Below are 143,350 nucleotides of genomic sequence, written 5' to 3' on the forward strand. Positions count from 1 at the left end.
TCGTCTTCTGCTCAGCAAAGGCTTACTTCCAGCTATATGCTACGAATCCTTGCTTAGGTTAGATTTAGCATGCAAACGGTAGAGATGGAACAAAAAGTCGTTTGACCAAAAAACAGTTTGCTCTTTTCCTGGCTGCAGTTCTTGTCTACTTGTCATTTTTCTTATCATAATGACCATATTTTCTTTTCCCTCACACATTCAAATACTTTGGAATTTACCAGCCATGTACAAGATGTTTTTGTGTTGAACTTACTTCTCCTGTTTCTTTACTCTTTGAAATGTGAAATCTTTCAGTAAACACTGCAGAAATTCCATTCTGTCTTTGAGCACGTTGCCGTCATGATTAATGCAGTTTTCAAAGAATAAAACATCACTGGATGAGAAGGAAGTGTCTCAATATTGCATTTGTGCTCTTTATAGTCAAATGGTGAACCTATTAATGAAACGATGATTTATTAGCGTGAGTCAAAAACAATTATACAACTGGTTCAGGATAAGTATCTTGTCTGGAACGAATTTGTAGAAACTATTCTGCGACTCTCGTTAGCTGCTTGTGCTTGTTGCTTTGATTGTAGAACGTGACTGGCAGTAAATATTTTATTGTAGGTGTAGAAACACTGACTTCCTGTAGAAATGTTTAATTTCCTGAATAATCCCTGTGCCATGTTCATGCTCCTGTGCCTTCGAGCTCAAGACTGAAAGACGACGATCCAAAAAAAATCCAGTCTCCCTCAGGATATTGCTTGTTTAATGTTGTGACACGCAAATGACCAGCTGCACAGCTGGTCATTAAGTTAATCAAATGTATATAACTTTTTATCAAGCATTTCTCAAAAGATTTTAAAGTGGGGAAAAAAAAGTACAAAATCTAATTAATCCAGAAGCAATCTCAACGTTATCTGTGGAACAATGTAAAAAAAATCTAAACACAAATCTACCTACCCCATCTGGAACTCTATAGCTTATTAATCTACATAGAAAGTCATAGTATGGTATGTTTAACAAAAAAAAAAAAAGTGTCTATATAATGGGCAGAGAAGAGCTGCAGGCAGCACTCTGAGAAACCGTCAGATGGATGTGACGGGTCCAGCTGAACAAATTGAGGGATAAAAAAAAGAAAAATACCATACGCATGCAGCGTGAAAGTATTATTTTTTTTTTTTTCTAAAACATCCATCAGATTTGTATTGGCTTTTGATTGTGACGAGTGCAGTCACAGGCCGGTGAGGACTAATCCTAGATTACAATGCTTGTTTTAGGATGTCCTGGTGGCTCACCAGGATGACGGTCGGGATCATTGTTGGTGGCCATCAGGGATGTTTACTATTTAAAAACAAATGTTATGCAACTAAATTATTTGAACTTTGTGTAGGGAACGTTAAAATGTCCATTTATGGTTTATCTAAAGGACTTGATGCTTCTATACTAAAATGAAGTGCGATTAAAGCATTTCTCTCCAACACGTGACACTTTTTCTAAAACGGTTACACCAGAAGAGGGAGCATGAACTGGGCAGTTAGTCTCCTGTAGGCTATTTCCTGAACCTGTGGTGACTGTAGACCATAAAATACACAACTGCTTAAGGTAAGTAAAATGTACACAAATCAAAAGCAAACTACTGTGTATATACCAGGATATGTGCTGCACATGCCTCGTGTTCCGTTTACATGAGGTGTAATCCTAGTTCTATTGAATTGATGCAACAAATGATATTTTCATTATTGGTTAATCTGGTAATTACTTTTGTGACCAAACATTCCACAACTCAAAGATATTCAATTTCCAATTATTTGAAACGGAAAAGCAGCAAAACCTCGTATATGAAAAGCTGGAACAAGTAAATATTTGCCGTTTTTTGTTTGATTAAATAACTTGAGCCATTACTTGATAGTCAAAATTGTTGCAGATACATTTTTCTGTCATTGAATGAATATATTAATCTAAAATTGTTGTAAAGTACAGTCAAGGTCCTTGTGAGTCTCTTCTAGCTAGAGCATCATACAATAATTTGCATAGAAAAAAATGCAACACTCAAATTTAAGTTTAAACAGTCCTGCTTTGTATGGTACCAGGCTTTTAAAAGAGTTTAAGACATTGATATTAAAGCACATGAAGCTCATTTAACTCCAATGTTAAGCTGTTGTAATATGTGAACTTACTTTGTATTTAAAATCTCTCTCATCCACTACTTCCTGTTCTTCAGAGTCTATGCCAGATCTGCTCACAGCTGTGAAGATCTTGGCCGGCTCTCCAGTTGAGATAGCGGCAGCTTCTGTTGGTGAGACAAGTCTGGTGAAAGCTGTCCGGAAAATGGAGGACGTCGGAAAAAGTTTGGACCTCACACTGGAGGTGGTGGAGCCAGATGTTCTGGAAGCAACCCCAGAGGTGGTAGCTAAAGAAGAAGCTGAAGAGGGAACCGTCGTGACCGAGGATGAGTTGCAGTCTGCAGAGGCTGATGCAGAAGCACCAGCTGCTGACGAGCTGGGAAAAGAAGAAACACCTGCACCTGTAGTAGTAGTAGTAGTAGCAGCAGCAGCAGCAGCAGCTGAGGAGGAGGAGGAGGAGGAGGCTGTATCTCTGTCTGAGGAACCTGCAACTTCAGCCCTGACAGTGGAGGAAGTGGGTGAGGTTGAGTCTGAAGACCAGGCTGCGGTCCCTGCAGCTGCCCCAGAGGAGGCTGTGTCCTCTACGGATACCTCACCTGAAGATGCAGCTCCTGCTGAGGAGGCTACACCAGCTGAGGAGGCCATCACCGCTGCTGAAGCTGCTCCAGTGGATGAGACGACATCCGCTCCTGAGACATGGGTGGAGGACGCAGCAGCTGAAGCGTCGACAGAGGAGGCAGTTGAAGCGACTCAGCTGGCAGCGGCCTCCTCTGGGTCAGACCTGGAGGTCCTTTCAGCTGCTGAACCAGAAGCTACATCAGAGGCTCCAGTACAGGAGGCCAAGCACTGCCAGTCTTGCCACTCTGCTCCATCAGCAGCAGAGGAGGTGGCGCCTCCTGCTGCTTTGGGAGTGCAGCTGACCAGTGAGGAAGTTGTGGACGTAACACAGGAGGTCAAGGAGGCAGTGTCCCTGGAGGAAGGACAAAGTAAGAACATATTAAGTGACACGCAAGTCAAATGCCTACTTTAGTTTCATCTATAATGCTGCATAATAGTTACAATTATTGCTTAGTTTTTTTGTTAATTGTAAAGTAAGGAAATAGTAGTATAGACCCTCTCTACTGCCTCCAAGGCTACAATAAGATAAATGACACCCAAAGTTTCAGCTTCCACCTATTGGACAAAACATATACTTATATGACTGAATAATGTAAGTAGTGTAGGGCAAGGAAAGGCAGATTCTTATTCTTTTTTGCCAAACAGCCAAAAATAGTCTGACATCCCAAATCATTTTGTAGCCACAGTGACCATTTCAGACGCTTAATGGCACCAGAATAAATCACAGCAGACGTACTGACAGATGTAACAATAATTACTTCTGGAATTATTGGCTCTGACCACGTGTATTTCTGCCTATATCCACAGAGCCAATGGTGTCTATCTGGACAGTAAAAAGCTGCTCAGTGATGTAATAGTACAGTCAAGAAGGTAAACGGCCAAACGCAGCACAGCTATAAGCACAGCTGTCTGTGTAGAGCTAGAGGCAGTAGAATGGACATCTTCAGGATAGATATTATTCTCAGACAGACACATTTTAGATGTTCAGTGTATGAGACCAGTGTCACTCATATACACTATTAGTACACTCCTGCTGCCCATGTCCATTCTACTTGTATAAACTCTAGGTTATGCATGTTGCAAAATTACAGTCACGTTTACTAAATGTAGGCATTTCCACCATACAAATAGTGTTGTGCTTGTTTGTTTCAGCCACAGAGACTATGGAGGTGGCGACAACCCAGTCATGACATGAAGGACAGTGTGCCTTCCACAACACTCGCTTCACTCCCGTCAGCCGATTCAAACAACACAAGGAGAACTAGCCACTGGTCTAACTAGCTAATGTGTCCTTTTTAAAATGGGTTCTGAGGTGTTTTTTATGTTTCCTATCTTTTTTCTGATCAATCTTTATTAGCATTTGTGAAATTATTCCCATCATGTCTCTTGTCCTCTAGGTGTCACTGTAGCAAAGCTTTTCATGACAAGTTGAATAGAACACAAGTTTCTTTGTGGTAGTTTCCGATGTAGGTAATGTTGTGATAGACTTATTTTCATGGATGTTGCCTAATCGGCCCAACAATATCTACCAACCAAGACTGCACCAGGATTTTTGAATTGGAGAAATAGTACAAATAGGTGCAGACATGAATATGTTTAGTAGTTTAAGACCATTACACTTTTATTGTGTTGCTAATTGGCAAGTGATGCTTTCCTAGAAAGAACATGGCATAAAATACCAGTAAAATGTATTGCACCAATGCTGATATTTGACTTCAACTGATGTCATTAATACATCTATATATATATATATATATATATATATATATGTGTGTATATATTGGTATATATCTATTTTCCTCTTTTCTTATTGTAGACAATTTTACCTTTTCCTTTCTAATTGTAGACAATTACAGTACAGGTTCAACTGTAACATTCCTCCAATTCTCTCCAGTTGCAGACATATCATATATCGTCGTCATTATATATTAACTATATATCATATGCACATATTAAATAGTTAATATACCTATTTGTATTTAGTTAATTGGTATGTCTTTGCTGTCATGATAATGTGCTCACATAAACACTTTAAATAAAGTGACGTGTAAACAATTGAACTCAGTTTTGCTGTGTTATTAATTGTTTTGCACTGTGCTATAGTGAATGTCAGTGCACCACTTGGTGGAGACAGATAACTGTTATTGGACAGTTGGTCTAAGATATTGATATTATATATACTTTATTATATTATTATTATATACTTTTCAGAAGGTTTCTGGAATAACTCGAGACCACCATCTTTGTTGTCCTGAGACAAAAAGAAGCAAGAAGACACATTGATGAACAGGGCATGATTTAGTTGTTTTTCTAACAAAGTAAACAAATCGAACTGAAATGGAGGAGTTTTTACTCTGGTCTGTTTATTGTACGGCGTGACGTCACACGTGTAATTCGCCTGAACGAGCGCCGAGTTATCTGACAACCGAGAGTCAGTCTGACAGTCTCCATTAGCACAGGAGCTGTCCGGATCAAGCCTTCTGCGTCTTATATTCACCTACTGTCCCACGTGAAACACGCGCGTGTATGTGTGTGTGTGTCTGGTGGGCTCCAGGGCTCCTCATCGTGACTACAAACAGCTAGCGTCAACGTTAGCAGCGGGGCTCCTCAGCCTGACAGTCGACAGAGGGAGCAGAGGAGAGGAGAGGAGAGGAGGAGAGGTTACTGGGTGTCAACACACAGCAACTAACTATCACTAGCCAGCCAGCTAACGGCAAGTGTGCCGCTTGTAAACTTAAGTTAGTTTCCACCAAAGGAGAGATAAGACGCATCTCACGGTAAGCGAGCTCGCGGGGCATTAGCCAGCATTAGCCACATGGTTTGTTGTTGTTTCTTTTCTGACAGCTTGTTTTTCTAACAATGCTAACTTAGCTAGCTTAGCGTTAGCCAAGTTCAGTGTCTGTTTCTATTCAGTTTGCTTGTCGTGTGCGACTCGTTCTTGAAAAGCGTCTTAAAGCACATCATTTAAAGATCAACTCGGCATACTAACTAAAAAAACACAACTATTTATAAATGATGCAAGAGCTGGCTAATGATTCATTGATAAGGTTAGCGAATAGCAACAGTGAACTGCCCCTTTGACTCGCTCAACATGACCTAATCTTACTGTTATCCTTCATATCACATATATCTATTCAGTGCAAACCGTCGGCCAGCTGACTGTGTGTTCTTGATTAACTGTAATTGTTGGATCCAACCCTCTCTGCTTTTTATGTGTCAGAGTTGTTGCAAAAAGCAAACAAGCTTTGTGTCAACACTGAAACTATAGATTGTCTTTGCAGGATATAGCCAGTGAGTGCGTATCATTGTAACCGAGCAGTGTGATGATAAGGAGGCCGGTGACTCATAGACATTTGCATATCTATGGTATTGAAAAGACGCATATTAGTGTGTGTGTTTGAGTTAAAGGCACAGACTGGAGCAGTCTGGCTGCTCTCTGTTAATTGTTAATAATCATAATAATTTTTTAAAAGGTCACAGCTGATGTTACTTTTAATTTAGTGGTTATTTTAACATGCTTTAGTGCTGTTATGTAAACTAACATGCTTCAGTTATATAACATTTTATAGTTGCATGACATTTATTTTAATCTGGTTTATTATTATTTGTGTTCTAATTCTGTTCACATTGCTTTAAGAGACATTGTACCTGATAATAATACGTGTGACACTATATCGTGAAGCTGTGATATTTTCTGAGACAGCTATCATACTTGGGTCAACAGGGTAAGACTTTGTTGTTAGACAGACACTACACATTGTTATTATTATATTGTCACTTTCTGTAAGTCCTCATAACTCATTTTGGTCAGAATGTCTTTATTTGGATATCCTGCCTTCTGCTGATTTCTATTGGAATTTCTGCCGATGAAATGAGAAGATCAGCTCCGTAATTTACAATGACATAAAACAGAGAAAAAGAGAAAAACCTCACTTTGAAATGCTTAATCCAGCATGTATTTGGCCTTTATCCTTAATAAAGGATAAATTATCAAAGTAGTTGGCAAATACGTTTTGGTCGATAAGGTAAATGATGAATGGACTAACTGTCTCAGAATTAAACCTAATGTCAAAGACTCATTTTTCCAAACTTGCACATTTTTGGATTCAATTGTAGCTTCCTGAATGACTCTTGACACGCCACAGCTAAAGATGTTATTCAGTACATTTCAAGTGTTGGTTATGTGAGAGTATAGATAACATCATGTGTGTGTGCGCATTGGGTTGGGTCTATGTCACGTAAGTCCTGAGGTCATGCTTGCCATGTATTTGCACGTTGTGTCATCACTGTGTCTGTGTGTATTGGTAGAGGGCAGGGCACAATGCAGGGCGTTGTATCTTTAACAGCAGCCCCAGATACTTGGAACAAAAGCTCTGTTGTTGAAAGATCATGTGACTGTGACTGTGTGTGTGTGTGTGTGTGTGTGTGTGTGTGTGTGTGTGTGTGTGTGTGTGTGTGAGTGAGTTGTCATGTGATCTGAGCTTATAGGGCAGGGTCTAAGAAGTGCTGACTCTCTCTCAGAGGTTCCTTCCACCGAGGGAACAGGCAGACAGCAAGCATGCATACAGAGAGAAGAGATGGACGGCCGGATGGATGTCAGATAGAGAGGAGATGTGGGAGAGAGTCAGAGACAGGCAGAGAGAGAGCGAGAGAGAGAACGGTGCAGTTGTTTTCTCTTACCACGACAAGTAAAAGCAGCACTCTCATGCTTTCGTTCTCCTCGTCTCTGTGGATTTTTAAACAGCGGCCAAGTAAAGATGCAAGCCTGCATTTTGACTCGCATCATCTTTTCTATGGCAAGGCAAGTTTTGACTGTTTTCCTCTTTTTTTTTTTTTTGATACGTTTGTTGGGATTTGTAAAATAATTGATCTACTCATGTGGTGATCAGAGGTTAAAGGTGAACTGAATTTGACGTATTTACAGTGAGACGTGTATCTTTAGCTCTCGCTCAGAATGACTTTCAATGCAGCCGAAATATTTTCTATTCCAGGAATAGCAACATGACACAGTGACTTCTTCTGACCTTTTTTTAAAACGATTAAGTTCTTCCCGTGTAACATGACGGGTGTATGCTGGTGATTTATTTTATTTGAATAGTTTGTTACAATGTTAATAATGCAGCGTCTTGACTCGTTTATGTTTGAGCTCAGAAGCCACCAGGCAGCCACATGTTCACAGTCGTCCTGCAGTTCCTGTATTACTTGTTTGAATCAATTCAACCTGCAAGTCCTGCCTGACAATCTCCACAGATCCTGTGTGTGTGTGTGTGTGTGTGTGTGTGTGTGTGTGTGTGTGTGTGTGTGTGTGTGTGTGTGTGTGTGTGTGTGTGTGTGTGTGTGTGTGTGTGTGTGTGTGTGTGTGTGTGTGTGTGTGCACGTGCATGTGTGTGTGTGTGTGTGCACGTGCATGTGTGTGTGTGCACGTGCGTGTGTGCACGTGTGTGTGCGTGTGCATGTGATAAACCAGTTTTGGATCTCTGGCTGCAGTTTGCATGTTTCATATCCTATGTCCATGTCCTTGTACTTCTCCAGTTGTTGGAGGGTCTTTGTCCGCTTCGATTGATATTCTCAATTTCTTAGAAGGTGAAAATAAAGAAGGGGTTGAAAGGAAACAAAGAGAGAAGTTGCGCTGCATTGAGAAGTTGTTGCCATACGGGCGTACATGCGGTCATTTTAGTGCTAGATCGTTCTGTTGACCGAGTGAAAAGATACAGGCACCACATACAGGACTCTGGACATTGACCCTCCCTTTCACTCAATCTCTCTCTGACTTTCTAATGAAATGACTTGGATCCGCTGGATGGATTACAATGTCCAACTCTTCCATGAGCTTACATAATAACTTCTTTCAGTTTAACAGCAAAATAACAGCATACAGTGCAGCTTGCACCTTTCTTTGGTTAGCCTGTTTCTGTGCCAGACTCCTGGCAACGAGACGGCAGATGAAGTATGAAATGTTAAAGCAAAGTGTGAAAGGATAAGAAGAAGTAGAGATTGGAGGGAGTCCGTTTACTTTAACCTCAGAATGTTAAACTGTTCGTTTAACGTATGAAGTACTCTGTTCTGATTTCCTGGGATTCTGGAGCAGCACAAGCCAGTTAGATGCACTTCTGGGAGACCTGTTGATGTGTTGCGTGATTACTGAACAAATATACCGTCGCATGCATCCGGCACATCTGCATTAACCTAGCACCTCCGACACAGAACATATACATAACAGATGAGTGTCTGCTCCGTGTTGTTGAATAATTGAACAGAGGATTTCCCTCTGAGCTGATAGCTCGTTGTTCTTTTAGTGGCAAAGCAGCACAGCATGGCTCATCCATTATGCAGCCGTTAAAGTGATCGAGCGTGTCGTCATATGCACCGTGTCAGAGGACGTTGTGTTGTCAGGAGGTTTGTACAAAACTAGAAAGGCCGTGAATCATGCATGGGTTTTACATTGTGTTAATGCTGTTTTGAATGACTTCTTCACTGGAAGATGTGGAGAAGAAGGGGTTACTTAAACCTTGTCTTTGTGTCTACAGAAGAATTTGAAGAATTTAGCGTAGGATTATCTTTAAGCAGACGGTGAGCTGGCTTGGCTGGCTGTGGGGAGATGTGCTGTGGCTGATGAGGAGAATAGAGTTGTTTTCAGTTTGGGACCTTGTTGATGTAAAAAAACAAAGTTTCATCGACACATCGAAAGGCAAAACTGGTAGAGAGAGCTCATTAAGCGACTGTGGATTAAAAACGTTATCTCTGACTTTTTATTGTCTGCAGCTATCTTGCTTTCAAACGCGAATACTTTATTGATGTTAATTTTGGACGTGATAACTACATACTTCATATTGTGATGAAGGACTGAGGCTAAAGCTGCATGGCCCACACAAACATCAACATCCTCACCAGTTGATGATCCATGTAGAGAACATGGAGTTAAAGAAGCAGTGTATTCATGTGATGTAGGGTAGAGGTAGTTAGTCACATCATTATAAGAAAGACAGGTTAGATTTATTCTTTATAGTTGGTATTTTCAAGCACTAACCGTTTCACCTTTAACACTATTTCTGATAATGGGGGTCGTGGGGGTGCAAACTTCCTCAAATCCTTACCCTCAACTCTGCTATAGTAGCAGCAGCTCCCACAGTGGATGAGCTAGTAATGAACGGGCCTTTTAGTTATCTTACCGTTCGTACGAACAGACAAACACACTTTTGCCTTGCTGACACCACCCTCCATACTATCTGTCTTATAACCGTCCCACATACGCTGCTGTTCCAAGGAGGGATGAAGTTGTGAAGGCTCACCAGTTTAACAATATATCAAATCCCAATAGGTCAGTAGCCTTTAAAAACTGAGTGAAGTCAGAGTAGGTGGAGCATCAGTTTGTGTATATCCGCCTGCCTCTCCATGCTCCTGCGTTCCCTTTGTCTTCTATCCTGTTGTCAGCCTGCCGAGCGGCACACAACAAGGGGCCGAGGGTCCTGTGGTTCTTAGCAATTGTTCCCATGGCTCCAGTCTGCCCCCGCCCAGGTCTTCCATTGGACACTGTGTGCATGTTTAAGGGACTGACTTGGCTTTCTGTCAGTGCAACTCTTCCCGTAATAGCAGACAGGCACTTCCTGCAAACCAAAGCCAGAAGGAAAGAGATGGAAAAGAGACAAGAGATTCCTGGATTCGATGAGGTCTGTGTTTACAGTTAGGACAGATGGAGGAAGGTGAGGTTGTCTTAAGTTCCGTGTGAGCAAAGATTTTGCTTTTACTAAAGCAACTGGACTTCATGATACTTTAAACTTTGAAGGAAACGTTTTACACTGTAGGAAAAATGCTTCTTTGCTTTCTTGCAGAAAGTTAGATGTGGAGATTAATTAATTCTCTTGAATATATATATTTTAGCGTACAATATTGCAGGCTTCAGGTCGAAGACATACTTAACCTCTGCTGTATGCCAGAGAATTACTTTTAGCCGAGAAGCTAACTGTTATGTCGTCTTGATGGGGGCTCCGGTGCGATCGTATCCCTTTCAGAAACATTGTAATCCAGCATTGAACTGCAGGGTCTTTTTGGAGACTTTGTAAAATAAATTCATAAAGATAAATCCTATGTTTTCTGTGATTATTTATCAATAGTTCTGTTAGCTCTCCACTAGCAATTCCTGATGCCTTGAGTTGAGTCTGACGACCAATCAGAGGCTGTGTACCTGACTGTGAGGCAGTTTTGATCTCAAACTAGCTAGAGAGCAACCACTGAGGTGGTTGGCATTTATTGTTTCGATCAAGGACACAAAACAGGGACAACATGGGGAAATAGGTGGACTCCTGTCGTCATCATCAAACAAACCTTCAAATTCTCTTTTGTCTCTTTGAATCTGCATCACAGACTTTATTGTGTTTATCAAGTGCGTCTTCTCTCTCCAGGGGCCTTTCTTTACCAAACTGGTGGAGTTCACCGGGCAGAGGTGCTGTGGCTAATCACTGGCTGTAATCGCATATCCCAGAGGAGCATGAGTCATGACCTCAGTGGTGCTGGTCGACACTGGTGGGACGGTGGTGGAGTATGTCACGGCTGAAGAGGACGACTCCCAGCAGGTGGGTCAGACAACAAGCTAGAGTCACACTGCATCTGCAGTTCACAACAGAATCTTGCCTCCCTTTTTTTTCCACAACTGTCATGTTCTCTTATTGAAAACTTTTTTTTTTTTGCTCTCTTTCGTCCCCCAATCTGCAGGAGGGAGAGTGTGAGGTGGACCTGGAGTTTGAGGGAGAGGTAGAAGGCGAGTGTGAAGCCGAGGAGGCCTTTGAAGAAGTCCAGGACAGAGAGGAGGCTGAGAACTACCCAGCAGTCATAGTGGAGGAGGTACCCGGAGCCAGACTGGCCGATGAGCGAGGCTACTCAGCCCAGGTGTTCGTCTATAATGACGAGGCCTACCTGATGCAGGAAGTAGGCGATGAGCAGGAGGTGGAGACAGAAGGGGAGGCAGGTGAGACATAAAAAATTCACTTAATGTTACCTCCGTAATGTTAATTTTGGCGCTGTAGGTCAGTACATCAGATGACTATCATACAGTCTCTTATGCAACACATAACACATGGTAGTGGGCTGTGTTTTGTGCTGTTACTTGAGGTGCTGAGAAAAGTTTTTCTCCTATTTATTCTGTTTTCATTGCTGGAGTAAAGTTCCCATTTCCTCTGGGTCGCATGGGTTTCATATTCATAGAGAAAGAGAGAGGGTTTTTACCTGTTGTCAACTGCTCTTGTACTGCTCACATTTTTGGGCTGCAAGTTTCAGAAACAAGACATCGGTTCTGGACTTGTGAGACATTTATGTCTCAAATTTTGGAGATAGGTTAAGCTGACGACGAAGAGCCATGCCACGGGTCACATTCACACAGTTGTTAAGATTTATGCATTGACATAATTTGCAGCTGGTGGCACGGACAGAGCTGTCAGTCAGAGTCCATTAAAACAGGCAGTTGATTTTTCCCGGAGTCGGTCCTGGTCTTGAATCCACCAAGTCATATTTATACCTAAGACGTGTCCTGTGAAAAGGTGAGGACGGTATTATTATAAGAGATAACACCATAGGTTTGCGTAATAAAAGTATGGATAAGGTGCGATATGTAAGGCCTTTCTGTATAGACACCCACATTGGAGCTCGTTCAGCTGTCACAGATAGAAGGCATCATGATACCAGTGTATTATGGGGAAGGCCTCGGTCCTCTATGGCCACAGAAAGTTTCGTCTGATTTTATAGTTGTTGTTTTTTGCCAGCTCATAAAAAGTTATTTTTCATTACATTTTGGTAATACATTGTGCAGTAACCTTAATGTTATCATATAACTTAGATAGTTAATTTTAGAAACTATTACCATCTTTAAAATATACGTTTTACCCAAAAGGGACAACCCCAATTTGGTTTTGTTGCCTGATATGTTAGACCGGATGGCTGCCATTCAAATTGCCATCCCTGCCTTACACTGGGTGGGCACAGTCACTGCGGGGTCAATGCCTCAGACTTTAGTTTATTTAGTATCCTGTCTGTAGTATGCTGCCCTGTCCCTCTATGAAGCTCAAGTATTGCTTTTGTCAAACATTTCTTTGGTACACTAGAGAGGTTAGGGCATGTCATTAAAATGTTGTGAGTTCACCTGAATCTAGATTCAACGTCAACACATTGGTTTCTTAAATTCAAGCTTACAAAGTATTGCTTCTGTTTGTTGTGGTTGGGCTGGAATGTGGCGTGTTTCTCATATGATTCTCCTGCCGGCATCAGTGTGACGAGGTCTGGTGAAGTAGGCCGCGAGGCTCACAGGCCTCTGTGTTCACACACTGCCACCTTCTGGGTATTTTTGACAGTAACTTTTTCATCAACAGCGACGGTATCCAGTATTAACTCTCTAATCATCCATTAATCCCTTATTAATTGTGTCCAATCCAGTGCAGTGTTCATAAGTATGGAACAGACTGAACGACTGGGACAATAGTATGTTCAACTAAAGAGAGATGTATTCATTCACATATATACATATTGAGTTTCTAAACCTGGTTCAAAATATAAAATGTGCTGTCTCAAGCAGAAGGATAAAGTGATTCATTTAAACTCTAATGGTACTAATGGAAGCTAGAGTGGCCATAATCGGCCACTATAAATACATGATTGTTGTCTTTTTGTGCAATTAGTGAAGCACATTAGCAGATAACATTCTGTATACTGTCCTTGTCAAGCAATTGAGTATTACAAAAGAATCCATTTAAATGATCAAAATGATAATGACCTATGCTGTAATAGAGTACTTGTTTAATTTATTTATTTGTTGTAGTGCATTTGGCTTGTACAACATTTTTTTTAAAACAGCAAAACACATGCTGTGAAGTAGTTTGAATATAAAGTTTATACAGAATTCATATACACAGTCATTACAAAACATGGTGTTTGTTGTTTTGAACCTATTTTAATTAGATGTACAATACTGTCTTGATGAAGTCTTTTTTTTATCAGTCAATTCGTTGTGCAAACTGCAACGTTGTTTGTTTTTGTAGACGTTTCTTTTAAAAACTGTTATCACAGCACCGCTTTCTTTGACGTAGTCACTACGCATGTGAGGGAGGGCGAAGGAAAGGATTTCCTGTGTCGGCTGCTGCGGAGGGATATCTTTCTGCCGCCGTAGTGTGTCTCGTTGAATTCGAGGACATTTCCCATTTGCGGCGGAGTGATCTGAGCTAGTAGCTTCCTATACAATTCAGTGAGAAGTCAATGTGAATCTGCAGCAAGGGGGAAAACATGGCGACTTCGCAGCATGAGGGGCACGCAAACCAGCTCGATCTACTCATCCGAGCCGGTAACGTATCTTTGTGTACTTATACCCTCGACCCGGGAGCTCACTGTAACGTACGGGTTTGTGTTTGAAGCCCCTCGTCCGCTGCGCTTCAGTCCGCTGAGTAGTGCGGTGAAGTAATGGAGGAGGGCAATCAGGAAGTGATCACCTTGGTAGCAACCTGCATGGCGTTGCTACACGGTTTACCGGAGCCGGTTTAAGAGGGGAAAAAACTTCCGCAGCGCTTGCCAGTCTGCACAAACGGATCGTTATCTGCACGACGTGTGTTTTGCATGTTGTTGCATATTATTCCCACTGTAATATGAGTTAGAATAACAATGTGCAGATCGACCCTGCACAACCAGGAAGTGAAAAGATGTTGTCTTTCCTACGTCTTTGCCACGCTGTCTGAGTCGGAAGGACATGTGGGTGTTGTTTTTACTAGCATGAATTTGTTACACACAGCCACATACCACCCGGTGTAGTCATATTATTAATATTATCTGTGTTTTTTTTCCGTTTGTGGTACTTGTGTGCAGTAAGTGCTCACACGTTGTCTCTGAATAACAGTTCATTTGACCTGAAACGTAATGACCGTCGTGTGTATTTATGTGTATTGTATGAGAGGTGGGCCTATTTTAATATTCAAATGTCGGAGGTTTTGATATGTGTTGTGTTTAGGTGTCCCGTTATCGTGTTGCACTGATTGAAGCGTGGGGTGGCCTGGCTCACTCGCTTTCTTCCCTATGGTTGTTTCAAGTGCGGCTTCAGTCTTCGACCACACTGACCTGTAAATACACATAAGTGTGATCTCACTCGGGTTTTAACAGTTGGTGTTAATTTGCTACGTGTTGCGAAAACAACGCGTCGTTTCCGCCCGGGTTTTTCGCCAATTTAAAAGTATTTTGTCCCGTTTCGATGGCGGAAGCATTGTGTGCGGAGAGGGCGTGGTGTGTCGTTGATCGACTCGCCCGTTAGTCCAATAGCGTGCGCGCTGCTTTATGACGTCAGCAGTAGTCCAATCAGATTCAACTGGGGGCGGGCTGTTAACCGGAAAATAAGCCAATAGGAGGCGAGGCGGTAGTTGAGTGACAGGAGGATTAGTGAGCTTCTTCGAAGAGAACTGGAGGGAAAGGATGAGGACTGTAAACACGGAAGTCATCAGAGACCGCACTACTTTTTGTCGGACTTGCTGCTATTCTTGGTGCCGTTACATTGTAGTATAAGTTGATAATGGGCATTTTCCTAACTTCTATTCATTATAATACTTTTATATATTATACCCGCACATGATGTGATATACACAATTCTATATGTTTATATTTTTCATATTCAACAGTTAAGAATAAATCAAAATTCCAACATTTTGGACAGACTCAAAATGGCTAAAGTGTCTATATGTGGTTATGTAGGTCAAGCCGCAGCTTTCTGCCCTCACACCTTTTGGTGGCGTTATTACAGCTCGGCTGCCTGGTTTTAAGGACAGCTCGGTAAGCTATAGAGCCTCTGCTGTGACGGCCGCCAGCATGTCCTGTTTGTTTGTGAGAGGGAATTGAATGAGTGGGACAATCTAAAGATAGTCCATTTCTCCCCATATGCTGTGCCTGTTGCCTCAGTGAGATAGCCAAACATGGACAGGGCAGGGTGTAACGGGAGCTCGTGTTTCCCACCAGTGATTGACACCGACAGCAGGTGCCCTGGCTTCCTTCTCAGGGTCCCAGATTGGGCAGCGTACCATTTCCTTCAGGCTGAATCCCATTTTCTATTGAAACAGCATTGTTTCTGTGCCAAGTCTTGCCATATTTGTGAAAGCCTAAATTAGGGACGACGTTCCTCATATCACTCTTTTGAGTATCCTGAACCGATCCTGGCATTTTGCATCTTCATCGTCATGATAAGTAGTTTAACCAATTTAAAGAGGCAATATAGTTAAGACACTTCATACTGTGAAGGTTATACTTTACACACTGTGCCTGGATCAGAGTGAATGTGTTGTTTACTGAAATTGCTAAATAATTTTGGGCAATTTTTCTTTTCACTAGGGGGCGCCATGTAGTTGCATTTTGTGTGTTACATATGCAGCACTGTGTTTATTGTGTGACAGAGGTGACGAGCCATTCGTGGTAGCAGGCTTTTTACTATTTTTCCTTTTGGGGAAATAATTAAGTTGTTTGCTTACATTTGTTATGGGGAATTCAATTCTAACTTGTGTAAGAAAAATGCTCAAGTGGGCTAAACCAGTCATTTTATTTTCACTATTTCACTATTTATACATTGATTCTGTGTGTTTCAGTGGAGGCTTCTGTCCATGGCACCAGTATTCACTGCTATGACAAGACCTTTGAGGCTGCAGAGGCTCTGCTACGCATGGATTCACCGTCCAGCCTCAGAGAAGACCGTAGCCCAGGTAAAGCACACTCGCTAATAACAGCCCAAAACACCATTTACAAACGGTTACACTTCAAACTTTGTTCAACATATATATATATATATATAGATAGTATTCTAGCTTAAATATTTCTTAAAGCTTAACTCTTCCCTCTTTAATACCTCCATCCAGACGCTTTCATCCCACCTTGCATAGTGACACCAGACTTCCTTCACGCAGCCATGCGTCCCGACATGATTGCGGAGACAGAGGTGGAGATATCCACAGAGGAGTGCTGCGAGGAGGAAGACGAGGAGATGGTCACCCTGCTTGAAGAACCCGAGCCAGGCCACGAGCCTGTCAGGAAGAGGAGAGGTAGATAGAAAGATCTTTTAAGTTCTTGTTTGTGCCAACACAGAATGCATCTATAAACTGAGAAAAGTGAACCCACAGTAGTCCAAAGCTGTGGAAAATAGCATACAGATGTGTTAAAACTCTGTTTTGTGCAGTTGTAGACCCACCATCAGCACCATATTGTAGAGTGGGGAGAGTCAACGTTTGGAAAAAGGCAAAGTTTTAAATCGAAAACATCTGGCGGCCCTGTGATTAACCTTGCCTCACGAGCCAGGCCACAAACCTCAAACCAAAATCCAGACTTCCACTGTTAATTACAGTTATTGAGTTTATCTAAGAGCACCATCTAGTGGTAGAGTTTTACTGTTGGGTCTAAACTCGAGCTCACAAAATGTAAGAATTCAGCAATGAAAGAGAATGATGAAGTCCTATTTGAAATGTTTCCTTGATAAAGCTGGACGGAAGCCAAAGACGCACCAGTCATCCATTTCCAACGGCTCGCTGGACCTCGGCATCAAGAAGAAACCAAGAGAAGGGAAAGGTACAGTAGTGCTAATATTACTGTCTGTATGTAGTTATGTAGTGCAAAGCACTGGATGAATACAGGTTACTGTTTAGCAGTGCGTTAAATTTGCTTGATTTCCAGCAGGGAGCACCACCTACCTCTGGGAGTTCCTGTTGGACCTCCTCCAGGACAAAAACACCTGTCCCAGGTACATCAAGTGGACTCAGAGGGAGAAGGGCATCTTCAAACTGGTCGACTCGAAGGCCGTGTCAAAGCTGTGGGGGAAACACAAGAACAAACCTGACATGAACTATGAGACCATGGGACGGGCACTCAGGTGAGCAGTGTGTGTCTGGGCTTTTTTTTTTGGGGGGGGGATTTCATATTGTGTTTTCATAATTGTGTATTTGGGAAGCAACATTGTAATTCCTGATTATCATTTTTCCCTTTTTAGATATTACTACCAGCGCGGCATCCTCGCCAAGGTAGAGGGCCAGCGGCTGGTTTACCAGTTCAAAGACATGCCCAAAAACATAGTCATCATCGACGACGATAAGGCAGACATGCCCTCCCCCGACGATCTGATCGGCTCAGAGGCCGTATCCTACCAGCGCGTGCCGCCTCCGACAGACATGCTGCTGCAGGCGACCGAGCTGTCGTCCTCCAAGAAGCCCAACATCTTGCGGGGCGGCAACAGGGCCAACGTGGTCCACGCTACCGTCGCCACAGGCAGCAAAGCGGTGGCAGGAGGTGGTGCGGCGATGGTCACCGGGATGCCGAGGATAGTGTCTGTATCAGGAGCTTTGGATGGGTGTCAGCAGTCTCATACGGCTATCATCCCAACCGCCACTGGGCCCAGGTTAGACCCCAGCATGAGGACCTCCCAGTTAAAGGGTTTCTCATATTAGCAGTACTAATGCCAGTGGCTACATCTGTTCTCACCAGCATGTATTGACTTTGACTCTGTTTCTTACCTCTTGTCCACAGGACGGTGCGTGTGGCAATGCAGGTGCCTGTGGTGATGACAACATCACTGGGTCAGAAGATCTCCACCGGGGCAGCCGGCCACACCACCCTCCTCACCAGCACTTCTGCCATTGGTGCTGCTGGTAACAACAACTCTCAACAGAAGGTGTGTGTATGTGGAAACTCGTACAAGTACTTTTGCATATCACAGCATAGTATCTGTTCTACTACGAACTACGGCAGCTGAGAAGCTCACCGTGTGCAACTGTCAATTTGAGCAAAAACTTAAAGGAACCTTTTGAATTAATCATTTTTAATTCATTCATTCATCCACTGCTGCTTATCCAGGTCCTTGTCGCTTCAATTACATTATTAGGAATTATTGTTATATACTGCTCGGAAATGCTGAAATATACTTTCTTAATTGTGAAACTGGTAATAAACTGCGTTCTATTTGGTTCTGTACAGGCTTATAGATCAATCAAGGAAATTGTTAACTTGTAACATTCTTGGTTTTTAAATGAATGTGTGTTTTTTGGGTAGGTTATGATCCAGACCATCCCCACCATGGTCCCAGCCACAGCAGAGAACGGAGACAAGATCACTGTCCAGCTGGCAAAGATCATCACAATCCCAGCCCACCAGTTAGCTCAGTGTCACCTCCAAACGTCCACAGGCTCAAACAAGTCCAGCATCGGGGGCTCCCCGGCAGGTATCAGCCTCCTCAGGAGCCCCCTGACGGTCCGGGCTCTGACCCCCGTCAGCGTCGCCCCAGGAACGCAAGTGATGAGACTCACTGTGCCGACGCAGACGCAAGCACAGACTCTGGTGGTGTCGCAGTCGGGTAGCGGGGCGGGGGTAGTAACCGTATCAACAGCCAATCGGACGGTGACGGCACACCCTCGGATCATAAGCGGCATCATTAATGGTTCAGAGCTGATGATGGGAGCGCCGGTAACCGGAGGAGTCTCACAATGGAAAAGTTGAAGGCAGCAGGAGTCCAGGTCCAAACCGTGCAGGTGGCAGTCCAGCAGAACCAGGCGAACCCCAGAACGGTCCAGAACGTCCAATTGGAGGCCGTGGATTATCAAACTGGAAACACCTGACGTGGCGATAAAGACTGAAGAGCCGCAGTGTTGAAATGTACACATTTCAGAGTGGTAGTTTGTATATGTCTGACGCCATTTTACTCTTGTAATAACCAGCAGCAGTCTGTGAGACTTTAAAAGACTCCTGAAGGCCTGTTTTTAGTCCTGAACTTGTTTTCACATCTTCTTTGTTGCTACTTAGAACTTTACTGATCCAAGCCGGTCCTCAGAACCGCACTGAAACCTCCGAGTGTCGTGTGTGGAGGTCACAGGAGTACACGCAGACTTTAAAGGGACTTGTTGTGAAAGGTAAAGGGACCAACCTTGATCACTACAATTCATGATTTCTAAATGGATCGCCATCGCAGACTCAAATTTCGGGGGGGAAAGGAAAAAAACCTTGAAAATACAAAAAGAAGCTGAAACACTACAAAATAATGACAACCAACCAAAATAAAAAAGGAAATACACAATGGGGGTGTAATTAAGCTTTTGTAGAGACCATTCGTTTATAATTTTGCCACTTCGGATGTTTAAACCAGCAACTTATCCTTTTTTTTGGAATTTTTTTATTTTATACTTATATCACTGTGCAGATCAAGTGTGGGTGGTGCTATGAGAGTGCTAAGAGTGAGAGAAGGACAGAGAAAGTAGAGCTGCGAGAAGCTCAAAGAAGGAACGATATCAGAAAGAAAGTGGTCATGTATGTACATATTTATATATATATACATATATATATATATATATACCTCTACTATTTACGGAGCTAAAGTTAACAGCCTTAGATTTTAATTTTGACTTTCTTTTTCATGTATTGTCTGAACAGTAAGCTGAAATTTTGTTTTCGTGTTTTGATACCTTGTACCAAGCACAGTATTATTGAAACTAGTTGAACTAATGTTTGTATTATTAATTTCACTGTCACCATCGGGCTGTTAAACTCTCATATAGATTGAAACAGCAAAATGTTATAGATCAGTGGCCAGATTGTTTTGCGGTGTCTCTTCCAGTGTCTGGAAAAATCTCACGGCATGAATTTCAGACTTATTTGACTAAAAGATTTTGGCTATTTCTCCATTCTTTTAATGTTTTATGTTTGCTCTTTTCACAATTTTACACATACTGGCTGCACAGAAATGCGACTCGGAGCAGGTGCTTGCTGCCTTGAAAAAAACAATTTCAAATGGGAATGTATGTAAACTCAGAGATCAATACTTAATTGAATCAATTATTTTAATTATTAAAAAGAGAAGCAAGTTTATGCAAAAATGCTGCAAAAAATATAAAACCACTGTGGATCCCAGGTCACTTTACTAAAAACAGAGGGCCAATTAGCCAGCATACATTTTCTACTGCCTTTTTGGCCCCGACACGACATTTCATTATTTTTTTTATCTGAAGAGAGGAAGATGTTTTGTGTTCAGACCGGACTGTTTCTATATTCAACATTTGAAGTATATTCTATTTTGTTGTACTCTTGTTTCAAAGTGTATTAAAGTAGATTTTACTGAAATATAAAAAGACATTTCAATCCTGACTTTTGTCTTTTTCATCATGATTTTATGGATTTATTCGTGAAGTATTTAAATTGATGTGTGAAGTTGCAGAAATTTGATTTCGGGGGAGGGGGGGAGTTATTACAGGCACAAATCCTCAAACTGTCTTATTTGATGAGATACTGTATTAATTTGAATGGCATACCATAATACTTCCCTGTGTTTCTCCAGCTGCTCCTCCTGCATTTTCTAGATTACAGAGACACAAAAAAAATACTACGCACACACACACACACACACAGACAGACGGTGTTTGTCAGGTTCACCTCTCGTAACGTTGATGTCCTCATCTCCATCCAGTCTGCTGTTCCTCCTCCAACATCTTGCCTAAGAACCAACAAGAAGACAAATGAGCTCCTTAAATGTCGTGTCATTTCAGCTTCAGGTATTCTTAAATTCTTGCCATCTGATATTTTCAGGAAGTGTAAATCACACTGAATATATTTTCTGACCATATTGTGTAATTTCATGAATTTTCAACAAACAAAGCTCAAGAGTGCACAGAATATAAAATGTTGTGTGCTCTCAATATTTAACAGCATTAAACAATACAGCTGGTAATGAGAAGAAAATATCCCATGAGCATAAGAAATGTGATGGGGTAGGACGTCCCAGATCTCAAACTCCAGGACAAAATACTATTTCACTTATTAGTGGCTCACGTCCTCCAATCAAACAAGTGACATGCTAGAATCTTATCCTTGATTTTGAAAGCTGGGATGTGCTACCCCATCACATTTTAATGCTCATTGGATTTTGGTTGTAACACTCCACCTTGACGCCCATTGTTGCAGCACAATCTCTTTTACCAGATAAAGATCCTACCTCAGAGCTTCAGCACAGAGAAGAGGTCTCAGTTCTGAATAACGTTCCTCTTCCTTTCAGATGTCGTCCATCGAGGCCGCATAACTACAACTGTGTGACAAATAACAGTTCCTAGATTCTGTTCTCCATACTCCAGTATGGTAATGCGCCTAAAAGTTGGCATTGCATAATGATCATGAATAAAATGACAAAGATAAGCAGGATTTGGACAAATCGTAAGACTGTTCCATAGTTCCCATGGACAGTGTAAACACCAGTCCACCTGCAACTGTCAATACATTAAAACAAGTGGATGTTACTTTGTTCTTTTGCCAATTTAAATACAAACAACTTTGACGTTGGCACACATTCAAACTTCTCCAATAATATACACACATCCGTCACAAAGTGGGTACCTTAATTTGCCTCTTCCAACATGGCATGCTGTTGGTAATATGGTGCAGAATTATTCCAGTACTCACAATGCTATTAATGATATTGGTTACAGGCCAAACATGGGTTAATTAGCCACTACAAGCACTACCAATAAATATCCACAATGTTTATAATAACTAGTAAACTGATATGTCATTACTAACATTCTACCACCACCTAAAATTAGTTAATTGTTCTTACAAGAACAAAGTTACAGCTTTTAAGCAGCCGGTAATCTGAAGAAATGACATGCTATAAATTAAAACTGCACCAAAACTAATAAAACTGCTGCAGAACATGTTAGAAAAGCTGAATTGTTTGTTATTTCGCCCCAAACAGCCAAGTTAGCAAGTTAGCTGTAAGCTAGCTAGCAAGGGACCCTTTGGGATAGCACCGAGTAACTAATTAAAACCAAACTTATCAGAAATATTTACATTTGAACACACATCAGTGTGATAATAACTACCTGAAAGTACATGATAAAAATGTGTTTGACGTGTACTTTGATTTTGTTAGTGATGCCCATGTCCCTATCGCTAACGGTATATAACCTATACTGCAGCCAGCCGCCAGGGGGGGATGGAGATGTTTCGAGTGGCAGCAGGGTTGCCAGGTCTGTATGACAAAAGTACCAAATACCAGAACTCATAATATGCCCCTGCAAAACTATATACACTGGTCCAATAGCTTTGCTATCGTTGCAAAATGTATAGTAACATTTACAAAGTAACACTATAAGCAGTTTTCCCGTAGCGTCCCCAAAATGTTCAATTGTGTCAGAAAGGCATTGAAAGCACCGTTTCTGTGGTTATTTTGCACGTCCTGCCATCAAGTTGCTTAATTTTACAGAATGTATTGTTTCCTGGAAAAGGTAGATAAAGATGAATTAATGTGTGCTGTAGCAGAAAAGAAGCTCACGAATACAGATGATGAAATAAAGTTATTTTAAAATGGTGCCAATTGCACAATCCTGAAGAAATATACTCTTTGGTATTTGATATCGGAAACGTTTTCAAAAGCGATGACGTTTATAGTTCAATTTTTACTTATTAGGCATTTAGAAGACCTTGTAATCCAGTATAAATGGATTAAGTAAGCTGTAAAGGGTCAGTTACCCAAATTATGAAAAATATTTCCTTCGTGAATGGATTTAATTTGTGTTACTCAAAAAAAAAAGGTGACTTCAAACCAGGGACAGACCACAGAACCACTTTCAGCCGTTTTAATAGAGGCTACTTCTTCTGTAGAAAGTGGTTCACTGTGAGGTCTGTGGAGTTTTCAGAGTAACCGGGACATTGTTTTGTCATTCATGAACAGACTGCAGCCATTTCTCCTTCATTGTCATGAGCACCACAAACAAAATTACATTCACCACTATTAGATTGTTAAGAATCTCAAAACCCGGACAAATAAAATAATTTGGTTATTTGGATAAACCGAGTAATTGGCAAACCAACGAGAGGGTTGTCGGAGAGAGTAAATAATAAATCTACATAACATTGAATCATTGAAGTCATTGAATGTAAACCATACATGTTCAGCAAAAAACCTTTATTCCCAGTCACTCTGTAAGACAATGGCAGTTTGAAGCACAACATTTACTACAGTTTCAAGATCGGGTTTGGAGACATATACAGTATTTGGTTTCCAATCCCATGCATTATTTTCACTGTGCGGGTAGACTATGTTGTTATTGCAGTATGTATCTCCGTGACTTCTGTGTCATAAATTACCTGACTGTTCCATCCAGTGAGAAATAACCAACTCTGGTTTCTCTGTAACCTGTCGTCACTCTGCGCCTGTCACTCCCAAATAGCTTCTCGTATGCCCGCTTTCTTGTTGAGTGAAGCCAACCAGTAGCCAATCTCGACTGCGTCTCCTCTCAGTGTCGTCCCTTCCAGTGTGCCGCTTCATCACTTCCTTCCTCACTCCTTCTCCTTAAAGCTGAAGTCACAAACCAGAGACAGATGGTCTGATGGATAGCTAAAGGACGGAAGCCTGTTTGGCCCAATCTGTTCCTCAGTGGGCATGTCCAAAACTGTGTCCACTCTCAGTGTGTCCTGACTGTACCAGATGTAGTCCAGAGTGGTACAGCATTCCCCCGTAGGCCGAATCTTCCACGTCGTGTACTGCGGCTCAGTCAAACCGTCTTGACTGAGTTTCTTATACGCCGAGTCCAAACAGAGAGGCGACGTGATGAAACGTCGGTACACCTCCTCCGTCGGGACTGCGTTGAAATCTCCACATATGAACAGAGGAATGTCTGAGCTGGGGGCACCCGCAGGATCGGCAGACGCATGCTTCTGGACCAGATTCTGGAAGTGTCGCAGGAGGTCGGAGCCCTGGGCGCTGCGGAGCCACTCCCAGCCAGAGCGAGCCTTCAGATGGGTCACGGCCACACACACACATCTCCCCGTGCTCCGACAACGCAGCATCGTCACCACAGCGACCTGTGGCAAGGCAGCAGCGTGTTAGAAGTGCTTAGGAGTGACTTTTTTTTAAAAAATACGTCCAAGATTGGCTTTACACAGATTCTACTCACCTGATTGGTTGGAATCCGCATGGCAGAGAGCCTTATGTTCACGCTATCTAGGAACTCGTACCGCGACTGATCGAAGAACAGAGCGCAGCCGTCGGGACCATTGTTGCCCTCCACATCCAGGCATGGCGACCAGGGTTTAGGGCAAAAGTTGCCGCTGTAACCGAGGCCTGCCAGAACCGGCTGGAAAGTGTCATAGTAGTGGTCGACTTCCTGCAGACACAGGATATGAGGTTTGTAGGTGAGGATCTCCTCTAAGATGAGGTACTTCCTGCGGGACCAGCTGAGGGCCTCCGGGGGACACTGGACGAAACTGTCAAGTCCCTCGCCCAGAGCTGGGGGACAGGAGAAAGAGGGAGATCTGACTTCAGCATAGAGTTCACCTGGAGGAGCTAAACAAAGCTCTAATAGTTTGTTAGCAAGGCGAATTGAAACAGTACTTTGATTCACTCTTCAAACTTTTTTTTTAAATATCTGTTTTTGAAGCTAATGTGAGCTTAGATATATCTACCATGGGCCAGTATGTTCCACTGCATCACCCTGAAGGAGCTGCCGGGGACGCCGTCGCCGTCATTGAGGTGAGTGAACTTCCTGTGGAGGCGAGGTGGTCGGTCCCCGAGGGCCTCTTCACACTGTCGGAGCAGCTCCATTGGATCGGGGGGACACACAGGGGACGCCTTCTGCCCCTGCAAAACAGACATGACCCGTCACCGTTTATGTCACCCGAGGAGGCAGATGACGTCACATATTTCTGAAATTTGCGTTGGGAAACAGAAGAGAAGGAGTCACCTGGCAGAAAGATGGATCCAGGTTTGTGTCTGCAGGCATGTGGGACGGGGGGAGGGGGAGAGGAGAGCTGCTGCTGGTCTGAGTCAGGGCGCTGTACAGCCTGGTGGCCCCTCCACTCATCGGACACACTGATCGGAAGAAGAAAAAAAAGACGACGGTGAGGTGTGTGTGTGTGTGTAAAGATGGAGAATGATAAAACATTCAGAATATTTGTAATTATAATGCCAAATCTGTGTCGCAGTAACTGGAGTTGAGGGATTTTTAAAATTTCAGACACATCTGTAAATGATCAGGAATAGCTCTGACGAGCAGGTGGTGTGGTTTTTTTAATTTAATGTCTCTGATTTTGAGACAGGGGAGTGAGCACCTTTCATACTCTGCTGAAAAGTACCGGTAATCTGGTGCAGCCTAATTGTGACAAAACCCTGCTTTTTTTAGTTCACACAGTGGATTAAGTATTTCTGCTTCATGGGTGCAGCTCAGCTCACTTTTTGTCCCGCCTCAACATCTGTCCACTCACATCTGTCTCTAACCGTTAGATGCTCCACCTTGGTCGCTAGTTATTAACTGTGTCTGTCTGCTGTTTGGTGCTGGGTAGGTAGCGTACAGTGGGTCTATGTGTGGAAACGAGGTTGATGAGAGGAGTAATTATTAAAATATTAAAATATCTAAACGTGGCTACAAAGCTGCATAAAGCAGAGGGGAACAGCAGAGTCTCCATTTTTACATATTGATTATAGCAGCTTTAAAAATGGCATGAATACTGTCAATGCCACACACACACACACACACACACACACACACACACACACACACACACACACACACACACACACACACACACACACACACACACACACACACACACACACACACACACACACACACACACACACACACACACACACACACACACACACACACACACACACGGGCCATCTGCTCATGCAGTTTATGCCTCAATGAGCAGTTAACATAGTGGCTGTTTGTTTGCGAGAGCTTTGAACTGCAGCAGGTCAAACCAAAGTGGGTCAAATTGACTGGTAGTTAGACGTCAGGCCTGTACACGTCCAAGTGTTGCAGACAAATGAGTAATATTCAAAATACGTAAGCTTAACTGAAGTTTCACTTAAACTACATATTATGAACAGCATTAGGTCGCCAACATTACAAAAGAAAACACACTAATATTTGTGCTTTCATTTTCTAAAAGCAGATGTATTTCAGCCAAATAACTCCCAGCAAGAGTCCTAACCGGTTCGCATAAACACTAAATACAGAGCAATGCAAATCTGAAGGAAAAAAGGAGAAAATGCACAAAACTGAGACCATTGGTCTGTCAAACAAATGCTGGTGACTAACTTTCTCCCCGTCTCCTCTAGACCAGAACTATACGACTATAAAAGGAGAGATCAGATACGGATGTTTAAGATCCATCCACTTATGTACGAGTCAGCTGGCACTCCTTCCCGCATAGAAAACAAACCCTGGTGCATTTAGAGACCTTTGAACTCTTTCTCACAACAATGTTAATAATTACGCGAGGCCCTGTTTATATCCATAACAGCACCAGCCAGACTGAATACGGTGATTCAATCCACACTCTCTGCTCCACAGCACCACCAGATACACAGAACCTCACTCCCCTCTGGTTTCTAATGTTGTACGTTCAAAATCAAAGCCAAAAATCACCGTATCCACAGTAAAATAGAGAATATCTGCCTCCTACCCATAGTCTCCATCGCTGTCCACAGCTATGTCCACTCTGCACTGGAGTAAATTGTCCTTAACGCTGGCGTCACCCTAAGAGATGCTGTATGTTACTGTCAGCAGAGTTAAACCTGTGACAACAGTGACAATGACTATTTGTCAATGTGAATGCGGAATTGTGATGTCTCGCCTCCCACTCCCGCCTATAAAGCCTCGGGGAGGGAGGGAGGGAGAGAGATTAGGAAGTATAGACGTCACCAGGCCAGATGGACTATTGCAGGTCATGCGCATGTGAGGGAGAGAGGGATACGCTGCGCAACCCAAACCGCTGCCCTCTCACACCGTCCCACACACGCAAGCGTGAGCGTGCAGCAGATATATATTACTGAGACATAAATTGTACTTTCAAAAAGGCATAAAACCACAGTAACATGGAGTCACACCCTCACAAATACCCACACATAGAAGAAGTCATTGTCCAAATGGAGAATAGGTACATTTCAACGGTTGACAGTTGACGGTTGACTCAGATAAACAAGACTGAAGGAACGTGCTGAGACTGTGTGCGTTTTGCAATAACAACTTCCTCAGTCTGCATGTTGTAACAGCACACGGGGCACTTTGATCACAATTTACCGTCACCACTGTGACATCAGTTATCTTCCGTGTACAGTAGTACTTTTCCAAACTGATAGAGCTAAAATGTAATAACATTTCGAGGTACCCCTAAGGAGTCACAACATAAATGTGAGATTAAAGAAAACACATTTCTGCAACACATAATTATACTTTTTGGGGGTTTTGCTCATCTTTTTTTGGTAAAACCTCACTATAAAGAAAGGAGACGGTTTTCCTTCTTCCGCTGTGTTGCTTTGACGTCAGCGTGTCACACACAGATCAGCAGACATTGCCGTGACAAAGAACTGAAAGCTCTGTTGACTTGTGAGTGGTGACTCACCTCTGCAGACGCAAGTCTGAGTGTTGCGTCTCTTCACACAGGTCACAACACAATCATGATCGGTGCCGGCGCGAGACTGACAAACATGATTTCTTCAGAAAAAAATGTTTTTAAGCAGCAGGAACAAATAAAATCATCTTCCACAAGCAACTGATGTCCAAAACGTACGTACGTGCGTGCGTGTGTGCGTGTGTCCTGTGGACAACCTCTTGTGGCTCCAGGCAGAATAATTTACTGTTGTGGTGTTTGTGTGCGTGAGAGGGAGAGCATGTCACTATATCCTTTAGTGGCATATTGACATGTCCACATTGAAGAACAGCTGCCTCATGACATTTCAATGCGTGTGTGTGGGTCCATCAGGTCATTCATTTCTATTCTTTATGTGTTAATGTATATATATATATATATATATATATATATATATATATATATATATATATATATCATTGTCTTTTGGCATCATGTTGTATTGTAAATGTTAAATGATATACATATGTCTTTCTGGAAAACTTGAAAGCATATCAATAATTGAAATGATATCTTAATCTCTGTGGGATTGATCAGATCAATAACAGACTGTGAGGCTGTACTAACGCACAGCAGTGCTGTGGGCTAACTACTAGCATGCTAACATTTGCTAATTAGCACTAAAGTTAAAGTGCAGCTGAGGCTGATGGGAATGCTATCAATGTTGCAGGTATTTGGTAATAAACCAGTGTACTGACAAAATGATGAAATTGTATTTCAATGAGTGACGTGCAGATGCATGCGTGTGATATCCTGCAGACCCCAAGGTCAGCATCGTGTATGTTATCTAGTTTGTGGTATTAAATTGCTGCTTTACTCTCTGACCTTTAGACAGGCAGCCTCCTCCACTGCCAAGCCGAGTGAACACAACACAACACAACACGTACTCCAACATATAGGGGCCACTCAACCCATACATATGCATCTTTATCTTTTTATTTCTTAGTTTATGTTGCTGTTTTATTGCCTTGCTTTTGCTGCTTTGTCTGTTAAAGCACTTTCTTAACTCTGTTTTTAAAGGTGCTATATAAATAAAGTTATTATTATTAAAGTAGTTATTACCTTGCATTAGTTATGATGGCTTGTTTTAGTGGTGAACAAACATGAACCGCTTGTCTCTCAGTACAGTATGAGACGACATAAGTTACAATGAAAGAATCACAGCAGTTAAAAGCTACCTTTGTCACATCATGCAAAGTACTTGTCAAAGTCATTCTGACATTGGAAATATACTAAAATATCATATATTAGAGCTATAGACTTGAGATTGGAAAGTAGTTGTGGTGTTACCAACTGTCTAAGCTACAACATTAACAAGCTGCTGGGACTTGAATAAGAAAAACAATGCATGGACACACATCGCTCAGGACTACTCTGAGGATAACTGTCTCACACTCACAAGAGACCAATAGTCCACACAGTTGGTCCGTAGTCTGGCTAAACGTTCAAAATATAAATCTATATATATTAATTACTTTAGGGGAGTGCTTAAAGAGCGCTAGTACTCCCCCTTATACACGTCTTGGCATCCGTATCGGCTCGTATCAGCGATCTCCTGCTATCTCTTCTTATTCCTATTTATTTAGTCTTTCTTTCAGCATGTTTTATTCTACTCTGTCAGTCATAATCAGTTGTTTTATTTGGGCTCTGCATCTTCTATAGTAGGGCCTATAATACTCCAATAATATTCTACCTGAAACATTATAGGGCAAAGGTTGTGTGTTCGTATGCCTTCAGCCTGGAATCATCAACAGACAGATAGGTATGTATGCGCATGCAGAGCAGAGGCCTGTGAGCGCTTCATTCAGCTTTTAGGAGCAGAGTCCCAGTCAAGATGCTCGGACACATTATGCAGCAGGATAAAGGGACACACTGTGAAATCCTACAGTCAATAAAAGATACCAGATACTACTGATATTGTGGAGCAGTCACAGACAGACGCAGCCTGACAGAGAGAACGTACTTTAGGTAATTCAAAGTCCCTTAGAAGCAAAAAAAAAACTCAAATATATGATAGAATACAATGTGACCGTACCGTAGAGATACAGAGACTGTGGCTGCCAGATCACACGGCACAAAAAAGGAGTTTCAGAGCAACGTTTACTTCTTATTTATCTGACGACTTACCTTCGTTACTGGAGTTAACTGTTCACCTCCCCTTCAGCTGTACGCGTGCAGCTGCCGTCGTGTTTTTCCGGCGATCCTTCTCTGGTCCCAATAGCTCGAGTGTGACTCGAGGCGCTGGGAATGTTTCTCTGTGTGCGCGCGTTCAGTGGGTGGTTGATTGACCCTCTAGCTGCAGGGTAAGGTCACAGTGGGGAGAAACACGGCCTCTTCTGACATCTGCTGGTACACAGGTGTCACACTTCATACAGTCTGAAGAGGAAGAACAGATGATGGGCAATTATATTTACACATTGGGGAGTTAATATGGCAGCAGATGGATGTGACAGGCAGCAGGTTAAAAAATAAGCGACCCAACACTTTGAATTTTACTAGTGACTGTTCTTCAAACTTGTCAATCAATCAGTTTCTTTTTTTTTTTACATTAGCATGGTCATTTGGTTTGGTTTGCTACACTAACACTTAAAGCATTTATCAAAAAAACAAATGTATTATAAATAAGAAAAAGCAGGAGGAAAACTGCAGTTATTGTGCGTTATTGTGCATTCTCCAACAACCAATTGGTAAATAAATATACATGGAATAATAACGGTCTGTATTTCCTTTAACTATTTGAGCATCACAATGACAGAAACAGTTAAACTTGTGATTTAATTTACAGATTTGGGAGAAATGGTGAAGTTAGTTAGTTGTTGTTTTCTTCACGTTTCTTTATTTCAGTGCGAGGAAGAAGAACATGATGGTGTATATGACAGAGACTCAGAGAGAATAATAATAATAATAATAATGACGACAAAGTGGAGAAAGCAGCCAATAGTTTGGATTTACTTGGTGAAGTCAAAGTACAAGTGGAGTCACATCACTAACAAATGTGTCTCACATTCAGATGAGTCATCTGCTGCTCTCACTGTACACACACTGTACGTTTTAAAGCTCTATACTTTACCTTTGTTGTTGCTTTAGTGACTTCATTATGATTTCATTAGTAACACCGTGTGCATAGCAAAAATAAAGAAAAGTAATACATTTGTGGCCTGTTATAGGACTTGGTGAACAAGTAGAGATGGCGCACATCTCCGACAGAACAAATACAAAGTGCTTTACGTTGAATATTGCAGTGTTTAAAGCAGACATTTAGATTTGTCGTTGCGGGGAAAAAAGAACAAGAAGAACTAATAACATTCACAATAGCTCTGTTTCAGCAATTAAGGCAATACAGAAATGAATCAAGTTATAAGTGACACACGTTTGACTAATTAAAATGTCGTGATGAACGTCTTCACTACTCAAAACGAACGCAGCATCTACTACACACCATTAATCCAATCATGTCAACATGAAGAGAAGCGTAAGGAGTGAAGAATATGTCACAGTTTCGGTGTTTTCATCTTATGTTGCTGTGAGCTTTATTACAAATGAATATCAACTTTGTATTATATGTATTATATATTACATCCACAGACACTACAGGTCATCTGAAGCCTGCCGTCCTAGAATTGGTTCATCCCCCAGTCGTTGGCTGAAGTCTAACATTTGGTGGTGCAGAAGTGTGCCGACGTCGCCCAGCTGTTGTCTCCTGGTCTTCAGGTGGCTCAACATGGCACTCATCGACCCCAACAGCACAACGTCGCTCTTCTGACTGTCCCGAGTTACCGCCAAATCCTCTTTCCGTACATCCCGTAAGCTCTCAAACAAGGTCTTGATGTCCCGCTTGAACTGGTGAACCTCCTGCCAGTACCGGTCTTTGTCCTCTCTGGCTCCGTCCATATCCTCCGACATCTGTCTGATGGAGAGATGCAGCCTGCTGTTCTCCACGCGGACCTGCTCCAGTGATACGCTGTTGTTATAGATGCTTATCTCTACAGCTCTCAGCTCCGAGGCCTGTCTATCGAGCACGTCCATGTGACTTTCTCGCAGCTCCTCCAGCTCGGTCTTCATTTCCTGTTTGGGCTGAAGCAGAGAGCCCGTTTCCTCCTTCAGGCCCTGGATCAACAGCTCCAGATCGCTTCTCTTCCCCCTGAGCTCGGAGGTCAGCGTATTCAGTCTCTGGTCCCTGGATCGCTCTTCATTCCACTTTGCAACCACCTTCTTCAGCATCTCCTCTTCCTCCTCCACCTCCCTCTGCTTCTCCCTGCTGGCCCTCGTGATGCTCATGGTCTCTGCAGTGCACCGCTCTATTTCCTCACAGTGTTTGGCCTCTATATGTCTGTACTCCACCTCACACTGGGTCACATGTCTCATCAGCAGGTCAGCATTTGAGCTCTTGGGCTCACGCTTCTGGAGTGCGGCCTCCTCTCGTCGAAGCTCCTGGTATCTCCTCCTGGTGTCGTCGATATCCGAGGTCACCTTCGCTACTTGCTCCTCCTGCACCCTCTTCGCCTCCTCCAGGAGCCCCCCTAGCCGCCTCTTCTCCTCCTCCAAATGACTGATGTTCTTCTTCTCCGTCTCGATGTTATCGCACAACTCCCTCCGATTCCCCTCAAACACGCGCTTGGTGATCACCTCAGTCTCCAGGAGGTCTCTGGTCTGCTTGTCCATCTCTTTGATCTCCTTGCTGTGTTTGACTATAGAGACAATGCGCTCCTCCAGCTGCAGCTTGGATCGCTCCAACTGCTGCGAGACGTGGGCATACTCTTCCCTCACTTCGTTTTCTTCATAACACGGACGCTTGAATACCTCGTAGAGTTCAGCCAGGGAGTCTTGAAAGAGCAACGTCGATGCTCGAACCTTCTCCGTTTCATCTTCCACTGTGGCGATTTCTTCTTTAAGACGCTGGACGGCAACACAGAATACTTCCTCTAACTCCTGCAACTCCTTCGTCAGCGTTTCTCTCTGTTGCCTCAATTCTGAATGCGTTTGAGTTTCCCCCTGCAGCTGCTGCTCGCTCTGGCACTGAGAGGCTGTCAGTCTGCGTAAATTGCTCTCCAGCTTGGCCATGTCCATCTCGAGCTCCCCCAGATGCTTATGGGTTTCTCCTTTCTTATCGTTAAGTCTGTACAATTCTTCTCTCCTCATCCTGATCGATTGCTCCTGCTGCTTCAATCTACCCTCCGCCTGGTGCAGCTCTCTGGACAGGTTGTCTTTGTTCACCGTGAGAGCCTCTCTCTCCAGCACCATATTTCGCTGAAGTGTCACCGTGTCCCGTTCGACAGCGGCGATGCAGGACTTCAGCTCGTCTATCCGGTCCCGTGTCTCCTCCAGCTCCCTCGGCAAGTCCCACTTTGAGGTGATTTGCTCATTCTGAAGCGCGACGATCTCTTCGTGTTCGGCCTTCACCCGCTCTCGCTCTGGGCACAGTGCTTCCTTCTGGCTCAAGAGTGTTTCCTGTCTCTTCACGGTGGCTTCTTCTAGCTGAGAAACCCCGTTGAGGTCTTTGCGCAGCTGCTCTATCTCTTCAGCATAAGATGCCCGGGCTGCTGCTACGTCGGTCATAATTTCCTGCCTCATTCTTCCTCTTATATTGTCAATTTGGTGTCTCAGCTTGCTGTTTTCTATGCTTTCCACTTCTAAATGCTCATGAGCCGCACGCAGAGCCACCTCCAGTTCAGTGACCGCAGTAGTGATCTCCGTCAGGTGGAGGCTGGCTTCAGCGGAGAATGGCACGTCGTCCTCTTTCAGCTGCTTGTCCAGCTCCTTTAAATGCTCGAGAGCAACCATGACGGCCGGGAAGTCCGGGACCAGGCAAGAAGCCATTTTTTAATCCGTGTGCTTTATGCTCGTCAGTGTGTCTGCAGTACGTTCAGTTATACTCTACCATGGCAACAACTAGCCCACCACAAAGAAGAAGAACACAGCATGCTACGGCAAGCCCGAGGGGCCCCATTGTTGTAAGCAGTGGCTACCCAGAAGCTAATCTCAGTCAGTAGGCGAACGTTACGTGAAACTAATGTACGTTACCGCAAGAAACTAAGCTATAGTTAAGTTATAAACAGATAAGATGAGGACTTTATTGATCCCATTCTAATTGTTACATCAGCTCAATAGTCAAAGAAGCTATGAAAATACGTACTGCGGTCAGGTCAGCAGACACTCGGATCTCCGTGATCAACCCAGCAGACACGTATATTTGAGTGCGCCTATATACTGAGATTCACGGTAAACGCATTCAAACGGCACAGATCGGGAGCGAGCGGACTATGCAAAGTTAGCGGAAAGATTAACGTGAGACGACATCCGGATTTCAAAATAGGATGTCAACTAAGCGTATATACAAATTGCATTTGTGGAAATAATATTACATTAATTATATTAACATTAAGTATAAAACATGTTACCTGCATCTCGTGAGTTAAAGGGAAAATACAACTAAATTGTGTCTTTATTCTTTGATTTGAGGGTTGCTGGAAAGATAATGAAATTTATATCTGACTTACTGATATGTATGTGTTCAGGACATTTCTGACCACATTCAAACAAAAATCAAGCATTTTAACTGTACCAATTAAGATATGTTATGAAATGCAAACTGTGAACTGAAAATGTGTCAAATCTCAGATTCGATGTTCTGCTCCGACACAATGTTGACTCTGTGTCGTGTATTGGGCTTTGCAGTCAGCTAAACTCTTCATCATACTCTTCCTCCAAGGAACAGACCAGCGTGTTGTATATGGACAGGTTTAATATGAAGAAGTGTGAAACTACAAAACAAACATACAATCACATATTAGTTTTGATCAAACTTAAATGCTGTGTATAACAATACTGGAAACGTACATTGCTGTGCCATCTACATATCTTCATCAGTTTCATGTTGCACATGTCATCAAACTATTTTCTAATTAGAACCAACTAACAAAATAAACCCTCAGAAATACCTAAAGCTATAAAAGTAAATCATACTCACTGGCATTGCCACTCAGAGGGTCAGAAAATGCAGGATGAATGAGGATATTATTGCACAATCACTTGAATACAACGGAGTCATGTTGTCAACAAACCAGGAAAAGGAATCCGTAATATAATAATAATATGTCTAAAACAAAACTCCCCCGATGTGATAATAATTGGCACTACCATTAATCAGTATAGTTGTTGTTGCTGTTATTCAGCGGGTCATATTTTTATCTTATTTTATCATGTGTGTTTTATTTTCCATCCTGTTTTCCAGTTTTATGTTCATTCTATATGTTCCCTTATTGAAGAGGATTTTTTTGCTGCATTTCGTCTTCTTATTATATAATGATTAGAATCCAATATTGTAATACACATCATTCTGAAATGGGCCATCCTGCATTATGAGTTATTTTACTTTTGGTAAGCCAATACTTACACCAATACTGAGAGCTCAATGAGAAGTTCCAGTTGAGAGAGAGATTGAGTATTATGAGAGTTTAACTTCTCTCTTGGTGGGAAATGTCTGACAATGGGGTACCATTTGACTCCAAACTTTTTTCAATGTCTTCCTTAGTTGCCCTTTAGAGCACAATGAACCCTCTGGTTGTCTTTTTAGATCATTCTCACCTGACAGAAACACACACACAAGGCCAGATTAACCTGCTCGGAGGTTCCTAAAGAAAATGTAGTTTTGGGGTCATATATTGGCCCCCTGATTCCTCAAACTCTGTTTGGCAATTATTTAATGTGGTGATTTGAAATATGCAGCATGCCGGAACGATATCAACTTACATAAGAAAGATATTATTTAGATTTTGACATGGGACCCCTGTGCAAGACTGTGCCCAAAATGAGATGGAAATGCAGGAGCAACCTTGAGTTCCTTATTGTTACAAATCATATTTAGCAGTCCATATTCCCAATCAAGTGTGCGATTAATTTGATAAACAGAAACTAATTGCCAGACAGCGAATTTGAGTTTTTAGACTTGAAGTTTGTGCAGCTCTATTAACAACAGGACCTGGCAGCCCTGACCCGTCGCAGTGTGCTGTCGTTGGTCGACAAATAAAGACGTAGCAAGCATAGAAATATAGCAGGTAGACTATGCAACTACATCTAATGGCTGTCATCCTATGTGTTTTTATTTTTATTTTTAGGAAAGCCCCTAAAAGTGTGTGGACTTTCTGTTGTCTCAAAATATGTATATATTAGAGTTTAATTTAATTAATTTAAATTAATGTGCTGGTCACGATGACATGGATTTGGTTTGTTTTTTCACACAGAAAGTTTTCATCATCATTAACATACACTAACAGTACATTTAAAATACTGCATCAAAATAATGGTGTAATTTTCCACCTGATTTATTTTCATCTAACCTAACTCTACCATCAATGCTGCAGCCAGAAATATACGAAACACTGTTCCGACTTAAGAATATGGGACTTTTTGTATCATTGATGTGGGTACCAGCACATAGAGGAGTAAAAGGAAACGAAAGAGCAGATAAATTAGCAAAACAAGCTTTAGAAAGGCAGCACAAGACAGACATTTTACTCAGCAAAGCAGAAGTTAAATCAATAATCAAAAGAAACATTATTAAGGAATGGCAGCATAGTTGGGATGTAGGAGAAACAGGAAGACATCTTTATGCTGTTCAGAGAGAAGTTGGCAAAGGGAGGCCATCTAGAAGAAGCACCACAGAAGAAAACATATTAACCAGACTGAGGATTGGGCACACAAGGTTGAACAAAACAATGCAACTAATAAATATACACCCAACAAGACTATGTGAGCACTGTCAAATACCAGAATCTGTAGACCATATAATTTGTCATCATTGCCAGAAATGCACACTCGAGCGAGACAGGTTGAAGAGGAAGTTGGGAGTTGAGGAACTAAACCTAAAGGGTGCATTAACCTTGGGGGCAAGAAATATACTACTGTGACCGAGCGTCTTGGGTTCGTGTATTAGGGCACTTATCAGATAGTAATAAGTGGAGTCGGGAAATCAGACATCTTGATCAGCCCATGGCTTCTCTCGTTTTATTCTTGTTTTCACCCCTTCGACCAGAGGCGGGAGTTGCTCCTTCTCTACGGCAACCCTCAAGGGACATATCATCTTCAACACCAAAACGACAAAACATGAGACAGTCTGTTACATAACAATACGTGAAAGAAACAGGATTGAGTAAAATAATTTAAATCACCGAAATGATAGAACTCCCTTTTTGTTTTGTTTTGTTTTTGTTTTGTTTTGTAGGGGGATAGGTTACTCTGGTCCACACTCCAATACAGTAGGTGGCGGGAATGCGCCTTTCACTGGATGCCATCCGCCATACAACTTAAAATAAGAAGAAGAAGAAGAAGAAGAATGCTGCTGCCAGCTAGCAGAGCGGACAGCCTGCAGAAAACGGCCACAGAAACATGGATCTAATCAGTAAACCAAGAAGCAAGTCGATTGTGTGGCTGTATTTCGGCTTGAAAGCAGACGATAAGGGACAACCTCTGAACTCTGGGGAGGCCATTTGTCGTTTGTGCCGAAAAATAGTACTCGCTAAAGGTGGAAATACCACGAATTTAAGAAGTCATCTGAGACGTCGACATCGTGCTGATTTCCTCGAGAACATTTCTTCCACGACATCTGGAGCTTTGTTTGAGGCTCAAGGTACACACATTTCAGCGCTTTCACTGCAGGAATTACGAATCTAAAGGGTGCATTAAGAGCCATGTCGCTTTGGCCACCTTTGCTACTATACTACATTCATTCACCCTCTTTACTGACAACATACAATTGCAGTGGGGCACTGTAATGGGGTTCGTACAGTTGCATTTGAATAGGAACAATTAAAGACCACACGATAACATTAGAACTCATGGTACTTTATATAGGATAATGTGTAGACAGGCAGATGTCGGTGCATTAAGTGTGTCACTATGAATGCAACATTCAATTCCGACCATGCATTGAGATCGTATCAGACACATTCAAAGAGTCTATATCATCAAGATGTTAGATTACACTCGAGTGTCATGTAAGTAACACCGATCAGCGAGTTTCTAAGTATAACAGGGTGGTTCTTTCATTACAATTTCCACGCATGTTATGGCCATCGGTGTTCATTTGTAACAGTAGCGCTATTTCCGCCTAAAAATGTTTGTACGCATGCGCTAAAGAGACGAGGGCACTGGAAGTCTGTTTTACGGCAGTATTGTTGTTGCCATGGTATCAGCTAAACAGTCATGCACGTAACGGTTGCCCATTGTAAAGAACTGAAGGTAACATTTGTGAATGTTTTCTAATGTATCATTTGGTAAGGAATATGTTTCCACGGAACCGCCGTTATGATATGTCGTAATACATAACACTTTCTGTGGTTGGTGCAGTCAGAGCCGCCATCTTTATCGTTTTTAAAATGAAGCAATAAGCCACGAGAGGCCGTGGTTTACAATGATTTTACAACAGCGAGGCACTACGAGGAGCGGACTGCGGTTGGTGCAGTCAGATCGCCATCTTTAGCGTGAATCCCTGACACCGTCTCTTCAATACAAGCTGATAAACACTGTGGTATAATCGCCATATATAGCACCGGAACCTCAGCACTTGAGCGGTATCACTCCGCTTTGTTTACATGGCCTAATACAAACACCTGTGCTCGCCTCACTTGAGTTTTAAAGCAGCTACCTTGACAGCTGGTGGAGCTAACAGCTAACACTATGAATGCAGACCTGAATGATTCTGGTGGAAAATTGGATTGGTTTGAGCCCGATATGAAAACAAAAGAGCCGATCATTAAAGAAGAGGATGAATCGCAACACGGGGAAGAGTGTGAGGTAAATGCCACTGACATTTCCAGACATGCAATGGTATCGGACTTTGAACTGGAAGAACTCGAGGACAGCAGGACCGAAAGTAAGCTGACAAAGAAGCAGACATTGTGGGCTGTGAATTGCTTCACTAGCTGGTTGGAGTCCCAGGGGCTGCAGATGGACCTACCTACAGTGGAGAAGACTGAGCTGAACGGACTGCTCAGACACTTTTATGGATCGGTACGAAACGGCAAAGGAGAACTCTATGGGATTGCTAGTTACATCGCACTGAGAGCTGGACTTAACCGTTACTTCAAAGAGCGTCCCGTCAGCCGCCCTGTGAGCCTCATGAAAGATGTAGAGTTCATCTCAGCCAACAAGGTGTTCTTGGGAGTGCTCAAGAACATTAGAAAGTCTGGTCGAGACATAACATTACACCATCGGGGACTGTCTCCGGATGATATCCGCACCCTCAGGCACTCCCGTGCGATGGACACGGGCACTCCAAGGGGTCTTCTGAACAAAGTCTGGTTTGATATCCAGGTATATTTCGGCCGCAGAGGGAAGCAGGCCAACAGGAATCTAAAGCCAGATTCATTTGTCATCAGAAAAGACAAGAGAGGACTGAGATACTGCACTTCATTCTTTAGTGACGAGACAAAAAATCCTACCAAGAAGGACCGATGCTCTATGTTTGAGAAACCAGGCAGTGAATTCTGTCCTATCACTTCTCTTTTAAAGTACCTCAGCAAGCTCCCGTCCAACGCAACGGCCCTTTACTTGCAGCCTAAGAAGGGTTTTGTAGATGAAACCTGGTACAGCCACACCCCCTTAGGAGTCAATTATCTGGGTTCCATGTTGTCTCGCATGTCTAAAGAAGCCGGCACATCCGTCATCTATACCAATCACTGCATCAGAAGCACACCATTTCACCAACTATGTGGCACGGGACTGGAGGGAAGAGAAAGTATTCCTGTCAGCTTGCACAGGTGGGATGAGTTTATTCACCTGTTGCCATCTTATTTTACATTTATCCCATTACACCCGCTGAAATTACTTTCATATCATTGTTTTACAAACAGGTCTGAAACCTCCCTTCAAAATCACCAGGCGCCGTCCGTCGGGAGCCGTATGCCACGGAGCAAGATATTGCATAAGAGCAATTCAGCCGGCCCAGCAGGTCTGCCACCAAACAAGTGGGCACCCTTAACAGAAGTTCAGTCAAGCACACACTGCTGCAATGGATTCATTGTCTTAATAATGACAGTCTGAGTGAAATGTTCAGATAGAGGTCTACAGAAAGTCTGAATGACTGAACGTGATCCTGGATATTAGAAGCTATAAAAAGCTACATTTTGCTTGGTGGGGGAACAAAATAAAAGTAATCAAAACAAACTCAAAGCTTCTGTCTTTGCTATAAATACCGAAACCATTAAAATGTTGTGTACTTACTATAGTTGAACCTGTCCGACGTAGTATAGTATCGATCACATTCTGATGTTGTAACATTCTCCAAAGGTCTTGTCTTTATTTGCTCTGTTGCTCAAACCCTTACAACAGTAAACATGCTCCATGCTCCTAGTCTGGATTGTCACTAAAATATCTCAACTACATTCCATATTTGACAAAGTTTTTCTCTATTTCTTTGCCTCTGCAGGTTTGGATATAACCCATGAAGAATTCTTCGATGATGCTCCTTTTCTTCAGGTTGCTTCAAACACAAACTACGTCCCAGATGCTGTTTTGCCGCCTGGAGAGCCGTGGCTCCACGGCGGCCCCTCGCGGGCGGCGCTGTCCCTGCCCTCCTGCCTGTTCCTGTGCGGGGACGTTGGGTCTGGGATGGCCAGCCCTGGATTTTCTGGCGAAGAGCAGATGGGAGAGATGAAAGTGTACGCCAAGTGTCACCTTCAGCAGGGCGTCATGTTCGGGCCGTATGTCGGAGAAATGTGCAGAGAAATGCCGACCAACCTCAAATACGCCTGGGCTGTAAGTACACGGGTTTAAACAGACGTAAAGGTGGTTTAAAATCAAGTTCTAGGGAAAATGTTATGGGTTTTGTACTACAATCACATTTGTAGTCGATGATGTAATTTGTTACTTGTGTTGATAACCAGCAGGAATTCTATATAGATTTGGTCTTAACACATACACATTGCTCCCATCTCCAGATCAGGGATGATGCTGCTTTTGTCTACATTGATGCTTCTGATGAGAGCAAATCTAACTGGATGAGGTGGGCTGTTCTTACTGATTCAAGTAGTTTCCTTTCTCGCTCCTTTTTTTTTGTTTATATATATATATATATATATTTTTGCAGTCACTCAGAGTGCTTGTCTGACAGATTATCTCTTTCTTTCCTGGTCACAGTTACAAACTAGACATGTTCGCTCTATGTTTCAGGTATGTAACATACACCAGCAGGGAGGAGGGACACAACCTGGTCATCTTCCAGTTCTACCGCCACATCTACTACAAGGTTTCGCAGCCCATTGCAGAGGGAGCGGAGCTAAAGGTCTGGATCGGCAAGGATTATGGCACCTTGCTGGGCCTCGGCATGGGTAAGTTCACTCACTCAAGCATGGAATGACGTGGTAGAAGCAAACTTTCAGATTTATATCGTTGTTTTTTTTTTACTTCCACATACATTTTCAGCTGACAGTTGACTTTTGTTTTCGACGGGTGGTATACAGGTGACAATGTGAAATGTGAAGTTGGAGACAAAGAGACAGTCCTGCGCCTTCTGCAAGACATCCAATTGGTCACCCTCCCCGAGCCCAGCAGCTCTTCCCTTTGGTCCGACCACAGCCAATCACAGAGCCCCATGCTTGTCATCAGCGACGTGACGACAATGTCAAACCCAGACGCAGCAAGTGATTCGGGCATGATTTCCGGCTCTCCCTTCCCCTCCTCCCTGATCTCCTTGCCGTCCCCAAGCTCTCATTCATTCGAAAAATATGATTTCATGCCTGGAACTGAGAGACTGCTGAGTAACCCAAACGCCACACAGAACAGCCCGTGGTACTTCTTTGGGTTGGAGCCGGACCCCACCGGTCGGCCTCTAGACCGTTGCACTGCAGTGTGTAAGCTGTGTGTGGAACATGTGGGCTGTGGAGGAGGAGCAGCGGATCTCCAAAACCACCTGACTAGCAAGCACCACATCAGACCACCACGCGACGTTACCAAGGATCGGAGTTTTCCGACAATAGGTAACTATTACTGTACGCAAAAAGTACACCCGGATGATGGGAATGTCTTTTGTTCTTAAAGTATCTGATGATGAGACTAGACAATACATCAAATAGTTGTGAAGATCAGAGCTTTCCATAAGAGCCCAGCTGTCAGCCAAACAGCCGAGTTCTCATTTAATTCTAGCCGGCTGCTTTATTATTTACATTGAATACAGAACACTTTAAGAATTGCATTGATTGCACCGTCAGGGTGCATCCTCATTAGACGGGCTTCTTCGTCAAACAGTGGTTGCAGCAGCCGCCATTTCTAAGACACATTGCAAACTCATTAAAATATGCAATAATTAAGATCAGTTCGTTTGAAGGATTAGTGGCATTAGAATGTGTCAGAGGCCAACACATTTGGGCTTTCACAACCAAAATGTTTCCAAACCACCCTAGCTGGCTACTTTTTCCGACTGACTGGAATCCACGTGGCAAGCCGTGAAGAATATGTCACTAAAAAACTAAAATGTCACCCTGCGGGTGTTACTATGGGAAAAGCCAGAAGATCACCAAAATCATTGCGGTAAACCGTATTTAAACCACAAATGTTTTTTCCTCTGGGGACCATGAATGTCTTCAAATATTTCAGTCTGGACAAAAGTGGTGGCCCAACCAGGCCGCTAGCATGGCTACAAATAAGACCCGAGTTCAGGAACCAGAATTTTCCTTTTAACCAACCTGAAGCTCTTTTGTTGTTCAAAATGTGAGTCAAAACTATTTCTCAAACAAGCAGATGTACAGGTTTGAATGTAAACTGGTATGTAGTGTAGTACAAGACAGATTTTGAACAGGTTTTGTAAAAATGTGTCAAACTGTTGATTTGTCCTTTTTCACTAAAGGTCAGCAACGCTCACAGTCAGCGATGGGCAACAGCGGTTTGGTCGGCACGCTCCCCCTGGTGTTCTCCGCTCATGTGACCGATGCCATCTCCAACTTTCTCATTATGGATCTCCAGCCCCCAGCTCTGGTAGAAGGGGACGGCTTTAAACAGCTGATCCACACCCTCCTGCCCTCCTACAAGGAGCTGCCTTCGCCGTGGCAGCTGGAGAACCTCCTGAAAGAGCATCACACCAAAGGCAAGACGAGCCTGGCTCAGCTGCTGAGGAAGAAAATGGGAAGCAGCAATAACGTGGACATATCGGACTACACTGCTCCCATGGAGTTCGAGTCCAGGAGACGTGGGCGACCTCCCGGCCATCGGAAGGAAGTGCCTCACTTTGTCACTTTAAGTGTGGATGTTTGGTTGCACAACTGGCAGGGCAACACTGAGAGTTACCTCACCCTCTGGGCACATTACGTAGACTGCAATTTTAGTTTTCAGAACCTGGCACTGGCGACCCAAAGACTGACAGAGGGTGGTGCTAAAGAATACAGCCTTCAAGCAGTGGAAGCTCAAGTAAAAGTGATGGCCCAGAAGTGGGGGATCTCCATGCCTAATCTGGTCTTGTTGGGAGGGGAGGTGCGGAGCAAGATGTGGCTGGGGCCAATTAAGAGTGGAAAAGGTGGAGAGGCAGCAGGAAGCGTTCCTCACCCGAACTCAACAACGTTTCTCGAGAAGGACGACACTGTCTCACCCGAGGAACCACACGGCTTGGAGCATGGCCATTCTAGTGAAGGACTAGCATCTGTGCCATGTTTCTTCAGCGTTGTGCAAGGCTGCATTGAGGAAGTGATGTCACACTCTGTCATCTCCAAGACCCTGAGTCAATTCCAGGGTGTTCTCGCTACCCTGTTCATGCCACCTGCTCAAAACAAAGGCCTGTATCAGCACCCCGCCCACAGTCTGTTGCAGACCCTGAAGAAACAAGAACAGGCGGAGCTGAAGTCGTGGGCTCACAGCCGGCCAGCATGGAATAAGCTGTACCCTCTGCTGAGCGTGCTCATCAAGCATAAAAGCCTTTTCTCTGACATGCTAAAAGAGATTAAAAGTGAGAGCTTGTCTAAAGAAGACACTGTTTCAGAATCCAGTTCGTCTGGCAGCTGCTACGCTAACTCCACCTCCAACACGTCCCCGGCGAGCTTTACGATTTTGCGATCTGAATGGAAGGTTGCGGAGGAGCTGTGTTTAGTCCTCAAACCTCTGGACGTGGCGTGTCGAACTCTTGCCAAGGAGGCATTCCCCCGTCTGTCCCTAATCAAACCCATTCTCACAGGCCTGCTCTCCCGCCACCTCGTGCCGAGGACGGGAGATTCGTCGTCCATCCTGAAGGAAGTGAAGAGGATGATGAGGCGGAACTTGGCGAGCTGCTATGAAAACCCTGTCGTCAACAGAGTTCTGTGTGTTGCATGTTCCCTCGATCCCCAGTTCCATGGGCTCGGCTTCATGGAGGACAAGGTGAGCCGTAACCCTTAACCCGTAATCTTAAAATACTTTGAGGTTTGACATCCCGTCATCTGAATAGCACATACCACTTTAAAGCATAGTCACACATGCAAGTTTAATACTGAACATTTCGTTAAAGCCAGTGTTTTAATGGGCCTCGCTGCTATTAATGATTCATACAGAGTTTTCTGTTTTCCTGCTTATGTCCATTTGTGGTGCTAATGTGCTTGAACGTCATTGGCCGGAAATGCTAATCACTTTCACCTTTGAGGCTGCCAACCTGATCTGTTGTTCAAAATCCTTATATGCAACATGACTAATCCCCTCCGTCATCCCCAATCTCTGTGATAATAATGTGTAAAGTGAAGGATGCTCACAATTAAATCTTTTGGTGTGATTGGCTTTAAGGAACAGAAAGCCACCTTTGAATGGCTGAAGAAAGAGGCCGTCAGGATTGTGAAGGAGGGCGGGAGGAGAAGTCAGAAGCAGAGCCAGAGCAAGAGAAGCGCCTCACCTGGGTCACCAGAGTCCGAGACTGACTTCCTACGGAGGAGCAAGCGCCTCAGAGAATCCCGCCCAATCAACTTCAAAGAGATGGAAGATGCAGATGAAGACAGTGATGCAGAGGAGGCTGATGAAAGCGAGCTGTCAGATCCAGGCCCTCAGGGCGGACTCTCTGGTATGGAGTTCCTCCTGGGAGACCTGTTCTGCTCTGCCCCCAAGAGCAGGCAGAGCTCCGTGGAGGAGTCTGTAGACATGGAGATGTCTGTCTTCAGAGCCGACAAGGGGGCTTCGCTGGGAGTGGAGCCCCTGCAGTGGTGGAGGACGAAGGCAGTGCAGTTTCCACTGTTGGCCACAGTGGCACGGGCCTACCTGGCTGCCCCGGCAGTGGCAGGTAGCGCTGCACTGGACTTTGCGCAGGAAGGAGCGTTAGCCACGCACAAGAAGAGAGCCAACATTCCCCCGGAAAGTTTGGACTCTATCTTGTTTCTGCACCACAACCACATGCCCACCACTGAGAGCGAGCCAAAAGCAGTGAGGAATGACGACAAAAACGGCGGGATATAAAAGGTCCCAATATCACACAAACCACATTCATTCCCTTTTTCAAAGTTTATCCTCCTTGTCCAGCAAAGGTTTAACATTTCACTAAAGAGAAGAAAGAAAAAATATTTTGTACTGCGTCTAGTTTGGACCGTTCTTCTGATCAACTTCTAACTTTTTTGTATGAATTACCTTGTAGCGCCTAGTGCCTTACCTCTGTTGAACACAATTATACCCTAATGCTAACTACTAACATAAAGCTGTGATTTAGAGTGTGTAGATTGTCAAAACATAAATAAGTCCTCCATGGTAGCATTGCGTAAAACTGTTACCATGTGTCGTTGCGTTTAGACTCATTCTTTTGTTTTATGACTCAGTATATTGTGAAAGAAGACTCCAAAGACTGAATAAATGCTACTTGTTTCGAACATAAGTTGCTAATTCATTTTAATTTTAGAGAGACATTGTTCACTGCTGTAATTCTGAAGGTAATTTGTAATAAATAATGTTTCACTCACCGGATGCAGACTTGTGACGTGTTGGGAAGGTTACTTCTGTTGTTAATTACCCTGTTGAAAATGTAATAAGTAATGACACTATTTTAATTATTTCATGAAAGTAATTTAAATTATTAAATTAGATTTATTTTCCAACAAATGTTTCAAATTGGGCAATAAAGCTGAAAAGTCCTAAAAACATCAACTTAAACCAGGAAGTGTAAACCTCACAACAGTATTCAATTCAACTGTGATTACGATGAAACGTTTTATTAAAAATAACTTGAATTAAAAGTGGAACAGAGCTACAGCGTGACTGTTACATCCTACATAAGCTTTTTTTTAATTAAAAATAATATATTCGAGTGTAACCCCTTTTTAATCGACATTTGTATTAATAATTCATTTAATTACAACATTTTTCAAGTTACTCCCCAACACTGGTACAAGCCTGCCATTCACCTTCCACCTTTTCTGTAAGGGCTGCCAAGACCACAGTGATTGGTTCAAAGAAATGCAAACAAGCCGGAGCGGTTTGTTTTTCTTCTTCTATTGAGAGCGGTCTGGCTATGTCAGACTGTTTAATGAAACAAACAAAAAAAAAACATCTACATAGTATGATGCATTTTTTCAGCAATACATTCTGTTAACAATGGATGAAGCTTATTAGCACAATGTCTGTATTGCTGTAGACTGATGTACTTAAAGTCTTTGCATATTTCATATTCATGCAGAAAACACTGTCACATACTTAAAAAAATAAAATATAAAAATCATGATCTGTTTATAAACAGCGATCAGTTCAGTATTATTTGTACTGTACAAATATGTGTCTGTATATACAGCATATTAAAGCTAGTGTTGCCCAGTCAATAAAAGTTATTTAACACTTGTATTATTAAATTATTAATACATTTTAGATTATGAAAAACATTTAAAAACATATACTGTACATACAGTATATCTGTTGCATCAAGCATGAAAAAACATTTCAGTGAACTTGGATAAAAAAAAAAGTTATACAAAATGTTTTAATTCAAGTGAAAATGTCTGAATAAGAACAGAGAGGCAAGTACAAAGATTTAGTTTCCTCTAAGAAAACCTGAAAAGTAAACCATAAACTCTTGATATAACTATAAATTGTCTTCAGCCGTTTTGGAGCCGTCAGCGACGTCTGTCTGGGCGTTGTCCTCTCTGTTGCGGGCTACTGTCCTGCAGTGTATAAAGACGTAGACAGGATGGATAAACGCCAGCAGACTGAGGACAATCAGAGCGACGTCCACCTGTAAAAGATCAGGTATCCATTTGTCAGAAGTCAGTGTATTTGGTGTTACATGTTGACGTAGACGTGGGACCTCTACCTAAATGTGTCCCCCAAGAGGATTTGATATTCACCCAAGTGTTTTTTTTTTCTATAACTTTCTTGAACACTTACAAAGAAGGGGTCTCCACCCAGAGCTCCTTTGACTAGGGTGAAGCAGGGGTACTGCAGCAGAGAGACCAAAGCAGACATGGACATCACCAGGCCGTACAGCTTCCCGAAGTGACAGGTTGGAAAACTGAGAGAGAGAGAGAGAGTGAGAGAGACGTTTCCACAGGTATGTCTACGATTTATCACGCTAAACCAAAAGATGTTTAGGGTTACAAAAGTTCATTATTGTCTGTTATTAGCAGTGGTGAAAGAAGCACTTAGATCTTTTACTTAAGTAGCAGTACCACAGAGTAGAAATACTATGTTACAAGTAAAAGTCCTTGCTTAAAATGTTACAGTACAAAAAGTAAAAAAGTGTTAGCATAGAAATATACTAATAGGACCAAAAGTATTCATTCTGCAGAACAACCCATTTCAGAATTATAAATTAGATTACTGGATTATAATTAGTAATGCATTAATGAGTTCAACACTTTGATGTTGCAGCTGGTAAAGGTGGAGCTATATTTAATTACGTTATATATTGCTGGGTTGCTTATTCTATGATTATAGATCATAATTTATTAGTTGATCTAAAATTTGAAGTGGTAATATAAATCTGAAGAATACAAAGCTGTCAAATAATTGTAGTGGAGTAAAGCTAACATTTCCCTCTGCGGTGTAGTGGAGTAGAAGTATTAAAAAGTAGAGTAAATATATGAAGTTACATTCCATCACTGATGATGAGTAGTCATACATCAACCAATGACACCATCAGGGTCATCAGAGAGCTCACCCCAGAGGCACAGAGCGACATTAAACAGCTGTTGTCACAGGTTGAGTAGCGCTCAGTGACAGGTGAACTGACTTTAATATGTAAAACTAGTGGATGGCTCCTTTAAGTCACAATGACATTGGCATGTTGCACCTGTCAGGAACACTGTTCATAAGTTTACTCAGACTGAAAGACATTGTTTAACAACACAGAAGACTCAGAAATGATTCACAAACCACCATCGAATCACATTTGTCAGTGTCAACAAGCACCAAACAATATGGTCTCTCTGTGTGTGTGTGTGTGTGTGTGTGTGTGTGTGTGTGTGTGTGTGTGTGTGTGTGTGTGTGTGTGTGTGTGTGTGTGTGTGTGTGTGTGTGTGTGTGTGTGTGTGTGTGTGTGTGTGTGTGTGTGTGTGTGTGTGTGTGTGTGTGTGTGTGTGTGTGTGTGTGTGTGTGTGTGTGTGTGTGTGTGTGTGTGTGTGTGTGCTACTCACGCAATGCTAATGAACGCTGCGTTCCCCCCGTAGAGGAAGGAGCGATTAAGGACTTGTAAGACAAAGGTGAAGTACTGCAGAGGGAGGAGAGGGACGGAGGCACACACAGAAAACAGCAGGCACTGCAGGGAGGTCAGGAACAGAGACAGAGACGAGGAGTGCAGGTCAGCCTCCTGCGCAGTTGCTCCTACAGGAGCAAAAATGGGTTAAAAAAGAATGACACACACACACACACACACACACACACACACACAGACAGAGTTTTAACACCACATGTTTATTTACCAGGAGCTAAAGGCTTTCCCTTGTGTCTGTCCATGATGAGACCGTTCCAGGGAGCACACAGCACTCCACACAGCTGGGTCATGGCAAAAGCATTGGTGTACTGACTCACTGAGGGAGATATGGTGGGGAGGAAACAGCCACAGAGAGGAGCAAAGAAACAAAACAGGAGTGAAGATGATGATAATAGGGAATGAAGAGTCGATCTGTTAATCCATGACCAACACATTCACAAATCAATGACTTTTATATGATGTTCTTCTAATAATGAGTTACCCAGGTCCGGGTCATTGTTGGCCAGTCGGTTGAGCATGGGGTTGAGCGTGCCAATGAAGAGGTAGTGCCTCAGCTGCATTATGGACAACCACAACAGGTGCCACAGGAAGAACCACGACAGCACACAGCTCCGAAAACTCGCCGCTAAACCCGTGAAAATTTACAGACAAATGAAAGCAAGTCCACACACTGAAAAGTGCTTTAAAGTTGAATACAAATATCTGTTTGTGATGTTTGAAAGTTTGTAAGAAATGCTGCATGGCAACCGGTTCAAGGAAAAGTTGACCTCTAATTTCAAAATCAGCCATCATCTCCTTCAACTCCATGCCAGGAGAAAGTACAGAAAAGACCAAATATTCCCTGGTTTTAGCTTCTCGATTGTGAAGATTTGCGTTTTTAGTTTTTGGCGTGTTTGCCAGAAGAAACAAACAAATTGAAGGCATCACTGTGGGTTCTGCAAAAGACTTTATAGACTAAAAGATTCATTCATTCTAAAGTAATGGTTATTTGGGGCCACAATGTCCATTCATTTGTGGAAAAACAATTGTGCCAGAAAATGTCTCTATTGACTTCTAAACCTTTGGTCACACACACACTTTACATACGGCTCGCTGATGTACAGTGTGTGTGTGTGTGTGTGTGTGTGTGTGTGTGTGTGTGTGTGTGTGTGTGTGTGTGTGTGTGTGTGTGTGTGTGTGTGTGTGTGTGTGTGTGTGTGTGTGTGTGTGTGTGTGTGTGTGTGTGTGTGTGTGTGTGTGTGTGTGTGTGTGTGTGTGTGTGTGGAAAACCATGGAGATAAGGAAGAAATACTGTGCAATGACTTGGGTTATTGATCATAGGATTTCTATTGATAAAGAGTTAAATACAGTTTTAGTTGGATGCCATATTTTTCAAGTTCCATTTCAAATATGTAAGGATTTGTGTGCAGTTTTATTTATCAACCATGTCATCCACACCTGACAATGTGAATCTGGAGGCGATGGCAACAACGAGGCTTAGTACCTTTTCCTGAGTCTTGAGCCTCTGTCCCGTCCCGAGCTGCTGGTTGCGCGTTGTCCCTCCCACTGGACTCCTGTGAAACTGTCATGGCACCATCGCTCATCGTGTCAAACTGCTCCGCATTGTAACTGCTGGCTTTTCCGCAATCCAATCTGTACATCAGGAAAAGGGAACGTCACGTCTCATCCGTGCATGACGATGACGCGCATGACCTAATACAGTAGCTGCTTCAGAGACAAGCTAATGTTCTCACCCGTAGGTGTAGTATTGTGGCAGAGGGTAGGGGATGAGGCTTCTCGGCATCAGCAGGAAGGTCCTCACCAGATGTATGATGCTGCAGAAGGACAAAACAAGGAGGGAGGAGCGGAGAGAGATTCCCTGTTCATGCAGAACCTGGACAGCAGAAGAAAAGGGATAAGCAATTCTGTAGAAGTTGATTTATGTGTTGCTTTCTGCTCAAATAAAACACAGAGAAACACAGAGCACCATGGACTCAAATGGTGTGTTTCAATTATCATAATGGCTCCACTTTTACCTTGACGATTAGAAACACACTAGCTGAGGAGTCAAAGGCACCATTGTAGAGGGTGATGATGGTGGAGCGATGAGCAGCGAACAGGTTTCCCACCTTCCCAAAACACAGAGACACAGTTCAGCGATACAACACTTATAGTTATGAGTTATTGGTTCAAAGGTGTTCGGTATATCATTTATTTTGGACATAGAGTATGTTTTTATGATATCTTAAGTCAGAATTCACCTGCATGTTGCTCAAAAGGAGCAGAATTCCTCCCACAGCGATGCAGGACAAGGCAGGGAAGAGCAGCTCTGAAAATGCTGCATGACAGTGGAAGATAAAAATAATCACTCTCTTGATTATGGGCTTATTACATGTAGATTCCAGTCACAGAGTCGCCAGAACAGCAGACAAGTTGGATATTTAAGCACTGATGAACAGCTGAAGCACAAGCAAAACATTATGAATTATGTGCTGTATCTGTCATGATCCAAGGGTTTTTGTAAAGTTTTTCTTCCTGTTTTAGTTTCAAAGTCCTCTCCTTTTTGTTCTCGTCTTGTCTCTGTGATTATTTGCCTCGTCTTGATATGTTCCACCTGTATCTAATCAACCTGCTCTCCTTGTGTATTTAGTCTGTGTTTTCCCTCTTTCAGTTGTCAGGTGGTCAGCTTAATTTACTGGTGTTCCTTGAGTAAGGTTTGTCCTCGGTTTTCCAGTTTTTCCTTTTAACCATAGTCTGCTCGGGTTTGTTATCTGACAGTTACATTTTTGCTACCAGCTTTTTATTATTCAAGCTTACCTTTTGTTCATTACCTGTTCATTTGTTCATTTACCTTTTTGAACTGGAAAGGCCACTATCTGTCACAGTTCAGCTTCACACTCTACTTTCACTCACTCCCTCCTTATCAGGCTAAACTCCCTTCACCTGTTCACTCACCTGCCGCTGATCATTAATCAAGCCACTATTTAGACTCCTGCCTCCCACACACACACTGCCAGATTGTTCTTCGGTTTTTCCATGCCAGACTCTCCAGCACGCTTTCCCGGACTGATCTCCTGTTGCCGACCATGCCTGTCCCTGTTCTGCCCGCCTTGCCTGACTCCTGGTAAACCCACCAGCCTTCTGATCCTGACACTGTTTTACTCTGCCTGCTGTGCCTGGAAGTTTGAAATAAAGAGCCAAACTTCCCTGGAATCTTGTGTGTTGCATTTGGGTCCATATACTACCGGTTACACTATCAGCTGATCTATGATGGCATTGGCAGGTCTGTCATATAACTAGGGGTCTGGTTATTTAATATCTCGAAGGTCAACAATATCATCTTAAATTCAATGAGAAAGTGAGGGAGCCAATGCAGTGAAGCGAGAATTGGAGTTACGTGATATTGTTTTCTTAAACCAGTGATAATTCTAGCTGCAGCATTTTGGAATGCAGAAAGTAAGCCTTATTTCAAGCATCTAACCAAAAATCCATTAAAAAAAAACGTTGACTTTGAGACAAGGGAACTATAAATGTAAAAAAAGTAAACTTATTTCTGGTTTTAGGACTCATTCCTGCAGCACTCTATATAAAATAATACAAAGCAGAGGAACTGGCCCAGTAATACAAAGAATAACATGTCTCTGGAAACACTTCACTTGATTATTTGAAGTATATGAATGCTAATGTGTGTGCATCTACCTGCACTGGAGAAGGCCAGAAGGAGGGTTCCAGTGGTGTACAAAGATCTGGAGAGAGAAATATGACAGAAGTCAGTGCAGCGACATCAGAGTCTCCACAGCGTACACACACTCAGACACACTGGAACAGCTGACAGCTATTTTCAAACTTCACACAAAGAATACAGTTGTAAATGTTGAAAGAATACACAATGATGAACTCACATTACATTTAGATTTATTACACTAGTGCAGTGTTTGGAGTCGAGAACCGCTTACACAAAACGACTTCACACTCAACAATGCGCTTCCTTGGGTCCCTATACTGTGTAAACTGAGGAAAACATTGTAGTACTACATTTACCTGAGATAAATGCTACTGGTTATGTTCCAGATTCAGATTTGACTAAGAAAATATAACAATTAAAACATGATGCATTATTAGTCATTAATCCAGCGTTATAAATTGAAAGCTCCACCTTGAACAGATGTTGAGTACATTTAAGTATGTTGAGCTGATAATGCCTCTGTTTTACACTTGAACATTTGAATGCAAGGCTTTTACTGTGGTGTATTATTAGTTTTACCATTAATAGTTAACAGTTTTACTTCAGAAAGAACATTTTTAGTATTGTTAATAAATAAATAATTGGCACACATCAGTGAACCCCTGATGTGAACAGTCTGCTGGTGAAATGAGACGAGTCAATCAAAGCAGTGGCTTTTTTGTCGTGCTCGACACAGGAACGCCCCACCGCAGCTGCAATCCGACTCCGCTGGGTAAACTCATTCTTAAACCCTCATTTAGTTGAATGATGCACCTATGCAATAGGCGGACGACATGCTGGACTGCAATGTCTTGAAGCTCCGCCCCCACTGCTACACAGAGCGCTCTTCGCTTGTTTATCAAAATTATTATCAATATGGAACTCGTCCAAAGTGCACCACATTCAACAAAGCGCTCCTTTGGGACCCCAGCAATAAACATACAAGGTGTTAAGTAGATAAGATTAACGGTCCTTCAGACATACAAAGAACACACACACAGACAGAGATTCCTTGCTTTAGTTAGTTTGGTATTAAATCTAGCTGGCATCAGATGACATACGTAACTATGATGCATTCTGTGAGTTTGGAGATTTAATAAATTAGAAGGTAGGTTAAAATTTAAGAAAAAAACCTGTTCTCGAGAGACTCATTCACGTGCACTGTGAGCAATAAATAAGTAACCTAAATTGCCAATGTATCACGCAAAAGCTCCAGAAATAAACATCCCTTACTGACCCAGAAGAGAGAGGACTCCATATTGTTGCAATTATTTCTATCAGCAGGACATATTTGCTATTAGGCTGTTTTCAACACCAACGTGCACGTAGTTTCACATCTGCAGACACATGTTTTTAGTTAAATGTACCATTCATTGGACAGAAAGTCTGGAGTTCATACTTGATTGAACTAGGCTGGGTTTTGCTCAAATTGTCCTAAAAAGGGTTAGTTGTAACTATTATGGACTGATGACACTGACACTGCAACTGCAAGGGTCAACTAGGGTCTGGAGTCAAATGAGGTTGGCTCTGCTTTGCAGGGTGTGCCTCTGTTGAAAACACCGTGCTTTTACCTCGGTACTATTCTCACTTTGTCCTAACTGTAAACTGAAGAAATAACTGAACTGCAAACTGAAATACAAATTTGAGCTCATGGATCCCGCGTGAACGTCTGAGGCTATGGTTTCGCTATCTGAGGTCTGACTATCTTCTCAGTAAACTCAAGGATCTTGGTCTCCGAAGCGCTCTGCTATTGCTACTATTACTCATTTTATTTCCCTTCTCTCATAATCACTTGTGCTGTTATAATTAGTATTAATCATTTTTCAATCATCATCATTTCTGGCATATGGATAGACTGTTGTATTTGTATTATGTTGTTCATTCTGTACACATGACATCTATTGAGTGATCCCTCCTCTGTTGCTCTACCTGAGGTTGGCAGAAATGTCTGAACCTTGAACAGCGAATCTGACGACAATTTAGCTCGAGAACTGGCTACATGTGAAAAAATACGGTCGTACACGTTGTCTCTCAAGTCCAACTCCAGTCTCTCATCTTGATTTGCTAATCAGAAAGCAGTCTTGTCCCGGATGTCCGCTGGCTACATTGGTACCCCAGACACATTGTTCATTGTCTTCAGAGGCTAAATCGCTATGAGACCGATGCCATTACAAACATGTATATTGTTGGGGTTTTAAGCTGCAGCCTTCAGATTTCCTGATTTTCTTTGTGGCTGAGGAGAGAAAAACAAGACTCACATTCCCAGCAGCCTGGTTACCATGGTGCCAAATCGATCAAACAGGTAGCCATTCACCAGGTTAAGGAAGTTGTTGAGGAACGAGGCAATGGTGAAGACCAGAGAGAACTGCTCATCCTGTCTAGTGCAGTCTGTGAGAAACGGAAACACAGAGACAACTTGGGATATTATGGAATATTGAGCAAATTCACGGCGGACACAAAAACGTGTCCACAGAAAAGCAGAATAAATGTGTCTGTCATTGTATTTTGGAGTTTTTCTGCCACCAAGCGGCAAAAATCTATTCAGGTACCTTTATTTGACGGTACTGATTGTACTTTTTTGCTCCAGTTTAAATACGTGTTTGCCGTTGTTTTGTAAACAAACAAAACAGTTGCTCACCTAAAATGGTTATGGTGCTGTTGGTAACTGGGACGCTGACGCACAGCTGACTGAAGTAGCCATCCTCCTTCAGCACGAAAACCAGAGAGGCGTAGCCAAACACCACTCCGGCAAAGCACAGACACTCTAGCACCCCCGAGGCCAAAGTCAGCCTGTAGCGAAGCCTGGTACCAGGCGAGTCGTACCTCTGCATGCTTCACTCCCTTTCTCCAGGTCGCCAACAGGTTTACTTCCAGTGTGAATTTAGTCCTCAGAGAAAGATATCTTTATTTTTTTTCCTTACACTTGCTGTTCCTCCAATTTAAGCAGACCTTTAGTACCTTCAGCAAGTCCAGGGCAGTGAAGGTTTCTGCTGGATTAAAGTTTCTAAGAAACAGAACAAAAACAAATCAGATGTTTTTCATCTTTCAGATACAACCTTAACAGTACAACGTGGACCCTTATCCTGTTGGGAACCAGTAGATACAAAACTACTTACAGTATAATTTATTTATTCTTTCCTCTAAACTTCTCAATTGTTACTCCCTTGTTTCCCATAAAGATACTATGTGGAACTTTTCATGTGGTGCCAGATTCCTTTTAGAAAACGGAAAATTTTAGGGCAGCAGGGTCTGACAGTCTGCCCCGCTCAGTCCTGGTTCTCCTTTGCCTCCCTTCCCTCCAGCGGGCCCAGCAACACAGCCTGGGCCTAATGCAGTGTGGAGTCAGTGTTGGCTCCCAGCAGGGACCAGAGGGGCAGCGAGGAGAAGCGTCGTCCCGCCAGAACTCCTGACTGCAGGTCTAAGGCGGTAGAAAAGCTGGATCTGGGTCTGTCTGCGGTGAGCTGGTCGCTGCTGGAGGCCCCGCTGGAGCTTGAGCTGAAGGAGTTTCTAGTGAACCTGCAGGCTGTAAATTATTTTGTTTGATTTCTCCAGGAATCATATCTGACCCAATGACAGGGATTAAGAATAACTGTATAGAAATAGCCAATTTTCTCGCTGATGGACTCGTTTACTTATGTAGAGCAAATACAGGCATCAGTATTAAATTTAGACTGTTTCATAACCAGTTAAAAGTTCCATGTAGTAACTTTAATTTTGTACAGGCCTAACACAATGTCATACGGCAAAATTACACTGTACATTGTGGGAAATGACAATGCAACTTAAGGGCTGCATTAAGTGTTACTTATACAGTTTGGTACATGAATTAAGGGCTCCAATACTTCTCCCACCACTGTGTTTGTGGGTATGTTACAGTTATAAGGTGAATTCCACCTTTAAACTTAACATTGGCCTACACTGACGAATCATATGTCCCTCAGGCCTTTTATTTTTTGTGTCTCGTGTCCAACTCACCTTGCAACATGAGGACAGTGCGGCAGTTATCGCCAGGCGGGGTTGACTATAATCCAGATTAGTTAACTTAATCCATGTGTACTGACACACATGGTGCAATGTGGACACAAAACCGCCTGGTATTAGACCCTTGTAATGGGACTGTTTTATAGCATTTATCATTAAATACAACATGAGGGGACATCTGATATTTGGACCCACTGAGTCAACATTGACTCTCACGCTTTAGCTCAGATATCAACCTGGATTTATTGGCTATAGCCCGATTTTAGAAACATCACTACATGTTTAAAAAACGCATAAAACTTGTAAATATTCAACATAAAACATAGGCGTTTAAAATACAGTAAAAGTATTAATTGTTGTCATATACACCAATTATGTTTACTTATATCGTGACGAAGGCTAAGACTAGACGTCTACTGAACTTTTACTTTTCAACCTTGAATTCATTTAATTTACACTAAACATTTACAGACAATAATAGATGTCAAATATGCATTAAATCTGTTTTCAATGACAAATTGCTCAGTGGGCAGTATGAGTTTAAAACACATAATTTCTTTATGTGGAGACATTGAATAAACTCACCCCAGTCTTGAGACAAAACACACCACCAACACGTTATACCGTTTACATTTTGAAAGATGTTTACCTTGTAATTTCCAAACGTTACAGTCCTTGTGTGCAGGGACTCTGCAGATTAGTGATGCACTTTGTACCGTGTCGCAGTAACTTATGTGCAGAGCTGTGCCTCACTGCATAGCTATCCGTCTATCTGTCTATCTGAGAGACTGTTGTAATCTCAACAGGTGGAGACTAGAAACATATGGGTCTTATAGAGGCAGTAATTCTAATTAGCAGTTGGTGTTTTTGTTGTTGAGGATTACAGGATAATCTGGTAACTATTTATAACAACCATCATTAATAAATTGTAAATTGATAGTTAATTAAACTTTGGTTAAGTAACTTTACAGTTAGCAAACAATGAGATAAAAACTAATAAAGTTTACAAATTGTTAGTAATATTATTTTATCACTAATGATATTAAATAATTAGTCCATAGCTAATTGGCAATGATAACAATTTGGCTACATTCTGGTTACATTAGTAAACTATTTATTAACAGTTTATTGTTGCACACTTTATAGACTATAAAATAACCTACCAAGTGCCACTGGAATAATAAAAGGTTGTGCATATTAAACACATTAATACTATTAATATTTAACAGTAACAACAGAAGCTACCATCCCTCAAGAGAACCAGTCCTCCCGTTCTCTCTGTTCACCTCTCTCTGATAACACAAAGCGAATACAATAAAGTATATATAGTATATAATATAATCAAGATTCGATGTTGTTATTTTCCAGATGAGTGATGGCTGAGTGGAGAGCAGTGGAGACGGCATCCTCTGTGGATCTCTTGGCTCTGTATGCAAACTGGTGAGGGTCCAGGCTGGCTGTCAGTGATGGCATCAGTTAGCTTGTTGGCACATGTTTTTAGAACACAACCAGGGATGTTATCGCAGGCCCAGCAGCTTTACTCATATTCACTCTCATCAGGGTTTTCCTCACATCCGCTGTGGATACTGACAGTGGCCAGTCCTCTGGAGGCGGGGCAGGCTTGACAGCTGACTCTTTGTTGAGGAGATCAAAGAGAGCATAAAAGGTGTTCAACTCATCTGGTGACGTGGACACATGATGGGGGCGCTCCTGCTTTTATAGCCTGTGACATTTTTGATCTTTAGACAGAGAGAGAGAGAATCCTGTGGGCATAGAAATACCAACATAGGTGATTTTTCTTTTTCCAAAAAAACACACATTTTGTGTAAAAAAATGGCTGCTCAAAAATACCTTGTATGTGTCTGCTTGGATTTGAAAGTTCACTTAAGCCAAATTCTTGTAAAAGGACAGTATTATAATCACAATGTACTTTAAGTATCAAAAGTTTGGCTACTGCTTATACAGGATAACCCCTTTCAGAATGATATATATATTATCATATTGTAGGATTATAATTACCGATTATTATTGGGGAATTTAGTTCCTAGCTTCTGACATTTATAGACAAACGGTTAAACGATTAATTGTAAGAATAACTGGCAGATAAATTAGTAATGAGAAGTGATAGTTGCAGCCTTACTCGTTTTAACTATTTTATTTACTGCTGGGTAGTTTAAACTATAACAAATCATCAGGATTTAATAAGCTCATCATGTATTTTGGATATAAACTTGCAAAGCATAGTAATAGTCTTTAACAATAATCTCATAAATGTGTTGGAGTAAAAGAACAATATTTACCTCTGAAATGTAGTAGAAGTGTGGAGAAGCATAAAATGGAGATACTCAAGGAAAGTACAAATACCTCAATGTTTTCTCAGGTAAAGTACATGAGTAAATATATTGTCGACCACCAGTTCACAGTCCCCAAAATAAACTTGAATACAACTCATGCATTGACTATTATCCTGCATTGTAATAGCAGCAAATGACCACATGAGGGCAACATAGGCACTCTACTGATACGTGTCCTCTTTAATTTTAGAGGATATTTCCATAAGCAAAACTAAAATAATGTGAGGTATTCCGTTTAATGGCTGGAAGGTGAGAAAAAGAGGCAATCCTGAATGGGTATGAAATACAATGGCCGTAATTAATTATACCATTTACTTTATTAAAAGTATAGTATGTAGTATTATAGTATTTTAAGCATGAATACTATAATTTATACCAGGGCCTACAAAGACTATTTCTATGGAAGCCCATTTCTGGAACTGTGATGAAACTTACTTAAAATAATGTTTTAGTATCTCATAATAATGACTTAGTATCTCATAATTATCACTTAGTATCTCATAATAATGACTTAGTATCTCATAACTATGATTTAGTATCTCATAATAATGACTTAGTATCTCATAATAATGATTTAGTATCTCATAATAATGACTTAGTATCTCATAACTATGATTTAGTATCTCATAATAATGACTTAGTATCTCATAATAATGATTTAGTATCTCATAATAATGACTTAGTATCTCATAACTATGATTTAGTATTCCATACTTATGACTTAGTATCTCAATTATGACTTATGAGTCACAATTACGAGAGGGAAATTAAATTAAATGGGGTTTTATTATTAAATAATGATTTTATAATATTAATCAAAAGAAACAAAAACTTCAATAAATGTAATTGCACTGTTGTTGTTTTTTGCTATAACCTATTAACAATAGCTGTCAGACTAAATGAATAAGGGAATCATGAAGAAGTAATACTGTCATTGTGTCAACCTAAATTTCAAATTTCAAATTTGAAAAACGCCCCCTCGTGCTGTTCCGCTCCGTTCTCGTCCATGCTGCTCGCCCCCACCTCTTCCCCCCAGCGGAGAGGAAGAGCAGCGACAAGTGAACAACAAGCCAAGGCAAGGAAGATAGGAAACAGCATAGGTGGGTGTTTTCTCTCCGTCTCCATTCAGAGCGCTCTCGCCCTGCGGTGGACAGTTTATCTGTGCAGTTGTAACGTGTTTGCTCGACCACGCCGAGGTTGTTTTTGTTGTCTCATCTCAACTCACTTCCTCTCCGAGCTGCGGGTCGAGGTTTTTTTTTTGGATCGTGTCAGCTCAGCAGCAGCAGCAGCAGCAGCAGCAGTCCTCGGCTAGGCTAGGCCTGAATCCACCTCGCAAACACTTATGGACTTTGAAAAACAAGCATAACACTCTCCAGAATCGGTAAAGGCCCGTCTTTTGGTGTTTCGTGCTCGGTACAGATGGTCGGGATGTGTTGTGGGTTGGAAAAAAAGGGGGGCGACCTTTATTTTGGTGAACTTGGTTGTTGTAAACGCAGCGTTAGCAGGGTAGCTACGATGGCACAAGCTAACTCAGCTAGCATAGGTGTATTCCTGTCGTTAGCATGATGGATAACTTATTTAGAGGGAGAGTTTGGGAAAAGTTAAATAAAACGTATGCGTGTATTTAAAACGGGTTGATATCAAGACAACTGAAAAACATGAATTATCCATGTAACGTTGACTAACAGTTTATTACATGAACGGTGTGGTTTGTGGGTGGCTGCTATAACGTTATAACATTACACGTTGAGTCTTATGAGTTACCAGGCTTAACCGCCCGTTTGTTCACGAGCTATAAAGGTACTCGCGACAGGTGAGAGTACACGGAAGTGATCGGCCAGCCCGCAGCGTCACGGACCACAAGTTAGGAGTCGAAGTCCAGTGTGTCTTATCAGTCTCCCATTATGTACTGTACCTGAGACGCCCACTCTCTGCGGACTGTGGAGCTGCACGGTGCTTTCAGGTGACTAAGCTCGCATGGCGTGTGTCTTTTTTTTAGAAGACTTTTGTTCCTTTGTGTTGAAAGTCTACACATGTGTGAAAACACACTGTTCAGTGTTTCAGCAGCTGTCTTTAGATGTGGTCTGCAAGGTAGAGGATGGAGACATGAGGGGTGGTGGTGGAGCAGGGGGGAGGCAAGAACCTGTTGTGTGGGTCTGGATATGTGGGTGTGGTAATAAGGTGGCAGGCATGTTTGTTGCCTCATTATTCAGTCCCTTGTGTAGAGGCTTGCTACTCAGACACCTTCTCCATTTCCAGTTCTTCAGTGTGATCGGGTGCTGGATTACTCAGAGGGACCTGACTATATCTGCGTTAGTGGATCGCTCCTGGAGTAAGCTTGCTGCTTTTAGTTTGCGGTCCTTGGTCTTCATTAGTTTCTGTGTGTGTGTGTGTGTGTGTGTGTGACGTTCCACAATAACAACATGCAGACCAACCTGACATATGTTTGACCGCTTGTCTTAAGATATCTGAGTTGGTACAGTCAGCTGATCGGTGAGTTTTAGTGCAGCATGGACATGCCTGTCATATTCCTCTTAATGCCCGGGGGGCATTGTCTGCTTCGGCCTGCTGGAACAGAGATGGGGAAAAGATTGGGAGCAAGTGTGGACATGCAGCTTTCTCAGAAATGTTCCTTCTGTGAAGATGTAATAAAAAAAAAAAAAAAAAGGAGGGGCAACAATCTTAAGTTGGACGTTTCTTTCGCTGCCTAGTTTTCCGAGCCATTTTGTCTGTGGGGGCTGAAGTCTTGCTGCTAAGCCAGTTGTTTTAACCAGGGCTATCATTTGTGAGCCTCTGTAATGACGGGCTTTCAGAGCACACCACGGGTGTGTCCCTCTGACACACAGAAGCTAGGGTTTTCTTACATTTGCTCCTCCTCCTCCCTGTCTGTTCTCTCTCTTCCGCTCTCTACTTCCAATGGTTACACCTACAGTCTGTGTTTTTATTTGAACGGTGTGCACGTCCAATTGCTTTCAATGCAGTGCAGGACATGTGAGATAGTGTACACGGAGCGAAATCAAAGTGCACAGATTTCTAAATCCGTGAAGGGAAACTGTCGCTCGGTGCTGGTGGTTATCTTCTTGGAAAGAATTGAGCGCCAGTTCTCACTTTTATGGTCCTCACTGCAGCTATTTAACCCACTTCCTTGTTAAGTGGTAGTCACACTCTGATTGCAGGTCACCAGTGGTGAAATCTTTACCGACGGCTGAATGTTGGCTTTTAGTTTGTTTGGCGATTGACCGGGAATGTTCAATACTTGTCGAGTTTTTACGCATGTTTTGTCATTTTAAATGTAGTATTACTGAACTTCTGTGTTTTGTGATGAGTAAACATCTCTTTGTTGACGAGGATGAATGAGGTGTAATTGGAGAATAAGATGGTGTAGTTGGCCTAAATGTAGAGCTGGCCTACGTTGACTAAATTAAATATGGCCATATCTTACAACTGGGGAGACGGTACGCCAACATTTATTGACTTCCAGTGAACTTGTGATAGTAATGTTAGTTTATGACATATAGTCATAAATAAAGACATGAAGTTTGACATGTGTAAGGAGTTTTGTCCGATACCCATTGCAATAATGTGATTACTCATCATTTTGATTATGTTCTATGTTTACTTTTGATTCACTTTGGTTACATTTGGCATATATAGAGTGGCTCCTCTTTTGCTACCAGACGACACTCGGTACTTTATCCGTGCAGGGACTTGAACCCGCCACCTTCTGGTTCCCAAGCCAAGTCCCCATGAGGTGGTTAGCCACCCAGATACTGATACATTCTGTCTTGTGATCGATTTAGTTCAAAGATAATGACCTAATCAATAGCCACAATCGTTACATTTAGGCATTTGTTGCGTGAAATGGCCCTCCCCTCTTTTTTGTAAAAGTCTGCTGGAGGTAAATTACTAACTGAATGGAATAGCAGAGCAGATAATGCAATTAATTGTTCACTTCACACAGAAAAACAATAAGTAGAATCAGCAGAAAATGAACTGCATTCTTGATTATTAAAGTTATTAAGCAAGCAAAAATGCCCAACATGTCGTGGTTGTAGCATTTCTGATGGTTTGCTTCTTTTTGTGATGTATTCAGTAATGAAAATAATCATTCACTGCAGCCCTTATATCACTCAAACGAGTTGATACTGTTGCTGAGGAGAAATTATTTTGTAATGTGGCCAAGAAGGCATTTATTGTTCATTTCACTCTGCCAGGACATTTATCACCTAACTATAAGAAAGAAAAACCAGATCATATCCAGCCTCTGAACCTATGGTTGAACAGATTTGTTTTGGCTGTTTCATGCTCTATGAATTACAGTCGCCTGCCTGCTTCCTTCCTCACTCAGAATAGTAACGTGGTGTCCTGTAGATTAGACAGCTGGCCTTGCAGAGGTCCCCGATACGTCTGTGCGGTGGGTGGGCGTCTGTGCATGTGCACTCTCTCTGCAACTACCACACTGAAGGGGGGTTTGGTGGTTTCAAGTCAGGACGACAAAGGCGGTAGTATTTGGATGTGGGCCAAGGCTAACACACACACAACACACACACACACACACACACACACACAGACAGACAGGCCAAATCTCTGTGACCATTCAAATGAGGCTGAGTCAGCGTAGCACTTGGCCAAGCCACAACAGCATTTTACCATAGCTTCACCTCAGCTGTGTGTGTGTGTGTGTGTGTCTGTGTGTGTGTGTGTGTGTGTGTGTGTGTGTGTCAGCTTGCCAGAACCACAAAGTGACTATGTCGCTGAAATAGCAATGTTAGCATATGATAATGAAGGAATACACAGCATTCTCAATACTCAGTGGGCTCTGGGTGACAGACTGTCTGTGAGTGTGTACCTCACAAAGTTTTCAGTGAGTAGTGGACACTGATGGTGTGTGTGTACATCTGTGTTGGCTCAGGATGGCAAGTGGCTTAGCAGGGTCGTTCTAGGGCTATCCCATTAGCAGATACAATTTAGCGTAGCTGCTAATGGCCATACAATAGATTAATGCCTAATGCCCAGGCTTTATGTGGCTAAAGCCTTTTAAAACTCTCTCACAAGCCACGACTCCCTTCCACAGAAACGTTAGTGGTGGGACTTGTGTAGCTGTAGAGCTCGTGCGGTTCTGTCTGTCTGTCGCACGGAGACACAAGAGGCCGTCTTCCTCTGTGCTCTAAAAGAAGTGTTGACGTTTTGACAGAGCCGCAAACAATAACTCTTACTGCGGTATGTGGACTTATCTGACATATGCCGTCAGTACTCCATTGCCAAGTTGAAATCTTGGTCCCTGTTTTGTCCCTGTGTGTTATGTGCCGACGGCTGACACAACAAACGCATATTTGTAGCTTGCTGGCACATCTAGTTCCCCGTTTTCTTTTTGAGTTTGGGATCTCGGTGAACAGATCCGTCTTGTTGAGTGAAGTCAAGGTTTTAAGTTGTGACGCATTCTTAGCTTTACACAGGGGTGACATATACCCACTTGAGATCATTTCAAAACCATCTCTCCATCTGTGAACATTATCCACTAAAGAAGCACTTTGTCGGTTTGTGGTCGGACGTCCCTGCTTGGATCAGATAAAGTAATGGGCCTCGACTCTTGTCTTGCCGGGATTGAAGTGTTTGGCCAGGAAGAAAACACGTTGGTGTGAGAGATGGATGAGAGAGTGAAGGGCTCCCTTATTAGGACAGTTTCCAACAGCTGAGACAGGATATGACACGCTAAATCTCACTGTGGAATGTATGACAATGGCGGTGCCGTGTGTGTTTCTGTCCACAAATGGGTCTCCACACACACACACACACACACACACACACACACACACACACACACACACACACACACACACACACACACACACACACACACACACACACACACACACACACACGTACGTAAAGAAACAAGGCAGTATTAACTTCACCAGAACTTGCCACAACTCTGTTTGAGTATTCAAGGATATAACCACCAGCCAGGCACACCCGCCACCTTTATTTAGTCTCTGACCCACATACACAATCACTCGCCCTCACACAGATGTGTGCACACACACACACACAACCGTGCTGGCATTTGTGCACACTCGAAACTTCATACAGGAGTCTTTGTTCACTCAGCCAGTCCAGGTTGTGCAGATGGAGAGCAGATTTGATCTACATGAGTCAGTGAACTTTGAAGTAGAACATTTTTTGCTTTTTGCCCAGGTTTGGAGATGAGCCACGCTCATGTCATCCCGTTATTACACAGACACTGTAGAAATACTCTTCCCGTGATTCCTCCCTCACCAGCGTCCCTGCTGAGGAAGTCTGTCATTGTTTGAATTTGGGCCGGAGTTCACTTGTTATCATGCCTCCGTAGTTTCGGTTTAGGTCATCCATGGCACGTGTTCAAGCTGCATTTTTGTCCAAAAGTCCAGGCTGACATGTTGACAGTATAAAAACCAACCTTTCTACTTATTGTCGTTGCTGTTTTGCACCTTAATTCAGACTCTTATTTTGAAATGCATGTCGGAGTATGTTACCTTCCCTTGAAATGTGTGGTGTCAAGCCCACACCTTTACATTTGAATAATCTCACCATGTTAGGAAAGTAAAAGTTCAGAAGTAGAAGCAGACAGGTTCTACCAATTTGTAAGAAGATGTGTTGGTGAGCACAGTAAAGAGTAACAAATGTGAATTGTTGTCTGAAGTCACCATAGTCTGTCAACCAAATGGAATTTGCCTTGGGGGTGAAGTTGTGCCCTAAAGCACTTAAATATTCATTTTATTTTAAGCAAAGAAGAAGGAATTATTATCATGCAGCGGCCGTTATGTGTCTTTAACATTGACATCATTGATGTATTGCATCCATTATAACTTGCAGAGCACTGTAAGTATAGTAGAAAGATGGGGAAAACGAGGCGGGTCTTGTTTTCCCTGCTGTGGAGAACACACCCTCTCAATTCAAAAACACCTCTGGATTTTTAAATTTGGTGTAACTGGATCGCGTGATGCCGTCTCGCCATAACGCCTATGAATGCCCTCACACGTGCACTCATCTCCCTCCTTCTCGCTCACTTTCCCTGCATCCTTGGAGTGAAGAAGTGCTAACGAGCTTCCACACGCTGTAATTGTCTCTCTTCGTGTATCTCACCTTCTCTCTATTTTTAACCTCACACAGCAGAAGGTGACGAAACGTGCTGAAATCTTGCTGGTAGTTCGCTTCCATTCCCCCGCTCAGCTGACGCCGGTCCCACCTCAAAGTTGAACCGAATAATCACTTTTTGTAGTTGGATTCTCAAGTAGTGAGCTCTCTCTTTGTCCCTGCTGTTCGTCCTCACTGTTTTCTCGCTCTGGTTCTGTCTACTCGCATCTTCTCTGCACCTGCTTCTTTATCTCCCCAGTTCTCTCTCTCTTGCATCTTTATCTTCCCTTGCTTTTCCCTCCTGCGTCAGCTCCTGCTGCCTTTATCCTCTAAATTTCCTCTTCATTAGCACTTAAAGTGTGTGCGCTCCCAGATGTGCACGGTGCCGGGGCCCTTCTGTCTTTGTATCTAATGTGCATGGGTGGTTCAGCCTCGCTGTTTATCTTGTACTTTGATTGAATCCCGGTGTTGGTTGGATCCCCTCTACTCTCTGGTGTTGACCCTGTCCTGTCCTGTCCTGTGCTCTGCTCTGCTCTGCTCTCAGCGAGTGAATGGAGCAGTGTGCGAGTACGGCCTCCCTGCTGGCCTCGGTGCGGGAGCAGGAGAGGCAGTTTGAGATGCTGAGCCGAGCTCTGGAGGAGGAGCGGAGGTCGTGTGCCGGCACCCTGCCCCGCCCCCTCCCCAACATGCAGGTAACACGGAACAAACCCCGCCCACCCCCTCCCACTTTCCACCCACCCTCACCCACATTTTCCATCGAAAAGTCCTTCGGATTCACCCCATCCCATCTGTGTGCACTGGCTGGATGGCAGCAGAATCCAAACCAAATCTGTAGCAAAAGAGACCTCCTCAGCAGGTTTTTGTCAGGCTGGAGTCTTGGAAGTGCGCTTGAATTTTGCGTGTTTTAAAAAAGGCGACTGAAGCACCTCCCAGTACAGCCTTCCTGAGGAGGTCATTTGCACCCATCCTCCATTGGTTCCTCCAGTAACAGTTCATGTCTTATTCAAATCAAAAGTCCTCCCATCATCATCATCATCGTCATCGTATCTCTCCACCAATCAAGCTTAACAACAGTGTAACTCATCATGTTTGTCTTGACTTGTCCATTGGAGTTTGCATGCAGAGCGATGTCTGGGCTGACATAATGTTTGTTGTTATATTTGGCTTTTCCCGGATGATCGTCTACGGTTTACCCATGTAGCTACAGTCAGCCAGCTGTTTATTTATAATGTGTTATATTTATATTTGTGGTATAAGAAACACCCCCTCAGCTGCTTTTTTCAGTGTGGCAAAGTCCTTTTAGTTCGGACAAATGTCCAGTCCTATGTCGTCGGCTGTGAATTCTTGGTAATCATCTTGATTATTGAGTCTGTTTTCATATTTAAAGTGTGTTCTGCTATTTGCTTACACACCATCTTTACCACCTGTGGGTCAGTTACCTGTTTGAGAGACTGCAGAGTGGCTTCGTGCTCTGAGTTTACCTCGCTGGCACACCCACCAACTCTGGCTCGTTCTTTTGCTTCCTTATTGACACGCTCAGTCATTAGCGTGCGTGAGTAAACCAGCACACACACACACACACACACACACACACACATACACACACACACACACACACACCACACACACTTTTGTCCCTGAGGCAACCTTTGAAACACGCTCTCATAAACAAACTGGGCTCTCTCACTTTCCTTTCTTTCGTTTGTCGCTCCTGCATGTGGGCAGGCATTGTCCAGGACACATCCCAGTCTCAGGTATTTCTAGTGGCAGAAACGTCGGTTGTGCGTGTTTTAATGAGAACAGGACAGAAATGTAGCCTGTGCTGGTTCTTATCTCTGTTGTGTGTGTGTGTGTTTACATAGCCCAAAGGCTTCGGCATGCCTCGGTTACTCTCCCAGGCAGAGCAAACCCGACTTTCGTCATTACTGACAGGTTCCCGCATGCTCACATCTGCCCCGCACTTTCCACTATTCTCTCTGATGGAGTCCTTATCTGAACTAGAGAGATTTGCTTGAACTAAGTCTTGTTTATTTGATCTGGGCAAAGTAGCACTTAAAAAGGTTGTCATTGCTCCTCCTGCAAGTATTGTTTCCAGCTTTTTATTTAAAATACAACATTTCTGTCGGCTTGAGACAACCGTTCCCCATCTCTGAATCACTGTTGGGAAATCTTACCCCTTGGCTGTGCCCTCTTTAACCCCCATTGTAGTGGAGATAAAGCAGGAGAGATGCAAAGAGCTCCCCCTGTGGCTGGAATGATAAGTGCACCACACCCATCGGCACTCTTAGGCGGGCAATGCTGGTGGTGTCGACTCATAAGAGAAAGAAGTTTGTCTCTTTGTTCGTCTCTCTCTCTGTGGATCATTATTCATTTCATTACTAATTATTTCATCCTTTTAATTGCATTATCACAGTTCATTCATAAGTTTGTTGGATTAGTGTGTTCAGTTTGTGTTTAAGGGTTGAGAGTGTTGACATGAAAGCCTTTCTTTGTGTTCATGAGGTTTACATACCTTTGGACTTCATGTCATTCTTTACCGCCGTCTAGACCACAAGCGTGTCGAGATGCGTTTTTTTTACTCGCACGTCTCAACCAACACTCGCACTCTCTTCTTAATTCACGCAGCTGTCTGCACCGCTTCTGTGCAGGCTCTCGTCTCAGCTGCATCCTACGGGTGGAACCGTAATACGCACTTAAAAGCGAGGTTGATCACCAATAACACCACTACTTCATTACATTACAACAATTTCAGTTTATTACATGTTGTAGGGGTTTATCATTAATTTACCGTTTTAATTGTTGAACTTTTATCATATTATCTTTTCTTATAATATGACTTTGATTTAATTATTTCTGATGTTGCCCTGTGTTCTGTAATCCTTATTTTAATGGACAAAGCTTTTTAAAAAGTGTTTTGTAAATTCAGTTTGCTTTTAAATTATTTTTTTTTCTGTCTTCTCTCAAACTGATCAAATCAGACATTCAGGCTGTCCTCACACAAGAGGCCGACGTCACGTTTGTGGTCTAGAAACAGGGCGACGGCCCAGATTTTGGCTGAAACGCACAGCAAACTTCAAACCAAAGCATTAGAACTGCCACGGACTTTTGCTGTAATCATCGTAATGCAACACATTAGAAAAAATTAAGATGCTTAACATAGCATCAAAGTGCGTAAAACTTCACAAGATAAAGTTGGGCGCCATTAACATTCAAATGAAAGTTGACGATGGAACCAATCAATGCGTTGGATCCCCTCTTATGTATTTTGATCTCCCTGCAGAACGGACGCATTCCTTGTGATGCAGACATAGAGAGGCTGACACTGAACGAGGGTTACATCAACGGGACACATCATGTAAGGAGCCCTTCAGCTCTTCAACTCTTAAGATGGTTCACCCCGAGGATATCCCACGAGACTTATATTTGAGTTTTTTCTTTTCTCTGAAATGTATGTGCAGTTCAGGATGGAGCCTGGTCAGGTGGTGCAGGAGACATACACGGTGGAGGACGATCCCCAGGAGGTGCCACCTGTTGTCTCTGTGGAGACCGGTGAAGATGGGACCACACGGCGGACAGAAACCACGGTAAATTACAGTTTTGTGTCGTGTACATTTGTATCTTAAAGTCTGTCCTGTTAGTGACACCTTAACCGTTGAATCTTGTCCCCCGCCTCCCTTCTTTTGCTTGTTAAGGTGAAGAAAGTAGTAAAGACCACCACCACTCGCACAGTCATCCCTTCCGTGTCAGACACACTTTCCCTGGATGGTGGGGGTTCAGTGACAGGCATGGGGGGCTACCCTGCACCCATGGTCTACAGACAGGGACCCGGAGGTGGCGTGCCCATGGACTACCCCACTCACACTGTGCCCCGCAACTACCAATACGGACCGCCGGTGGGTTACGAGGACTACCGAGCTGGGCCCCCATCTGATGCCTACACAAGCCTTAGCAGGGGGGCTCGCATGGATGATCGCTACAGGTATAGTTTTTGTTGAAGCTCATGTAGACAAGGTAGACATTAACTTTAAAATTTTATGGATAATCTGGCCAATAGTTCCATCACTTCCCTGTCCCTCCCCTCTCCAGACCGGTCCATCAAGACGGTTACAGAACTCTGGATCCGAGCTACAGAGCCCCCAGCAGGAACCAGCTGGACCCCTATGCTGCTCAGCCACAGGTATCTTCAACAATCATTGCGTCACTTTTAACATCTTTTTAACGTGGTCTGCTGACACTTCCAGATTGACTTGCCGTATTTGGTGTTTTCCTTCCATGCTATATGTTTGGATAATATGATTGCAGGAGTACACGCATATACAAGACCTAGCATGAGTTCACCCCAGCATTTGGCTTGAGGCCTCTTATTATTTTGGATCCTGTCCCTGTGTAGGTTGGGCGTATGGGAAGTGCCCTGGAGCTGTCCGCCATGACGAGGTTTGTCCCAGAGCCGTACGGTCTGGAGGATGATCAGCGCAGCATTGGCTACGATGAGCCCGACTATGGCATGGGACACCCGATGCACTACAGCACCGTGCCTCGCAACCACAACGCATTCCCCCACGGGCTCCCACGCAGGACTGGGTATGTTGGGTGTTTTTGTCTCGATGTATGTTTTACATGCATGTACTCTACGTACTGTCTGTGAGTCATCTTTGAGAGTGATGTTTAATAATTGATTGTATAAGAAGAGCAAATAATAACGTTCATTTACAAATGTTCTCCTCCTCCCTCGCCAGGAGTTATGAGGGCACCTTGGATGGCGACATGAGCGGCCCAGGGGACATGTACTTTTGGGGAGGAGCGCCGCTGGCCCAGGGGGAGAGAGGTAGCATGGCTTCATTGGACAGCACTTTAAGGAAAGGTCCCGGTCCTGGCCCCAGTGGCTGGCGTCAACCAGAGCTGCCGGAGGTCATCGCCATGCTGAACTACAGGCTGGACCCGGTCAGGAGTAACGCAGCTGCATACCTGCAGCATCTCACCTACAAAAATGACAAAGTAAGAGATGCAAGCGTATATTTTTATGGGAAAAAGCTCGGTTCCAGTGTGATGCAGGTTGGAATAGACTTTGACTAAATCAGTTGAGGAAGGACACAAGATGATTAGTCGTGAGTTTTATAGGGATACTTGAGGCATGTATGACAGAGGATATAGCAGAGAAAGACAGAAAGTTCTATTTCCACCAGAGTGGGAGTCAAGATTAGATAAGAAGCAGGTGGATGTGTGCAAAACCTTTAATTGGAACTTGTCCCAAATGTAGAACTGTCAATGTTTTAGTGGAAAATTGACGTGCGCCTCAGTCAGCATGCATTGCACATGTGTTTATAACAAGATGAACTATAGATGGATCTGGTCTGTCAAAAGCTGGGAAGACTCTGTCTTAATTTAACTTGTATGTGTTAATTCACACTACACTCTTTAATCTGCCTTTTTTTGCGTGAAACTGCGACTTTTATGCTCACACTGATCGTATGATGGTTTTGTCCAAGGCCCATTTCAATAAAGTTAATTCAAACAAGGTGACATACTGTTGCATCCTCAACAAGGTTGATAAAAAGAGAGATTTGCAGCATTACTTTGTGCAGTAGTATTATGAACTGAATGCAAGGAGAAAAGAAAACATGGAGCTGCAGATGGCTGGAAGATGCAGTTTGTTCTGCAGCAATATTCAGTTTTATAGGACAGCAGGCTCAACACTAGACCTTTAACAACAAAAAAATACTCTCGTAACATTAAAACAAGCTCACTGTAGTTTTAAGCTCCAGCTTTTCTTCCTTGGTGGTCTTTGTTTTGCTTTGTTTGTACATCATTGCATCTTTTTACTTCTTAAAAATATGGATGTTGACATCATTTGGATTTGCTGGACTGTGTAAAAAAAATCTGTAAACTAAACTTTTGGGCGCTCGTCTGCATTTATGCTTATGTTCATCCTTTTTTCTTTCCAGGTGAAGTGTGATGTGCGTCGAATGAAAGGCATCCCAGCGCTGGTCTGTATGCTTGACAACCCAAACAAAGAGGTTAGTTGGCTGACTTTATTCGCGGCTTTCTGTTCATTCCTTACTCACCAGTGTGTTACGGTTGGAGTAGGTGGGGTAAACGTGAGGCTTAAGGGATGTAGTGTATTTCTGATGTAATAGTGAGACAGTTCAAAGGCCTGAGACGAGGTGAACTTGAGACTCGGCTCTAATACCGATTTAGAAAGTGAAATAGAAATAAGCACTACGTATTTGACTGCTCTTGGTCAAATCCTGTCGGTCAACAACTGTGCTAAATATGGTTTCGGCCAAAACATTCTGTGGTTTTTCTACGATCCCCTTTCATTTAGCACACGCTGTGGCAAGGTTTTGCTGATCTTTGTATGGGCATTACCAGACAAACCACATCATGCATTCCACTCTCGAGGCAAAGACACATCTTAATTTCACATTTCATGCTGTACGGCCAGTGACAAGTTTGAAGTCTGAGTTTGTGTGGGATGACTTGCTCTCTGGAGAAATGGGTCAAACAAAAGTCTGTCTGTGTGTGTGTGTGGTATGTTGTGTGAAGAGCTTTATAGGATCATGCAAACATGCTCAACAATGTCATTTGCATGTATGTGAGAGCAGTGCTCTCTTGACTAATAGCTCAATAAACTGTTATTGCGTCTTTATTGTAGGTTCACTATGCAGCCTGCGGAGCACTAAAGAACATCTCGTATGGCAAAGATCAAGACAACAAGATCGCCATCAAGAACTGTGACGGAGTGCCTGCACTGGTCAGGCTGCTGAGGAAGACCCGCGACCAGGACCTCACTGACACCATCACAGGTGAGAGACCGAGACAACAGCACAGCGCGACCGACGACCACATTTTTACATATTAAATATCTACATTTTGGCGCAGGGACGCTATGGAACCTGTCGTCTCACGACTCTGTGAAAATGGAGATCGTGGACCACGCGCTGCACGCCCTCTCTGACGAGGTGATGGTGCCTCATTCAGGCTGGGAGCGAGGGACCAACGGAGCGGGAGGAGGGGAGGAGAACTGCAAGCCCAGGCATCTTGAGTGGGAGACCGCCCTCACCAACACAGCAGGCTGTCTGAGGTATGGAGGGAAGAGCTGTTTGACTGCTACCGATGATATGAAGGAGGAAGGGTTGGCGGTATACAAGTGAGGACGATGGAAACATGCCAGCTCGACAGACTGACAGAGCAGTGGGATGTATGAGGGAGGAAGGGAGCAGTTAACGGAGCAGAAGAGAGGGGAACAAACATCATGGAGTGAACTTGATGAAGAGACAGAGGGGGAAGAAGCTATGTTCATCTTTTATTCCACTAATAATCAGTATAATGATACAGACTACAAATGCCTAATGTTTCCTCTCAATCAGAATAAACCCATTCTACATTGTACAGTAAATACATTCTACAACACATTTGATTGCACTTAATAAACCTTTTATAATCAGTTATAGTTTGCTCTTCTGTTTGTGGATAATATTCATACAAGAGCTGCAGTAAAATTATACTTTTATAAAGCTACGCTTTCAGTTGAAAGAAATAAGCACCAATCACTCTGTGCAAGTCCATCATGTGCCAAAGCTTGCATGTGGTAAAATTGTGCATATCAAAAGCCTTTAATCTTGACCTCTCGCACATACAAACAGGATATCTTATTCAGTTTGATATAGTGCTCATTAAAAGACAGTGTCAAATGTCAGTTATTTATTATAGAAAAGATGTGGCTGAATTGAAGAGAAGTGCAGCTTCACAGTAACTGTGGAACCAGGAGAGGGTAACGAAGGGACAAGCAGAGGACAGTGGGGCATTGACTTTTCAAGTGTAAACAGGAAGTTCTGTCTCTTATCTATGCATTCCCCTTGACCACACGGTTAATTACAGTGTTTATGTGCAGGTTTAGAAAAGTATGTGAATATTTTTTTTAATCCTGAAGACTATAAAAGTTTGGCATTTGTAGAATTGGTCCGGACAGTGTCGTCTCAGTGCACCGTATGACCACACAGAAGAGTGAAGATCTGCACCGTCATTAAAAAATACAGAGTCTATACCGTTTATCTGTCATTTTATTGATGCTGATTAAATGATTTACTATCGTACAGAGCATTGACCAGCAGCGTTGGAACTGAGTCAAAGTAGGAAACATGATTATTGAAGAGAAGGAGAACTGCTCAGGGTAAACGTACTCCCAGTGGCATATTAAGAAAGACCGCAGTCCTGGTTTGACAGGTTTGTTATGATAAGATAATCATGATGAATTTGATTTTGAAGTTTAGTAGAGCGCTAGACTTGTACACCTATTATGTTTAGCTTCTTTATTCCTACATCAGCTTGTTAGCTTGCTAATATGCTTAGTACAGCTGAGGATGATGGGATTGTCATTAATTTTACAGGTATTTGGACATAAAAGAAAGCCATTGATTAATTACAATTTTGACCATCATGATGGTGACTGATGGAAGAATAAAGGTGACTTTAAGTTTGATATTAATACCTGTAAATACAGCTATTCTAATGGCAGTCTCTCCGGCAGTCTGTGAGATACTTCGGTCTGTGAGCCACCCTGTCAAAGCATTCACTTTCTGTTTAAAAGTTATGATTGTATCTTACTTTGTTCCAGTGCACATAGAGGATTTGTTGCCAGTGACTTAACTTAATTTTATAAAAATAGCAATTTCAAAGGCCTGTCTTTGCAACATGTGAATACTCTTCCTGAACTGTTCAGTGAAGTGGAATCAGTGCCCCATGCTGTGGAGGGGAATGTGTCCTGGTATTGTGTGAGAGGGCGGGCCTGTCACTGGGGGAAAAACAGGCCAGCACAAAGGACCAAGGCTGCATGTCATTCCACAGCGTTTTCTCCCTTATGTTCCTTTCTTTACATGTCTCGTACATCAGGGAATGAAGAACTAACTGGGTCTCAGTTTCCACATGTTGCCGTCCACCCAGTCCTGTTAGATATCTAAGTAGGACAGCGTCAGAGAGCAGCTGAAGAAATTGGTCCAAGGCTGTTACTTGATCCCACCAAACTGTACTCTCTTTGTAAACCAGTAGATTTAACAGGCGTTTCATTCAAACAGCTCGCGGGGGGGGGGGCGTGTTCAAGCATTGTGTGCTGGAATCCTGTCCCCTTTAACCTCTTAACCACTTCAATTATTTCTCCAACCCTTCACGCTGCTAATCCTCGTTTTGTTTTACATTCTTGTCTCCCCTCTTCTCAACTTTCCACCGGTTCAAAGAAATGTGAGTTCAGAGCGAAGTGAGGCGAGGAGGAAGCTGAGGGAGTGTACAGGATTGGTTGATTCGCTCATGTACATTGTCCAATCCCAGATTGACTTTAAAGAAGTCGACAATAAGGTGAGTGGAACTCTTGATTTATTTGACATTAAAGGGAGAGCCCACTCTATTTTACACATCAATCTACTGTCTATGTGAAAAAAGTTGTACAAACAACTGTGGTTTCAGAGAGAGCTGTGCAAAGTCTGATAAAGTGCCTCAAGTGAGGCAATTTAAAACATGAGTTTGTATGACTGCGAGTTGGTGATTTGATGTACTTACACTGAGAGACTTGGCAGAGTTCACATTTCAATAATTCCCTCCTCTCTCTTTTTTGTTACCCCTCCATCTTTGCAGTTGATAGAGAACAGTGTGTGTCTGCTGAGGAACTTGTCCTATCAGGTGCATCGTGAGATCCCCGGCTGTGAGCGCTACCAGGAGGCCGCGCCCCTCAACCAGGGCCCCGCCCCCTCCAGCCAGAAGGGCGGCTGCTTCAGCTCCCGCAAGAGCAAAGGTCTGTTTCAGACCGAGAGAGAGAGAGAGAGAGAGAGAGATAGATAGAGGGTGTATTTGTCAGTAGGAGGAACAGTTGCAGTGATGTCACTGTTGACAGTGGTGTCTCACTAAACTGATACTCACACACACACACACACACACACACACACACACACAAAACCACTCGCTCACACAGGAATGTCAGCAATTTCCCCAACTGCAAGAAAGCTCATCCTCTCTACTGCTGCTCACTGTTTGTGTTTCACTGAGAGTATTGATTTGTCTTTTTCTCAACTACACACCTCATTTTGTTCTGTTTAGCTGCTTTTACCATGTTGCTGTTATTATTTTGCAGCATTCAGATTCTATATATTCTCTCTGGTTGTTTTTTTTGTTTTTGTTTTCTTTTTACTTGGATGTAATATAGAAACAATCTAATCAATTTATAAACGCTTGTGTGTCCGTGTTAACAGTATACATTATAATGAAGACTTAAGATAATGAGGCTGCAACATTGCTGGTTATCTGCCAATAAGTCGTTTAGTTTATGCATTGTCATACTGACACCGTAGAGAGCAGTCTGTGTGTATAACATGGTTCCATGAGCTGCTGTGTCCTATTTATTTGCTTTATTTGGCCTTTACACTTGGCATGCCACGTTGCTGATGTCTGTGTGGTGGCAGCAGTGCTGTTGTTGGGAAGCAGGTGTTAAACTAGGTGGCTCAGTTATGGCTGCTTTCCTCTTACTCACTGTAAATGCTCTCTCTTCCTCCTGTTCTGTCTTTCTCTCCTCCATTCTTCTCTCCCCCTTTTTCACGCTGGGCTACAGATGAGTGGTTTTCCAAAGGTAAGCGCTTTACCTCTGTATGACTGCACTTTGCTTCTGCTGCTGTTGTTGTAGTAGTGGTAGTAGTACTAGAGTAGCTGAGCTAACAGGTCAGTGTAACTGTCTTAGTACTAACATGCACGCCTCATGCATCTCAGTTTTTGGGTCATAGCACACATCTAACCGAACTAGAAGAACTTTACTAACAGTAGTGCTCGGCTTCTGTGTGTTTCTGAAGCTGTGCTGTTTGATTCCAGGTAGAAAAGATGAAGATGCAGCTGCAGACATAATAGACATTCCAAAGAGGACCGCACCTGCTAAAGGTAACACTGGGCTCAGTCGACAGCTTTTTAAATAGATGCATCATGCAGTACAGAAAAACTAAATATACTGTATTTTGTTCATAACATTTTTCTTTCCTGTAGGCTATGAGCTGCTCTTCCAGCCGGAGGTGGTCCGCATCTACACCTCTCTGCTGAAGGAGTCCAAGAACCCCACCGTGCTGGAAGCCTCGGCTGGAGCCGTTCAGAACCTGTGCGCCGGACGCTGGACTGTAAGAGCCGCTATGCGATTACTACCCTTGTTCCAAGTCACAGGCATTGGAATCTGAGCAAACATGAACATAGACCTTTGCAAAGCTCTTACAACATACCAAACAGAGCGTGTAAGATGATAGTCATTTATATCTGAGGGCATTTTGGGAATGGCGGCATTAGTACACACATCCCTTTCCAAAGTGCTTACTCGCCTTTTCTTGGTTTCTTGCCCATGACCTTACTTACCACTACCATGACCATGACCATTTCTAGGTACTGTGGCTAAGAGGTTAAGACTGCCACAAGATTAATTAATGTAATAATCGGGGGAAATGGGAGTTTCAATACTACTTGGCACGTCCCTTTAATAACTATCCGTGTGAAATGCCATACTTGCCTACCCCCAATAAAAATACAGTGTCATCATTTAGATAACTCTTGACAGGATTATTTACAACTAAATGCTTTATAGCTGAATTCATGCAAGCTTAACTTAAACCGGTGCTCTGTGCATTGTTTTATGAATATATGAGCGTAGATTCAGATGATGCAAATAATCGATTCCTCCTGCAAAGGGAAACTACTTAGAAAATGACAAAGGTTTGTTTGTACACAGCAGTGATGGTGTGTCAGAAAACACTAGAGTCTATCAAAGGTAGAGTAGCTCGTGCCCACATTTTTTTAAAAACAAACAATTGTGTGTCTGTTGTAGTATGGCCGATACATCCGTGCCTTGCTGCGCCAGGAGAAGGGTCTGCCCATGATGACTGAGCTGCTGGCCCACGGCAACGACCGCGTGGTCCGCGCCATGTCTGGAGCCCTCCGCAACATGGCCATTGACGCACGCAACAGAGATCTACTAGGTGAGACTTTGAGCTAGTCCTACTGTCACACAAGGATTTATTGTATGAAGAGGATGGCGTGTTTTGACGCTTCACGCTCTCCTTATACTTTGTGCGTTATCAGGTAAACATGCGGTGCCTCACCTGGTGGCCAACCTGCCTGGCGGCGGTCAGAGTCAGCCGGTGCGAGCGCTGTCGGAAGAGACGGTGGTGTCGGTTTTGAGCACGCTCCATGAGGTGCTGGGCTCCAGCCTGGAAGCAGCCAAGACCCTCAGGGCCTCACAGGGAATCGAGAGACTGGTGCTCATTAACAAGGACGGGTAAGGAGCTGATATCCGAGATCATTTTCTCTCCATGTCTGCACGTTTGTCGCCAGTTTTGAATTACATGCCTGCATTATGCGTGCTTTATAAGTCTTATCTTCTTTTTAATTACCTCTCTCTGTCCACCGGGATCACCAGTAATCGTTCTGAGCGGGAGGTGCGTGGGGCCGGCCTGGTGCTGCAGACAGTGTGGGGCTACAAGGAGCTGCGGCGCACTTTGGAGAAGGACGGCTGGAAGAAGACGGACTTCATGGTCAACCTGAACCCTCCCAGCAACAACACCAGGGCCAACGGAGGATATGAGGACAGCACTCTGCCGCTCATAGACAAAGGTCGGGAGGCAAAAGGGAAATGCCTGCATGTAAAGTTTGCAGCTCTGCGAGGCCAAATATCTCAGTTAAATTTGTTAATGTTTAGTGTCTCATGTCTTAAAGGGTCCAGTTTTAAACTAAAACAATTCATTAAACTACCGCTAAAAGTTCAACCATTACGGGCCAGATGTCTGTCTTTGTGTTACTGTTTACTTTGCTAATGCATGGAACATTTTTCACATTATCATTTTACTTTACATACAGGTCCACTCTGACTGCTTTAATTATAATATAGTGTGCAATTGCAACAGCTTGTTAATAAGCAAGGCATTGAAATCCTCCATTTCCAGTGGATTTGCCTTTCGCAAGTCAAGCATTTTACCTAAACGGATAGTTTGTATTTTTTTTAAGTGGGGTTAAATGAGTTACTTATCTACAGTCGGTGTATTACCATAAGCAGTTAGGTAATATGCTTCTACTGTAGGTAATACACTGACGATGGATAAGTACCTCACATAGCCCCACTTCAATCCAAACTATCCCTTTAAGCTCCACAGAGCTCTGCTTTAAACTCTACAAATCTGACCGTGGCAGTGTTTCAAAGAATCCCCACTCCTGTTTCTATGTGCTCTAGTTCTATACAGGCGGTTTGCAGAATGAAATGGGAGTTGCAATTAATTCATGAACGTTCGTTTCAACCTGCTTGGCGTACAAGATGTATAAGGGTTTACCACAGTGGGGCATTTTAGATAAACCCAGTTGTAAAATATCTTTTAAGATCTTTGGCGCAGTTGTTTTTTTTTTTTTATTTAAGTTTCTAAACTTCACCCATTACACACAAAAGTAACAAACTATATATTTGCAAATACTAGCTGGCTCATGCCTGACACTCGCACACCTAAACACACACACCTACACACACACACGCACACACACACACACACACACACACTATTCTATCTTTGGCAGTAGATGGTCGGGCTGTTATCACTGTGTGAACAAAAACATTCATCATTACACACCGATGCTCATCGTCTTTGTGTTTTCAACACACAGGTGGCAAAGGGGACCGGGACATGATTCCAATGAATGACATGGGACCAGGCAAGTGTGACAACAGACAATATGCACACGGACACAACTGGCCAGTATCGCACTAGATAGAACTTGTCAATGAGTAGTGTTTATTGAGATTTGTGGGGTTGTTGCATTACAAACACACACACACACACACACCTTGCTGGTTTAACATAATGTTTGTGCTCTTCAGATGCCTACTCCACACTGGACCAGAGAGGGCGAAGGAACACTCTGGATAACGCACTCGAACCTGCTGACAGAGATGCAGTCCAGGTAAAAAGTGGCCACATGAACTCGCACACCCTCCCCCCCCACACACACACACAAACACACACACACAACCCCGCATGACTGCACTTTAATGAGAATAACTCTCTCAATCCTAACATAAACTCTTCTACATACTTCACTTATCTACAGTTTCTAGAAAACTAAAATGTGTAAGACTAGTAGAACGAACAAGCTCAGTTGTTTGTGACACTCTTGCTGTAGAGCAATCCTTCACCGGATGTTATGGTCTGTTATCTTATCTGCTAATACAGTTTGCCTCTGCATCGTCTCTGTGAGAATAATTCCACTTCATTCAGGAGACGTCACTGTGAAACTGTTGAAATTGATTGCACATGATCACCTAGCTGAAAGATCAGAAATGGTTGGAAATATGCAACTGGTTAATCATGTGCAACACACACACACACACACACACACACACACACACACACACACACACACACACACACACACACACACACACACACACACACACACACACACACACACACACACCTGCTCTAGATGTTACCGTGTGAACGGACATGCTCTCACACACACAGCCGCAGACAGCATGTTGATGCATGTCTTGTTAAAGCACTGTGGTTGATCTGGGTATTCTTTTCTTCCACCTGAAACATAACGTAACATGAAACTAACCTTTTGTGACCCTCCTTTACTTTCTCATCTGATTATTATCTTCTCTTTTCTCTCTTGCTGTTCTGTTTCTCCTTCATCTTTCTTTTTCATGTTTTCTCCTTTTGGATTTTAACACTTAACCCTTTTATTTCTGTATTTGCCCCCTCCTCGCTGTGTATGCTCTCTCTATGTATGTCACCTTTGGTCTCTCTCTGCTTTCTCTATCACACACTCCTACTCTTTCTTGCTCTCTCTTGCTCTCTCTCTCTCTCAGGGAGGGATGTATGGGGAGAGGCAGGCCTCTTTGCCTCTAATGGATTCTTACGATGGTTAGGCTACACCCACTGTCACACTGCATGTCAGCGCATGGTATGTGTGTCCCACAGGCTGCTCCTCTAAACTCACTGCATGGCCAAATATCCTAGTCGTGTATTAAGAGTTGTGACTTTCTGTGTGTTTTATCAGTGACCGGTATTGTTGAGCTTCCATTGTACTGTATGTGGACTGTTTTTTAGTTTTTGTTGCTTTCCCTGCTGGTGTAAAAAGTGAAGAAGTGGTAAAGTGATTTGTTCTCCTGAGATGTGATTATAATATATTTTTCTCTTTGCACAGTTTGTGTAATTTTGGTCTAACGTGTGGTGACTTTGTTGCCAGCAGCCAATATTCTCTATTGTATTTTATACTTTATTTTCTTTAAGCCGCTGCTGTGAATCTGAATTTTAAATGTGCAATTCTTCCCGCATAGGCATGACCAACTCACATTAGCTGCTCCACATGATCAATTCCCACACTTGTGCCTCTTGGTCTCTTGCAGAAAAACTGATTGTGTGCATCACAAGACGACAACCTCCTCCCACCTACTGCCCTTGCTGAACTGACTGTGGGGGACCACGACACTACAGATGGGATTAAACTCTCAAATCTTCTGTCCCCCTTTCACTCTATTGCAGCCTCTCTTCTCTCTCTTTCCCCTTTGTTACATTCCTCCATTGCAGCTGACAAACTAATGAAACCACTCAGAAAAAATTGACGTGGCTCTACGCTCCCTGTGGACAACTGGATGAGACACTATGACCACTTTGTGCTCTGCAAGTCCCTGAACTCCAAAAAAACGCTAACCACTCAGTCAGATACCATGGCCACTACACTACACTACTACACTACAACGTGCTTGGACAACACTAATTATCTCTGACGAAAAGCAGAGACTGGCTTCATCTGAGAACTTTTCTATTTCTTGGAGGTGGGAGAGTAGACGTAAACTAATCAAACTAATTGGAAAGTCGGGATCAGAACAGGACGGTTTGTTGAAATTTTGCATAAATGGCTATTACATTCTGTTTGAAGTAATCAAGGAAACGTTTCTCTCTCTCTCGGTCTCTCTCTCTCTGATGGTTAAATACTACAAAAAAAATGTTTTCCTACCACTGAGAACCAATGTTTAATGATCTAATCAGATATGTGTAAAGCTTCTGCTTCTGTTTTGGTCGTGGTTGTTCCTCTTCTTGCTTTGCTCTGTACCACAGTAATGTATATGTGCCAAATGACACTGCTACTGCTGCGACTGCCAATACTGAATGCAAGAACTTCACACACAACTTTTACAGCTGCTACACTGAAAACTCATCTGCTTTATGTGTGCAGCTTGTGTCGCTGACAGCCCATCAACGAGATGCATGGGGGATGCTGCAGTTTCTGTATTTGATTGTGATCCATGAATATAAAAGGGTGGTGGTGTTCCTACAGACAGAAATAGAGGAGACAAATTATTCTTCATAGACGGTATAGTCTGTTTCTGTTAAATGTAAGCCCCTCAACATTGTAATTCTTAGGAGCTATCACAGGATTTGTGGGGTGCATTTACTTGTATCTGCAGGTCTGTCATCTTATGAATGTGTACATACCAGACTGTCTCTAACAGCATCTGTGTGGGCTAACTGGAGTGCCTCGCTCATTCAGGATAGGTCTGATGGGTGTGCCCAATGTGTCGTGGGTAAACAATCACGGTGTCTTTTTCTCAGCAGGTTGGTAGTTGGGAATACTGTATATGGAACTCATCAGTTTTCTATTCTGCAAAATAATATAATATGTGAACTTGTACTTATGTAAGACTGGATTCTTGTCAATGGAATTGGTTGTTGTTTTTTATAACGTATAAAACTCTTGAGTTCTGTATAACTTACTGCTTCTCAAACCCATAGCCTGGCTGGCGTTAAGACTACAGACCAGTACACGGGAGGAGACACAGCATTGGCCGCATTGCTTAAGTACAGTACAGTACAGTGCTTGTTCTGTAGAAGAATACTTATTCTTAGTGCCGAGTGAGATGTAGATACTTACTAAGTGGATGATTAAAAGAAGCACTAGGGGGGGGGTTTAATGTGTGTTTTTCTTTCTTTTTGTTACCTTTTTAATTTGTTTTCCATGCCAATTGAAACACCGACAGAGGATGCATCTCTCTCAAAGTAACACGTTGCCTTCGAGGATGGACTGACTAAAAGAGGAGAGCAAGGGTTTGTGTTCGAGCATCGCAGTGTACGGAGGCTTGGACCAGAATTTGCTATTGGAAAAAGTGGAGAAAAAAATAAAAGCACATTTAAACTATATATATATACACAAGAGTATATTTGTTAATTTTAATGGTTTTGTGTATTTCTTTTTTTAATATTGATTTGGGTTCAATCGTTTCTGGGTGCTCTTGGTGAATGCATATGCGATCATTTTATGTTTTGATTGGAAACATTCTGTATCTAGTCTGTATCTAAATTAAATGCAAAACAAGTTAACTAAATAAAATCATAGTCATCAGATACTGGATCACTAATGAAAAACAAATCTCATTCTGGACTACACTTTAATCTCTTTGCCTTGGCTCTTAAAGTTGCATATTCTCATTTATGAATGAATCATGTAACTAGCAATACTGTTTTTAATAAAAAAAGAAATGATTTTTCAGAGTTTTTTGTTTCGCCTCTTGTTTATCACACTTATTTAATAATGCATCAGTGAAGAGCAGGTCATTGAGAGAGCAGTCGCTTGGCAGGTGGAGGTGGTCTCCCCTCGTTGGCACGTGACAGAACGGCCACTAGGTGGCGCTTTGAGTTTGCGGCCCACGTTTGCAACCGCGACAATTAGGAACTAGGAGGGAGGTGACAAGCATGTGATGCCTTCTGCGACATCGGGGTTCAACGCGTTAACATACCGTTTAATGGGACAACAAAAAAAAAGCCCTTGCAAGTGCGACAGATGTATAATGCTACTGGTAAGTGTAATTTAAAGCTAATGCTAACTGTTGCCTCACTTTAGCTGCGGAGTGCGAGCTTTACTGAAGTGTTGGCCAACAGTCATCTTGCTAACATGTGGAGTTGCACCGCGTTAACATCAAACATTCATTCTTTTGGTCTTAATGTTAGATTATTAATTTATTGTTTTTCCCATTTGTCTGCTAATGCTAGCTAACGTTCAGCCACAGAGACCAGAAGAAGGTAAGTTATTGCAACTCTTTAACGCCAGTTAAAGAAATATTTTTGTCAAATTGTAAATAAGCCCGCTGTGGTTGAACAGAACATGGAATAAATGAAAGTGAGAAAGTACAAATTTACCCTCAAAAGTAAAAATGTTGCTTTTAACGTGAAGTTCACCAACATTGGCAGTGCACGAGCACAGCTCTCCACGTGCAGCTGCGATAGAGCTGCAATCACAACACTGGCGTTTGCCTCGTCTTTTAGGGAGAAGGTTGCTTTAATAATCTGGTGAAGAATTAGTTTAACGTTATTCTGTAGGGGCTTTTCATTCACAGTGGCATTACTTTAAGGGTCTCTACAAATTGAAAATGAAATAAACAGGATCAATTACATTTAAAAACTACAATGAAGTGATCCGTAGATTAAATGTAAATAGTAAAACCAAAGCAAGAACAAAAGTTCAATTATAGGCAACAGTAAACTGGTAGATTTTTTTTAAATTGGGGCCACCACTGGTACCAACAGTAGTAGGTGTACATTAAGTTCTTTATCTGACACCCCCACCTCTTATGTCCTTCCTTGCTCCCAGTACCCATGAGGCCATGCAGCGGTACAGGTGGCCAGGTTATAAGAAGCAGCTTCTTGGAGAGCTGCAGAGACAACAAAACAATGCCCAATTCTGTGATGTCCTGTTGAAAACGGAGGGTGAGCTGTGTAGCATATGCCTAAAGTTTGAAAAATGCTATTGTAATAAAATATTAACCTCTTTTTCTTGCCGTGCGTAAAGGTATCTCAGTCCCAACCCACAGTTGCATACTTGCAGCTCTGAGTCCCTTCCTGTGTCAGAAGCTCTCGGCCTCCCCGTCTCCTCCGTCGGGCCAGAAGCGCGAGCTCTGGCTCCAGGCTGTGAAGGCCCAGACCCTGCTGAAGATCGTTGGTCTTCTGTACTCTGGGGAGGTGGAGGTCACAGGAAGGGCAGAGCAGAATGACCTGCTGTCTGCAGCCCGCCAGTTTGGGATCACAGACCTGGTTGAAGGACAGAAAAATGGAGAGGTGGGGGAGGGAGAACCCCAGAAAAGTTGTTTTGGGAGTTGCAGAGAGAGGAACGAAAGCGGAAAAATGCAGGATGCACAAGTTCAGGCTGAGGGTGCTGGATGGAGAGAAACAGTTTCTTCAATTGAAAAGAGGAGTTGTGTATCTGCAGGGAGACGGAATGTTAAAGCTGATCAAAAGACAGCGGGCTGTTCTAATACACACTCCGTCCAAACTGAACATCCAACCCAAGGGCCCGAACCCTCTCTAGCTAAACATTTGGATTGTTCTATCTCATTGCAATCCCAAAGCGTCACACTCGATAAACATTTTAGCTTCGCTCCTTGCCCACATATTTCCTGTGTGCACAGCAGAGCACAAAGTGATGGCGAGTCTACATGGGACCAATCCTCTGGCAGTGTAACAAACCCCACGCCTACTTCATCTTTGTCCAGCAACGTGATGACCTTTTCCATTTCTCTTAATGATGACGCAAACTCCACAACACCTCAGGAAGACGGCGCCTACCAGCAGTCATCTGGGATCCGGGGTAGAGTACAGGTGTTGGCTAAGGAAGGGACAGGACTGAAGGGTAGAAGAACCAACGGCAAAACAGCTATCAACATGGAAAATGCAGAGCAGCCAAGCCACGGAGATGAAATGCAAGGAGAAGAAAAGGGAAACTCTACAGAGATACGGCATGCACGTGCACATGTAGGGATAAAGAGCTTGGCCAAGATGAGACAGATGCAGCAGATGATGGAGACGGAGACCACACAGATTTCCATCAAGGTATGAAGGATTAGTTAATTATTGCATGTAGAGGCGTAGAAATGCTCAAAAAATAGGACTTTCTTTTTGTCTCTCTCTAACTTTGGGACACTTTTCACAGACAGTTTGGGCTTGTGAACTGAGGCTGCTGTGAGCGTTTCAGGAAGTTGTGTCATGCTGTTTGTGATCTTAGCATTCTGTGAATCACAGTCAGTTTAGCTGATGTGTGGCGTTGTCTCGTGTTTCTTGAACATGATGTAATTGAAAGATCAGAGATCAACTTGTTGGGTTGCAACTACTGACTGTAGTGAACATTTAATCAAATGAAATTCATCCGGGTGTCTTGAGTCGCTCAACTGCTGTTGCCTTTAAGTTTGAGCCATGTCTTCATTTCCCCTGGAGCGCAGGCACGACTTTAAAAATGACATAAACAAAGAGAAGAAAGGCCTTTTGAGGATTTAGTTTCATGACAGAATTGTTTCGTCTCAGCAATGATGCCTTCAGAGTGTCATAACAAACTTGTAAGAAGCCCACTTGTTTTCATTGCTCTATTTTCTTCCTGCTGTGCAGGTGAAGCTGAGGAGGAGGACCAATGCAGAAGTGTGGGAGGTTGTGAGCAAGCAAGACACAGATGAGGCGTTGTCAGTTCTTACCTCCCTGAAACCGGTATATAAGTGTGGTGGAGGTTTATACACAGAAACACTTTTCATCCAGTTTACTTTGATATGATTGGACGTTTATATTACAATTAGAATCACTTCATCTGCTAAGTTTAGTAAATACTTTGTCTTGGTGATGCAGGGCAGTGCAGAGATGGAACACAAATATTGTTTCACAGAAAATGACCTTTGTAAACACAGCTGGGTCATTTTTAGCCAATCAGCAGAGCTGTATTTATCTGTCATCATTTTGTCTGGGACTGATGCACCTGCAGTTGTGGGTACAATGGATGTGGTCACTTAGGACCTCTTGGTCTTATATTGCTTTTAAAACGTGCACATTAAAGAGCAGAGTGCCAGGCATCTCTTATTCATTAAATGCACACCAAAAAAAATCACTTTAGCTTTCAAACCAATTCACTCTTTACATTTAACTGTCTGTCTCGCATGGAAAGGAAAAGTTGAGTTGTTCATACTCAGGCATTGTGCTGCGGGAGAAATGAAAGACAGTGTGATGCAAATACGTCAGGTAAAGTCCCAACTTAGTATCTATCGACCGCTTGAGTGGCTTCCTGAGGCTTTATGAACAGCAGGTCTGTTTCATCATCTGACTCCACCTGAGATTAGATTTTTAGAAAGTCGGTGTGTATTTAATAGTTCTGTTATTTGATTCTTATCACCCTAAACTTGATAAAAGATATGCGTCCTCTTTATCTTTTTGCAGGATGGCCACAAAAGGCTGCAAACGGACCTTACAACCAGTGAGCCTCCTCCCTCCTGTGTCCAGCCAGGCCCGGCTCATAAACCAGAGACCCCGACTATTCAACCCGCCACCACCAACTCCCCCGAGCGACCGCCTCGACCCAACATCCCCTCTGACCCCCAGCTTCTCTCCAGCGACTGCCTCGATGGCGACTTTGAGTCGGTGTCGCTGCCCCAGCCTCCAGGCCCCGCGGAGGAGTGCGACGAGCAGATGGAGAAGCTGTTGGAGGACATCATGATGGGTCTGAACATCCTGCCGAACTTGGACGGAAACTGCAAGAAGTCTCATTGTCTTCAACCAAACCATGACGGAGCTACGGCCATTTGCCAGGTCCCAGTGACGGAGGACGAGCGACCGCCGAGTCGGATGCATGCTGCCTTCAGTACGGCGGGACTACCCGGATATTACCACGAGTTTGGGACACAAACTGGTCACGCATCAACAGATACAGGTATTTAGATGCATCTCTCTTATGATTTCTACTTTTATACACGATGTGTAGACAAGATTGTTGATAGATTGTGGGTTAATGTGTTGCATAGCAGTGGCAGTGGGCTAATGAAACAAGTAGCCATTTTTAATCCAAAGAGGGAGAGATTTGTTACTTAGGATAATGAAAAATAAATATCTTCGTCTTTATATTTACTAATATAACTTTGTAAATGTAGTGGGTGTTCACTACAATCACAGAAGTCAACAATTTCAGGCTCTCAATAGCTTCATCCTTTATCTATTTAGTCCTTTTATCTGTTTTATTTATCTATCCTCTTGTTTATGATCCATCAAGTAACAACATTTAGAAGAATGCCTGTTAAATTTCCAAAAAGGGGATGGTTTGATTTTTTTGAAGTGGGGTTGTACGAAGTACTTCTCCATAGTCAGTGTATTACCGACAGAAGAGAAACCCAGAAACAGTTCACTGCTTTGCTCGCCTGCTGTTACTCCTGTCTGTTCCTACAGCTATCTACTATCTTTAAGACACCGACTATAAATAAGTACTTCAGAAAATCCAAACTATCCCTTTAAGTCTGAGGCCGATAACATCAAGTTGCTTATTTTGTCTGAACAAAAGTCCAATACTCAAATTTAGTAATTTTGCTATCATATAAAATACAGAAAAGCCAAAAGTCCTCACCATTTAAAAGCTGGAACAAGGAAATGTTACTTGAATGATTAATCGATTCTTCAATTTATGGTTTCAACTCTAAATTTCTTTTTGTAAATTTGGTAATGAGCAGTATGGTGAACATGAATCTGAATCTTGTATTGTCCAGTGTGCTAAAGTTAGGCAGTTACTAAAGAAATCCAAGAACACAAGATCAGGTCAAGTCTACCTGAGCTGTTTCTTTTTTCTCTTTGATTCCCCCGTCCTCCGCTTCATGATCACTTTTATCGCACCGTACCACAATCTACATGCCCACACTGCTACTGCTCCTCTTTTCAATTGATCCAAAAGCAACACCCTAACACCAACCACCTCAGCTTTTTAAAGTCAGGGTGATTGATGGTGGCGGCCTTCTCACCTATTGTACAGGTATCTATTGTTGTTTTACAGCTCAGAACCAGCCCAGCTGCTCAAGCCTTTCATCCGTACAGCCGGCTGCTGTGCTGATCCAGCAGCAGCAGCAGCAGCAGCAGCACTCTCCCCGGTGTCACTCATCTGTCACATCCATGGGGCAAAGAGATGGAATGAGCCACCAGGGCATGCCGCTGTCCAAAACACTAAATTGTCCATATCCTGAAGCACTCAGTGGGCAGAGACTACTTACTAACCTTACTTATTTCCCAGCATTCCAGCAACCGCCTTCACAAGACAACATACTAGAGATTTTCCCCCTGATCAATGGAAATGAAGCACAGTCCTTGCATTCCTTACCTTGCATGGATGATTTGCGGCTTCCTCAATGTCTCTCTCCGTTAGAGCCGTCCACCTCAGCAGCAAAACGTCCGCCTACCCTCAACAGCTCAACGAACCAAAGCGGTAATATTCAGCCACAGTCATCTGTACACGGGCGACCCTGGCTTTCAGTAAACATGGGATCACTACAATTTCCTCTCAGTGCCATCACTCGCGGAGCAAATAGGAGTGAGTCTTTACCCCTGGATTCAAACCAACAATGGCAAACACATCTGGAGTTGAATCCACAGAGTGGTGAAAGCCGGGCAGCAACTTCTTCTGTTCAAGAGGTGGAAGAGAGAGGAGCAATATCTGCTGGGCATCAAAACGTGGCAAAACTGAAGTCTGATCTCGGGAAGATAAAGAAAAATGTTAAATGTAAACAAGGTGACGCTAAAGGTGATGCTGCAGTGCCTAAAAGGAGGAGGAAGAAGCGTCCAGGCTGTCCACAAGAGGCCAGTTCTCCTTTGGAATACAAGCATATGAAAGTCAGCGATGAAACAAAAGGTCAGATCAACCTGAGCGTTTGTTTAGTCAGTTTGTCGAGCAACAACGTGCTGGCGAAGGAAAGAGAAATGGCCGCCGGTTCAAACATGCCAGACACATTTGTAGGGAAAACAAATGAACCATCAACCATCACAGAAAGTCTGAGAGAGAAGACCAGAGGGCCCAAGGATCTCAATACTAACCAGACGCGGATCAGGACCAGGGGCTTTTTGAAAAGAACTCTAGAGACCACAAGCAGCTCAAGCATAGAGAGTACAGTTTTACAACCCTTGGTCTGCAGAGCTCCGATTGTGAATAAAGAAGGAGTTCCCAAGCGGGGACGCGGAAGGCCACGAAAAATAAGGGTTGAAGTGATCCCTTCAGAGAGCGCTCTTACCGTCGCTGACGAAAAGAGCCACGTTGTGAAAACAGAGGCGCAAAATGACAGTTTGTCGAAGGAGGAGAGCGAAAAAACAAGGAAACGTAAAAAACGGATCAGGAATAGAAGTAAAGTGGAGGCAGTTCCACTGATGGCCTTAGGCGCTGAGGGAGACCACAACAGTGATGTAATCCCAACCGGAACAAAACTTGGGGCAATCAAACAGATGGTCTGTCTGAAGGAGTTTCAAAAGCTCATCAAACGCCAACACTCCAAAACAAGGAAGTCAAAAGAAGGCCAGGACAAGGAAACAAGTGAAACCGCAAGAGTTGTAGAGCGCGAGGACGGGAAGACGTGCGGTAGCAGATTGGAAGAATTAACTAACGGGACAGAAATGGATACTGCTCAGCCTCAGAACAGGGACGGGGTTAAAGAGCGTCACGCCGTCTTGGACGTCACAGTTGATGAAAATCACAATCAAATTGTCAACAAATCAGCAGCTGAGTGTGACGAATCCCAGCGAGATGAGACAAACGTCTGTACTGGTAATGAGACCCGTTTGTTGGGCGAGGAGTCCCTTCCGGTGGTTTCCTTCGACGTCTTGGGAGAAGAGGCCGAGTTAGCAGCTGAGACGGAGCAGCCGCTGAAGAGTCCCGATGAAGGTAAAGTGTTTCTTCCAAGGGTCAAACCCTTTTTACTGCGTACAGTGAGTAGAAAATAAGAAATTCAAACTATTGAACCATTGCATTTAAAAAAAATGTATTTGAATGAGCAACACTGCAGTTGCATAACATTCTAAACTCGATCTACTTTGGTGTTATCTGGTAATGTAAAGCATGACACTGTGACTTGTAGCAATGACCACAACATGCTTGAGTTGTTGTTTGCATAATGTTGGGCTCAGTTTTGAAAAAGAGACGGAACATCTTTTTACAGGCGTAGTTCATCCAAATCACACAAAAAATATTTTCCAATTTAACTTTTCGATGTATCAAATCTTGCGGCGGTGATGGAAGGAGTACTCTGATCCTTCACTTTGTGTAAAAGTATCAATACGACTATGTAAAAATACTCTGACAAGAAAGTCCTGCATTCATAGTACAAGAACAAAAGTATTATCAGCTAAATGTACTTAAGTGTCAGCAGTAATAGTAGTGGTTGTGCCGTAAAATGTCCCCCGTGGGGCTGATACATGACTAGAGATGGAAACTCTGTTCTAAATGAGTAAAAACCCGGAGTGTTGATACGGTCCGGAGTTAACCGTTTTGCTATCGGTACTTCAGAAGTTAGGAGTGAGATCTCCGCAGAAAAAAAAGCAGCATCTCAAACCTCCTCACTGTCTCCATGCCTTTCTTTGCAGAGTCGTGCTTTTACTCTATATATAGATATTAAAAACAATGACCCAATTACTCTGGATAATCCATCTTAGTTCCTTCTTTTTTTTAGCACAAACAGCCCGTGATGAAGGAGTGTCGGATAATACAAAGCCGACTGCGATCCACGATGAAGGATCGTCTCACAGTGACGTGCACCTGCCTCAAGAAGACGAAATGCCTTCAGTGCACAACTTGAACCTCCAGACCCCCGAGAGGAACAGTCCACCTCTGTCAGACGCTGGTGGGTTCGGCAGGAGCACCGGCTGTGATCAGGAGGAGGAGGAGGAGGAGGAAGTGGAGGTAGACGTTCTGCTTTGGTCTCCAGACAAAGTGCCTCACACCAAAGATTGTGAGAATGGACTGGACAAGATGGCAATAATTTCAGAGGAAGAGGAGGAGGAGGAGGAGGAAGATGTGAACGAGATTGATGTAACTGGAGATGAGGCAGACTAACTTTTGTATTTGGGCATAGTTTTTACTATGTTGTGTGACTAATTCAGCACTTTGGTGAGCCACGTGTTATGTTCTCTCTGTTGTGGTTTTATGTATGTTCACAAAGATGCCAGACAAAGTCTATTTTGCTGTGAAGCTATGTACAGTATATTGTTATGTCCTTTTCTGTTTTCACCAGCTGTGTGCATGCAAGAGTGACAGGCTGCGTGCTGGTTTTACCTTCATTTAGTTCCATATACAAGGTTCAAATGGATGTTTAATTTCCATTAATAGTATGCTGAATAATTAATTATAAAAAGGGAAAAAAGTTCTTACTGTTCACATTTGTCAATAATTTTATTAGTTTTACATTTTCAGTGAATTTTGAATAGTCATACTAATTAAGGTAAAAGCACTTGAGTGGCATTGTGTCTCTCGAAAGTGACTATTGTGGAAATTAACCTTATTTTGAGCTTTTATTTGTAAAGCACAGCGTGTTTTGTGTAAATTACATAATTATGGGTTATTAAAAAAAAAATTAAATTTGTCACTTCTTTTTGCCAACAGTCCATTACATTTACATTTCGTCTTTTTGCGAGCAATGGCACAGAGAGGCACGAGAGGGCGCACTGTCTCTGCCTCCAGTTTGAATCCAACTTTATTGACAGCGGAAGTGTGAGCGGAACCGGTGCACACGTGTTTTGCGTCGTGCAGGTTTGAAGGTTAAAGAAGAAGCACCGGTTAGGTCTCTTGTCCACCGCTCGCTCGAGAGGGTCACCGGGACGGCCTGTGTGTGTGGTTAAAGCTGGGTGTGAGCAGCACTGAAGCGCAGATATGGATCCCATGAAGGCGCAGCAGCTGGCGGCGGAGCTGGAGGTGGAGATGATGGCTGACATGTACAACCGGTAAAGCCAAGCTAACCATTAAAGCTAGCTATCTCTAATTTATGCAACCTTTCTGTAAGTAGCAAAGAGTCTCGTGGCCTTCATTTAAATAGTCTCTGATAAACTCGATATGCTGTAACAAAGGGGCATTAAACGGTAACGGTTAGCTACGCTCATTGGAGATGTCCCTCCGTGATGCTAGCACCGCATAGCATGCTACACCGGATTAGTTGCATGTGACAGATTCACACAGACAAGACAGACGTTGCGTAAACCTACGATGTTAAACATGAGTTCAAATACATTTAAGTTGCAGTCAAAGTTAGCATTTGCTTTAGAATTTGCCTTTTCGTTACGAAAGCACATTACAAATTGATGTATTGCCTAAGTGTGTACTGATAGTCTTTAAATACCGTTAGTGTGAGTATAGTGATGCACAATACTATTTGTACACCTAATTTCAACATGGAATGGGGAAACGGTTTAATACTCGTTCGTTCTGCAGCAGAAGAGACTTTGATTGGATAAAAGCTCGATGTGGTGGAAGGAAATGTAGAAGCTCACATATTGTACTTGTATCTAATAAACGAAGCACGCACAAAATATTACCAAAATGATTTGAACTTTATTTTGATACTGCTCACGTTACACTTTTAAATAAGTTATTGTCTGAAATCCTCCTTCATCACTAGCTTCTCATGAGAAACCAAGCCTAGTCAATGGGAGGACAATGGAGGTTGTCTCATAGAGGTGGCTTTTTAAAAAGGAAATTTTTGAAATACAATGTGTTCTCTGGCCTCGCTTCCTTGCTTCTTGATAACTAGACTGACTTAAAGTAAAGGAGAGCAATACCGGTCATTGTTAGCTCACTAACAGACTATCACCCCAGGACTGTTATGTAGTTTAACCATCACCAGTGGGACTACTGGTTCAGAGCAGCTGTCCAGGTGTAATTAATACAATGAATGATGGCTGAATTCCAGTCAGCTGCTACAGTATTGTGGTCACCATCACACTGGGACAATTAAATATAACAGTTACTAACTTTACACAAGTCAAAAAACACTTTGTTGCTTTCAAACAGTGTTTTATGGGCTTTCTTTTCTAGTTTGAGGCTTATATACTGTTGCTGCCTCTCACTCTTCGTTTCTGATTATTAATGAGTGTCAAATAAACAAATAGAATAAAGTAAATTCAAGTCCAAATCTAAAACCCCGCTTTGACTTGGGTAACTCTCTGGGGTATTTCACTCAACTGGTTGGAACATTGAGAATAAATGGGCTAAAAACAATTTTTTCCTATTTGTTTTTTTACAAACAAAAAATGTTGCGGTCTAGAGCGGCACTGATTTATCAATTTGTTGATCGACAGAAATTGAATCAGCAACTTTGTCGCACATCTATTTAGTCTAATGCCGAAGTCTGTCATCAAGTAAATATTCCCAACATGAAAGCGTCCCCTTGTTCTACATGTCAGCAGACTGCACATCTTCATGTGGGACTTCTGGTTCAATAAAACAAGACATTTGATGACATCACCTTGGACTTTAGGACACTGTGATGGACATTTTTAAAAATGTTTATTTTTGTATTTTTTAAGAATGTTTTTTGTATCTCTCTTAAACAGTAAATTAGTTGATAATGAAAGTAATCTTTGCAGCTCTGTCGTCAGAATAAGTTGCTATAATCACATTCAAACTACACATAGTTGCTTCAAGCTATTTACATGTTCAAGCAAGGTTGCACTACATCGAACATGAAATCGAGTGATTCCAGCAGATGGTGCTGTATAGTGTTACCAAGTTGCTTTGACCAAATGCGCATATTGATGGCACATTGTATGAAGGTGTTTTAAGCATAATAAAATAGCCTGGTAAATGTGTTAACACATGCAACAACATTCCAGTCATTACACGCAGTGTTTTAAAAACCCGAACGTATCCTGGCTTCCTTTCTTCTCAGCATGACCAACGCCTGCCACAGGAAGTGTGTACCGCCACATTACCACGAGGCAGAGCTGACAAAGGGGGAGTCTGTGTGCTTGGACCGCTGCGTTGCCAAATACCTGGACCTTCACGAGAAGCTGGGACGCAAGCTGACCGAGCTCTCCGTCCAGGACGAGGAAATGATGAGGAAGGCATCTGTGGGAAGCGGATAGAGACGCTAAATGAATGGCTCAAAGTAGAGCATTGTGGGGGATTAAAAGGTTATGGGTTATTGAGTGGGTGGGTTTTGTTTGGGAAATCAATAGTGTGAAGAATAATGCTGTCGAGGGTCCACGGAGAGAAACCACTTTCCTACTGCAGTCCAGGATGAGACGTTGGATGGGGCTCAAGGAATCACCGGAGGACCTGGTGGAGCGTCGGCACGAGGACGTCTAGAAACGGCTCATTGCTCCACCAGCCTCTCTGGGTGCGTCTGACGAGTTTTTCATTCAGCTTGGCTCGGTCCCCAAGAAGTCGCCTGATAATTGACTGAATCCATGCTCTGTGTTTGTTTTTAGCTGCTTAGAGTCCCAAAGGAGTGCTGCCTCTTCTGCACAAACTCAAATACTGGCAGGTTAAAACAAACACTATTTACATTTAGTATTTGTTCCCACATCACCCTTTGAACTTGAGTGAATAATTTATTTTTTTTGAAAGTGGGGAAAGTAAACATGGGCCCTCTTCATAAGGTTGCAACACAACATGGTAGTCAGGTCGACGCATTGTTCACAATTACAAGTTGTCTGTTATGCAGACAGGGTTCTTTACAATACCTTGAAATACAGAAGGATGAGGGCATGTGCTGAATGAATTATGTATGGCAGTATCGTTTGTCCTTTTTTTTAAAAAAAATACAAGACTGCATAGTTTACTCTCTTTCAGGCCTGGATGGTGCTGTGTTTGCTTTGTCAGTAAACTCCGATACAGACTACCAGCCAGGTCATTCCGGCTACACGGACGTGTGATGAAGATAGATTTAACTATGCTTGTGCATACTATGTTGTGCTGTATGTGACTGGACCATGTTTCTTTTTTTGTTTTTATGTGCTAACCACTGTGTCAGTGACGCAGCTTTTTATCTGCATATTGGAGAAGCTGCACAGTGTGTCGTTGTTATTAAGAACTCTAATAAAACTGTCATTTATTTTAACATGAGTGTTCTTTTTTTAATACGGGTATTTAAATCTTAATCTCTGTCCCACCCACTTGTTTTATTCTCGCACTCGTGATCCAGAGAAGGAAGCGTTTCCTAAATACGTGTCTGTACCTTTAAGAAATAATGGGGCAGGTTGAGATGAGGAAGTGAAGACGACTTACTTTCGTTTCCCTCACAAAACTTTTATTTATACCTGAACCGTATACATCATAAAGGGGAACCAACGGCTGCCGAAAGCAAAAGCCACAGTTATCCGGGTTGGTGTATTGTGTGTCTGTCAAAGCAGATGCGCAGACTTTTCATCCCGGTGCCCGCGTGGAGCCCCGCGCGAGAAACATGGTAAGTTGTTTTCAGGGTGTTTATAAATGCTAAAAAGAAGCGTCTTATAGTTTGGTAGGCGAGTTATCTCATGCTGTGTTAAAATAGTTCTCTAAAAAAACTTAAGACTGTGCCTGCAGCTAATCTAATACCTTTCAAAATATGACTTTACATGAATATTACAGCAGAAATACCATAATGACAAACAAACAAAGCGTAGTGACATTAAATACAATTACATAATCTCAGACGCTCTTTTATTCCGATACTAACCATAGTTGTATCGGAAACTTAAACGGAGTTTTAAAGGTCATGCTGGGGAAAAGAGTTATAACTCAGATATGTACAATGACCCTGAGAGAAAAAATAATGATTGAAGCTTGAAAATGACTGGTTTATGTCTTCATGCCTTCATGTGTAGTTGACTTTATGTACATAGACCTACAATAAGAGAACTATGTGGTGTGTCTTACTGAAATTGTGGAACATGTGGAAATAAGGGCTGGACGAATATTCAATATGATCATTTATCGTCTTTTTTATTTTATTTTATTATTTTCTAACCCCATACGTCTAGATTATATCATATTTGTGTGTGTATTATATATATATATATATATATATATATATATATATATATATATATATATATATAAAATATGGCTTTATGTACTCCATGGAGGTGTGTTAATACACATGTTATTGAGCAGGGAACCTTCTAATACACCAGTGTACTGCTCTTTTTGGTCACTAGATGGATGCATCTGATCAAGAAGATTTGATTGGGGATGCTGAGCAGCCTTTAGCACCTCCCAATGGCGTCATCAATGAACTGCTGAATGTGGAACAAGAAGGCAACATGCAGGGCCAGGTGAACTCTGCTGTCTTGTTAAAAAATACTGTGATTCTCAGGTTTCCATTGAAAGATACTCACTTCTTCTTGAGTATGATAACATCTTCTTTATCAAACAGTTGCATAACTTTTAGTCCTTTCTTTCCTCAGATGGAGGAGTTTCTGGGCCCGCAGGCAGAGTACGACGAGGAGGAAGAGGAGAGGAAATACTACAGGAGGAAGAGGCTCGGTGTCATCAAGAATGTTCTTGCAGCCAGTGTTGGAGCCACGATTGTGTACAGTGTGTACATGGGTGAGTTTGATCGGAGCAAATACACTGAATGGACACAGAAACACAGAAAAACAGAGTTGCAGAGACTCTAATATGTTCTTTTTAATCTATTTCTGTCTGTGTGATTGATGTGTTAAAGGCCTCCTGCAGATGCAGCTGATCCTCCATTATGATATGACTTACCGGGAGGTGAAGTACAGCAACCTTGGCCTAGAGGACATCGATCGCAAGATGCTGATGGGCATCAACGTCACCCCCATCATAGGCCTGCTGTACACCCCTGTACTTATCAGGTAGACACACACACACACACACATAAAGAATAAAACATGTATTTTATCCGCGTGTCCTTGCTCTGCCTGTATGTACTCTATGATAACAATATATACTATATATAATACTATATATATATATCTCTCTGGAAGGTTTCTAGGCACAAAGTGGATGATGTTCCTGGCTTCAGGAATCTACGCACTCTTTGTCTCAACCAATTACTGGGAGCGGTACTACACCTTGGTTCCATCAGCCGTAGCCATCGGCGTGGCCATTGTGCCGCTCTGGGCCTCCTTGGGAAATTATATCACAAGGTGAGGCCGCGACAGGGTGGGCGGATGAAGGTGTTTCATAAGAAGCGGAAGCTTGAACCTCAGTACTTCACAGCGCACAGAGCGTACTGAAGGTCGACCAGCGTTCTCAGACCTCGGGGGACAGCCAGCCTCAGATCGCTGCTCTTACCTTTACTGCAACAACATTATACCTACATTTCAACTTCACTAACTCAACTGTTTCTCAGGCGATAACGCCTGAAGATAACTTTATAACCACCTTAACCCTGACTCTAAACATTCCCATTAATATTGACCAAGTCTAACAACCATCAACGCTTTAAAACAGACTACAGGGCTCAACTAACAGAGAAGAACATTTCTTCTTTTTTTTTTTAAGTATTTGAATAACAGAGGGCCTTTTCACCCCTACCATGTCTCATCCGGACTTTTTACATTTTTATTTGGTCTCTGATCGAAAATTACAGGATTCAAACCTACCGTAATCTGTATACCATGTATATCGAAATTGTATTTGCTTGACTAACAGAATATGTGTTATTTAATCCTTTATTCAAACCGCTAGTTTCATTGAGCTCCTGTCCTTTCCAAGACAGACATATGTACAAGAATACACATATACAGTTCAAGACATTAGTTTCACACAAAGGAAAACAATTCCAAATACTTGAGTATAGTATTTGAACATCTTCATGACAAATGAGAGATTTTAGTTTCAGTCAAACTATTCATCTATGCAAGAAGAAAAACGACGATTACCAGGCACTTTGTTCACCACTTGTTTCTGGTTGTTATTTTGCAAAGCATTGTTTTGTTTTTGATGTCGCTTAGAAACAAAATTCCCTGGAGATGAATACTGTGATTTTTTTCTTTTCAAGTAAAGAGCTTTTATAAAGTTGAATGCAGAAAGAAACAGCACATGTAAGGCATTCCTCTTATGCACTCCTACTATTCATACAGCAAATCTTAGCTGTCGAGGTTTGAAGTTTAGGGAGCTTTGAGGCGGGTCGGATAAGTATTAACACCTCATACACCGAGGCAGGGCTCATGGGATTGCATGGGCTTATAGTCAGTGCACAAGTGAATCCGTACCCATCCATGCAGACTTTAAATGAACACCTGATGGTACAGTATGTTTGCTTTCATGAATGTGTTGTGAAATTGTTCTCTCACTCAAAACACATGCAGGATGGCGCAGCAGTACTACGAGTACGTCAACTACAAGGAAGACCATGTGCAGGAGCAGAAGAAGCTCCCTAAGGGAGCGTGCCACAAATACATCATTGTCTTCCAGTCAGTCTTCTACATCATCTTCCATGTGAGTCTTCAGCCAGCTTTTGCTTCAATTCATTTCATGTTGTGTGCGGTGTTTAACGTCAGGAAATACGTTTGCACAGCTGCAGAAAATAATGAGCACGATCCCTTTCTTCTGTCTTTTCATGGTCAGCTGAGTTTCGTCTTCGCGGAGTTCCCCATGCGCTTCGTCCTCCACGAGTACCTGCATGAGAACCCACACATTCTCTTTAACGTCCACTCCTGCGGTAAAGACACACGTCACTTCACCGCCACTGATTAATGATTACATACTCATTATTGCAAGACATTCTTTTATAAGGATTCAGTTTATTTTGTCCAATGAGATAAATACAGCAATAGGTAGACATATCAGGAAATGCACTTAGATACTTTCTTGTAGAGAGTTAGATGAGAGGATTGATACCACTCTCATATCGGTGTGGTAAATATGTAGCTAAACCGCTATCCTGGCTCTGTCCAAAGGTATACAAAAAATCCACCTTCCAGCATCTGTAATGCTCACCACAGCCCCGGCTCTAGTCTATATGCTAAGCTAAGCTAACTGACTGCTGTCTCCAGCTTCATATTTACCGTACAGATGTGAGAATGGTATTGATTTTCCTATCTAACTCTCAGCATGAAGCGGCAGTTTTTCACTCATTCTGAATGTTCCGCAAACTCGACTCATTGTCAGCCTGAACAACTAGCCGGTGAACATAAGAATGAGATATGTTTTTCTCAGTAGTTGGTGAAAACTTGCTTTGGGAATCAGACTAATCTGCAAGCTCATGTTTCATTTGGCTGTGACAAATGCGTCTAGTCCCCGCTGTGCTTTTTTAGTTTTATATTACGTTTTTGTTTCATTTACCTGAATCAAGTTTGTTCATAAGAACAAAAAACACACTGAAAAAAAGGCTCTTCTTTCTTCACCGTCCTGCATGAAATAGAAGTCCATGTGTTAGGCTAGTGTATTTGTTTCGTCCAATATGTTTAAGTAGGCTGCAATGTGCTGAAGGAAACACGAGTCGGCCACGAAAAGCTGATGTGAAACAAGTGAAGTGCAACACTTCTGCTAAACTAACATGTTTTTCCTGCCGTGCTGAACTTGGATCTCACTTCTGGCAACATCACTTCCTTTTTATTGTAAACAACAATAGGAGGAAGGATAACTGTAGAGAGGTTCCCATCTCCATCAGTTGTACATTTGAGCCTCTTGTAACGTTTCGATGCTTCCACAAAGGCGTCAGCAGTGGAAGAAGGCGTTATGTTTTCAGGTTGTCTGTGTATGTGATACCTCAGCAACGTCTCGATGGAGTTTCTTCAAATTTGGCATAAACGTCCACCTGGACTCAGGGTTGACCTGATGGTGGTCAAAAGTCCCTCTGACTTCATTAATCACATTTTTGGCCATAACTCAAGAATACATCTGCTAATTATTACAATTTCCCACAAATGTCTAAAAGGATACAATTATGAAATGATGACATTTTGGACAGACTTGTATGTAAAGTGCAACTGTATTCAAGCTCTCTAAAGCAGCGATGACGTCTCAGGTGTTACAGGCTTCAGGTCTATAAAGGTGTCGGACTGAGACCGGTTGGTTGTTGTGTCTCATCGCCTCCTTTCTAATGGTTGAACTGTCCTCTTCCTCCAACAGGAGCAAACATTAGTGGAGTGATCCCCGGCTTCAACACCACTGTGCTTACCAACCTGCCTCGCTCCATGCTGCTCATCCAGGTGGAGAGTGTCCTCATGGGCTTCGCCTTCCTCGCCATGATCATCGTAAGCTCCAAACTCCCCGACACACACACCCCCCTCTGACTCCCTAGATGTGTGTTTAGGTTGTTTATTTGTATTAATATGACTGTCTTGTGTCTTTCCTGAATTTCTGTAGTCTTGGAAATCAACAGGAAATGACTGGTAGGGAGCAATGTTGATTTACTTTGTCGTAGAAAGTTATACCAAACCAAATCAAAGAGTTAGCTGTTGAGAAAAGTGTATACACACTAAGAAAACTAAACTAAAACACAGCTAAGACTGTTAATTGGCTCTTTATTAAGCTATTCGTTCATCTATTTTTTATTTAAGGAACATACATTTCTCCTAATATACAACATAATTATATAGAGTATGTTTAAGAGTGTAAAGAAAAATTAAACGTTAGGGAGGAGTTACTTAATAAGTACTTTATTAATAAGAGCAAAGAAGATTTTTAACAGTTTTAGTTGTAAACCAAAATGACGAGCTAAAAGACACTGAAACACAGAGTAGAGTTAAGGAGAACTGCAAAGTTCGCTGATGATTCTTTGTGGGTTTGTTACCATTTGTTAATATAAAAATATAGATTAGAGCATCTTTAAGCTTTAAAGTAAAATGTATGAATATGTTTTAGTCTGTTCAGGGCACGCACACGGCTTCAACCTATCCCAGCATGCATCAGGGCAACCAGTCTGTGACGCTTTTACCCAAAGCGACTTACAATAAGTGCATTCAACCATGTGGGTAAAACCCAAAAGGTGCAAGAATCATGCAAGTACAGCAACTTCATCAAATATGCTGATCCACTTTTAGTGCTACATTTATAGAGAATAAGAGATAGAAAAAGAGCTTTACTATCAAACTCACAAAAAAAAAATCACAGATTCACACGTGTACAATTTCCTAGGAAGTTCTATCCGTAAACGTCCGTCTGTCAGCTGCAGCTCACGGGGAGCTGAGTGGAAAGCAGATGGCTAACCTGCCTTCACCAAGTACTGACATGAACCAAACCGGTTTTCATGTCGGTGCCATGGGAAGAAATCAAGAGTGTTTGTATTAAGTCATTGATTTTATTTCCCCACCCACCGTAGTGAGTGAGGGGAGCCTGCCTGTCGTGAATCAGGCGAGCTCACAGACAGACGGGTTGCCCTAAACGATCGATGTAGATGTGGTTAGTGTGGAGTGATACATTTAATAAAATGGAAGCGTATCTGTTCTTTGAGATGCTTCTAAAAATGCTTTCAGTAGGATTTGTCCGTTATTGCACTTCAGATGACTGGCGTGTGAAATGGATTGTTGTAAATGTACAGAAAATTGTGTTTTAGATTGGCCAATTATATTTATTCCAGCTTGGCTTTCTAGTGGTATTTGCAGTGCTTAAGAGGGATACAAAGGCTTATTCAGGGCCATGTTGGAGTTGGTTATTTTGTTCTACAATAGGCTGTACAAGCCATGGCAATCATTCATAATTATTCAAAATAAATTGATACCCACAGTTCCTCGTGCTGTGTGGCGCTGCCTACCGCCCGACAGAAGAAATCGACCTCCGCAGTATTGGCTGGGGAAACATCTTCCAGCTGCCTTTCAAACACCTGAGAGACTACCGCCTGCGCCTGCTCTGCCCCTTCTTCATCTACAGCGGATTTGAAATGCTGTTTGCAGTCACTGGATTTTCCCTGGTAGAGTAGAATAGCCATCACTTGCATTGCTTCATTGTTTTTGTCAGGAAATATCGAAAATATATGCATTTCATCTCATTTCTTTCTTTCTTTCCCTCCACAGTCCTATGGCGTCTGCGTTTTGGGCCTGAAGAAACTGTGGCTCCTTATAGTCGTCTATGGCCTCTCCTGCTCCGTCTTTTCTTCCCTCTCCCTTTGCCTCCTACGCCTCCCGCGCTGGGTGTGTCTGGTGGGGGGCGCTGCTGTGCATGCAGTGCTGCTGGTGGTGCTCCTGGCGTTTTCTCCACCTCCTAATAGCCCGGAGTATCTGGGCCCTCTGCTGGTGATCTCTGTGCTGTGGGGACTTGGCACAGCCCTGAACAAGACGGGCGTCAGCAGTGAGTAACGGCTGTGGTCGAGGTGTTTTGTCGGTACAATACGGTACACTAACACGCGTCTCCTCTCTGTGTGTGTCAGCTCTGCTCGGTATGCTCTACGCTGAGGAAAAAGAACGTCTGGACTTTGTCTACACCATCTATCACTGGTGGCAGGCCATCGCCATCTTCATAGTCTACCTCTGGTCCAACCTGCCCATGAGGGTATGAAGTGTGTTGGTTCAGAGATAACGATAAATGTGTGTTTGTGTCTCGGGTAAAACAACTCGAAGAAAAGACGGATCATTCATGGCTCCACATTTTAAAGGAAAAGTTCCTACTCATATCTTTCTTCGCCTATTTTTGTCACTCTTCCTCAGGCCAAACTCTCCATCCTGTTGGCCACTTTATTGCTGGCCTGCTACTGTTATTGGGTGATGGAGCGTCGGCTGGCCATGAAAGTGGCTTTCAGACTGCCTCGCATCCCGCGGCCACGGCACAAGGTAAGCAATCTCTGACTGTTGGCTAACGATGCCTGATTCAGCCTTCACAGCCCAAGAAGAAGGGATACTAGAGGTTCTGTGAATTTATTTTTCATTGAAGCCAATTATGTTAAAACAAACTGTGTGTGATGTAGCACCCAGAATCAGTCTGTACATGTGCTGCTATGTTCGTTTGTTTAAACATTATTCAGAAATAAGCATTCTTTGCCAGTTTGTAACTGTTTTCTTTCATATATCTAATTTCAAGTCAATTTCATGTGGCTATTAATTTAAAAAGCCTTTATTTCCTCAAAGCTTAGACACTCTCAACTCAAATGGGTTTTGCTTATTTTTACATCATTCGGATGTTTCACATTCATCTGCTGAAGGGAGAAAGTTTCTGTGTGCTCGGCTTGAATCTCGATTTATGACGCGTGCGTACGAGCATGATTTTGTGACATCACATCTAGTTTGGAGCCAATCACGGTCAAATGTGCAACACAATCGTGATGTGGGAATTTAAAAGCTCCAGTGCACATACTCTGAGAATACATGGAAGTAATACAATATATTTGCATATTCTTTGATAACGGAGAAGGTGGTCAAATATCTTTTGCATGTCGGAACAAGTCAGTGGAAAATCACACTTATATAACTTTTATCTTGCCACTTGACATGATAAAAAGGTAAGCTTTTAAATTATAGATAAATTACCAGAGGCAAAAACCAGAAGCAGAACTAAGTTTTAGATGACTACGCCTTTAATGACTACTTGCCAGCCAGTCAGAAACAAGGCCGTAGTATACCAGCAGTGCTTTACACTCATTTGCCAGTTTATTAGGGACACCTAATAAAACCAATCAGTCTAATACAACAGGCCTGCAACAAATCCTCACTTCATGAAGGTTATAATGTCCAGTTTTTGTTGAAACTGTTTTAAAGAGGTGTTGATTCAACTGTATGATCATTTTGGAGGATGTAGTCTGTTGAACTGCATTCTGTTATACTTATTATCCTACACTTATTGATATATATAAGGCGCACACAATATTACAAATGCATGTCAGTGTAGGTCTAAAGCCATACAATTCAACAGCACCACAAATTGCAGCCTCCAAAATTCAGTTTAATTAACACCCCTTTAAAACAGTTTTGACAACAACTCAACGGTATAAGCTTCATGAAAGGAGCACTTATGGCAGGCCTGAGTGTGTACGTTCTGTTTGACCTTGATAGTGTAAACAGAGTCGGCCTCTGCACTCTCTGTTTGAGCTTGGTGTTTTCATTACCTGTCACCTTCACTGCCAGGGAAAGACATTCATGTTCTAAATCACGGGCCCCACGGGCCAACAAGCCCCTACGTTTGATGGCCAAAGTACATTTTTGTTGGCACAAATTTAAACTTATGTAAAAACAACACAGACAAGGCAATCAAGCGCAACTTAACACAGCCTTCCTTAAAAGTGACTAAAGTAAATAAAATGAAAAGACAAACAATATATATATATATATATATATATATATATATATATAATTATTTGTTTAAATTTCAATTTCAAGTTCTTATTGGTATCGTATAGATACTCCTCATTTCACTTTCATTCCCTTGTCCATTGTGGCTCCTTCAAAGCGTCACTGACATTCTGTTAGGACACCGTAATCTCATTGAGACACGCAGTCTCATTCTCAAGAGAGACCTTGCAGAACTTGCAGAACTGGGGGCGACCTCCAACGGATATTTGGTGGCCACAAAGTACATTTTTTTAGCCATTGGTTAAAGTCGAACCCTTACTACTGCTGTGAAGTTCATTGTTCTTAAACTCGAGTTTGGTTACTTATAGAACCAAAACTGGGGCCTCCTCCTGGAGCCAGACTCAGGAGGGGAGCTTGCTATCGAGCGTCTGGTGGCCAGGCCTTGACTCAAGGGGCCCAGTTGGGCCACAGCCAACTACATAAAATCTGGAGTGTGGGGAGATTTGAACTCCTGCACTCTATGGAAAAAAATCCTTCAGCTGTGCGAGAGTCAATAAAATCTTATTATAGTCAGGGCTTTATTGTTCAACATTTTACTGGTGACTAAAAGGTGAGCAAACCTTTTCTCCTCCGCCATCAGTATAATATGTAATTTGTGTCTGCAGGTCAAAGGTTACCGCTACCTGGAAGAGGACAACTCAGATGAGTCAGATTCTGAGAAAAGTGAGGAGGATGACGAAGAGGAGAAGGAGGACGAAGAACATATGGCGGAGGAGATGGGAGCAGAGGACGGGGAGGAAGGAGGCCAAGACGCCGGGGTCCAGGGAGCTGACTCACCCAAAGCCAGGAGGAGAGGGGCCGAGGGCCACCGCCACAGACGGGAGGACGCCCATGTGAAGGAGGGAGTGAGAGAAGAGCGTGAGGGAGGTTGAGAGAGGAGTCAAAGGAGGAACGAGGGAAGATTTTGGACAGAATGTTGACAAGAATTTGAGATTGGCTGGATGCTGTTGTGCTCATTCATGTTTTCCACGCTGCACTAAACAAAAGCATTTATTTCTGGCATAAGCTTTGATTGATGAGCTCTAATCAACTAAAATCACAACAGCGGTCCAGAAGAAAGGGTACACAACATTGTAAATAGTATATTTCTATTTAACAGCACACACCGGATAAAACACGACTAAAAATCAAAATACAACAAGAAAGCCTTTGTTGTGGCTCATGTTCACCAACGTGCTGATGATCATAGCAAGTGCTTTGTCAAGAAAAAAATCATTTTCATTTAAAAAAAGAGTACTCTACTGAAAAGAACTGAAAGAGACAGAAAAGGAGATGAGGAATTGATTTGTTTAAGTTTGTCCTCAGGATGAAGTGCTTTTGGATGAAGTCCTTTTCAGAGAGCCGGGTCCTGCTGGACGTGAGCAGCATAAGCAGCCGCAGCTATATTTGTTCTTCTGCCTTTGTTTACTCCCAACCCCTTAGTTTACGCACTTTTCTAAGAGAAGACAACCCAAATCAACATGTTTTTTTAGAAGCTCAGACACGTGTCTGTTGTTCCTCTTGGGAGGAGTTCAACATGCTTTTTGCAGAAGTTGAATATGAATGTATGTTTATGCTTTAGTATAGTTCAACACAGGTTCGGGCGGTCAGTCATGTATGGCCACTGCCAGTAAATAAGGAATTCATTTTGGTATACAGTGGCCTCAGGGATACTATAGGTACTAAATATGTGCAGTGTCTCAATTGTTTTTAACACGGTAAACTACAATACGACAATAAACAAGATTAAGAGTCGACAGCAACGCTAGCGTTTCTAGTTAGGAGCTGTGATGTGAGCTAAATACTCTTAACAATGTTAACTTGCTGATGTTTAGCAGGTCTAATGTTTTCATTGTTCACCATTTTATTTTAGCGTGTTAGCACTAAACACAAAGTACAGCTGAGGCTGATCACCAAATCACTTAAGTCATTGAAATCCATCCTCTGGGGACTATGAATGTCAATGTACTAAATGTCATGTCAATCTATTTAGTAGATGTGGAAATGTCTCAATCTGGACAGATCACATTCATAGAGTCATGCCGCTAGCAAAGATAAAATACAAACAGACGTATTAAACTGTAAAGCACAGAGCTGGTACAGCAAAAAAGAGATCACAAAGTCAGATCATGTCTTGAAAATGAACACACATCAGGGAGTTCACGTGCCCTTGAAGTCTTGGAAAAGTATTGTGACATTTGTATTAATTTAAGGCCTCAAAAAGTATGACAATTGGATATATGTTTGTCATGGTTTTGAATTCCTTTTAGGTTCATTTTCCTGGTAGCGTGCATGCTGGCTCACTGTCACACTTCATGGTACAACAGAGCCATCGTTAATGTTATTAGTAACACCTGGGCTGTACTATGATCTCGGTGGAACAGTTCAATTAATCATGACAAGTAAGCAAGTTTGGAGAGCCGCTTATACCAATGGTCAAAGGTTCACATACTTTTAGGTACTGTTCTCACACATTGCGGTTGGGATTGCTTCTATTTAAACCTTCTGTGGGGGAAATCACATCTGACTTTTCAATGAACTGATGCCAAAGCTGCTTGATGTTGCACTGAGAGCCCTGTTAATGTATGTAATGTCATGTTACTGACTTAAACAGTGTGAAACCGAAAACATTTTGTGCTTCTCTCTTGATTACACCTGGACATTAAACAAAAAATGGTGTTGAAGTTAACAGCTGCTGCACATGTCTTGACTGGGTGGGCGGTGTGATGTCAGAGTCACTGATTTAACACTCATCGTCATGGAAATTAATCGACATTATGTACAGTTAATGTGTAAGTACATTTATATACCCACGTATATATATATGTATAGAGAGAGAGATAAATGTAGACTACATTATTGGGAAAAAGTCTTTCTTTTTCTTATGTAAGAGTACAACTACTATGAGGAACTTGAAAAAACTAATTTTAAAGCAAAAGTTGTTTAATCTGTAAAAGAAAAGAAAAAACAAGAATCAGAAATACAATTTACACAACAAGCCTCGGTTTGTAGTTTTGAATTACTGATGCATTAACTTTAAATATTAGGTTATTTCACACTTTTAGTTGTTCTATCTAACCCATCAAAACATCAGTGGATAATTATGTGTTTTGCACTTAAAGCTTAATATCACTGCGCTAACATTCTCTCTGCATACGTGCACTCACACAGGAATCACAGAAAGGACTTCTCAGGTTCTCAATCTGTGCTTTATTTCACTTGTTCTAAAACAAAATGAGTATTAACACAAACATGAACAGGAGCTGGGATAAAGAGGTAGCTGCTACGTCACTGATGGTTTGTGTTGTAGCTGCGGTCCTGACAAGTGAAGCCTTAAACTCAGAACCAAACCTTAAGTTCAGGCGTCAACGGTCAGGCCCCTAAAGCTCAGCGTCCAGGTGGTAGCCTGAGCCGTTACTGTTGCCAGTTCTGATCTGTTCCGTCTCAGTGCCTGATGCGTCTGATGGACTGGATCTTTGGAGTCTGGCAGTGGGAGCCCCAGTTCCTCCAGTGCTGGTAGTCTCCGCTGTGTCTCTCGCACTCCATGATGTACTGCTGGCCTCTGTAGCCCGGGTACTCATAGCACACGAAGCTGAAGAAAGACAGTGGCAGGGGGAGGAGGGTATGTAAGTAAGAAGAGCTCAATTTAATTTTTTCTGATTTGCTCGTCACATTAAGAATTTCTCAAGATTAAATTTAGATATTAAACCATTTTAATGGAACATTTTATAGTAACAAATAAGATGTTCAGTGCTCTCTGGTGCACAGACGGCGCAATGGTAGAAATGGTGTTTCTAATTGTTTCTATGTTTTTGACTTCTCTGTTCTGCAGTTTCCTGTCATTTATCAGCCAACATGTGCTGATACGATCTGTGACGAGCTGACATGTGCCATTAATATTGGCCTGACGATTCATCGGTCTTCCTCAAGTTCATGTTGTGTTGCAAAATGACCTTCAAAAACTTCACACCGTTGTGTTAACACCCACAGACATGTCAAGACAGATCATTGTTCTGCTCTTATTTCCCTTTTATGCTTCTTCTTTTCCTCTTTAAAACCCTCTGAAGCGTCTTTATGATAAAGAGCTTTAATTCAACTTGAACTAGATTGTGTTGGGATGGAGCTCTGACTTACGCTCCGCACTGCACGTGCATGGAGCCCACCTCGGGCATTAACCAGCCCATGGCCTTCAGGGAGGGGTAGTCGTCACACAGCTCGGTGCTGCGGCCCATGAAGTTCTCCCTCTCGAAGATCATCATACGACTGCTCTGGTGAGACTGTGGGAGGGGCGACAGAGTGCGTAGTGTTAGGCCTGACAGACGTGCAGAGCGAGCAGACATTCGGCGCCAAGTTGTCTCATTTTCTATTTTTGAGTTGTCCAGTCACTCGCTGCGTGGCTTCTGATCACATCTTCCTTCTGTCACTCACTATCCTCTCTTTTCCATTTGGACTTTCACTCCCACTTCTCTCTTGCTATGTCTCATTTTAGCCCTCCCCTCCCGTGCAGGCACTCACAGCGCAGTAGATGGGACGAAGGGACATGAAGCGCTCGTTGTGGTAGGACAAGGAGCCGCTGTAGGCCTCCCAGTTGGGGTACTCGCCCCTCTCCAGGATGAACTGCTGGCCCTGGAAGTCATGGTGCTCGAATCCCACCCAACTGGACACATGGGTGCAAGTTGAGAAATAGTCAGATGAGTGAGCAGAAATTATAAACAGTGTTGAAAAACGGTCTGAACATAAAACAGACATGTGACATTGGACGGGGTGAGAGGAGTAGCTACCCAGTTTGTCCGTTTCTTGTCCCTCTAGTGGTCACAGGACGAAGTGCATTACGGTTGTGAATGTTGTTTTATTTTTACATTTAACATTTCCACAGTAAAAAAAGTTCCCCAAATCATCTCTAAAGGGGATATCCAGCATTTTTAAAAAAGAAGATTGCTATTCTCACAAAAGAATAGAAGATGAAAAGTTACCAGTTAATATTGGATGACTTCAGAATCTATATGTCTCTTTGTTTTAACAGAGATTTACAATTTCTGTTCTCCTTATTAAAGTCACCTTTTTACTAACAACAAAAAACAGACATAGTCTGTTGAGCATTGAGCACTTTTGAGTTTTTTTCGTCTGTTGGCAAGGACAGAGTTTTAGGAAAAGAAGAGGTGCGAGTCCACAGAGGCAACTTCCAGACTTTACTGGTTGCTCATTTCGCAAATATTTGGTTCTGAATACTGCCTGTAATCTTTGCCTGACAGCGATGGTATTTTCCTTTTTTTAGGCTACAATCAGTACAGTTGCACTCTCAGTGATAATCACTTCTCACCACTTTCTCGCTCTGAAAAACTGGAGCTAAATCTGCATTCAGCAGGTGTTTGGCAAACTATACACAGCATGACTAAGGCCTGTATAATTCTGCTCAGAGTAAAGTTTTGGCCCAAAGTGCGTCAAAAATACTGAGGGTGGCACTTGAAGGTTTTCTTCCCCTGTGCGGAGTCACCAACAGATGGCTGCTTGATGTATACAGAGGAAGAGACTGCACTCCGTCCAACTAAGAACAGATATTTTAGAAATGTGTGACGACATGCAGTTGATAAAACACAACTTTTGTGCATTGTTTGGGCCCTTGATACCCACACAGGAGTACAAAGTTGATGTGCTGATTCTGTGTGAATATAACCAACTGCTGTGACATAAAAGTATTTTTTTCATTGTATTATTTCTCCCAAAGTGAAAGAAATGCAGTGTGAAAACTGTGCCATAGAAATAGAGAGTAATAGATAGTATATAGTGCAGTAGTGGGAATAGGTTTCATTTTTTTACTTTACAAGCTAGATAGTTCTCAGATCAGTCAACACTTTCTAAAAATGCTGTGTGCTTTTCATCAGAGGGATCTTGACAGTTTGCTCTGCACACACGGAGAAATGGAAATATCCCACCATTTTATCAAAAGGTTAAAAACAGCCAGGTGGCCTCTGCTGACCACTGAGAACCGTTGATCAAAGGTGAGGCTCGTTTGCCAGCTCTGAATAGGCCTCACAGAGTGAAACTGGCTTTCAGACTGACCCCAGTCAGCTCTTCAGTTGACAGTGATTAAAGTCTTTCTCAGCATTTCATCTGTAATAGGCAGCTGTGGCAACAAGAAGACAACCTCCTCGGTGCACCCTGCATGTACAGTGACCTTAGAGGTGATATGCTTTTAGCGGGAGCCTGGACAACTACTTCCTCTCTCGTTATCTCTCTACTGTACCTCCGTCTCACAGACACACACTTACATAAACACACACACACACACTCAGAGTCAGTCAGCTGTCCACAGAGATGTGCAGGCGTACAGGCTGTGTGACTCACGCTCCACTCTCCACTCGGATGGAGCGGATGTTGTCCAGGCCGCAGTTGTGGATGTTGCAGCACTCGGAGGTGAACTCCTGACAATTGCCCTGGAAATGCTCCCGCTCAAACACAGTCACCTGCACACAGGGGAAGACAGGGGGAGGCATGAGGGTGTGGACTGTGTGTGTGTGTATGTGTGTGTGTGTGTAGGTGTGTGAGTGAGAGTGTGTGTGTGCTCACCTTAAAGAAAGGGGCTGTATCCATGCCAGGGAAGTACATGGGTGAGGTCATGTGGGTTTTAGTAAATCGACTCATTTCTAAAGTGAAAAACAAAACAAAAAAAACATTTTAATTTATTGGATAACAACAAGATGATTCTTCTTAAAATATACACTAACTGGACTGTAACTAACAGTGTTTGCCACCATATAAACTAAATGTCTGGGTTAGTTAGGAGAAGCCAAAACAAACATTTAATCCGGCAAGTAAGTAGGATAAGTGAGTCCATCCCGTGGGAAAGTTCTGTTATTCCCCCGTTCCTGCTTACCTGGATGCTCTCTGCTCTCCTCGCGCTACTCCCACTCGAAATCCTCTTTACGTAGACTTTTGTCTGGACCTGGCGCTTCGGTTTTATACCGGCGTCCACGCGGGAACCCCGTGCTCGCGCGTGTGCGCGTGTTGCACCTCCGCGCTTGCGATGTAAACTGGGCGACTTTGTCGTGTGTGAAGCTCACCCGAATTCAGGATGACACTTCCGGTTAGGGTTTTCAGAATTACGCTCTATATTGAACAACGTAACACCTGTGCAGAGCTGTACAATGATACTTGGAAGTAATTGAAGTATTAAAAAATTAAATTAAAGGTATAATGATCCAGATTTTAAGTTACCAAATGGTTAGGGGAATAACTGAAAGTTCATCCGCAGTTATTTTGATAATTAATAGAAGTCATTAAAGCCGAAGTGCCTAACAGATAAATTAATTGGCAGATTGTTACCAATAGACATAAAGAAATATGACAAAAAGTAGGTGAGCATTCCCATGGGAGGCTTATTATGCCCTATAGGTAATAGATTAATGGTTGTTGCCCTACTTCTAAGCCTGCCTCAGAACCATTAAGGCTTTTATTTTGAAGGCAGGGGGAAGGAGAGTTCCGATATTCCAATGACTGAATGTAATTAACTTGACTCAGGTGAGCGTTACCCTCCCGTACCTCCTCAGTGCTTGTTTGTGCGTCAAAACTGTTTGTCCGCGTGCGCGCGCGCGCGCACCGGTGAGCTGGTTGCCCATCTCTCTCGCTCTCTCTTTGTAACCCTATGCGGCCTGTCGACTCAGCAGATCATATAGAGCGCAGGCACAGAGGTGAGGCTGGGGAATGCGGGTCTGTTGTTGGTCTATTCGTACAGGTCAGCAGTGCCATCGTATAGGGCAACAATGGCCGGGGCTATAGGCAGAGAATGAGAAGGATTTGGAGAGCCGTCCGGGGAGCCTGTTTCTGTGGTGGCTCCCAAAAGTCGAGGAAACTGAGACAGAGGAATTGAATTAATGATGATGATTATTAATGAATGAGAGCAATATGATAATAATGTTCTCTTACAATGAAAACGGCTAAGGAGAATATTTCCCGTTAAAATTGAATGAAAAAGAAAAACATAGAAGCACTGAAAATGAAAATGACTTTGTGGCTATGTTGAAATACTGTCAGTCTAGAAGCTGGGCCGGTGTCACATCCACAGAGCAATTTTTGCACTGATGATGTTGTTTTAATGTAAACCCCCCCGAGGCCATCACATGACACAATGGGCCACAGTTGCCACAGCAACATCCCCCCTAACCTCATCTGGTCCTCTGTCCTTGACATTTCATCTAGAGAGCATATCGGGAGGCTGACCCCAAGGTCTCCTTGACATGTTCACCGTCACACACACACACACACACACACACACACACACACACACACACACACACACACACACACACACACACACACACACACACACACACACACACACACACACAACAGAATTTCTGAAGTCACTGCTCTACCACCACTCCGCACCAACAATATTTTATAATGAAAGTGAAGACTTGTGTATATAGTGTGTTATAGCACTTCTCCAATCTGCATTTTTCAGGTAGTACATGTAGATGTCTTGTCACTCTTTGAATGTAACTCAAAGGACTCAGAATTCTGCAGGATTAAGCACTATAAAAGTCGTCACTCCACAGAGGACTACCTTTTAGTTCATAAATCTAATGTGGGTGTACATCATTATCTGCTGGAGGACACTCAGTACGCTCCACTTAACTTGAATTTGGTTCTGGCTGTACATATAGCAACTTTTCAGATATGTGAACTTTGTGGGACACACTTAATAAAGGCATCCTGAAATAGTTCACCTTCCAGTTCACAGAGACATGTAGTGTATGAGGATGCAACACTGACACAACTGTTGTATTACACATTTTGTAGTGTCATAAATGGGTTGATGCTTTGCTGGATAAACAGATGGATGGACTGTTTAATGGACTTTCTGTTATGTTAGCTGGTATAAAGGCCTCAGTGGGACATGAGAGAATGAGATGCAGGACTACTTTTATATTTGCCAAAAGTTGTTAAACTTAACTTCATGGTTTTGCCCTTTACATCAGCCAGGCTCCAGACATTGAACACATGGCTGTTTGAAGAGCATGTTTTATGAGTGCACATTCAAAAATGTCATTCTTTGCTGTAGTTCTTCGTTTCCCATCAGCTCAGCTGCAGTATATTAATACTCCAAATAAGCATGTATGGTCTGATTATAAGGAGCCGGATCACAGTCTCAGATTATGAAGTTATGTTCCGGTCATGTTTACAGCTGTGGCCAGGTGTGAATGTTAAAAATGTATAGTCCTATACCTTTAATTCCAGGGGTATTTATGCAGGATAAAAAACCTTCACATACGCTGCTGTGCAAACATCATAAATGTGATTTGATCTACTCCTAAACTTTATTTTATGATCAAAATCCAAGGACTTCAAGTTTTTTAATAACAGATTCCTAAATCATAAGACACAATCGTTGTCAGTTACTAAGAAATGTAATAGTTTTAATGAGGCATGGACATCATGTCATTCAGGGCCTATTTCAAAACTTGATTTTAAATCGTCATATACATGAAATGTGAGCTCTGCCTTTAACCCTACGCATTTAAGAAGCAGCGAGCTGTAAAGTGCCTGCGGAGCAACTTGAGGTTCGGTGTCTCGCTCACTTTAACATGCGGACAGTAGGAGCCTGGAATCGAACCGCCAACCTTGTGGTTAAAGTACGACCGTGTCCTGTATGTGAATGTTTTATATGGATTACATGTGTTCACACGCAACAATGTGTGTTATCATGTGAATCATTTTATGCCGCCATTCTGACCCAGTTTCTCCAGGAAAAAGAGATGATGTGTCACAATGACTTTCCTCTGAGTATCAATTTCTTTTACACCTCTCATGCATTTTCTATGGAAAAAAATGCATTTATGCTCCTTTTTTCCCCTCATCTGCGCTGAGAAGTGTTTTATCAGCTAGACTTTTCTTTTAGATGGTGGATCTTGACTGAATCCAGTCTCTTAATCCCGTCGAGAGTGAAGGACCTCCTCCACTCTTCACTAGAGGATGGAGGACAGCGAGACGAGGATCCACAAATAAGAGATGTGCCCACTTGTAACTTCCCCTTGCTGTCGGACGCTTCCCCCCTTGTTCTTCATTCGTTTGACTCAGTGTGCTCAGTTTAGCCATTCCCTCGTTCCTCCATTGACCTTTTCCTGATGCTCACTTGAGCGCTATAGGATTTGAGGAAATACAAACTGCAGGATTAATGAGGCCTATCACTGAATCCGAGACATGAGTACTTTTACCTCGAGACCTCATCTGCTGAAGAGCTGCATCCCTTATTTCCCTCCTGTCCTCATCAGCACATGTGAAACCTTGATGTGACGTCATTTGTGCGGACTCGGATTTACATTTGACTGGGTTGCTTTCTCCCCCATGTGCTTTTTGGATTAAGCACCTCACAGACTAACGCCCACCACAATATTAACACCCACGCAAGAAGAAAAATGCAGAGGGCTATAATTTAATAGCCTTCTCCCACAGTGATACAGAGAGGTGCACACTCTCAACCGCTTTGCTCACCAAGAGTTGGAACAGCAAGGTTATTGCTTCTCACAGCTTATTGCTTTTCCTGTTATTGTTTGTCCCAGTGCCTCTTGATTACAGAAGTGATGGTACTTGGAGTGAATAATTTTGTGACTGGCTCTTAACCCGGTCAGCCTGGCTGTCATTATTATGAGACTACAATTGGAGTTAGGGCTTTGTGTGTAACTGCTCACTCTCTTTTTAGTTCATGGATTCATGTCATGAAAAAGTTATTATAGAGTTATTTTATCTGCCACCAAGTCCTCTGGAGCCAAATATACATCCATTTTCAGTTTGTCACATTTGCTTCCTCATATTCTTCTCTTATTTCAACCCATGTCTCTCTGGCTCTCTTTCTGCCTCTCTCTCTCTTTGATGATGGGGGTATTTCTATTCTGTGGGGGCTGTGAGCTCAGCGAGTTTGTTTCTGTGTCCATAATCCCCTCTCTCTGGGCGCCAGCATATAAAAGCAACGAGGGGCCTGGCGCACTCTCACACAGACCACCAGTCTCAGCCCCGAGTCTACTCCTTTACGCACACACTGCCACAGGTAAGACAGTGGACAAACATCATACCGAACGAAAAAAGACTAGAAATGAGGGAGGTAGAGAGCAAGAATAACCTGATGTAATGCCTAGTTATGAGAAAAGTCTCTTGTAGTTTGAGCTCAAGATATAAAAGTCAAACTGGCTAAATGTGAATTTCTTTTTGCGCAAAGCAAATAGCTGTCACTCAATCTACAGTTTATTCTGGTGTATACTCAGAATAAACTGTAGTAGAAATTATGCTAAACTAATCTTAACTGGTGGATCCTAAAATATAACTTTAAAATCAAATTGGTTCCACAAGACAGCACTTCAATTTTATGAATTGTTTAATGTTTAAAGCTACAAAAAGTTTTATTTTTTTGTAGGATTCTCTTTTGGACTTTATTTTGGTTTTTTGATTGAAGAAGTTTGACATTTTATGCTATAACCGTAAGTGTAAAGCAGTGACAAGTGACAAGATAGTAATGTGTGTTGGAAAGTCTAACCTGAATTCAGCTTTGTTCTTTGTTGTATAGAAAATGAATAGGGGCGGGGTGTCGGGGTCAGGAAAGAGGGAGGTTATTTGCTTTATTCTTTTTTCTGAACAGAGGAAAATCTAAATCTTTAAATCTAGTATTGTGTAATATTACTTTGAGATATTGTGGGTAGGGTGTTATATTCTGTCTCTTAGTAAAAGAGAGGGTCCAAAGAAAATATTAACATCAGTTGAGTGGGCTTTGCTTTTTATATAATTGAAAAATAATGTTTAACTCCACCCTAATAATTTTCATACAGTCCCTTTATATGATAGCTATTTAATAATGATTGAAAGCATCTTCTGTTCACAGTTATTATGTCTGCTGGAGGAGAGAAATCCAAGTCTGCTTCCCAGACTGATGGGAAGGCCGCTCAGAACAAGATGTCTGATATGGGCATGATGGCCTACAAGGTACAGCACTCACTCACACTCACACACACACACACACACACACACACACACACACACACGTATAGCAGATGATCAAACATCTACAGATTTACCATCTTTTTCACACAGTATGAAGCAGCTGGCCTCTCACTAACAGTTTACCTTCAGGCTGATGTCTTTTATCATGACCAGCTAGTTCTTACAGCTCAGTGAGGGGGCGGTTGACAACTCCTGACAGAAAAAATTACCATGTGAGGCCTCTATGCGTCCAGTCACTGTGGAGAAAGCTGTCAACATTCCAGTTTACTCTACCTGCATCTTGTTTATCACAGTCTCTCTAACCTGCTTCTGCTTTTGATTCTGAAACCACCTCTGCGACCTCCTTTTTCACTCTCACTCTCTTTATTTTACCCCATCTATCCAGATGTGTGTGTATGACCAGGAGAACTTCCAGGGCCGCTGCATTGAGATCAACGGCGAGTGTATGAACGTGTGTGACATGGGAATGGACAGGGTGCGCTCCCTGCGCGTTGACTGCGGACCGTAAGTAGCCTGTGCACGTACGGCTTGCAAGTACACACCCACCTGCAAGTAATCATGCTGTACCCAACACCCACACTCCTCTGAGCACGGAGCAGGCAATTTCGAAATTGTACCTCACCATTATATGACATTTCACACTTCACATTTTAGGGATGTAGCTGAGGCTTTTATCCTGCGTAATTCGCAGCAGTGAAAGTGCAGCAGTAGAATGAACTATCTGTTGTAGTAACATGGCAAAGCAACAAACTGAGATGAAAGAGGAAAGAAGTGCAGCAATTATTAAAAATATAATTAAGGAGATGAGTAAGGCAAGTGCAAATAAGCGAGTAGAAAGAAGACAGGAGAAGAGTGTCAACTTATTCATCATGCATGAAGTGGACATCTTCAGGGTTATTTTTTCCTTGTGTAAATTCAGTGGTTTGTACCTTTAAAAGTCAAAACAATGGTTGTCCATCATACTTAACTCGTCGCCTTCCTCCCCTCTCATCCTTGTGACCTTTCCTCCCCTCCTCAGCTTCGTGGGCTTTGAGCAGATGAATTTCTGTGGAGAGATGTTCATCCTGGAGAAGGGCGAGTATCCCCGCTGGGACTCCTGGAGCAACTGCCAGAAGAACGACTACCTGCTGTCCTTCAGGCCTGTCCGCATGGTAAACCACATGTCTTTTAGGAAACAAGTGGTGTGACTTTGTAAGCTTCTTTCCATTTACACTACTTTTCTACATCGTCTATCTCTCCTCACTGTTTTCCCCTCTTTTTCTTTCCACACAAAATCTTCTAGGATCCTGAGAAGCACAAGATCTGCCTGTATGAGGTTGGACAGTTCAAGGGCCGTAAGATGGAGATCATGGACGATGATGTCCCCAGCTTGTTTTCCTACGGTTTCACCGACAGAGTGGGCAGCATCATGGTCAGCTGTGGAACGTGAGTAGTGTGGCAACATGCTACAAACATTTTCTAAAAACGTTTTAAAAGAATAGTTAGCGTTTTTAGGAAAAGCATTTACTCGCTTGCTCAGACTCAGGGTTAGCTCTTAGTTTAGTATAAATACTGAGAACAGTTAGCATGGCTCTGTTCGGATTAAATAAACCAAATGTAATCTGCTTATGAGTGAGCGTTAGAGGTGCTGGTAGGCTGATTCTGCTAGCCTGACAAAGCCCGGTTAGCTGTCTCCCCCAAGCGGCAACCTCTGGTGTTCAGAAATGAGGACAATGTGACACTTGAGGCTGGCTCCAAAAGCGAGTCAATCCCCATAGACTTCCATGTTAAAATGCCCAACTTTATGGCAGAAATAAACATGTTTTCAAACTTTAGAGTCTCATCTAACTCTCCATGGAGCTGTAACTCGGCTATCTTAAATCGTTTCTCTATTTGCAACTCCCAATAATCTAATCGTACATTTTTCAACCGTTTTTTGAAAACCTGCAAAACCCTGCTTTTGCAACGGCTGCATGAAAAAGTCCAGCTGCATGTACCGCTGCATGTGTCGGAGACAGTTACCACATTGTGTCGTCTTTCTCAAACAGCAGCACAATCTATTTGAGGGAGAGGGAGTTCAGAAATAGAAGCTGTTTCATCTGCAGCTCGCTGCAGGTGTCATGAACGTCAGCAGTTCAGTCTCTGACGGAGCTCTCAGAGGTGTGGCAGACAGCCAGCACTGTTTCTTAAATGCTGTAATTACTTCATTTGTTGCGCTCCAGCCATCTGAAACATCTGTGATTTGGCATCTGACAGCATGATAAACAGATCGATGGCTTTACTTGTTTGATGTTTATCCTCCCTCTGCATCTGTGCATCTAGCATCTTTCTCTCACATTTTACTTGTCTGTCACTCAGATTTAAATCGTGTTTTTTTTCCCTTGAATCAATTTTCTCTTCATTTTCTTTTTTCCATGTTGTTTCTGATTTCTGATTTCTCATAGAACCTTGAAATCCTTCCCTACTATTTTGACAATGTAAATTCTCCCCCCCCCCCCCCCCCCCTTCTCCTCCACTTCTTTCTCTCCTCAGCTGGGTGGGTTACCAGTTCCCCGGCTACCGTGGCAGCCAGTACCTGCTGGAGAAGGGCGAGTACAGGCATTTCAACGAGTTTGGCGCCCGCTGCCCCCAGATGCAGTCCATTAGGCGCATTCGTGACATGCAGTGGCACCCACATGGCTGCTACACCATGTCCTCCAAGTGAAATCCAGCGAGGGCGAGGAAGAGAGGGATCGGAGGAGAGACGGAGGCTGAGGGCGGCCACAGAGATGGAAGGGGAGGCTGTGGAGAGAGGGCAAAGAAGGAGAGGAGGAGGGAGAGGGTGTAATATTTTCTCCTTCATCCCAAAATTCCCTTGGCAGTTAGAATGCAGGATAAAGGGAATACAGTAGGTTATTTTTTGTTTTTGCAACATTGTAATCTAGTGAGCAATTAAAAGTTACTTAAAGTGAAAGAGGAGATAATTACACGGACCGTCGAGACTGGATCTGATGATAAACGCTCTCTCCATTTTTGCTCTCCCTCTCTGTCTGTGAGCTCCCTTCTCCCCACTTTCCTCTTTCTCCTCCCCTCCCTCCCTCTCTCCCCCTCACACACTTCTCTTCCACATCCCACCAACGTCAGCCCTCACTCAGCCTATTAGAGCCTCACTGAGGTGGGCACCACTGTGGATTTGTGTGTGTGTGTTTGTGTTGTGGGGGATCTGAGACCAACAAAAGCCGCAACAAGAAAAGTGGTGGCAAACATTTTGTGCTCAGATCCTGCAGCCACATCAACCCTAAACCCCAATAAAGCATCTCACATCCTGCTCCACTTGAAACGAAGTCTTATTTAACAGATACGTTTGTGATATGCATGTCCCAAAAGCATAGATATACTTTCATTTTCCATCTCTTTTATTCAGAAACAAACTGCACCACTTCATATAACTTGAGGAATCGACCAACTCACTGAATTTGGTATTGTTGGAGCACATCTTGAGGTAGTTTGAGATTTCGATCCCCAGTCTGCACACAGCGTGATCACTCAACACAATGCTTACTGCAGAGACATATATTTGATTTCTACTGATGGAACAATTTGGACCAACATTGTTAATGTGTGAAAGAAGAAAGCACTCCATCTCCCTTGCTATATAGCACTCTACCTAAAACAGCACATTATGCTTTGAAGCGTTCTATGATTTCATGCATTATTTATCTTTCCCACCAAAGGGAATGTTAATGCAGTTTATGGTCTGCAAACGTCAGCGGCAAAATGGACTTGACCACATTTCAGCACATACTAATTTATTTTGATGGAATTAAAAAATCTTCCCCGAAGGTTGATCAAATAGACAAAAATACCAAACTACATTATTCATAATGTCATCTACGTATTTATTCTGTGTCATGTGGTCGACGTGTGATGACTGGCCTTTTATAGAACAGGGCTATTAAATAGCTGAGAGTGCTTCAAGTCGTCTAAATATAATGAGGCAAGTTTCAGTAAACTGCATTAGAGTATCACTTTATCATTGTTGGCTCAGAAATGATGCGTACAGTTCATTAATGTAGTTCACTATGTCCTTTCATTCGTTTTTATTTCTCCCTCGCCAACCAGCCAACCAATACAACAACTTTCTATTTAAATACAACAAAACATGTAACACTCCAAATAAGAAACTTCAATACACTGTATCCCAATATCCAGGTCTAATGCAGGAAGCAGTTTGATGTAGTTTATTACAATAACCTAAGATAACAAAAGCGGAATGGCCAACAGAGTCTGATGTTTTTCAAGTCCATCAATCATACAAAACACAGGAGGATTTCACTGCACACCTGCACAAGCTGATGCAACCCAACACAAATCCCTTGCAACATATTACCTTTTTGAAGCCATCAGTCTTGGTTGATTCTGTGTCAGACGGATGGTGCCAAAGGCGCTTATGTCTTATGTATAAACAGGGCAGCAGTAGCCAATTGTCAGTTACTCCAATCGAGTATCAAGGTTGGAATCAAACCTCCTGCTGATTTCTTTTTGCACAAACAGTGTTGAAGTTGGAGCAGTTGGAATACTTTGAAGGCTTGGATAAACATGAAACGTTTCTTGTGAAATGATTCATGTAAAATGTGAGCTGTATTGAAAAAATATATATATATATATATATAAAAATTGAAAAGTCAAAGTTATGAGTGTGTTATGAGCATTGCTTGAGCCTCTAATGGCAGCTTGAAGCTTGAGTTTAGAAAACTGCTGCAAATAATTTATAGGTTTTGCTTTTTAAATCATTAACTCTCTGATTCTGGCTCAATGTTGGAAGAATTGTACAGTGTTTTTCCCGCCTAAATTTGATAAAGCTCTAATTCATTCTGGCCGGCTTCTTCTCGCAATAGCAGGTGATTATTGTGGGTACAATAGAATTCAAGAAATTGGCAAAAATGTAAAACAATTATATAAAATATATACATATAGTGTCATTACAGTATCATTAAATCAATCCCTGCTTCCATGAGGATACAAATGTGGCTCCACCCCCTCTGTTGTTCTACTGGGGTAGCTAATTGGCTGACAGGCTTGGGTTATTCGGAGACCTCTCCGTCATTACATGAATGAATATTGCACAATTATAAGAGACCTCTCAGATGCAGTGCATGAAGCTGTAGCATGCAGTCGTCACCACACTAACATGTAGGAGGAGAGAGCAACAGAAATAGCAAAACCAATAGAAGGAGGAGGTCTTCCAGCTAAGAAACATGATCATTTGGACACTTTGAAATGACTTATGGCTTCATTGCATTCTCTTGAATGCATTCTTCACTCCTGTTATATGATTTTTTTTTGTGCTCTTGATTTCCATTATATTTGCACAGGAAATATCTCTTCATGACGTCATATGTGGAAAATGTGGACTGAAATTCAAGCTACTTTAACAGTAGTTGCTTTTGTAACCGGTGCAAAGAGCTAGAGGTTTATTTTAACACGGTGATGCACCATTTTAGCACTTTGCTTATCATTTGTTCATCCGTCCTTACTGAAATACGACTGTATCTGCCTCTGACGCTGTGGTAAAAACATAATTCTAGCAGAACAGATTTCCACTCAGTCCCACTACAGAAATAAACTGAAATAAATTTTCAGCTTGGCCCTGTTCCTCCTCCTAAACTAGAGCGGGAAAGGCACACTTCACCTGTCACACTGACAAGCAGTTTAGATCAGTCTATAAATACAAAGATAAGACACCTACAAGGTGCTATGAGCCTTCCAGATAAAAATGGATTGGAGGAGTATTGACGTCAGACTGACACACACGCGCACACATGCACATAGTTAACACACACACACACTTATGGGCATTCATATGTGAGTAGACCCGAGCATAAGCAGGCACACACACACACACACACACACACACACACACACACACACACACACACACACACACACACACACACACACACACACACACACACACATATATACACACAAGGCACACAAGCCTTGTTGCCAGCCCTGCCTCTGATGTCATTCTGTGAATTGGGACTGTCTCTGCAGCAGGGCATTATGGGATAGCTTATAAGAACTTAATGACTCCTTAATCTTCTGCTAAGTAATGGGAAAAGAGAGGGAGAGGGATGAACACACACACCCTCACACACACACACACATATCTGCCCAATCTCCACCTTCTAACTCCATTTCCCATGCTACACTTCTCACTCCATCTGGTGATTTAGCAGCTCTGATCGCCTAATTGGCTGCTCACCTGATTGGTCACACTACCGCCGATAAAGACAAAGCCGTTTCCTATCACATATTTTCTCCCAGAAGGTTGAGGTAGCTCTGATTCTAAATGGGGTTTATGTAACAACAATACTCTGATTGATTTTTAATTTCTGTGAAGAGAGGATGTACAACAGCTTATCCACAATGGAAGCCTGTTAGGGCGATTCTTTGATTGGAAAAATGTAAGAGCGACAGTGGCGGCTGGTGGAACATTTTCTAGGTATAGGGCTGTGCCACAACCAATCAATTTCAGCAAACAGCCCAGTATGATTTAATGCAAAACAATTAAGGTATCAAACACGCATTACTACTTTGCAGTTAAATATTTAATATTTATTCCAACACGAAGAAAAGCAGTAAATAACACTTTGACAAACACGTCAACAGCTACTAGAGAAGCTTCGCATGTACTGCTTCCCTTTCCTGCTAGTCTGCTGTCTGATTGTGAGGTCAGGCAGATCTGGGATCAGCTCTTTGGCCTGAAGTTTCTCCGCCAAAGTTCTCCTCTCAAACGGGTCTTGGAGGAGTAGTGCTCGCGCTGGCGCTCGCGCTTGCCTGTAGAGACTTCTCCTGACGAGAGCGAGCAGCTTGGGGCCAAACGAATTTGGCCCCAAGCTAATTGGCTAAATTGTATGTCACTCATTTATATCTTTAATCAGCAATTGGCTAAACTGCTTCATGGACCCGCCTCCTGTGAGCCATTTCTCGATGGCCCCAGCGCTGCTGAGACGTGCACACAGGCAGAAAGGACGAGCAGGATATTTTGCGCAGATATCATATTTTACACATATTACTGGGTGCATGCCATAGTTCAAAAACACAAATATTGACAATTTGTATAATTTATTATTATTATAATATTTTTTTTTTGTGGCTCAAGGTGGGGCCAGGCCCCATGGCCCTTTATTGGCCAGCTGCCACTGAAGAGCGGTATCTTCAATCTATAAGGCTGTAAAGTGGAATTTAATAAGATCATCGGGGCTACAGCCTCATCTAATTCTCCTGAGAGCTGATTTATGGAGGATCAAATCTGACTGTGACAAATAAATAAACATCTAAATAAAAGAGAAGTGAATTCAATTAAAGGGAATGAATGAATAAAATGGAAAAGGTGATCAAATGAAATACAAAGAAAATTCAGTTTATCTCTCATTGTCATCTCTAGACTTCTTTCTTCTTTCTTTTCTTCTTCTTTTCTTCTTAAAGAAGATTTATTTTTTCATTTAGGAAGAAAAATGTATGAGGCTGCCATGAAGTGGATTTTAACCATGACCTGTGGAAGACTTAATAAAAAAAGTAAATAATAAATAAAATGGAAAAAATATGAAAATAAATGAATCCATACATGTCTTATTTGTTGTATACCAGTATTCACTTCATTGTCATCTCAAAGTCAATTTCCGTAAACAAGACTTGCATTCAAAACCTCTTCACAAGGTAAAAACGATCCGGAAATTAGGCAAACGTGCTGAGAATTTAGCTTGATTTAGTCACTAAAATGGCTCTAAACAGTACGTACATGAGTAAACGTGACAGCTAAAAATGGTTAAAATGTTGCTACAGTCATTTCAAAAATATTAATAATGAAATGATTAAACATGTATACAGTTATTTTCATATTTGAATGAGCGTTGTGTGGATTTTATATCAATTTATTGGTCTATTTAAAAAAATGTACTGGTCAGATATTTATTTCATCAGTTCAACATTTAGTTATTATATTATTATTATTTTGTATTTGTTGTTTTCAAATTTAAAATGTTTTTTATTTGTTTCTTTACTTTCCTTCATTTTTTTGTCTGTTTATGTGACCATTTTGTCTATTTATTATTTAGTTTATTTCATTGCTATAAAGTCACATTTGGTTCTCCCTACTTAAGGCTGATGTCATTATCTTCCTTCCTACCAACTGCACTAACAGTTTCTCAGCAAGCTAATGAGTTTAGTCAGAGTTACAGGCAGATAAAATAAGATCTCCCAGCAGATGATTCTCTGTATTGTTTATTGTTATCAAAGTCACAGATTTTTGCCGGCAATAGAATGTGTCATCAATACTAATTTTACTGATATTTGAATAATACAGTCCTACGTGAGGCCTTATTAATCACTACAGTAATTTGGATGCCCCCATTATTACGTGCCGGGATTGTGAGGTATAAGTTTGGAAACAGCTTGCACACGTATGTTGAGTAGGAGTGGACTGACAATTTTAGTCTCATTGTCCAATTATGAGTAATGTTAACTCATTATTGTGAGCTCGAGGGAAAAGGGGAAGGTGTCGGACCATATAGAGGAACAACTTCTTTTCTTTCCTCCATGCTGCACAATTCTGTGCAGATACTTTCTGTCTAGATCTGTTCTGCAGTAACAGAAATTAACGGTGCACAAATTAAATTGCACACTATTTGTGCTCCTTTTCACACACACACACACGCACGCACGCACGCACACACACACACACACACACACACACACACACACACACACACACACACACACACACACACACACACACACACACACACACACAAGCACAGAAACACTTCAACCTGACAGTTGGTGTGCGTCACGCAGTGTTGATGCTCATTCAGTGCCTCTATGAAAAGTCTCAGGCTGATGGTTGAGTGACGTAAGATTGATATGTAACTCCTCTTCTTTCTGCTCAGACAAATCAGTGGGTGTGTTCAGCTTTCAAAAAGATGGATGGGGTAGAGGGGGAGAGGGAAGAAGTAGGAATGCTGGTTTTGTTTCTGTTTTTTTGACATGCTGTACATTACAGCAAGGGAATAGAAAATGTAGCTGCCAGGTATTTCAGCAACGTGTGACAACTGACACGTTTTCGGGAAGGTACCTGTTTAGCACCAAGGTAAAGTCAGGGATGATAACATTTCTGCCTCTCTCTCCGTCTGTCTCACCATCTTTAACTTAGTCTTGCTCTTGTCTCCCTAACAAGGCCCCTTGTGTCTGCCTGTTTTCCTCTCTCATATCAGTCACCGTCTCTCTCTCTCTCTCTCTGTCTGTAGCCTTTTTCCCTCTTTGGTTTACTGTGTCCGCATTACGTACCCATCTGCGTCACGCATGAGGCATGCCTGAGGGTTAAAAATAAAAGATGAAAGGGGAACAGACGGATGCAAGGAGAGAGGAGAGGGAGACTGTTGACTAGGGGTGAGGATATGAAGGGAAGGGTAGGGAGGACTGGCCTTAGAAGCAGCAGCCTGCAAAAGGGCAGAAGAACAAATCTATCCGTTAATAGTTGTTTGTTAATGGATCTTCTCTCCAGTGCATCGCCTGTAAATGTGGTTCCAGCCACTCAATGCTTTCTGTCTGTCTGTGTCAGCGGTTGATTCGGATCCTAAGTGTCTGAATGCTGAATGAGCGAAGGTAATGGGCAGCTTCCACAATAACCACAAATGTTATTTTTAAATTTCACCGGGGCCGAATGATGACACAGAACCTCCAGAACTGGAAACACGTGTGTGAAAGCTAATTCTGAGAATTGAAGAGTTGAACCGTTTAACTCCAAACACAACTTCTGTCACATTTTGTGTGTACAACAAAATGTGACACCTTATGGGCCTCAGAGGAGAGACCCTCTGAGAATGTGCGCTGTTATCCTAATTTGATTGATTAAGCATCTCACCCATTCAAAGGCTTTTGACCGTACCTTTGGTTGTTTGGAACAGCTACACAGACTTTTGCCTTTAGACTAGGATAAGGACTTTGTCGCACAACCGCACATTCAGACGAATATATGTGGGGCCAACCACACACACTTCTTTGCCGTTCAAAGTTTACCAAAATTAAACTCCATGCGATACGAATTGTGTGCATGTGTGATTGTGCCCTAAACCTTCTAGGGGACCCTTGGGCAACAATGAACTACAAGGTTCTTACTGAACCCAGATTTGCTGTGTGTGTTTGATTAAATCAAATTAAGAATATGCAGCATGTTAGCACAAATCTGAAATAATGATGGTTCTGAAACTATATTTTGGGAAAAAGACCCTTTCAAGAAAGGGCCATACATCCGAAGCAGGACCCACTATAGGACCCTTACCATGATTTTAATTTGTGCTTTAGGGATGCATATTCCCAAACAAAATGTAGTTAAATTGACACGGTAAATCTGGATTTTTTTCAGGGCCAGTGTAGATCCACCTCTAGCTTATGCTGTCTCACAGCTTGGATATAAATGCCTGAATTTATATTTGGCAGCCTGGCTAATGTACAAGGTTGGTGTTGAGTTTTCAGATGCCAGAGCTGTCAAAGACAAAAGCCAAAGCACTTCTACCTGCACTCTTTCCTTGTGGTGTACCACGCCAAGTCCAAACTAAAGGCTTGTAAAAGTATGTTATTTAAATAAAACAATACAAATGTGCAATAGATCACATAATAAATATGTGTTACATTATATGTAGCATAGCACTTTACAGTGATGTGATTACTCTTTCAGTAACAAGAACTGTCACCAATCAGTCATTCATATGATCCTCATGTTACTTTGCATAGTAACACTGTTACTTTGACATGTGGGGGTCGGCTTGTTTGCTGTCTTAGTGGGAGTTTCATGGGTATTTGATGACAGTTTGGTCTCCATGTCTTCAGTTGAGAGACAGTGACGAACATGTTAGCTCAGCGCAGCAGCTGGAGGTGTAGGGAAGCCAAAAGAGAAGACATGCAACTCCAGCTTAACTCCAAAGTTGTCTTAATTACAAGTCAAGTGTTAAAACTGTGACCGTGATCAAGGAGAAGATACTTTTCCCTCGAAACATATTTTGAGAATGTGGTTTCTTTCTATGGGAACATCATTTTTAGGAGACAGAGTTGCTCAAACATAAATACAATAATACTTTAAATACTGTAAAAAATACAGCCATGATTAGCATATCCTTCTACAGAATGAAATAGTGGTTATTAAGATTTCCTGATGCTGAACGACAAGAATGTCTGATGACTTAGAATTGTCAATCCCTGCAGAAACACTTATTTTACTCACACAGCTCAAATATGGAATTATTTAACCTTTTCAATCTTGCAATAACATCCTGTGTTAAAAGAGTGCATGTAACTGTATAAGTCTTTTCTGTTACATTTTTACAGACATTACACCTGGAGGGAAGTGTTAATGAGTAAATATTGCAGACGTAGATACATACGCAGACACAGGTGAAACACGTACAGATAATATGTGTGGAGGGGATAATGACGGGAAGCAAGTCAGTGTGAGAAATCATACTGTGCGAGAAGCAGTAAAAGAATAAATCTATCAACTTAAGTTGATCCACTTACAGAGTGCTTTGGCTCAGCTATAATCATGCCAGTAAAGCCTCAGATACACAAATCAAACAGATGGAGAGACAGACTGAGACGGAGAGGACGTTGAAGAAAATCAAACACTGCAACAGAACAGAGGAAAGAACAGCAGAAATGCTATTTGATTCGACATAGAAAATACGGTACGGCCTGGCTGATTCTGATCCTTCAATCAGAGGATTAGTGATCACCATCTCCCTGTTCCTGTTTTAAAAGCACATTTTTAAATGACAAGGCTACCAAGAAGGGACTGTGTAGATTGTCTCTGCATAATGAGGAAAGCACTGTGTTGTGAAAAATATTTGTCTCTGTGGGAAACGTTCAATGATAAAATCAAGCTATTCTCTGGGGCAGAATAGCTTGTGAGCCTCGTGGCTGAAGGACCAACTGCTGTAATCGCTCTAAAATACAATGTCCTCGTACAAAACTAGGGTTTCTGTGTGACCCGGCCTTTATTTATTTTAACATGTTTTACATAATATATAATATAAAACTGAAGTTGTTTTTATATATGTTTATTACATTGTTACTGAAAAAAGACACCTTCTGTATGGCTTAACAATATGACGCAGTTTCTAGGATGGGAAAAAACAGCACAGATATTTAGAGAGGAAGTGAATGTCCACGGGGAAATCTGGAAACCATTTTATCAGAACTGAGTTTGTGATTATATATATATCTGTAGATTGACTGTTCTAACGTCAATGATTGCCTGGATTTATGGTCAGAAATTGTGGTCGGCTGTTTTTCTAACCCTTCCAAACGTTGCTTTTAAAACATCAGTTTTACTCTGTTGTGAGCAGTGTTTTGTGTTGTTAAATGTAGCTAAAACCACTCTCGACTGAGACTGCTGCGATAGAGCTTCAGACCCTAAGACGGTCTGCATCTCCCATCTTCAAGATCAATAAAGACACTGTGTCTGCCCAGTTTAATGGAGAAAAGGCGCCCCGTTGAGTTTTTCTGTAATCAAACAAAATGACGTTTTCATTCAATGCTACTCACAGAAATGCATTGTCTGTATCCTTGAGACCTGACAATCATGTTGAATGCATTACATAGAGGAAAAATAAATATGCTCTTAAAAATGATTTTCTAAGGATTATTATTTTGCATTTATCTTTAATGGACAGTGACTGTAGAGATACAGGGGACAATTGAAAAAACATGACCAGGTCCATGACTGAAATCACACCAGGGACATTGTCACATTGTTATTGCTTCTGTAGCAACAGACACATATATATGCACTCACACTGGGGTCATGTCATCAATTGGGCACACAATACTGTGGTTTACTATTTCTTTTTTTAACCCCAAGAAATGTAGAACACACAGAAACGTGGCTATTTAATAAATAAATAATCGATTCTGCTACGGACCTGCCTGTAGATATTACTTTAGTTTATTTTCCCATGTTTTCAGGTCATATTCAGTTAGAACTTGTACACCTTATAAAGTGAGTGAGAGATCTGTACATTGATAGAGAGATGGAGAGAGAGAGTGTGGGGAAAAAGCTTCTCATGTTTTTGGAAACGTGCAAGAGCTGTGAGAGGACACTGAGCACATAAGCTATGAAGATATGAGTGAGCGAGTGAGTGAGGGATGGAGTAGGAGGAGAAGGAGGGAGAGTGGACAATATTGATCTGAACACATGCAAACACATATGGCTGAGTGTTATACAATTCTTCTGCTGGTGATAAAAGAGGAGGACAGGAAGTTGCATTGACCAAAGAAAGCAGAGTGAGTTCACTCTCAGTGTTGTTGAAAGGCTTTTACAGGAGAATGCACCTTTTTGTATATAATATGTCACAATGTAAAGAGCTTATTAGGTTCATCATGGGGGATCTGCAATTGTTTTGGTTATAAAGCTGTCTATATTTCTCTACAAAGATATCTTAACTGAGACAAACTAAACTACCTCCACAGCGGGTATATTCCAAAATATTTAAATGCAGAATAAAATGAAGTTGCCATGATTAGTGGGCTTTCAGATTAACCCCTGACGACATCATCTCCATCCAAAACCACAGAAGATGTTATACAACAGTTTTTATCATGTTCTGTAAGAACTTTACATCTATTTGGTATTTTCTTCACCTTGTGGTCATCTGGGAATAATTCAGTATCATCTTGTTAACACCCTGCTGTTGTTAGATAAGATAAGATAAGAGAAGATAAGATAATCCTTTATTGGTCCCGCAGTGGGGAAATATACAGGATCACAGCAGCAAAGTGGACAGTGCACACAAGGTACATGGTAAAAAACAAAAACAAAAACAAGAGCAGCAAGTATTATAAATAATATATAAGTAATAAACAATAAACAATATCAACTAATTTTCCATTGGTTGTTTTAGTCATGTGACACAGCCAGGTCATAGTTCAGAGAGATTCCAATCAGAACATCCTTGAGTTGTTATGTTGCATGGTCAGTTGCAGCTGCAGCTACCTTATCCTTTCCTTCCTCTGTTTGTGCCTTCCAAAACTTCACTTGTAAGTTACATTTACACCAATAGATAATTAAGTACACAAATGTCATGTGATGTATTCTGTTAAGTTATATCTAAATACTTTTAGTTTATCTACATGTGTACACTTCCAATGTTGAACTAGCTGTGAGTAGCTATGGTGTTTCCTTTTAATTGATATCTTTCCTTCTGCATTTATGTCGGTACTGTTTCGGAGTGTTTTAAAGCTGCTGAAGTTTATGCACATTATTTACAAAATATCTAGATTGGCATTTGCTTTAGTGGGGTATCCAGGTAGCTCACCTGGTAGAGTGTATGCCCCATGTCAAGACAGAATCCTTACTGCAGTGGCCTGGGTTTGAATCTGACCCACAGCCTTTTGGTGCATGTCGTCCCCAATTCTGTCTCGTCTATCTCATGAAGGCAAAAATTGCCATTTTTTTTTTTATTTGGCATTTGTACACTATCATTTTTATTAGTCTCATAAATAACGTAGCATTCAGTAATTGGTGCCATCTTTCTGCATCATTTCAGTTAAAAAGAAATCCTTTCATGAGAATGACAACGGCAGTAAAGATCATTTACTGCCGCCTTCAACCTTCTCTTGAAGCCTATTAACTATTTGTGAACTTGTGTACAGACACACACACTATGGAGGGAATAGTTTTCACAGACCGAGTAGTGCTCCTCATACTGAGTAAACAAAGCTTCCTGTGAACAGGGGCGTCTGTAGGGGTCCAAAGGCCCTGTACAGTACTCGTCATAGGAAAATGTATTTTATTTTGCTCAAAAAGTTTATCTTGGTGAATAAAGAGAAAGCCTTGAAAAACACGAAATGTTAAAGTGCTCATAAAAATTATGAAAATAATAACACAAAAGTGATGACCTCATGCCTAAATGGCTGTCTAGCATATTAGAAACTCAATAACTCGTTGCCTTATAAGAAGATAAGAATTAATTACAGTTGCTCTTCTCTTGCCATTGTTCCGCAGACTGTGTGTCAGTGTGTGGAAAGAAAGCAGCAGTGTATGGTCGAGCGGAAGTGATGACGCCAAGGGACAGAACGAATGAAAGACACTGGCAGAAAAGGGAGGGAGCATATGAAGACAAAGAGAAATGCGATGTAGGAGAGGGGAGGTGAGCTGAAGAATAGCACGAGTGTCTTTGTCGGTGACAATTAGACAGACTCTGAAAGATGCTGCATGTGTGAGAAGTAGACGGGCCGTGCCAATGAGAAAGGTGTTAGATACTTTCCTACAAAACAATATGACAGCCTGGGTCACCTTCCAGAAGTACATGTCCTGGTTTGCTTTTGTCTCACTGGTTATGAGCGTGACACTACGCTGCCATGTGCTGTTTACTTCAGAGTGTGTCAGTCGAGTGTCTGTATCTGCATTCATCTTTTACTGCATGCACGCCACACTGTCTGTTGTCCTCCTGTCTTTCCGTACCTCATCATTAGTGTCGCCCGTAGGGTCGCAAATACACTGAGCGTCCAAGTTGTGCTTTGTGTTCACTAATGAGATGAACCGTGAACCATGCATGTAAAAGCCATTCCCCCTCACTGAGTGACCTTATTAAACCGACAGCACTCCAGGATATTAATAAAGAGAAGCAAATGTTTTCAAGCCAATGTGAATGGTGCAAAAGGGGGCTGCAGTTCAATAACAGGAAGATATTACCTTTTATTTAATAGCTTCATCACTGGCCAGAGAACAAAGGGATGTGTGTTGTTACCTTGGCAACAGACACACCTCTACTACAGTATCCCATCGCCCTCACTAACATCCTCGCCGACCTGCTATCAGTGTTGACGGAGTTCATGTCACGCGGGAAAGAATTGCGCAGCCACACTTGTATCAATGAATCCATCAGCTGATTGAAAATGCAATCAGTTTATCTCCGTTTGTCACACCGAGAGGAAAATGACAACTCTGCGTGGTAGTTGGTGCAGTGACGCACTCCTCAGTTGGTAACTTACAGTAAATAAAGCGAGGGACAGCAGGATGCAGACAGAGGGACAGATAATGACAGACGTGCAGATGGACAGATAGGCAGGCAGATGTGCAGAAGTGGGTGCGGCCCGGGGAAGTCTCCTCTTTTTTTTTTCTGTGTGGGGATTACACAAACACAACATAGCTATCATCGCACCCGTTGAGTGCCTACACAGTACCGCAAACCTGCTGTGTGGGTGACTGGCACAACACTGATTGACTGACACTCAGTGGTGGCATTTAGACAGAATTGCGCCTCAGCAGGCAGGAATGCAAGCACACACACTTGGACATGCAGCTGGTACTGTGGGTGTGTGTGAAGGGGAGGCCTGTGAGGTGTTGGTCCCGGATGGCCAGTGGGCACCAAAGCTCGTCCACAAGTCCAGATAAGGACAAAGCAGGAGGTATGAGGGAACAACAACACATACCGTGTAATGGATCCCCTCAATTACTCATTTGTTTATGATGCCTGTGGCTCAGTTGGCTTCATGCAAAATGAAGCTTGTGTGTACATGTGTGTGCGACATGTGACTATTTTGTCCCTTGTATACTCATCTGTTGAGCCACCTGTGTGTTACAGTAATATGAATGGGAGCACTACTGTTGTCTACCTCATTGTGACTCTCAATCTGAGCAGCATTCCACATTTATTTTCAATGTCAGACATTCAAAAAAATAAATATTATCCAAGGTCGACTATGCTATTTTTCTCTTCTTAGTGTTGCTTGTCTAATCTTAAACTAACTAAATGCTCTTCAGAAACTGCGCCTACAATTTTGAGGATATTTACAGCTTTTTATAGCCCCTTCTGTAGCTCTTGGCGTAAGCAGTTCTTAAAGGACTTTACAGAGACTACAAGACCAAACTAACCAATGATCAATTAAGTGGGTACAATAAAGCAGAAGGAAACAGGAGAGCAAACAAGTGCAAAACAAAGAGTACCATTTTAGAGAGGCCTTAAAAGCTGATGGCATCTTGAAAGCCTCTCCAAGTCTCTTCAACCAATTATTTCTCAGAGCGTATTCTATACTTCATTCTAGTCAGTATACTGTAGCTGCGGTTGCTCATACTGTTCCTTTGCATTTTTGTGTGTATTTAGAGCAATTCCGATTACGGGTCACTGGATAATGAGAGATATAAACATCTACAATATAATGCAATACAATACCTTGCAAATAATACAAACTTGGTTTGTTTATTAACTCAAACTTGAGGCTTTACAGTGCTCCTGTATTAAACTAAAGTGTTTCTAATATTTTGTCCACCCTATTTACAATGATGGAGGAGCAAGTCTTTAGAAATACGTAATACGCCACAAACTGAACTTCAAATTGAAATATTTTTCAGGGTCAATACAATTAAAAGTGTCATAAAGGTTAGTTAAACTAACATTGCAAAGGGGCTTCACTCAGTCCATTAAAGTATAGTAAAGTACTTCAAATTACATTCAGTCAACGAAAAGGCCAATGACAGAGTTGTATTTATCACACTGTATCATTGCCACAATTCATGCTAACCTGCTGTCTTACGGCTGGTGGTTTAACACAAGCAAGGACAGCTTGAGGCACAGACACACAACAAAACAGACGTGAAGTGCTGTGCATCTGTTGTGCTTTGCCGTCTTTCTGCTTTCTGGCTTAATTACTGGCCTCTTTCCCCCATTTATAAACCTAATTAACAATAGTTGAACAGGTGCAATAAAACCAGAGAAATGTGCCTGCATTTGTCCCATTCAATTCTACATATTTTGTTAAAAGTGATCCAAATCTAATTAAATAGTAAAAAAAAACACATTTCCATCGGACCACTCTTGCCTTGTTTAGCCACTTATATCTCATCATTAAAGAAATGATCTCAGGAGCTATAATTGTACAAACAGTGTAACTGGACCATGTCGTATTTAACCTCCACAAAAAAATACTACTCAGTTGCTTTGAATGACTCTCTTCTGGCAACGAATTTTCCAATGTTGACTCATAATTCGGGGGCATCCTGCTTTCCTAAGGCAGAACCATTCTAGGCCCATATTCTGTATCTTTCTGTCTGCAGCGCGCCGGAAGCATGGCCATAACAGTCTCTGAGAGACCCAGCCAGGAAACGAGCTGTGCGCTCTTCTCCTACCCGTTCTCCGCTCCTCCACAGAGTCATCATTACCAGGCACTGTGCCTTGCCCCCCCCCCCCCTCCATCCCCTCCTCACCCCTCCCTTCACTGTTTCTACTTTTACTCTCTCACCCTCCCTCCATCTTGTTCCTATGTGCGTCGAGAAAAGTCTCCTCCTCTCATAGTCTGAGCGCACGTCTCCAACCAGTCTTTACGCGCGTACAAACTCTCCAAGAGAATCCCCCACGGTCGGCCCTCCCCTTTCCGTTTTTTGCCGCCCTCATTCATTCATGACCCCGGCTCGATGACGTAGGAGATTCCTTGGTGCCCACTGCCGTAGGCAATAACGGGATGCTTGAGTATATATGGGACACTGGTAGCCACCAACCGGCACACTCTCAGTCGCTCCGACTCGGGAACCAGGGCATCAGCGGAGATAGCAGGCTTTACTTTGCCCTCTTAGGCTAACTCGCTTTGGGCTTTGGTTCAGGATGGACACCTCTTCGATTTCTCGGAGCCGACGATGCTCCATCATGCGCAACTGCAAAAGTAAGTTTGTCTCTATATTCTTTGGTTTGGGATACATGGACGCAGACACACTGCAATGCTGCTTTTCGTATAACTTTTGCAATAATTTCTAAGTTTTTAATCTAAGAAAGCATGCTAAAGATAAATGTAACATCGAATATTGATATATGATTGGATAAATGATTCAAATTAGAAATGAAAAAAATGTGCGACTTAAATGGTTTAATGTGAAATGGAATATAACAGAAACTTTGTATTAAAGCAAAGAAAGAGCTGCTACGTTTTGACACTTGTGTTATTATGCTGTGCGTAAAGGTGCCGAGGCGTAAACTTAAGTAGAAACACACAGCTGTAAAGTTTAGACAGTCAATATTTAATTCCAACCAAAAATACCAGTGCAGTAGGCTCAAATGTACACGGGTTTGCACTCAATGTGCTGGTGTGATAAATGAAAACGGATGATTTCAGCACCAGACAGCTCCCGCTCACCTCCCTCTCTCCCTGCTCTCCTTCAGGCGGTCTCTCCCTTTGGCTGGTGGTGTGGCTGGTCCTCGGCAAGCCAAGTCCGGCATCGGCGTGCCCGCACCTGTGTGTGTGCTACCCGACGCCCATGACCGTGAGCTGCCAGGCGCAGAACTTCACCACCGTCCCGGTCGGAGTGCCCTATGAGTCGCAGCGTGTATTCCTCCAGAACAACCGGATCACGGAGCTTAGAGTTGGCTCTTTTGGCTTCGGGACTCAGGTAAGAGAGAGTGTGAAAAAACGACTTTTGCTGGAAGGGAAGGGGAAATGTGAAGCTTAAGTTGTAGGCATAGAAACGTTTTATTTCAGGATGATTTTGAAATGTTCTATATTTACAGTTAATATCCATTAAGAAGAATAATCACCGTTCAAGTCATGTGTTTATTTGCTTTAGGTCCTGTGGCTGTTCGCCAACAACATCACTTGGATTGAGGGAGGGGCATTTAGTGAGCTGAGGGACTTGGAGGAGTTGGACTTAGGGGACAATCCCAGCCTCCACAGGCTGGAGGGGGGAGCCTTCCGCGGACTAGAGAAGCTCCAGAGCCTCCACATGCATCGCTGCCGACTTAATGCCCTGCCCCATGACATCTTCCACAAGCTTTACAGCCTGCAGTTCCTCTACCTGCAGGTAGGAGCGCTGGAGATACATACATAACATGCATATAACTCTGACACACAGTTGGCACACACACACACACACACCCCCCCACACACACACACACACAAACACAGACATACGCACACACACACGCACAACAAAACACATGCAGCCACCCACACATACACACATCTTCACAATCGTCCAGTTACAATTATTACAAATGATGTCTGTTCTTTTCATGCTAAACCCCCTCCCTCCCTTGATTTTCTTCCTCAGGAGAATAATCTTCACTTCCTGCAGGACGACATCTTTTCTGACCTCATCAACCTGAGCCAGCTTTTCCTGCATGGCAACCGTATCCGCACCCTGTCAGAGAACGTGTTCCGCGGACTGGTCAACCTCGACCGCCTTCTCCTTCACGACAACCGCGTCAGGCAGGTGAACCGTCGCGCCTTTCGTGACCTTGGTCGCCTGACCATGCTCTTCCTCTTCAATAACTCCCTGGCTGAGCTGCCAAGCCAGACCCTGAGGGACACTCAGGGCATTGAGTTCCTCCGCCTCAACGCCAACCCCTGGTCCTGTGGTTGCGAGGCCCGCGCCCTGTGGGAGTGGTTCCGCGAGGCCCGTGTCTCTTCATCGGAGGTGATCTGCGCCTCTCCTTCCAACCGCCGCAGCCAGGACCTCCGCTTCCTTCGTGAGATGGACTTCGCCCTCTGCCCCCTGCCAGACCCTGGCTCCATCGCCGGCTCCACCACCACCACCTTCAGCACCAAAACCCGCTGGTGGTTCCACAAGAACAAGCCCCAGTCATCAACGAAAGGTCTCTTTGAGAAATCCTCAGAGACTGTCAAAGCTGGTTTGTACGGGAAAGGCCCATCCACAACCACCTCAGTAGTCAAGTACGAGTTGGGGGAGGAAGAGCTGGCGCTGCCCAAACTCGACGCAGAAGAGTACTGGGTAAACTACGGCAACGAGGACTCAGGTGTCACCCTGCGATGCGTCGAGCTCGAGTGTCCACCTGACTTCGACCTGACTCCCTCTTCTTCTCCCTCATCCTCCTCGCCGTCTTTTTTCACACTACTAACCCTTTCTGTTTTCAGCCTCTGCCTACACCTGCTATTCGGCTGAATTTAACTCTTGGTACCACATCCTTTCCCCTTCAAGCCTGTTTTAAAGGCTATGAGGATGCCTGTTAGACTCTACACCCCCTTTGCCCGCTTTGCTGTAAGCCATTCCTCAAGGCACAGCGAGGGAGATAGGGGGACGGTTAGATTCTGAATCTACCACCTACAGGGCTGAACACTTTTCCGGGCTGATAAGAGTTCTTCAGCTAAGCTCATATATATCGACAATACTCTACAGGTATGGCTTTCTGTGTCTCACCTGTATGGTGTCATATTATGATTCCCTGCAATCAGGGCTACGAGGACTGAGTCCATCACTAATGTCAGTGCAATTTGATAGCAGTTGTGAATGATGTTGTCAATTTTGTCACTTCAACTTAGTTATAACTGCTATTGCTATGAGTGCATCCAATTAACTGGCTGCTAATACAATTACTGTTAGAATCAGTGCTCAGTAATGACAATACTGTAACCACTTAAAGTGTCATGTAAATAGGTATGTATTTTTGTGATATTTGATATCTGTGGTCCACTACAATCACTTTCATCTTCATCCAGGAGAGAAGGCTAGTGCTTCAACAGGACAGAGCACAGTGAGTTTTACGATGAAACAGAGAAGAAAAGACAATATGCTGTGAGGCTGGGAGGGAGGGAGAAGAAAAAAAGGAATGCAGGAGGGATGTCAACGAAGGAGGACGGCAGGCAAGGATATGAAAGGGAGAGAAAAGGGAAGGGTTGTCCCGAGAACTAGCGTTACAAAGAGGAAGAGAGAAAAGGAGGGAGGAGGGGGACAGTGTCCATGCAGCAATAAGAAAAGAGGCAGTTAGAAGACAGCGAGACGCTGTAAGGACAGTGCTGGCAGTAGAAGCAGCAACTTGCAGGAGATAAGTAATAAATCCACTCATCCGTGGTTGTCTGATCCATCCAACTCACACCACTGCAGCATTTTCTGTAAACGTGGTGTCGTTTGAGACAACCACAGGGAAAGAATGCTTCCTGTCAGGAAGCTGGAGATTTGGGTTTTTGGATGTCTTTCTGTGACATATTGATATACTGTGTAAAGATTGTTGATTTGGATGCAGATGAAGATCTTGATAAAAAAATTCTCAGAAAACTTCTTGAATCATGCTTTTCCTTGGTGCAATATTTGCAGAACCTACTCAAAACAAATATTTAAGGTTCTTTACATGGCCATTTTGTGTAAAAAAGCAAAAGAAAAGAAAACATTGTGGGACAAAACAACTAAAAACAAGAACACATCAAAAAGTAGCAGATTATCGCTGTGACCAAACCGTGAAAACTGAAAGGACTGGCCACATGGACCTGATGTCACAGTTAGAGGTGTTCAGAATGGCTCTTGCTGTGATGAGTATCTGTCTTTGTGTGTCTGTAAGGATTCACAAGCTGGCATCTCTGCAAAAGGCAAATACGTCAGTAAGTTTGTCACTCGACTGACTCATCGGTGGGCGATGCCAGATGGACAGACGTGGTGGAAATTGGCTGATTTGTAAATACACTAAGAGAGCAATTAAAGAGTCTGGTGATTGTCAAAGCCAGAAGGAACAGGAGACAAATTAAGACTGACACACTGCCATGCAGACAGAATGATGGAAAGATAACGTGAAGCGGTAGAGGAGTGGGCTTAAAAGTCAAACCTAGCAGGGAATTAGTTAATGCTGAGACTGCAAAAATACAACAAGAAATGTTCTGAGCGAGCGAGCAGCGGAAATAGTGTGAAAAAAGGGAGGAGGGGGAAGTCACCAAATATAGGCATCCGCTCTCTCCTTCAACAGCGGTTATTAATCTTCCTCTCTTCAAAGCATGTGCCCACATTGCCAAAGGAAGCAAGACACTGTAGGGGTGCTGATGTATGGCAAATCATTTTTCTCTTTCTTCTTCTATATGCACAAAGTTTTTCAAAAGCTTCCTCCATCACTCAAGGCCAGATATAGGAATGAGGGGAAGGATCCGTAGCTCCAATAGAGGTGCTGACCGTAAGGCCGAGATGTAGTGGGAGTGAAAGAGTAGGAGGTAATGTTAGAGGTAGACACACACACACACACACACACACACACACACACACACACACACACACACACACACACACACACACACACACACACACACACAAAGCCAGTCAACCTTGCTTCACACAATCTGATTTAGAGAGAAAAATTTACTGTCTCTTTGAGATTTGATAAGGGAAATATTCTGTGTCATCTCTCTTATTGAGTTGTATGGAGAAGGTCAAACTGAGCCCGGGTGCTCTTCAGTGGCCATGACAGTGAGGTCGCTTTCAGATGACCAAAGTGCCCGTTATACCAGTTGTTTCCTTGTTCAGTTCATGTTTTGTATCTGAGAAAGAAGTCAAAACAATATAGGCTAGATTGGCTTATTTGTTATTTATTTTTACTGTAAAAGAAAAAAAAGTCATTGACAAATGCAGCATTAAGAAAGAATACATTCATACTTGTTTTAACAAAATGTGTATTTGTAGCCGTTTTAGTCTGTCTTGCCAATTGTCCAGTGAAAAGCAATCAAAGGACACACACACACACACACACACACACTCATGCATGGACACACACACACACACTCATGCATGGACACACACATGCCATTGTGTAAGTCCTCCAGGCAGTTGTCCAGCTTTCTCAACTGTGAAACTGTTGAGCTGCGAAAAAAAGGAGAACAGGAAGTGTGGAATTGAAAACTGCACAAGCACAGAGATTTCCAGCACATTGACCCTGTAAGTTTCAGTGCTCCAACGACATGAATAACACCTGCTCTGGCCAACTATAATTGTAATTAACGCGATTCCAATGTAAGTAAAGGGGCAACAAATCCACTGTCCTTATTCTGTGTAGAAATGCATTCAATAATTTAACTGAAGCTGATATGAGGCTTTTGCAGTCTGAGTTAGTCAAATCAAGAGGATACTTGTGGTGATGGACCTACTGACCAACTATATCCATACAGTCATGTAGCTAGCATGTCTTAAAACGCAATAGCAAATTGTTACAATGTCCAGGTTTTTCGTAGGGACTATTTTTTCAGTAGAAAGTAGTTCTGATGAAAACTGTTAATTTAGCAGTTAACAAGTAACATTTGATTTTGTTGTTGTCATGGGAACTTTGCATCCTACCTAGAGTGATTGGGCAGGCAGGTAAATATGCTAACACAATTATTTGGCAGGCAAAGGAAGATATATGCTTTTCACAACAACAACAAAAAAGAACATGTTATAAAATGATGGGACCAAATCCTTACTAATTTTCACTTTGTCAAACAGTATGTCTGTACCAGACTTCACTCAGAGCAGACGGACAACAAAGCAAACTGAAAGCTGTTGCATACAAGTCACAAGCTCACACTGCAAACACACACACACACACACACACATACACACACAGATCACATGGTGTAGCATGGAGCTCACTCGGTGGACTCTCAGCTTGTCATGCCTATATAAGGATGAAACAAACCCAACTCATCCTTCTCATTCCAATTGGTCTCCAAGCTTTTGTGTGGCAGAAATATTCCATGACGCACCTTCTTCGTCGAGTACATATAAACTGTTTGGATTCGATTGGACAAATTCCATGTCACTTACTCAGACACAGTCGGGGGCGGGATGTGAACCTATCTGTGGAAGCTACGGTATCATGAATATTAATGATTCCCAGTTTATTCATGAGAAGACAGGGAGCCCAACAGAGATGGAGAGGGGGCTGGTTGCTGTGAGCTTGTTCAAATGCGTCACTACTTTGTCACAACTTGCCTCCACCTGCTGCGCCCTCGTCCCTCTTTATTCTTTTCTCTCTCTCCCTCTCACACTCTCTCACACTCTCACTCTCTCACACTCTCTCTCTCTCACACACACACACACACACACACACACACACACACACACACACACACACACACACACACACACACACACACACACACACACACACACACACACACACACGCAAAGAACTTCTCACTCCCTCATGCACATACGCAATTTGTATGTTGTTCACCCTGTTATGTGTTCAGGAGTTGATTTTTGCATCCTCTCAGACTTTTACAAGAAATCTGACATCTCTATCACTTTGTGTCACCAGGCCTCTGCTGGTCTTGCTTTCACACATTCTCTAAAGCACCCTTGACGTCATGTCCTCTGCTCTCCACTTGCAATCTCTTCAGTTTGACTTTCTACCATATATCCTGCAACATGAGCCGACAAGCTCTTCTGATTCATAGAATTTCATTCACCAATTCACAGAGGAAACTAGATATGTGTTACTTCTATCCTCCCATTTGTTATTTGCCTGTTTGGTTGGCTAAATTCTGTCTATGATCCGTTTCTAAATGTATTTTTACTTTAGTTTTCTTTTTAAATTATTCTCATAATTCCATTGCAATTTCTTCAGGAAGGAGCCCTTAGTGCACACATCTTTTTCATATTTCTCCTTTTGTTCTTTTTCAAAGTTGGTAGGAATCGAAACATTTTCCAGATCAGAGAGATGAGAACAAAGGTTGGTTGCTGCAACAAGCAACATGAGAGAAATTCTTTTGATCTGGTGTGCAGCCATGAAGCACTGTCGTAGTTGGTGCATGTTATCTCTTGGTTATGCAGGTGAATGGATACATATAAGGACATATGGACACATACACAAGGGGTGGATACATTTATAAACAACACCTGTCCAATAAAATGCAACTCAAAACAACAAACAGCATCTTAAATGCTATTCAGCCCTATAAAAACGTCTAAAATAACTTACCCAAAATGAATCAGAAATAGCTTCTCAACCATAAGGCTTAGATGCATTTTTCTGGTCTCCTTTTAAAGAGTAGGAGCTAAGGAATCTAAATGAATCCACTGAAAGTAAACCTATTTTTTATTACCTTTTCAGAGTAAATGGAGATGCAATAAATGAAGATTTTTTTTTAAATGTATTCTAAAGGCAATGTCACCATTACAAATACACTAAAATACAACATTTATGATACAATTTACAGGCGGTCTCCATGTTTACAGTCTACATGTTGATTGTTTACTGAGAGTTTTACTTTAAAACATTGAAACATATGATAACAAATCTTCCAAAAACATTGACATAGTAATTATCACAATGAATTCTGGTCAATATTTATATGACCAAAGAGCTCCATGCTATAAGACAGATACATGAAGAATGCCAGGACTCTCTGCTTATGAGATATCCACAGATTTGTTTCGTAAGCTGAAGAGAATAATATAAGGCTTGTTGGCGAAAGTGCTTCGGCACAGCCACCAGGTTCTAATGAACAGTCAGAGCTCCCACCAATGCAAGTCAGTCAAACTTAACTAAGATGGCTGCTGACTCACTCGTTGACGAATAAAGAGAATTGGATAAACCTGTTCATTCCTTTGAAAGTTGCTCAGACGGTCATTAAGTGAAAAACGTTTGACATACAAGTACAGAATTCAGATGAAACTACCCGGATCTTCCGGCGATCTTCCCAATCACCGGCGAGGCCTGTTGAACGAAGGCTACGGTCTTGAGCTATAGAAGTGTGGCACATGCGCAGTGTTACTGGAGCTGCATCGTTGGAGGCTTACAGCAGACGGTGCTGGAAGA

At 42.5% G+C, this 143,350-nt stretch overlaps 12 protein-coding genes across 19 annotated transcripts in view; 8 read left to right on the forward strand and 4 right to left on the reverse strand.

Moving 5' to 3' along the window:
• The window catches only part of LOC306695939 (uncharacterized protein), a 6,782-nt gene extending 6,414 nt beyond the window's left edge, over nt 1-368 (forward strand). For both annotated transcript variants that reach the window (XM_079159378.1, XM_079159379.1), the window contains exon 4: nt 1-368. This exon is cut by the window's left edge and continues 1,063 nt beyond it. The gene's annotated coding sequence lies outside the window, so the exon portion shown is untranslated.
• Nucleotides 369-7,241: 6,873 nt separating this feature from the next.
• Nucleotides 7,242-20,837, forward strand: LOC306696306 (ETS-related transcription factor Elf-2-like). Its single transcript, XM_079159890.1, is given in 11 exon segments — nt 7,242-7,524; nt 11,123-11,293; nt 11,433-11,685; nt 16,313-16,426; nt 16,580-16,762; nt 17,196-17,282; nt 17,388-17,583; nt 17,701-18,105; nt 18,234-18,378; nt 18,756-19,157; nt 19,160-20,837. Coding segments are annotated over 10 exon segments (2,022 nt in total). The 5' UTR covers nt 7,242-7,524; nt 11,123-11,215; the 3' UTR covers nt 19,319-20,837.
• Nucleotides 20,838-23,627: 2,790 nt separating this feature from the next.
• On the reverse strand, nt 23,628-34,346 carry noctb (nocturnin b). Of its 2 annotated transcripts, XM_079159965.1 has the most exons (6): nt 34,252-34,346; nt 30,246-30,494; nt 25,424-25,551; nt 25,146-25,320; nt 24,638-24,969; nt 23,628-24,545 (listed from the first exon to the last, which is right to left on the reverse strand). In XM_079159965.1, the coding sequence occupies exons 3-6, from the start codon at nt 25,541-25,543 to the stop codon at nt 24,021-24,023; spliced, it is 1,152 nt and encodes a 383-aa protein (XP_079016091.1). In that variant the 5' UTR covers nt 25,544-25,551; nt 30,246-30,494; nt 34,252-34,346; the 3' UTR covers nt 23,628-24,020. The 2 variants fall into 2 exon arrangements, with proteins under 2 accessions (XP_079016091.1, XP_079016090.1); XM_079159964.1 differs by lacking the exons at nt 30,246-30,494; nt 34,252-34,346 and adding an exon at nt 27,153-27,276.
• On the reverse strand, nt 31,707-33,935 carry ccdc175 (coiled-coil domain containing 175; the record flags this gene model as incomplete). The annotated part of the gene is made up of 1 exon (XM_079160012.1): nt 31,707-33,935. The coding sequence occupies one exon, from the start codon at nt 33,933-33,935 to the stop codon at nt 31,707-31,709; it is 2,229 nt and encodes a 742-aa protein (XP_079016138.1).
• Nucleotides 34,347-38,792: 4,446 nt separating the features above from the next.
• Nucleotides 38,793-45,966, forward strand: LOC306696410 (uncharacterized protein; the record flags this gene model as incomplete). The annotated part of the gene is made up of 8 exons (XM_079160014.1): nt 38,793-39,874; nt 39,968-40,065; nt 40,543-40,871; nt 41,054-41,118; nt 41,286-41,443; nt 41,576-42,091; nt 42,958-44,453; nt 44,850-45,966. 8 exons carry the CDS (start codon nt 38,793-38,795, stop codon nt 45,507-45,509), a joined length of 4,404 nt encoding a protein of 1,467 aa, XP_079016140.1. The 3' UTR covers nt 45,510-45,966.
• Nucleotides 45,967-47,115: 1,149 nt separating this feature from the next.
• On the reverse strand, nt 47,116-55,275 carry slc43a3a (solute carrier family 43 member 3a; the record flags this gene model as incomplete). The annotated part of the gene is made up of 12 exons (XM_079160015.1): nt 47,116-47,265; nt 47,418-47,541; nt 48,665-48,851; nt 48,950-49,057; nt 49,223-49,366; nt 50,225-50,373; nt 50,475-50,614; nt 50,757-50,849; nt 50,982-51,058; nt 52,420-52,466; nt 54,703-54,832; nt 55,083-55,275. 12 exons carry the CDS (start codon nt 55,273-55,275, stop codon nt 47,116-47,118), a joined length of 1,542 nt encoding a protein of 513 aa, XP_079016141.1.
• Nucleotides 55,276-59,819: 4,544 nt separating this feature from the next.
• Nucleotides 59,820-83,439, forward strand: ctnnd1 (catenin (cadherin-associated protein), delta 1). 6 transcript variants are annotated; one of them, XM_079158857.1, is made up of 22 exons: nt 59,820-59,879; nt 66,437-66,584; nt 69,173-69,247; nt 69,351-69,476; nt 69,585-69,871; nt 69,979-70,069; nt 70,283-70,473; nt 70,629-70,887; nt 71,835-71,906; nt 72,545-72,695; nt 72,772-72,973; nt 75,123-75,240; nt 75,517-75,673; nt 76,738-76,803; nt 76,906-77,033; nt 77,729-77,879; nt 77,983-78,178; nt 78,320-78,513; nt 79,549-79,596; nt 79,763-79,845; nt 80,756-80,850; nt 81,296-83,439. In XM_079158857.1, exons 2-21 carry the CDS (start codon nt 66,444-66,446, stop codon nt 80,813-80,815), a joined length of 2,796 nt encoding a protein of 931 aa, XP_079014983.1. In that variant the 5' UTR covers nt 59,820-59,879; nt 66,437-66,443; the 3' UTR covers nt 80,816-80,850; nt 81,296-83,439. The 6 variants fall into 6 exon arrangements, with proteins under 6 accessions (XP_079014983.1, XP_079014984.1, XP_079014986.1 ...); XM_079158858.1 differs by lacking the exon at nt 80,756-80,850; XM_079158860.1 differs by lacking the exon at nt 66,437-66,584 and having other exon boundaries at nt 59,832-59,879.
• Nucleotides 83,440-92,455: 9,016 nt separating this feature from the next.
• timm10 (translocase of inner mitochondrial membrane 10 homolog (yeast)) lies at nt 92,456-95,758 on the forward strand. The gene is made up of 2 exons (XM_079159990.1): nt 92,456-92,645; nt 94,586-95,758. The coding sequence occupies exons 1-2, from the start codon at nt 92,575-92,577 to the stop codon at nt 94,779-94,781; spliced, it is 267 nt and encodes an 88-aa protein (XP_079016116.1). The 5' UTR covers nt 92,456-92,574; the 3' UTR covers nt 94,782-95,758.
• Nucleotides 95,759-95,941: 183 nt separating this feature from the next.
• unc93b1 (unc-93 homolog B1, TLR signaling regulator) lies at nt 95,942-107,521 on the forward strand. Its single transcript, XM_079160283.1, has 13 exons — nt 95,942-96,103; nt 96,837-96,953; nt 97,086-97,227; nt 97,346-97,499; nt 97,632-97,793; nt 98,961-99,090; nt 99,220-99,313; nt 100,726-100,850; nt 102,323-102,505; nt 102,609-102,882; nt 102,962-103,083; nt 103,239-103,361; nt 105,479-107,521. The coding sequence occupies exons 1-13, from the start codon at nt 96,101-96,103 to the stop codon at nt 105,743-105,745; spliced, it is 1,896 nt and encodes a 631-aa protein (XP_079016409.1). The 5' UTR covers nt 95,942-96,100; the 3' UTR covers nt 105,746-107,521.
• Nucleotides 107,522-108,296: 775 nt separating this feature from the next.
• Nucleotides 108,297-111,494, reverse strand: cryba1l2 (crystallin, beta A1, like 2; the record flags this gene model as incomplete). Its single annotated transcript, XM_079158810.1, has 5 exons — nt 108,297-108,444; nt 108,987-109,129; nt 109,368-109,509; nt 111,198-111,316; nt 111,420-111,494. The coding sequence occupies 5 exons, from the start codon at nt 111,492-111,494 to the stop codon at nt 108,297-108,299; spliced, it is 627 nt and encodes a 208-aa protein (XP_079014936.1).
• A 4,227-nt stretch (nt 111,495-115,721) lies between these two features.
• crybb1l2 (crystallin, beta B1, like 2) lies at nt 115,722-119,523 on the forward strand (the record flags this gene model as incomplete). The annotated part of the gene is made up of 6 exons (XM_079160042.1): nt 115,722-115,896; nt 116,722-116,822; nt 117,226-117,344; nt 117,859-117,991; nt 118,123-118,265; nt 119,352-119,523. 6 exons carry the CDS (start codon nt 115,722-115,724, stop codon nt 119,521-119,523), a joined length of 843 nt encoding a protein of 280 aa, XP_079016168.1.
• A 15,791-nt stretch (nt 119,524-135,314) lies between these two features.
• rtn4rl2a (reticulon 4 receptor-like 2 a) lies at nt 135,315-138,772 on the forward strand (the record flags this gene model as incomplete). Its single annotated transcript, XM_079158830.1, is given in 5 exon segments — nt 135,315-135,402; nt 135,405-135,512; nt 136,007-136,233; nt 136,408-136,641; nt 136,891-138,772. Coding segments are annotated over 5 exon segments (1,509 nt in total). The 3' UTR covers nt 137,743-138,772.
• Nucleotides 138,773-143,350: the final 4,578 nt, after the last annotated feature.

The sequence above is a fragment of the Pholis gunnellus genome, assembly GCF_910591455.1.
Source record: "Pholis gunnellus genome assembly, chromosome: 5".
NCBI lineage: Eukaryota > Metazoa > Chordata > Actinopteri > Perciformes > Pholidae > Pholis > Pholis gunnellus.

Excerpts from the sequence above, each read along its gene's own strand:
- ctnnd1 (XM_079158857.1), top strand. The coding sequence starts at position 66,444 with ATGGAGCAGTGTGCGAGTACGGCCTCCCTGCTGGCCTCGGTGCGGGAG. Across the intron at positions 75,241-75,516 it reads TTAAAGAAGTCGACAATAAG|TTGATAGAGAACAGTGTGTG; the intron begins GTGAGTGGAACT and ends CCATCTTTGCAG. Across the intron at positions 78,179-78,319 it reads GTGCTCATTAACAAGGACGG|TAATCGTTCTGAGCGGGAGG; the intron begins GTAAGGAGCTGA and ends CGGGATCACCAG.
- timm10 (XM_079159990.1), top strand. The coding sequence starts at position 92,575 with ATGGATCCCATGAAGGCGCAGCAGCTGGCGGCGGAGCTGGAGGTGGAG. Across the intron at positions 92,646-94,585 it reads ATGGCTGACATGTACAACCG|CATGACCAACGCCTGCCACA; the intron begins GTAAAGCCAAGC and ends CTTTCTTCTCAG.
- noctb (XM_079159964.1), bottom strand. Across the intron at positions 25,321-25,423 it reads TGGATCCATCTTTCTGCCAG|GGGCAGAAGGCGTCCCCTGT; the intron begins GTGACTCCTTCT and ends TCTGTTTTGCAG. Across the intron at positions 24,970-25,145 it reads GTGGAACATACTGGCCCATG|CTCTGGGCGAGGGACTTGAC; the intron begins GTAGATATATCT and ends CCTGTCCCCCAG.
- unc93b1 (XM_079160283.1), top strand. Across the intron at positions 97,228-97,345 it reads TGTGTACAGTGTGTACATGG|GCCTCCTGCAGATGCAGCTG; the intron begins GTGAGTTTGATC and ends GATGTGTTAAAG. Across the intron at positions 103,084-103,238 it reads GGTCCAACCTGCCCATGAGG|GCCAAACTCTCCATCCTGTT; the intron begins GTATGAAGTGTG and ends ACTCTTCCTCAG.